Source organism: Mytilus trossulus, chromosome 3 (assembly GCF_036588685.1).
Source record: "Mytilus trossulus isolate FHL-02 chromosome 3, PNRI_Mtr1.1.1.hap1, whole genome shotgun sequence".
NCBI classification, from domain to species: domain Eukaryota; kingdom Metazoa; phylum Mollusca; class Bivalvia; order Mytilida; family Mytilidae; genus Mytilus; species Mytilus trossulus.
Window position 1 is genome coordinate 55,847,072 of NC_086375.1, and position 130,752 is coordinate 55,977,823.

A 130,752-nucleotide genomic window follows, 5' to 3' on the forward strand; every position below is an offset into this window, starting at 1 on the left:
CTCGTCCATCAAAAGTAATTCCTTCAAATACATTCATTTGGAAGTAAGAAAAATCTAAATATCGTAAATTAGAAACATTCTTGATTGTTAGTCTCTGGTTATTGTACCCTTCGATCGATAAATAATATGACATTCTAAGTGTATGTAACTTGTTTGGAAGAGCAAAAGTTATATTGGGTCTATCTTGAATATCAGTTTCAAGTTTTGATTCAATACATTGGTAACCATGATAAGATTTTCCTTTTACATGTCTTGGTGTCTGGAACTCCTGAATCGGCTTTTTTACGACTGATGATTGAAGATGACTTGTGTCACAAAAGTATGGAATGTCTAAATACTGTATTTTATTGTATGTAACTGGATTATACGAAAAGTCAAGTATTTCTAGATTAGTCATTTGATGGAGCAAAGCAAAAAACAGTCCATAATTTGTGCGAGTAACCAGGGAAAATCGGTTTCCAGACAATACAATAGTATTAAAGCAGTGAGCATAATGAAAAGACGCCAGAATGTTCGGGGCAAGGCCAATAATATCATTTTCTGCTAATACCAATGTTTTGACACACACATTTTTCAGATATGATACCATTGTTTCTGTAAGTACAACTGAATTTCCAGGCGGTATGCCAATTTGTTTGAGTACCACAGCTTGCATGGACTTATTTTGGAAAGGATATACGATCTTTAAAGCATCGGAAAGACGGCATATCATTCTGCATAAACTTAACACTTGAAGATTTGGGAACGGCTTTAAAAAATCGCTCTCCACAATTGAAATACGTGGAATTAAAAAGTTTATATTTCCGAAATAAATCTGTTCTACACTGTCAGGAAAATCTTGAAAAGTTATATTTTTAAATACTGTTAAAAAACAATGTTCAAATCTCAGTATCTTTAGATTTATTAACTTCTTTACACCCATCGAGGTAAAATTCGGGTTGTCAGTCAAGTCCATATATAAATACATAAGGTTTATTAAATGTCCCAAGTATGGATATATCCACGATGATTCCATGGTTTTCAAATTTTGTCGAATATTTAACAGCTCCAATGATTTGAGAGGGCGAAATGTTTCATTACTGTTAAATTCGGCAAAGTTAACAGTATTGTTTCCCATAGACAGATTAAACAATCTTTTAATTCCAGAAAAGGCACCAGTTTCAATCACAGACAGTCTGTTATTGTCAAGAATTATTGTTAACAACATCGAATATAATACAAAAGTATTGTTTGGCAATGTTTCAATTTCATTGTGGTTTAAATCTAATGAAGTGATATATCTGGGTAGATCCTTCGGTACAGATATGAGTCCTCTACGAGTGCAGTCCGCAGTTCTATATGATATTGAACAATTATGGCGACTACTTTTTGCCAAGGAAAGTAGACTAAAAACAATGCATATGGTAATCTCCATTGTTCAAAATATGAAGCTGTCATAGATGTAGACTTTTATTCATGCGTGTTTCAGTGTCGTATTGTACATGTAGTCGGAAACGTTATAATTGCACGTACTCCATTGTGTGTTTTAATATTATCGTTTTTATAATCAAACTAGCCAGAATACAAGTGGATTATAAGGGTTAGAATTAACCTGTTTACAAGGAAGTAATTTATCGCTGAAACTTAATTCATTATTCGTGCATTGCTTTTAAATGAGAAAGATGATGTGTAATTTCTTTCAGCGAAAAGTAAAATCACAAAAATAACTTCCGTGTTTATTGATAGCATACAGTTCCTAATTGTTTCTTAAAATATGATTTCCCTTTTTAAATGCTTTTTATGTGCTTGTCCTGCGTTATGTTTTATAGTCAGTCAATGAACGTTGTCCTTTATTGATAACAGTTTGTTGACATTGAAGTTTTTTACATATATATTTTTTGTTTTCTCAAATTTGTATACCATTTCGTCTTTGCCTACAATATTAGGAATTTTACTGTCGCACTCGTGAATTGATTTATCGGTACTAGTACATGGTTTCAGTTGCTAAAATCACTAGCACAACTATTTTATGGACTTATCAACAAGACAGATTTATTGCAATGTGATAGTTCTGCATTTTACGCTTGCTCCTGGATGTGATGTTTGGAATGCATACTCTTTTTTTCTTTCAACGATTAGCTTGTCCGGTGAACTAATTTCAGCAACATCTTTGTCGTGTTGTATTAATGGGTTTTTTTTCTATTTTGACCTGCTTGTATTTAAAATCTTTTCTTTATCACTATTTCATATTTCTGAGATTAACTTGATTGTAAGGATGTGTGCGTCTAAGTAAGAATGCGTGAGTGATTGGATAGGTGTGAAGTCAAGTTACATCCGCCTGTCTTGTCCTGTATATGTTGTCTTGTATTGTGTAAAACATGTTTGTAAACAAAACAAACCTTTCAATTGTGAGTCTGTATATATCTATATTGAGGAGACCAACATGTAGCCTTTAGATGTTGGTAATCTTCTTGAAATGATAAAGGAAATAAATGAAATAAGGAAGTAAGTATGTTGAGCGGGATTTAATAGTTTGATTTTTTTCCTATCTTTTTATACTTTTATAGTTGGTAACCACGAATGTATTAGTATGACTATATAATAATTTATTACTATTTTGACAACATGGGAATTCCAGCTTTCGAACGGCTAACGACGCATAAATATAAAACATGAAAGATAATCTAACATGAGCTGATTCGCCATTATGAAAAAAGTGTGTGAGAAATCATATCTGATATTCTTCCTCAGTCATAATAACCTTCCATTATTACCGAACTGAACATTGAAATAACACGACGGGTGCCGTATACGGTGCAGGAAATGCTTACCCTTCCGGAGCACCTGATTTCACTCCCGGTTTTAAGTAAAGTTCGTATTGTTTCTTATTTATTTATTTCAACTGCAGTCGATGTAAATGTCCTTTGGTTTTGAAAGTCTTTGTTTACTCATTGGTTTTGATTGTGTTTATCTATATGCATCTTATCAAAATATGTGATAGTCAAAATATCTTAACACGCCTTTCTAGTTAAACATATATATTTATTTTTCTCGTATGAAACTGATATATCAAAATCTAGCGATTATATAAGATTTGCATAAAAGTCAATACATTTTGGTAACTGTAAATGCGAGAATTAAATTAAATTAAACAAATCAAACATATCATAATGGTAGCATAAGCGTTATAAATAAAGGCAATAGTAGTATACCGCTGTTCAAAACTCGTAAATCTATGGACAAAAAACAAAATAAGGGTATCAAACTAAAACTGAGGGAAACGCATTAAATATAAAAGGAGAACAACGACACAAAATTAAAATGCAACACTCACAGAAACGGACTAACAGTAGACAAAATCCGATGAGAATAACAAATATAACATCATTTTAACTGCTGTAACCTTTAAAATGCGTTAAAGAGTAAAAGAAATATTTGATGAGTAGGGTTACTTATGAATTTTATTCATTACAATAATGTTAACATGATTTGTTGCAAGTTGTGGTCTGTAGGGTGTAGTATGTATATTTTTGCTTCAGGACTACTGCAATCTAATTTTTCATAAAATTGAGAAAGGAAATAGGGAAGGTGTCAAAGCGACAACAACCGGACCATAGAGCAGTCAACAGCCGAAGGACACCAATGGGTCTTCAATGTAGAGAGAAACTCCTGCATTCGAGGCGTCCTTCAGTTGGCCCCTTAAAATATGTATACTAATTCAGTGGACGTCATTCAAAACTCCGAATTATACACAAGAACCTAAAATTAAAAATTCATACAAGACTAACAAAGGCCAGAGGAACCTGACTTGGGACAGGTGCAAAATTGCAGCGGGGTTAAACATGTTTGTGAGATCTCAACTCTCCCCTATACCACTAGACAATGTAAAAAGTAAACGCATTACAATACGCACATTAAAATTCAGGTCAAGAGAAGTCCGAGTGCAATGTCAGAAGATGTAACAAAAGAAAATAAACAAAATGACAATAATACATAAATAACAACAGAATACTAGCAGATAACTGACATGCCAGCTCCAGACCTCAATTAAACTGATTATAAAGATTATGTCGTCATCATTTGAATTTCTGACACAATCCCTTCCGTTAGGGGTTTAGTATCATACTATCATAAAATATATGAGAAGAACATAACCCGTGGCATGCCAACAACTGGGTTTTTTAAAATAAATATGCTTAGTTCCGGTTCAAAGACCCTTTAAGTGAATCAATATTAAAGCCAAAATATGCTTTTATGACCTGACAACAGTATCGTAACTATGTCCCTTCTTAATAAGTGTGTTTAAAGGTTTTGTAAGCTTTTGGGTGAATGCTGACATTTTTGTGCTTAGTTACGAATATTACCATAAAAGATTGGATGTCTAAACATCAACCCAACAATGTTAGATTTGTAAATTTGCTTTCACGAATTGTTTGTTCTTCCCTCGTCTGCACTGCAGCCGTCCCGCTAGACCGCACGACCACCTGGGATCTACAATAATAAAGCTTTCGGTGGCCGTGTGTTAACTTTCCTGTCAGTTTTAATCTAGCGGTGTACTACAGTACATGATATATAAAGCATGGAGATTTTATTGTTACAGATCAGCTAAATTATCCATAGTAAAGGATCCTACAAATTAATGTAAGATACAGTCTGCAGTGCAGGCGATTTGGTGTCACAATATCACAGTAGCATGGGTTCGAATCACGGCGAGGGAAGAACCAAATATTTGCGAAAGCAAATTTACAGATCTGACATTGTTGGGTTGATGTTTAGACACGTTGTGTATATATAATAACAAAGCGAGAAATAAAGGCCACAGTGGTATACTGCTATTAAATAGTCATCAATCGATTCAAATCCGAGTTAATAACTAAAAACTTAGCTATAAGAGGAAAACAACGAAATAAGATAAACACTGAACTCCAACAAAAACAAACGACAATGTACATAGAAACGGACTATTTGATAACAGCTACGAGATCACTGACTTGGTACAGGACATTTAAAAAGGTTGAGTGGGTTGAACTGTTATTCTGGCTAGCCAAACCTCTTATATAACAATGTTTAATATTTCGCTTAAAAGACTTAACTTCGTGGCATACAATAAAAGTACACACAAACTTAAAAATTTTGAGCTCAGAAAAACACATAAATATTAAATAGTCATAAGTCGATTCAGAGAAAACAAATCCGAGTTAATAACAAAAAACTCAGCTGTAAGAGGAAAACAACGAAATAAGATAAAACACTGAACTCCAACAAAAAACAAACGACAATGCACATAGAAACGGACTGTTTGATAACAGCTACCAGATTACTGACTTGGTACAGGACATTTAAAAAGCTTGAGTGGGTTGAACTGTTTTTTTCTGGCTAGCCAAACCTCTTATATAACAATGTTTAATATTTCGCTTAAAAGACTTAACTTCGTGGCATAAAATAAAAGTGCACACAAACTTAAGAATTTTTAGCACAGAAAAACACATAAATAAAAAATATCTTAAGTACCTTACAGCATGTAAACCGTAAATTACAATGGACACCTCCAATAAATTTACGACAGCACATCATGAATATACAACGATTGAACAAAAACAATCAGATTAAACTTCACATAGAAAACCTATAGACTAAGAAACAGGAACTCCATAAAAAGCCAGGAATAAAAGATAAGCATGTGTTGCACCCATTGTGTTACTCTAGTATGTAAAAATTCGATAGGAATTCGTTTGTTGCGGTGTCACATTTACAATCAAGGCAGCTATACCATGATTTTTTTTATGGAATATCTAACTAAATCTTTTAAGTTGAGAGAAACATGTAGTGTCTCATTCTGAGTAGGGTTGTCAACGGTTAACCGGTTAATCGGTTAATCGGTCGATCGACCGAATACCGAATACCAAAATGGTTAACCGGGTAACCGGACTTTTTTTCAAATTTGACAGATTTTATATAAAATTGTATTGAAATCATTAAATAGTTAGGTTTTATTTAAAAATTGTCGTCTTGGAAATTAATTTGACAGATCAATTGTCCAGTAAATTGATTGCTACTGGTAATCCTATACACATACAATTAATTAATTATAACTTGTCTCTCAGCTCGGGGCAGGATCTTAAAGAAACATAATTAGTATATTTGTGTTTTTTTAACAGTAACTCTAAATCAGTAATGCTTTTAAATTTTAAGATTTACTTCATTACTTCGTTTCTGATCTAATAGTGTGTAAACCTACACATAAATGTACAACCTCCGTCTCGCAAGGCTTAGTCTTACTTTAAACGAAATGCTAACTAAAAAATTGTATAATGCAAACCAATGTGAATGTACTCAATGTATACGTGATAGTACGAGTAACATGCAAACAAAATAAAGAAACGGTGATCTACGAGATCAAGAAGGTTTTTCTATTTACAATCTGAAGTTGGTACAAACGCTATAGTTGATACGGTGTAGTTGATTATTAAAAGTCAAACTTCGACAGGAATCCTCACACACAAGCCTTATAACAAAGACGACAAACTTCAATTCTAAAAGCGTAAATTTATGACTTGGATGAAAGGTTGTCAAATTGACACTCATACCACATGTGTGAGGTACTATTGACAAGGCTTTCCAGCATCAACCCAAACTACCGGTTAACCGGTTAATCGGTCGAACGATTATCCGAGTAACCGGTTAGGCAAAAGTGTACGATTTGACAACACTAATTCTGAGTAACAAAAGTGAATAAAATCATTGTAATGTTGGTTTATTGAATACCGAGCGTGTTAACATGTGTTGATAGAAATATCCTTGATATAGTCATATTTATAAATGAATTGTTCTCAAAAGTTTCAATTGTTCAAAATACTTGGGTGTTTAGTTGACCTGGATTTTTTGGTTGTATAGTTAACTTTGATTTGAGTGCTTATTAAAAAAAGTTACTTTAGGAAAATGGGATGTAATTACAACATGATAAAATTGAAGGATTTAAGGAAATAATAAAAACTGAGATTGTATAATTTTTAAGGATTTTAAGTAATAATATTTCAATCATTGACATTATATAATGATTTCCTGTCAATAAAACTGTTGACAGTATGTACCAGTGCCTTGATCTAAATGCACTGTTATTTTCTGAGAGTCGTTGCATGACCGAAACTGATGCCATAAAATAAAAGTATAAATTTCAAAACAATAAACTCTAAATATTGCAGAAAAAAAAAGATAATCTAAACATCTACATTCAAGTACATGCGATCCACAAAGAGTCATATTGTGAACAAATATATCATAACCACATCCAAGCTTAAGACTTCTTCTGAACATTTGAAGGTCCTTAGCTACTATGCGATGGTTACCTAAACTACACAAAAAACACACTCAAATATCGTTTCATCTCGGCCTCTAGTAAGTGTTCTACATTTAATCTTTCGGTGCTTTTTTACACGTTTCTCAACTTCTATCATATAAGCTTATCATAAACTATTGTAATAAAATATTTGAATATAGTGGAATTAATTATGTTTGAAGTGAAACAGATTATTTTGATGTTTTAGATAAATTACATGCGTTTGATGTTCCTTACAATTCTGTTGACAGTTTTGATTTTTCTACTTTTTACACTACACTTCCACACTATCTTAAGAAACAAAATGTTTCCTATTTAATCAAATGGTCGTTTGGTAAATTCAAATGCAAATGTATTTGCTACGCAACTCATTTAAAGCCTTGTTTTCTAGTGAGAAAGGTAATATGTATAAATATGCTAGATATACTTACTAGAGGTGTGATGAGATGATTGAAGCTGTTAATTTTCTCTTTGATAATATGTATGTACGCTTCGGCAACAAAGTTTACGACAGGTTGTAGATATTCACATGGACACTTACTGTGCACCTTTAATAATATACTTGTTTTTGTATTGTTAGGAATCACAGTTTATTCCTTTGGTACCATCTTACGGTGTTTATATTTCGCAGCTCGTTCCAATTATTTTTCCTATCCTTTACGCCACTGAATATTTGATTTCATTAAAACTTTAGTAGTTGTTACTTCATCACATGGTACAAAAGCATTCCAAAAAATCAATTCGTGTTGGCCCAAGGTGACTTTTAATATGTAGATATCATCGAAAAAGCTCCAAATTATCTTCCCTTTAAAAAATACCATTTTTTGACATTAAAATTGAAATATCTTTTTTAACTCATCGGTGACCTATATTTTTTATTGTTGTTTTCTAATAAGATATACATAAACTAAATAATTTTAAAATTTAAGCGATTTCTGTAATTTAGTTCTTTTTCAATTTCGATATTACCGCTTTTTCTCCTATTAGTTCAACAGAAAAAAAGGACATTTACAAAAATGTATGATTCTTTCGAAGGCAGATTGTGAGCGTAAATGAACGGTAACCCCATATTTTAATTTCATTTTTCTACTAAGTATAAGATAAAGTTCATTTATAGAAAAATATAGACTTTTTCTACTACAGGCAGTTGAGTATATAGACAGAATGTTACTTCTTACGTTTTTATCAATATGGTATGATTGCCCATGAGACAACTATCCACAAAAGACCAAAATTACACAAACCGATAACAACTATAGGTCATCGTACGGCCTTCAACAATGAGCAAAGCCCATGCCGCATAGTCAGCTATAAAAGGCCCCTATAAGACAATGTAAAACAATTCAAACGAGAAAACTATAATGGCCTTATTTATGTAAAAAAAATGAACGAAAGAAAAATATGTGACACATAAACAAACGACAACCACTGAATTACAGGCTCCTGACTTGGGACAGGCGCATACATAAATAATGTGCCGGTGTTAAACATGTTAGCGGGATCCCAACTCTCCCCCTAACCTGCGGGAGAGTGGTATAACAGTACAACATAAGAACGAACTATAAAAATCAGTTGAAAAAGGCTAAACTCATCAGATAGACAAAAAATACAAGTGGACGTGGCCGGGTACTTATACATCCCCACACAAAAAGACACAATGAACAGATCTGAGAGTACTCGCAGTTCAAGTGAGTATCTGACAGCTAGTTCAAACTTGAGCCACTTACAACTAATAAAAAAACCATGCTTCTAAGACTAAACATCTTAAGTACATATTTTTTCACTGAATCTGTAAATAGTTAAAATTAAACAAAAACTTTTAATACTGATAAGACTTTAATGTCACGGGGGGGGGGGGGGGGGGGGGGAGACTTCGATATTTTGTTGTTAGGGGTGTGCTATTTTTGCCTAAAAAACGTACCCATTTTAATATAATATTCACCGAAATTCAATACCTATAGTTATATAAAAAATTAAAAAAGAATGACCTATACTTATATATACAATATTTAAAATATGACCAATGCTGATATAAGCACTAACTCATCATCACTCATAATTCATAAATATAGCAGCAACACCTTAAGTTTTTATATATGAATTGACATCGTTTGGTGCACATATATTTTATAATGTAAGATTCTCAATTTAGCATATTTATATTTGATATGTAGACCATACCCCAAATCAATATGCAGTTAACAAACGTAAATGCGTTTAACCCCGCCGCATTTTTGCGCCTGTCCCAAGTCAGGAGCCTCTGGCCTTTGTTAGTCTTGTATTATTTTTATATTAGTTTCTTGTGTACAATTTGGAAATTAGTATGGCGTTCATTATCACTGAACTAGTATATATTTGTTTAGGGGCCAGCTGAAGGACGCCTCCGGGTGCGGGAATTTCTCGCTACATTGAAGACCTGTTGGTGACCTTCTGCTGTTGTTTTTTATTTGGTCGGGTTGTTGTCTCTTTGACACATTCCCCATTTCCATTCTCAATTTTATTTTTTACAGAGTTTGTCTTTAGTGCCGTGTGGAGGCAGTAGAGTGCCTCCCCGTGCTTCAGGTTTATGCTCTTATAATATACTAGATTATGGAGTGTGTGTCCGAGCGAGAACTGCTCTAGTTCATTACTTTAGAAATATTTATCAAAAAGTAGTATTTCAATATTCAGCCCCATTCTACTATTTAGTCAGCCATCAGTCCTACCCTGATATACACTATCTTTTTCGGGTAATTTATACTGATAGCGTTTGACATTTTTAGCCGAACAAAAAATTTATCAATTTTACATAACTTTAATTATTGTATGCTGGTTCATATTCTGGACGCCAATCTTTGCTCCTTTATTATGTAATTCACTAACAAAACAATTATGAAGCTTAGAAACGGAAAAAAACTAAAAACTAAACTTGTTCAAAGGGTATCTACACGTCTCAATCTTCAAAATCGGTTATCTAAAAATACTACCGTCGCTAACATTTTTAACAATAAAAATCGTGGTTACCCTTCTATCGATAAGTGTCATGCCAAAAAATTACTTACATGTCCCCGTCTTTCCACCAATAATACGGTAAGGTCCACGTTTAATGGTCGCACATTTTCTTTAAATTTTGAAACTGATGTAACTTGAAAAACAAACAGTATTATTTATTTACTCACATGAAACAAACCGGGGTGTGGTATTCAGTACGTAGGAGAAACTGGACGATATTTATCTAAACGCTCTCAAGAACATCTGTATCGTTTTAAAAGACCAAATAAATTCAAAAGTATCATTTACCAACACCTTAAGAAGCACAACCATCCGTTTAAATATTTAGCAGTTCAACCTTTAGAAGTAGTAAATAAGCAGCCTGGTGAATCGCATTCAAAGTTTGTACGATCACGGAAAATAATTGGATTAAATTGGATTAAAAAATTACAGACAGTTTACCCTCTCGGTCTAAATGATAATATCATGGGAATTGGTAATATATCTAGAACCAATTCCGTTAACATTTTGGATATAGTTTCTAAAACTGTTCGTAAAAACCGTTCTCACGGTCGTAGAACAAATCGCAATCAAAGAAAATTTCGGGCCAATCATACCAATATTTCGGACCTAATTTCTATTTCAAAAAACAACGGCAGACATTATCTGTTAACAAAACTCTGTTCGTTACCGGTTAATAAGTTAAATAAAATTTTGGAGGATTGCAACACAACTTCATATAGCAGTCCTAAGTATGAAATTGTTCAAATTATTATGGCATATTGTTATTCTAAATTATTTCCCAAAATTGATCGCCCTGAAGATCATAAAAAACATTTTATTAAAATTAAGTATGTCAATAAAGGCTTTGATTTTGTAAATATTGCCGGTATATTTAACGACCATTCTGTTAAAGAACAAATTCCTGGTTATTTTGACAATACTGAGCTACCTCTTATTTGTTATATTTACAAGAAATCTACCCGGAAATTTGTGTTTAATTATAGTCAATTGTGTAAAGATGTTAATATCAGTGAAAATACACCTACTTCATGTAATTGCAGTAATTCTGCATATATTTATGGACCCATTTCCCATGTTAAAACAGGAGATCTTAACATCGTTCAAGACCGAGATTAAAATCATTCCTCAGTAAAGGACCTAAATATCGTCCCCCGTCAATTATTAATTGGAATGAGTGTCGTAATATCATCCACGACTAACTCCATACTTACTGTATGAAATGGATAAAACGGGAAAAAGCTGACAAAAAATCTTTGGACTCTTTTTTTAATTCAGTAATGAAGATAGTTGATATACGTATTCAACATTTTAAAGAACATTTTACTGTTAACTAAAACCACAATAAATCTATTTCTCGTATCAAACATAAACTAAAAGAACTAGCCAAGGAATTTGTTTTTGTCCCGGCCGATAAAGCTGCTAATAATATTATTATTGTTTGACGTAAATTTTACATTGAGGTTCTGAAAAAGGAAATCACCAATTCACCAACATTCCAACTGACTCCATTTTCAGAAAACGAAATCTGTAACAAACATAAACTTTTAGCCACCGCTTTACAAGCAGAGCCAAATACAATGAAAGTCCCAACTATGTATTGGCTTCCGAAGCTACACAAAACCCCTTACAAATATAGATTTATTTCGTCTTCAAGCCATTGTTCAACTACTAAATTGTCTATTCTTCTTACCAGCACACTTGGTACAATTAAAAACCTTATAATAAATTGTTCAAATAAGGCCTTCGAAAATAGTGGAATAAATTACTTTTGGAGTGTCAAGAACTCGTTGGAAGTACTTGATAAATTGCATGCTCATATTGGTGATTTTGAATCTGTTTAAAGTTTTGATTTTTCTACCCTGTATACCACATTGCCTCACATTCTCATTAAGAAAAAATTCACACACCTAATTAAATGGGCATTCAAAAAATCAGAATGGGAATATATATGTTCAAACTCTTTTAGGTCATTTTTTAGTAGCAATAAACAAAAAAACTATGTTAATTGGACATGCTTTGATAATATATATGCCCTTGAATTTTTACTAGATAACATTTTTGTTCGCTTTGGGGATTCCGTATATCGTCAGATTATCGGAATTCCAATGGGGACTAACTGTGCACAACTTATTGTGGACCTCTTTTTGTATTGTTATGAGTTACAATTTATGACAAAAATAAGCAAAGACCCATCAAAACAACATCTGATAAACAAATTTGATAATACTTTTAGATATTTGGATGATATTTTGGCTCTCAATAATGACGACTTCAGTATGTATATTACTGAAATTTATCCTGCTGAACTTACTTTAAATAAAGCTAATACTAATAATGACCACTGCCCTTTCCTCGATCTTGATATCTATATCACTAACGGAAAGCTGAATACTAAAATTTATGATAAAAGGGATGATTTTTCATTTCCTATCGTTAATTATCCGTTTTTAGATGGTGACGTTCCCTTGTCACCATCTTACGGTGTTTATATATCTCAACTTGTACGATTCGCTCGTGTTTGTAACAATGTTTTAGATTTTAACGAGAGAAATTTATGTATTACTGAAAAATTATTACACCAGGGTTTTCGATATCACAAACTAGTCAAAACTTTTACTAAATTTTATCATCGGTATAAAGACATCATTCGTAAATATAGCTCAACATGCAGACTTTTTATACGTTCAGGTATTTCACATCCAATTTTTTATGGAAATATTCTTTATAAAGCACAAAGGTGTCAGTATTCACCTCAGAAACTTACAAAACCTTTAAATAGACTGATTAAGAAGGGATATAATTACGATACTGTTGTCAAGTCATTAAAGATTGCATATTTTGGCGTTAATATTGAGTCACTGATAAGGTCTTTGCGTCGGAACTAAAGACATTTATTCTAAAAACAGTTGTTGGTATGACACGGGTTATGTTCTTCTCATATATGTTATGATGGTATGATACTAAACCCCTAACGGGAAGGATTGTGCCTGATGTTCATATGATGAAATCATAATCTTTCAGTCAGTTTAATTGAAGTCTGGAGCTGGCATGTCAGTTAACTGCTAGTAGTCTGTTGTTATTTATGTATTATTGTAATTTTGTTTATTTTCTTTGGATACATCTTCTGACATCAGACTCGGACTTCTCTTGAACTGATTTTTTATGTGCGTATTGTTATGCGTTTATTTTTCTACATTGGTTAGAGGTATAGGGGGAGGGTTGAGATCTCACAAACATGTTTAACGGCCGCCGCATTTTTGCGCCTGTCCCAAGTCAGGAGCCTCTGGCCTTTGTTAGTCTTGTATTATTTTTATATTAGTTTCTTGTGTACAATTTGGAAATTAGTATGGCGTTCATTATCACTGAATTAGTATATATTTGTTTAGGGGCCAGCTGAAGGACGTGCGGGAATTTCTCGCTACATTGAAGACCTGTTGGTGACCTTCTGCTGTTGTTTTTTATTTGGTCGGGTTGTTGTCTCTTTGACACATTCACCATTTCCATTCTCAATTTTAATCATGATAGGATGTCATTAAAAAGGAGGGTCATTCTTATATAAAATCTCGCAAAATTATGACTCATATTTTTGGCACATCCCCGTATACCCAATAATAGGAAGTTGTCACCCCCCCCCCCCCCCCCCCCCCCCCCGTGTTTAATATATGTATATGTTGTGTACAAGTTGTAATGTTTTTTGTACAAATTATCAGTGTTTATGATGTGCTGAACAAGAATGGATGATGCAAGAACACAGTCTTTTGCTTCGCATATTATTTCTGTCATCTTTTCACAACTTCATGATACAGTTTAGTGACTGAGCATTGATACAAAAACATTATAAGACCACACAAAGATTTTGTATGGATATGGCCCGATATGGTATAAGGAAAAAAAATAATTAGAATTGAAACCATTCAGGTATATCCTCATTTCCAGATTGAAGACTAGGAGAATAGGATTAAATGTTAGGTTGATATTACAAGAAGGTATGTGTCAAAAAACGTATAACTTGTACAAAAACGCTGTACAAATTTACAATTGTAATTTGTACAAACTTACATCTTGTACACAACATATAATAGAAGGTTAACAATTTAATTGTCATAGTTTTACTCCTGTACCAAGTCAGGATTATGACAGTTGTTGTCTATTCGTTTTTGATGTGTTTTATCATTTGATTTTGCCATGTGATTAAGGACTTTTCGATTTGATTTTCCTCGGAGTTCAGTATTTTTCTTTTTTTTTGTGATTTTTTTTATATTTTTCAGTTAACGAATAAATCCGGTTTTAATCGCGCTTCTTCTCCGATAACGATATCTGATTATACTAATTTTTTTGTAAAGTCTAACCAATGTTTATCATTACGAGCCTTAGTCAAATTGATTTAAGCACAAATTTTACATTGAAATATTTATTTCACGACTAAGCAAATTGCGTAATCTGTGAACACACGAACTAAAGGTATTTCTCATATTTCTTTTTAAAAACATTATTTAAAAATAGGGTTTATGTGATAGCTCATGTAGCTTATATTCCAAAATACGTACAGCTAATTTTTCGGCTATAATTTTCAGTTGTGGTTGATAAACGCATGTTCCCTTTTTGACGACTTTTGTCGTTGGACATTGTCATAATTTGCGTATTTGTACCAATTACAAAACAGCTTCTAATAGGTTGTTTTTATTGTTTAGTACAATGTAATTATAAATTTTTCTCAGACAAAATTCTAGAGAAATTTAAGTACAAATGTAGGTCTCCTTGGGGTCTAAGCGTGATGCGGGATTGCTGTTTTTTCATAAGCGTGAAACGTGAAAGTCAAATTATTGTGTTGTGAAAACGGGAAATTAGGTCTTGCGAGACAGGGGAAATGACAAAAAAATGAGAATTGCTTACGTACATTGTGTAAGCGGGTTACCGGAATCTAACAAAACAGTATGCGGGATCGTAGATTGGAACCCCCCAATGAGACCCCCATTTAAGAGCATAACACTTTTAAAAAATCATTCAAAAAGTATTGTGACGTCTCTAATAACTTCTCTCACATTGTGATGTTGCTGATAATGCCTGGTCTAGCTTGTTTAGAAGCCTTGATACGATAATTATGGAGCGACAGAACAGGGTGATATAGGCGTAGGGAAGGACAACTAAGTGTGTTAAATTTACGGTGGGGGTGGGGTGTCTCAACATGGGCTTTTGGGTACAGTTGTGCAGCTGGGACACGAGTCGGTTGACTCATCACACGAATGTATTAAAATTAAAGTTGTGTCATCCAAAATGTGCTCTTTTAAAATCATATATACAGGTGCCAGTGCAGATAAAAACATTTGTGTGCTGATTTACGGATATCTGTGTGCTATGAGGTTGATTTTGAATGCCTCATAGTCATCAATGTCCAATAAGCTAGGCGGTAGATCATTCCAGTTTGTGATGGTTCTTACGAAGGAGCTATGTTTTCTTTGTTTAGAACTTAATCCTAATCTGACAAATCGTCGTTGATGGAACTGACGCGTCATTCTTGCTGGTGTCATCAAGTATTCTGGAATAGGAATAGCAATAAGTTGGTGGATTACTTTGTTAAACAGGAGTCAACATGATGTTTTTCGTCTCTCCTGTAATTGTGGTAGTTTTAGGTCCTCTAATGAAGATGTGACTATGCCCGGGTCTCGGGAATACTCATGCCTGATGAATCTGGCTGCTCTCCTTTGGACCATTTCTAGCTGTTGTATGTGTTTTTGGAGATGCGGGTCCCAGACACTGCTAGCATATTCTAGAGTTGGTCGTACAAGGGTTATGTATGCCTGACGCTTTATATTCATTGGGCATTTACTAAGATTCCGTCTTATAAAGCCTAAAGTTTTATTTGCCTTTGAAGTGATATTTGCGATGTGGTCAATCCATGATAAAGTGCTAGATAGTTCCACTCCTAGGTACGGATTGTGGTTGACTGTTCCAAGGATGTGTCCCTCCATTTCATATGGGTAGATTATCAGTTGTTGTCCTGTTGTTATACGCAATACAAAACATTTCGTTGGATTAAATATCATTTGCCAATTTTTAGTCCAGTTAACCACAGTGGTCAGGTCCTGCTGGAGTTGAAGACAATGGCTCATTGATTGTACAGCTACATGTACGTACATGTAGATTAGGCTGTCATCTGCAAATAATCTAATTGATGATTTTATGTCAATACCTATGTCGTTAATATACAAGAGGAACATTAACGGCCCAAGCACTGTGCCCTGTTGTACACCAGATTTTACATTTACAGATGATGATTCATCGCCGTCTACCAGTACTTTCTGCTGTCTAGTTGTTAACCAAGACTTCAGCCACCCGTGGATGTCTCCTCTGACTCCATAGTTGTCTAGTTTATGGAGGAGTCTGATGTGGGGTACGGTGTCAAAGGCTTTACTGAAGTCGAGTATCAATAAGTCAGTTTGTTGTTTGGAATAGAGATACCTGCTTATTTCTTCAACTGTTATTATAAGCTGTGTTTCACATGATCTCTTTTGCCGAAATCCATGTTGGAAGTCTGCAAGGATATTATGAAATTCTAAGTGTTCCATGATGTGTTTAAAGATTATGTGCTCCATTACTTTACATGGTACTGATGTAAGCGATACCGGTCTATAATTTACTGGTTTTGATCTATCTCCTTTTTTGAAAAGTGCTTTTATGTTTGCAGTAGTCCAATCGTGAGGGACTTGTTTTAGACATAATGATCTTTCAAATATATGTGTCAGATAAGGTGATATTTCATCAGCTGTTTCCTTTAATATTCTGCAAGATATTTTATCTGGACCACTAGCTTTATTGATATTTAGTTGTTTTAGTAGCTTTGCTATTCCCTTTTCTTCAATTTTGATGTCGTTAATCTTGTTGATGGTACTAGGTCCCATGTTTGGAAAAGAAGCCATGTCTTCCTCTGTAAAAACAGACTGGAATTGGTTGTTAAGTGCTTCTGCTTTGGATGTATTGTCCTCCTTAATTTGCCCATCTACATTGAGTGTTGATACACCACTACTCTCCTGTTTTCTTGACTTTACATATCTCCAAAACTGCTTAGTGATTCCCTGCTTAGGCGAATCAGTACTGGTTTCATCCTTAATTTCTAATAAGTTGGACAAGTAATTTTTGTGTTCAACTTCTACATTGTTCTAGTAGGTTTTTTATGTTTCTTCTAATATTTTTGAATTTTGCCCAGTCTTTATCTTCCTTGGTCTTTTTAGCTCTGTTATATAGTCTTGGTTTCCTTCATATTGCTCTTTTAATATCTCTCGTGAGCCAGGGGATGTTCCATCTACTGGTGCATGTTTTCTGTGGTATACATGTATGCTCGTCCATGAGTGATGTAAGTATGGTCTTTAATGTTTCCTAACAAATTTCTATAGATTGATCATTTGTCTTTTTGATGTATTCAAGAATTTCATCCTTCAGTCTGGTCTTTATAGCTGGTATATTTCCTTTGGAGTATAAGAATGTTTTGCATGTTTCTTTTTCCGTTAGTTTAACTTTAGTTTTAATGTCCACAATATGGATAGTTGACCTCCCAATGGAAAGAAACAAGTGCCTGTGAGCTAGGATTTCAACCCCCCTTCATATATTGTACATGTAGTTTTCTTGACCTTTTAAACTTATTTCATGGCAAAATCATAACCCATCCATATATTCATCAGTTACATGTGACACATATTAATATTTTTTCATCTTGACTTGATTTTGAATGATAAAACAGCACTTATACAAAAATTTGATTTATTATATTAAATTAAATTATTGACCCATATTACCATTGCAACCCATTGATATACTTGATAGTATCAAAAAAGGGACCCATTCCAGCGGCACATCTGTATATAATGTACAAACAATGTACATGGACCTTTATATTTGTGATTCCCTCCGTAGTGGTTTTATGTCTTTCTTTTACACCATAACCCATGGTGGTGCTCCTACCACAGGAGGGAGATACAGAACATACACATATTTGACACTGCCTAATAAAAGCGGATTTTATTGCAGGCCTAGGTAAATAAATAAGAAGGATATTTTGCTGTATTGGCCTTCAGCCTCAGACCAATACAGCAAGCCTCGAACCAATAACAAGACCAATTCAGAAATACTAACATAATAATTATATCATAAACAGACTATTATTTGAACTTGGAATTATTTTTGATTATGGAATTTGCATAATTTCTTGTGTTTAATTTATTTTTAATAAATTCCATGTTTATTTGGTATTATAATCTTTCTTTTACACCATAACCCATGGTGGTGCTCCTACCACAGGAGGGAGATACAGAACATACACATACTTGACACTGCCTAATAAAAGGCGGATTTTATTGCGGGTCTAAGTAAATAAATAAGAAGGATATTTTGCTGTATTGGCCTTTGGCCGCAGGTCAATACAGCATGCCTCGAACCAATAACAAGACCAATTCAGAAATACTTACATAATAATTATATCATAAACAGACTATTATTTGAACTTGGAATTATTTTTGATAATGGAATTTGCATAATTTCTTGTGTTTAATTTTTTTTAATAAATTCCATGTTTATTTGGTATTATAATCTTTTGAGCGGTTAATAACACTCTCCATACAATATATTTTGGTTAGATAGTGTTGTGCGTGGCACAGTACATTCTATTGAATATATACTATTTTCTTTGTAATAGAAAGTGTTGTGCACAGCCAAAATGACAGCTCAGAATATTTCATTATAAGATAAACATGGAATTTATTGAAAATTTCAATAACAAGAAATCAAGCAAATTCCATAATTAAAAATTATAAGTACATTTTGTATTAGGATGAAATTTGAAAGAAGTTTTATGGTAGATGAAATATGGTTGTTCCATTTATTTTCTCTTTTTCTATTTTCAGTAACCTTTGACCTAATTTCTTAATACATATAGATTAATGGAATAATATGTCAAAAGCAACAAAAAGAAAGCATGTAACTAAAGAAGTACTGGATGAATATGTCCTTCCTGAAGAAAACCAACAGATTGTTAAGGTATATGTATGGTCAATTTTTAGCTCACCTGGCCTGAAGGGCCAAGTGAGCTTTTCTCATCACTTGGCGTCGGTCATCCTCCGTCCTCCGTCTTCGTTTGTCATTGTTAACTTTTACAAAAATCTTCTCCTCCGAAACTACTTGACCAAATTAAACCAAACTTGGACACAATCATCATTGGGGTATCTAGTTTAAAAAATGTGTGGTGTGACTTTTCAAACCAACCAAGATGGCCTCCATGGATAAAAATAGAACATAGGGGTAAAATGCAGTTTTTGGCATATAACTCTAAAAACAAACAATTGGAGAAAATCTGACAATAAGATAAAATGTTCATAAGGTCAAGATCTATCTGCCCTGAAATTTTTAGATGAATCTGACATTCCGTTTTTGGGTTACTGCCCCTGAATTGATAATTTTTAGAAAATTTTGTTCGTTTTTTATACGACCGCAAAATTTGAAAAAATTTCGTCGTATATTGCTATCATGTTGGCATCGTCGTGTGCGTCGTTGTCGTCGTCCAAATACTTTTAGTTTTCGCACTCTAACTTAAGTAAAAGGGAATAGAAATCTATGAAATTTTAACACAAGGTTTATGACCACAAAAGGAAGGTTGGTATTGATTTTGGGAGTTTTGATCCCAACATTTTAGGAATTAGGGGCCAAAAAGGGCCAAAATAAGCATATTCTTTTTTTTCACACAATAACTTTAGTTTAAGTCACATGTGCATGTAAGTGAATAGAAATCTATGAAATTTTGACACAAGGTTTATAACCACAAAAGGAAGGCTGGGATTGATTTTGGGAGTTTGGGTTTGAACAGTTTAGAAATTAGGGGCCAAAAAGGGGTCCAAATAAGCATTTTCTTGGTTTTTAAGTAAATAGAAATCAATTGGAGTTATCTTTCTTTGTATAGAATAGTAGTTGAATCAACTTTTTTGCACCATAACTTTAGTATTAGTGAATGGAAATCTATGAAATTTAATCAGAAGGTGTATGACCACAAAAGGAAGATTGGTATTGATTTTGGGAGTTTTGGTCATTACAGTTTAGGAATAAGGGGCCAAAAAGGGGTCCAAATAAGCATTTTGTTTGGTTTTCGTACCATAACTTTAGTATAAGTAAATAGAAATCTATGAAATTTAAACACAAGGTTTATGACCATAAAAGGAATGGTTGGTATTGATTTTGGGAGTTTTGGTCCTAACAGTTTAGGAATAAGGGGCTCAAAGGGTCCAAAATTAAACTTTGTTTGATTTCATCAAAAATTGAATAATTGGGGTTCTTTGATATCCCAAATCTAACCGTGTATGTAGATTCTTGATTTTTGGTCCTGTTTTCAAATTGGTCTATATGTACATTAAGGTCCAAAGGGTCCAAAATTAAACTTAGTTCAATTTTGACAAAAATTGAATCCTTGGGGTACTTTGATATGCTGAATCTAAAAATGAACTTAGATTTTTGATTATTGGCCCAGTTTTCAAGTTGGTCCAAATAAGGGTCTGTTTGATTTTATCAAAAATTTAATAAATGGGGTTCTTTGATATGCCAAATCTAACTGTGTATTGTTACGGCCAGAAATCGCCTTTAAATTGTAGCCAACAAAAGACACAAATCAATAGTAAAATTTAACAATATTTATTATACAAAAGTTTACAAGAAGTATTTTACAAATATAACTGTTAACTTAACTGTCAAAATATGAGTCCACTCTTTTATCTGTATCCGGAAATCTTTCGGAATCCAATCTGAATATTATGTTCACTACTAAGGTCACAATCTAGTATGATGTTGTATGTAGAATAAAAGTGTCAATCCAAATGCTGTGAATACTAATGTCTATCAATGTCTATGTCCAAGTTTAATTATGAGAGTTTAACTTTAGTGTCTGTATATATATAGTTGTGACGGATTATTCTAGAACACGCTAGAACGGAACATTGTGGAAAATCCTGGAAAGTTGCAACGGAAGTTTCTGGAATAACGTAGAAGTTTAAATTACGCATCTTTTATAAGGATCATTCTAGAAAGTTCTAATCATTCTGTGATTGTTCCAGTGATTCCTAAACTGCACAGTTATAAGATTATTTGGTAAACAACTATCAGGCCATACAACATAAATTAGGCCAACATAAATAAACATAATAATTACAATATCATAACACCTCCCCCCTTAAAAGAAGTTTTAGTGTAACAAAAACTTATCATGAATAATATGAACAAAAATACATAATATATACAAAGTGATTTAATAAGCTCTAGATAAAGCATCAGCTATTACATTATCTTTACCCTTAATATGTTTTACAATTACATCATATTCCTGTAACAATAAACTCCACCTAGTCAACCTCTGATTCTTGTTTCTCATTTTATGCATGAAGGTGAGAGGATTATGATCAGTATAAACAAGAATAGGATATACAGTGGGATTCAAATATACATCAAAATGTTGAAGTGCTGACAACATTGCAAAACACTCTTTTTCAATAGTTGAATAATTTTTCTGATGTTTATCTAATTTCTTAGAAAAATATGATATAGGTTTTTCAACATTATCATCTGTCTCTTGATATAAAACAGCTCCTATTCCTACATCGCTTGCATCAACGGCAAGTTTAAATTGTTTTTCAAAGTCTGGAGTAATCAGAACTGGACTATTAATTAAAAGTGATTTGCTATTTTCAAAAGCTTTTTGACAATTTTCACTCCAGATAAATTTAGAGTCTTTTCGTAAAAGATGAGTCAATGGTTGAACAACAGTAGCAAAATTTGAACAAAATTTCCTGTAAAATCCAATCATGCCTAAATATCTCATAAGTTGTTTTCTATTTGTAGGAGGAGGAAATTTGGAAATAGCTTCCACTTTAGCCATAATAGGTTTTACTTGACCTTGGCCAACTGTATGCCCTAAATAATCAACAGTGGCCTGACAAAATTCACTTTTACCAAGATTAACAGTCAAATTTGATTTTGACAATCTATCAAAAGTATCATACAAATGTTTTAAATGCTGTTCCCAGCTATCACTACATACAATAAGATCATCAATATAAGCATAACAACAGTCTAAATCTTTTATAACATTATTGATCATTCTTTGAAATGTAGCTGGAGCACTTTTCATGCCAAATGGCATTACAGTATATTGAAATAAGCCATCTGGTGTAACAAAAGCTGATATTTCACGAGCTCTCTGTGTCAATGGAACTTGCCAATAACCTTTCAATAAATCAAATTTGCTCACAAATTTTGCTTGACCAATATTGTCAATACAATCGTCTATCCTTGGAATCGGATAGGAATCAGATTTTGAGACTGAATTTACTTTTCTGAAATCAGTCACAAAACGAAAGGTTTTATCTGGTTTTGGCACAAGGAGACAAGGAGAGCTCCATTCACTGTTACTCGGCTCAATAATATCATTGTCAAGCATATATTTAATTTCTTTTCTCATAACTTCAAGTTTGAGTGGATTGAGCCTGTAAGGATGTTGCTTAATTGGAGAAGCATCTCCGACATCAACATCATGACAAACAGCAGTGGTTTTGTTTGGCACATCTGGAAAAAGATTTTTAAAAGAAAATACCAAAGTTTTTATTTCTTCTCTACGATCAAAAGACAGATGTGCAAGTTTTGAATCTAAATTTGACAAAATTTCTGAATTTTTCAATCTAACTGTCTCTTCCATAGTTTTACAACTAAAAGTTGGTTCAATTACATCTGGTTTGTCATGATTGTTCTCAAATTTAACCATGCCTAAAGTGGCAACTGGTTTACTATCACATAGTACATTAGTACGCTCAAAATATGGTTTTAACATATTAATATGACACACTCTATTTTGTTTGCGCCGACCTGGAGTTTTTACAATATAATTCAAATCATTAATTTTACTCTCTATTGTATAAGGACCACAATATTTAGCCTGTAAAGGATGTCCAGGGACAGGCAGAAATACAAGCACCTTATCACCAGGCTCAAAAGCTCTGTCCCTGGCAGCTTTATCATACCATATTTTCATCTTGTTCTGTACATTTTTTAAGTTTTTCTGAGCAATTTGACAAGCAGTATACAATTTTTCTTTAAATCTAGATACATAGTCTAAAAGATTCAAGTCAGTATGTTCAGTAAGCCACTTTTCCTTAATCAATTTTAACGGTCCCCTTACAGTATGACCAAATACCAACTCAAAGGGACTAAATCCAAGGGATTCTTGAACAGCCTCTCGGACTGCAAAAAGTAGAAAGTGAACTCCATCATCCCAGTCTCTGTCAAATTGAAGACAAAAAGTTCTAATCATGTTCTTCAATGTTTGATGAAAACGTTCTAAGGCACCTTGAGATTCTGGATGATAAGCACTTGATCTGTACTGAGCAATCCCTAACTGGTATACGACTTGCTGAAATAAACCTGACATGAAATTTGATCCCTGGTCAGACTGTATAGACTTAGGAAGTCCTACTAATGTGAAAAATTTGATCAAAGCTTTGACGATAGAAGGTGTCTTGATATTTCTGAGCGGAATAGCTTCAGGAAAGCGGGTAGATGTACACATGATTGTCAATAAATATGCATTTCCAGTCTTGGTCTTTGGTAAAGGTCCAACACAGTCTATTAGAACTCTGCTGAAAGGTTCGTCAAAGGCTGGAATAGGCAGAAGTGGTGCTGGTGGTATTTTCTGGTTAGGTTTACCAACAACCTGGCATATATGACATGATTTGCAGTATTCTGCAACATCATTTCTAAGTTTAGGCCAGTAGAAATGCTGCAAGATCTTAAGGCTAGTCTTCCTGATACCTAAGTGTCCAGCCAAGGGGGTGTCATGGGCAAGACCAATAATTTCTTGCCTATAAACCTTAGGCACCACCACTTGGTACACCACTCTCCATTCCTCCTCTGGGGTAGCATCAGGAGGCCTCCACTTCCTCATTAAAATGCCGTCCTGATGGTAATAGCATTCGGCCACTTTGTCTGCTTCCTCCCGTGGTTGAGCTCTCTGACTGAGCTGAAGAACCTCAGGGTCTTTATGTTGTTCTTCAAATAAATTCTTTCGGTCTAATGAATGAATGATCAAGAGCCTCTTCACCTAAAATTTCTGCGTCAACTAATTTGTCTATAACCAAATTTTTTATAATTTGTTTTCTCATAGATACTTTAAAAACTAAGTTCAGTTGTTTAGCAAGCAACACTAATTACTCTTTCTTTAAATTATCAAAACTCTCCAGGTCTGGCGTTTTCAAAAATTTACCAGCATCAAATGCCATTTTGTAGAATTTTGTTGGCTAGTTATAATAAAAATACTAAACAAATTTTGAATAAAATATTTTTAAGATCCCAGGACGAGCCCCCAATTTCTGTTACGGCCAGAAATCGCCTTTAAATTGTAGCCAACAAAAGACACAAATCAATAGTAAAATTTAACAATATTTATTATACAAAAGTTTACAAGAAGTATTTTACAAATATAACTGTTAACTTAACTGTCAAAATATGAGTCCACTCTTTTATCTGTATCCGGAAATCTTTCGGAATCCAATCTGAATATTATGTTCACTACTAAGGTCACAATCTAGTATGATGTTGTATGTAGAATAAAAGTGTCAATCCAAATGCTGTGAATACTAATGTCTATCAATGTCTATGTCCAAGTTTAATTATGAGAGTTTAACTTTAGTGTCTGTATATATATAGTTGTGACGGATTATTCTAGAACACGCTAGAATGGAACATTGTGGAAAATCCTGGAAAGTTACAACGGAAGTTTCTGGAATAACGTAGAAGTTTAAATTACGCATCTTTTATAAGGATCATTCTAGAAAGTTCTAATCATTCTGTGATTGTTCCAGTGATTCCTAAACTGCACAGTTATAAGATTATTTGGTAAACAACTATCAGGCCATACAACATAAATTAGGCCAACATAAATAAACATAATAATTACAATATCATAACAGTATGTAGATTCTTGATTTTTTGGTCCTGTTTTCAAATTGGTCTACATTAAAGTCCAAAGGGTCAAAAATTAAACTTAGTTTGATTTTGACAAAAATTGAATCCTTAGGGTTCTTTGATATGCTGAATCTAAAAATGTACTTAGATTTTTGATTATTGGCCCAGTTTTCAAGTTGGTCCAAATAAGGGTCCAAAATCAAACTTTGTTTGATTTTATCAAAAATTGAATAAATGGGGTTCTTTGATATGCCAAATCTAACTGTGTATGTAGATTCTTGATTTTTGGTCCTGTTTTCAAATTGGTCTACATTAAAGTCCAAAGGGTCCAAAATTAAACTTAGTTTGATTTTAACAAAAATTGAATTCTTGGGGTTCTTTGATATGCTGAATCCAAACATGTGCTTAGATTTTTGATTATGGGCCAGGTTTTCAAGTTGGTCCAAATCAGGATCTAAAATTATTATATCAAGTATTGTGCAATAGCAAGAAATTTTCAATTGCACAGTACTCAGCAATAACAAGAATTTTCCAATTGCACAGTATTGCACAATAGCATGAAATCTTCAATTGCACAGTATTGTGCAATAGCAAGTATTTTCAATTGCACAGTATTGCGCAATAGCAAGAAATATCTAATTGCACAATATTGTGCAATAGCAAGAATTTCAATTTTTCGTCATTTGAAATTTCATAAATAAAAAGAAATTTCTTCAACCATTTTTTTGAGAGGATTAATATTCAACAGCATAGTGAATTGCTCAAAGGCAAAATAAAAATTTTAAGTTCATTAGACCACATTCATTCTGTGTCAGAAACCTATGCTGTGTCAACTATTTAATCACAATCCAAATTTAGAGCTGTATCCAGCTTGAATGTTGTGTCCATACTTGCCCCAACCGTTTAGGGTTCAACCTCTGCGGTCGTATAAAGCTGCACCCTGCAGAGCATCTGGTTCTTATTATCTTGAATACTATTATAGATAGAGATAAACTGTAAACAGCAATAATGTTCAGCAAAGTAAGATTTACAAATAAGTTAACATGACCAAAATGGTCAGTTGACTCCTTGAGGAGTAATTGCCCTTTAAAGTCAATTTTTAACCATTTTTCATAAATCTTATAGATCTTTTACAAAAATCTTCTCCTCTGAAACTGCTGGGCCAAATTAATCCAAACTTGTCCTCAATCATCTTTGGGGTATCTAGTTTAAAAAATGTGTGGTGTGACCAAGCCTACCAAATAAGATGGTCGCCATGGCTAAAAATAGAACATAGGGGTAAAATGCAGTTTTTGGCTTATAACTCTAAAACCAAAGCATTTAGAGCAAATCTGACTATAGATAAAATGTTCATAAGGTCAAGATCTATCTGCCCTGAAATGTTTAGATGAATCCGACATTCGGTTATTGGGTTACTGCCCCTGAATTGATAATTTTAAGGAAATTTTGTCCGTTTTTGCTTATTATCTTGAATATTATTATAGATAGAGATAAACTGTAAACAGCAATAATGTTCAGCAAAGTAAGATTTACAAATAAGTTAACATGACCAAAATGGTCGGTCAGTTGACTCCTTTCGGAGTTATTGTCCTTTAAAGTCAATTTTAACCTTTTTTCATAAATTTTGTAATCTTTTACAAAAATCTCCTCCTCTGAACCTATTGGATCAAATTTGACCAGACTGAGCTACAATCATTATGAGGGTATCTGGTTTTAAAAATGTGTGCAATGACTTGGCCAACCAACCAAGATTGCGGCCATAGCTAAAAATAGAACATAGGAGTAAAATGTAGATTTTGGCTTATTATAAACTCTGAAACAATAGAACATAGGAGTAAAATGTAGATTTTGGCTTATAACTCTGAAACCAAAGCATTTAAAGCAAATTTAACAGGGGTAAAATTGTTGTATCTAGTAAATTTCTATTTGTCCTGAAATTTTCAGATGAATTAGACAACTGGTTTTTGGGTTGCTTCCCCCCCAATTGGTAATTTTTAAAGAAATTTATCTGTTTTTGATCATTATCTTGAATACTATTATAGATAGAGATAAACTATAAACAGCAATAATGTTCAGGGGTCTGTTGTTCAACTTGTGATTAAACTAATCATATGATTAAATTTAATTGAATGATTAAGAAATTTTAACAACGTGTTAGCACTAACGACAAGTTGAACAACAGACCCTAGCAAATTTAGATCTACAAATAAGTCAACATGACCAAGATGGTCAATTGACCCCTTAAGGAGTATAATATTGCCCTTTATAGTCAATTTTTAACAATTTTCATGAATTTGGTAAATTTTGGTAAGTTTTTACAAAATATTTTCCTCTATAATCAAAGGGCCAAGTTAATTACAGATAGAGAAAATTGTAAGTAACAAGAATGATCAGTAAAGTATAAACTACAAACAAATCACCATCACACAATTTTGTCATGAATCCATCTGTTTCCTTTGTTTAATGTGCACATACACCAAGGTGAGCAACACAGGCTCTTAAGAGCCTCTAGTTAATGCAAATGTACACATGTATGAATTATACAGTTTTAGTCTTAGATACCTGATTATTTTATTATATGAAAAAATAAAAAAAGATATAGTATGATTGCCAATGAGACAACTCTCCGCAAGAGACCAATGACACAGAAATGTCCGTCAGTACGTCCCATACATGTACGTGTAATCAGATTTTTGTTCTCATATTTTAGTTTGACTCAACCAAATGGTATACACCTTGTCACCTATACTTACATGTGTATAACTGGGATTTTTTGTGTCCACTTTTTTTAATGGATTAATTTGATTTTTGAAAAGTTTCAAGAGGAATTGCACAGTATTGCGCAATATATTTGTATTAAAGATCTTTGACTGCATTTGTTTTGTGTCAAAAACCTATATTATGTCAAAAATTTGATCATAATCCAAATTCAGACAGTATCAAGCTTGAATGTTGTGACCAAATTTGAAAAGTTGTTGATGCTTTAGGTATATTTTATTATAGGTTGTAGCAGGAAAAGGTAACAATCTTCACGAAATACTGACAGCTGATAACCGAACATTCCTTGTTAGCATGCCCACTCGATTTAGGAAAAATGTCTGGATAAAAAGAGGTATTTAAATAGCACATAATTTGATATCATGTTGAAATGACATAAACAAGATTTTTTATTATGGGTTGGATTCTCAATTTTTGTGGATCTCGTGTACATTAAAATTGAGAATGGAAATGGGGAGTGTGTCAAAGAGACAACAATCCGACCATAGAATAGACAACAGCAGAAGGTCACCAATAGGTCTTCAATGCAGTGAGAAATTCCTGCACCTGGAGGCGTCCTTCATTCGGCCCCTAAACAAATATATATATATACTAGTTCAATGATAATGAAGGTCATACTAAACCCCAAATTATACACAAGAAACTAAAATTAAAAATAATACAAGACTAAAAAGGGCCAGAGCCTCCTGACTTGGGACAGGCACAAAAATGTGGCGGGGTTAATATAAAAAAGAAGATGTGGTATGATTGCCAATGAGACAACTGTCCACAAGAGATCAAAATGACACAGACATAGATATAGGAAGATGTGGTGTGAGTGCCAATGAGGGACCCAAAATTACTAGTGTAAAACCATTCAAACGGGAAAACCTATGGTCTAATCTATATAAATAAACATGAGAAACAAGAAACATTTATAAATTACATAAACAAACGACAACTACTGTACATAACATGTTTATCAGATCTCAACCCTCCCCTATACCTCTAGCCAATGTAGATTGTAGAACAGTAAAGGCATAACAATACTCACATTAAAATTCAGTTCAAGAGAAGTCCCATTCTGATGTCAGAAGATGTAACAACAGAAAATAAACAAAATGACAATAATACATAAATAACAACAGACTACTAGCTGTTACATTTGTAACTGACATGCCAGCTCCAGCCCTCATTTAAACTGATTAAAAGTATAAGTAGATATAAGAAGATGTGGTGTGAGTGCCAATGAGACAACTGTCCATCCAAATAACTTTTTATAAAAGTAAACCATTATAGGTCAATGTATGGCCTTCAACAGGGAGCCTTGGCTCACACCGAACAACAAGCTATATTAAAGGGACCCCAAATTACTAGTGTAAAACCATTCAAAATGATTCAAAAGGGAAAAGTACATGTATAGCACTAATGCAAAGATTATGAAATGGAAGTTCACATTTTCTGAAGGCTTACCAGGTAAATAGAGATTTTTACAAATTGAAATCAAATATCCTCAAAAATACAAGTTTTTTTCATTCTGCTATAATTGGTATTATTTTGTTAATCATCTGAATCACTCAAAGATACATCAAGAATCTCTGGGTTTTTTTAATTTGTTTTAGTTAAGAATAATTACATGATGATTATTCTGATAGGTTATGCATCTCCTAATATAGAATTAATAGTCTAAAATTTAATAAATAACCATTAATTTTGGACTTGTTGGGTTACGTTGGATCTTTTAGAGTTAATTAAATCACTTGCCATTTAATATATGCAGTGCATCAATTTATAACTGTTAATAGAGATAAGTCTGCCATGCAGAAATCCACCAACATCATCCTTTGTTCCTAGATAACTTTTCATTTGAGGGCAATGGGAGATAACTCAAATTTGCTATTTTGAATTTCTGATAATTTCCAATCTTTATTTTATTTTTTGTCCAACTAGATCTGAATTTCAGGATAGTTTCAAAGTTCCAATAGCGAACTATTTTCTTGGATTTACAGACTCTTAAATTAAAAGAAGACTTGATTCTGAAAGATTTTGTAGAATAGTGTTATAATTTTCAGATGCATCTCTATTCAAATAATGATGCAATTAATAGTAACGATTGGAAGCCATGATACATTTTGAGGGGGTAAAATTGCTTTACATGTACCTGTCTGTAACTAAGAGCAGTCACTACTTGAATTTGAGAATTAATGGCATGGAATTTCTTTAAAAAAAAACCAAAATAATCACATTTCACATTTATTATAACGGTCACACATATATGATATCCATTTTCTTAGCTCAACAACTGTCACTTGAAATATTGAGACCTTTTGTATACACCAATATTGAAATGCAAAATATGTATCTTCTAAATCAGACATGAATTATGATCTAGTTATCCATTTATAGATATTTTCATCATCCAACTGAAAAGCATAGATCTATATAGAAGGAAGAAAAAAAGAGTACTTTTAATGTACTTTTGTGATTAATGCTATATTCATTTGTTTATTATAATATCTGTCATGTTATATACTGTATAATGTCTCATGTTTGTTGCTAATACTATCATAATTTTTAATTGTAAATGCCACCTGTGGGACCCTGATTGGAAAAAAAAATATTTGATTTGATTTGATTTATTGTGGTAGCTTTGATTTATTCATGGTTTATCACACATTTTCACAATTGCTGGATCCTATACATTTATTTATAATTATTTGAATTATCAACTTTTTCATTATTTCCAGGAGATTTTGTTTTCATAGAACCAATAGAAGAGGGAGACAGAGTTAAGGCAGAAATTTCAAGAATCCTTTACAAGGACCAGATCAAATATATTAAAGAAGAAGGGAAATGGTAAGATTTTATAAAAACTTAAGAATTTTGCCTTTTAAAATGATTAAAGGGACTGAAAGAGAACCCCATTGGGTAAGATTTGTGTGTACTGTTAAACATCTCATCTAGGTCTCAGTAAATGATTCTTATACAGATATACTGTTGGCAACCAGAGGAGAAAATAGCTCAACACACAAAACAACAAAAGGGATTGTCCTGTTTTTTATGACTTTGCAAGCTGAGATTTTTTTCCCATCATATATACATAATTGATAAGTGGTTAAAATAACAGGTCACAAAAAATTGACAAAATTTTGTCCCAATTTTTTCTCTTATAATAGGTTTTAGTTTTCCAAAAAATACTATTGTCTTGTACAACAAACTACATTGTGAGTACCCATAGATTCAAAAGTGTTTTGGAGTTGCCACAGATTTCTGAATAAACAATAGTTTTCTTTCACATAAATATTTTCTGTGCACACATTGATCAAATAATTCAGGCCAGATAAACTGGTTGGAAAATTTGAACAAGTCAAACAAAGTCTTTAATAAAACCAGGCAGAAACATTCAGAAGCCATGATTCATCAATTTTTCATCAGAATTGGATGCAATTTTTGCTCATTTCACCTAAACACCGAGCTACAGAAGAAAAGACATTGCTAAAGGTTTCTCTCATGCTAACAACATCAGCTTAGATGAACTTAATTAGAAAAAATTGAAAAACATCCTAAACTGTCTTAAATCTTTTAGGTTTAACCTGTATTTACTTCTTATAGGCCCATTGACATAATTTACTTATATTTATAGCAAAAGTTACTGTGACCATACTCAAATAATGTATAGATATATGTAGTAATCCATATATTATGTATTAATGAGATCAGTCGGCTAGACTGTGTTTAACCCCCACTTGCTAAGATGGGAGTATTAGGTACTTAAAAAGTAATGATTAAGTTTTCTGCCAAATTTCTGTAAATAAAACTGACATCTTGTTCTAATAGGCCTGAAGCTTTCATGGAAATAACAAACACAGAAAAGGACCAAATGATACCAGACGACATGCTGCCACCTTGTGACAGTTCTGATGAAGATGTCGGAGATCTTGTTGTAAATGCTAATAGACAGAAAGTAGCAGTATACGAAGAAAGTGACAATGAAACAAGTGAAGAAGATGATGATGTAACATAAAAAACAGTTAAGATGCAACAATCAACAAAAGGAACACAGACAGAGCCATTACTCCTGACTGTAGTACTAGTGCTCTTCCATGCTGCATGTCATAACGAATGATGAAGAACAGATTTAACTTTATTTATTGAAATTAAAACTTACAAGTGATATGAAATTTAATTAAAATCACCCTGTTTAAATTTAAATGACAATGTAATATCAGGGAAGCTTGATGCAAGATAGTTATTTTAAACGTTGTTATATATCATAAACTGTGCTTTCTTTTTCAATATATCAAATTGTTGTGTGGACAAACACATGATTTTATATGCATAAGGCAATGTCAGACTCAGTCTATAGGTTTGGTACAGAGCAGAGTTCATACATATATTTATATAACATGTTCTTGGCTTAAAATGCAGTAATCTTTGCCCCTGGATGTCAATTTAATTCATCCTTATCATCATCATCACCATTAGATCTTTATTTGATGTAATTTTAATATTTTCTGTGCTGTTTGTAAAAAGATACAAAATGAAAATTAAAAGATGCTGTCTATCAAACTTGAAATGTTCTGAAAGTTTTTTTAAAGGATTCCAGTGACTAATGTCAATTTTAATTTAATTAAAAGAAGAAATTCATATTCTGTGCTATAATATTCTCACCAGTATTTGTTTATGTGATAATTTAATGTACATAAAAACAGTTACATACATCTGTTTTAACACAGTTATAATGATAACTGACAATTTAATAACGTTTTTTTATTAACCAGTTATAAGTTAACCTGGTTTTCCATTTATCTCTCTAATTTGTTTTCACAATTCAAATCCTTGAACTATCTGTGAATATTTATCAAACATAAACATAAGATGTTACAAAGAATTAAAAAGATCAACTTAATAAGGAAGCAATTACTTCTTTGTCTATTCTTTTGCCATCAACTGACAGAAAAAAGAATATTTTTGTAAATATTGCACATGTATAAAATCCTAAATAATAGCAACATCGCTTGGGAATGCATTAAATGTGGCATGCCCAACTTTTCTACCACATTTTGACACCACTATTAAAACATCAAATGGCTATGCAGACTTAAGCACAGATGATAATACATGTAACTTAGATCTCGCCAGAACACCAACTCATACATCATCACCAATACTCACAAACAAAAATTAAAACCAAAAATTAAAGAATAAAAAACAAAGTACAGTCCCACCTCTCCGTGTACTCACTATTAATTTTCAATCAATGAAAAACAAAAAGCCAGAAATTGATGAGATAATAGACTCATGCCAACCTGATCATGAGGCTGATGTTATATTTGGTACTGAAACCTGGCTTTCAAATGACACATCAGCATATGAATATATTTCACCATCCAAATACACCATCTACACTAAAAACAAGAAAGATTGCTATGGAGGTGTGCTACTCTCAATCACAAACACACTTATTACATCACATGTGCCTGAATTAGACACAGATTGCAAATAAATATGGGCAAAAATAACTCCCAACAGTAAATAAACCACCTAACTTGGAGCATACTATAGACCATTCTTATGCAACACCTTTTGTAACTTTCATTTTGATTGGATAACGTCACTTATTTACATGGCATCAATTGACAATTGATGCCATGGGACATACGCGCAAGCACAGACGGCATAAAACAGATTTTGAATACATGTTTAAACGTTGTTTTCTGTCAGTTTCATTAGAATGGAGATAAAAACATTGTATTTTAAGCTCCGACGTCATCAATTGGGGATTTGATGGTCGCAAATACCCGTTTACTCTCTCCGCTAAAGTGTCGCCAGTAAACTTAATTTGCGACCATCAAATCCCCAATTGATGCCGTCAGAGCTTAAAATACAATACAGTTATCTCCATAACATCAGACAAAGGGAAATCACTAGAACACCTAAGTACCTGGCTAAATAGGATATGCAACATATTCAATGCAAATATCATGCTCAGTGGCGATTTTAATTTATGTATTATTGACTGGTCAGATTCATCAGTAATACCTAGAAAACCAGATCCTTCTCTTCATCAACACATATTAAACATATAACAGGATCACAATCTCACAGTGGTAGTTGACAAACAAGAAATGACCGTACACTTGATCTACTGTACATGGCAAATCCATCCCTAGTAAACAATAGAAACATTACAACCCCTAGCAGACCATGCCATAGTCTTCAGTGAAATTAACCCTTCCCTCTTAAAAGCCAAACAGTCACTACAAAAAGCATTCATTTACAAGAAAGCAGACTGGGGAAAAAATTGGAAAAGATTTGAAAGAAACATACACACATATGGAAAAACACAAATTACATTATGTAGATCTTGATATAGACAATATGTGGAATTTATTCGAAACAAAAACAACAGAAAGTATCCAAAAGCATATACCAATTAAGCTAATAGGTAACAAAACCCACATACCATGGATAGATTCAAAGTTGAAAAAACTGATAAATAAGAACAACAAATTATACAAAAAGAATAAACATATTGGCAAACATATTGAAAAAATCAAACAAATCAAAACACAATTACAGAAAGAGATTAGAAATGCCTATTGGAATTGTATCGAAAACATGATTTTTGAGATTGAAATACAAAAGCCTGAAAATCCGAGATTTAACAAACAACCTAAAAAACTCTTTTCATACAAATAAGGCCAAAACATTGAAAACACTGGTATTGTACCTCTTAGGAGTGAAGGTTTACTTTATACAGATCCCTTGAAAAAGGCAAATATATTAAACGCACAATTTAAATCAGCTTTTACATCTGAGACTAAGTTATCCCTAACAAATGTCCATCAACACATCCAATAATTGACAGCATAGACATCAACAGAGAAGGCATCTATAAATTGATTTAAAATATAAATCCTAAAAAGAGGCAACAGGACCAGATAACATAACTGGAATAGTGCTAAAAGAAAACATCAACACATGCACAGACACACTCACTTTAATTTTTACAAAATCAGTACAAACAGGAAAAGTTCCTCACGATTGGAACCACGCAAATGTAACACCTGTTTCAAAAAAGGAGACAAACATCATCCTGGTAAATATCGAACAATTTCATTAACATGTATTTCCGGCAAATTATTAGAGCACATAATTGCAAGCAACATCATGAAACACCTTGAATCCAACAACATACTTTATAAACTGCAACCCGGCTTCAGGGCAAACAGACCCTGCGAATCCCAAATAATAACAATTCACCAGCTGTCATCAAATAACAATAAAAACATACAAACCAATCTAAACGTCATGGATTTCGCAAAAGGCTTTTGACAAAGTTTCACATAACCGTTTACTATATAAACTTAAATTTTTCGGTGTATCAGATCATGCTAGATAAAATCTTTCCTTTCAAATCGTTCACAAACAGTCTTGCTAGAACACCATTCCTCTGACAACATACCAGTTACATCAGGTGTTCCTCAGGGCACTGTATTAGGTCCAATACTAATTGTAATATACATTAATGACTTACCCGACTATTTACATCACGGTCAAATCAGACTCTTTGCTGACGATAGCATCTTTTACCGACAGATAAAAAAAATCAGTATCAGATTGCCTTCAACTCCAGGAAGATCTAGAAGGAGCAATCAAATGGGAACAAGACTGGCTATTGCAGTTCCACCCCGACAAATGCAACATACTTCGAGTGACCACAAAAAAACCACATGTACATTTTTATTATAACATATACGGTCACATTCTTGAGTCAGTTGAACATGCAAAATAATTAGGTAGAACTATATCACCAAAGTTTAAATGGAACAAACACATTCAGAAAATGACATCAAAAGCAAATAAGACCCTTGGATTCATCAGAAGAAATTTTTAAAATAAACTCAGTAACCATCAAAAACCGAGCATACATAGTCCTTATTAGACCAAAACTTGAATACTGCAGCACTGTCTTGGACCCTTACACAATAGAGAACATTAACTCCATAGAAAAAGTCCAAATACGTGCAGCGAGATACTTATAATGCTCCAAATACCAATATACTGAAAGTTTAACAAACATGATTAAAATTGAAAATGGAAATGGTGAATGTACCAAAGAGACAACAACCCGACCATAGAAAAAACAACTGCAGAAGGTCACAAACAGGTCTTCAATGTAACGAGAAATTCCCGCACCTGGAGGCGTCCTTAGGCTGGCCCCTTAACAAATATATACTAGTCCAGTGATAATGAACGCCATACTAATGTCCAAACTGTACACAAGAAACTAAAATTAAAATAATACAAGACTAACAAAGACCAGAGTCTCCTGACTTGGGACAGGCGCAAAAATGCGGCGGGTTAAACATGTTTATGGGATCTCAACCCTCCCCGTATACCTCTAGCCAGTGTAGAAAAGTAAACGCATAACAATACGTACATTTAAAATTCAATTCAAGAGAAGTCCGAGTCTGAAGTCAGAAGATACACTTCACTGGCCAACATTACAAGAAAGGAGACTCAAAAGCAGATTACATATGTTCCATAGAATAACAAACAACAAAAATTGCCATACCACATACTGACATACTAATTAAAAGCAAACCAAACACCAGGTCTTGCTACGAACAAACATACCGAGACAAATTCGATGCAACAAAGACAGTTACGAATTTTCATTTTTCTGCCAAACTATAAAAGACTGGAACAAATTACCTGAACCTATAGCCTGCAGCACCACTACTTAGTGCTTCAAGGAGAAACTCACGTCTATTTATATGGATAGTCGACCTTCCTATGGATAGAAACAACTGCCTGTGACCAATAACCCCGTTTCCGTAACTTCTAAGTTAGATTTTTGTGCGATACAACAAAATTCTAGTATCAGAAACAGTATATCGAAATCTCATACACAAAAGTGTAATATCATTTTCCGAGGAATCTATGTTCAACTCATTTTTTTCTTGGATTTTAAAGTCGTGTATTTCTGCCAGTGTTTAATACTCATTCTAACGTGATATAGTATACCAATGCACATATCACGAAAAATGGTACACACAAAAGGTTGATAAAGGGACAAAGTCTATAGTAAACGCAAATGTTACAAACAGAATAAAAAATAACACTATTTAACTATTTTACCTTTATTTTATTCATTTAAAAATCCAAAATTATTTTGCTCTTTAGTTTTCATTATTATGGATGACTCTCCTGTGGCCACTTCAGTAAATTTAGTATTCCGTACTGACCACGGGATTTGGGATATTTTCCGTAAATTTCTAGCTTGCATTTTTGATTTCCTGCCTTCCATCCAATTAACCGTGAAGTTGTCTCGGGAATATTCGTGGTTCGCTTCTGATGGTGTAGAATAGGTGGTAACTTCAGGTCCGCTGTTGTTTTGTTCATGTATGATGGTTTGGTTTTCAAATTTGGACCAAGTAAATCAAGGGTCATCTAAATTATTCAAAATAAAGCTCAAGTTAAAAGTTCAATGATACTGCACATATTTTAAAACCAAGATAACTTTACAACACATATAAGTATATTAATATCAAATTATACGGTAGATGTCTATTGTCTATAGATTATTATTACACATTAATGTTAATCTCTGCATTTCTTTACATCATATATCAATGCATTTTCCCCTGAGAATTACTTCAAAACTATTTGAAGGTTTACTTTTTTTATATAATTAAAAGTTGCTTGTTTGTTTGCTTCATCGTGCATTCTTTATCCTATGGATGTATATATACATGTAGCAAATATAGTGAGAAAGTCCTTCAGTTTTAATCGACGAATCAGTTGATTAATTGTAGGTGTATAACAGGTGGTGTCAGTAATTTTCCACCTATATCAAACTTAACCTTTAATAATATGTTCTTATGTTTTTGTACATTGTGTACTAGTATCCAAAAAGACTTGTTATGAATATGTTACTTTTTCAACTTAGATTCGTACATTAACATGTATGAGAAGCTTTGAAATAACTAAAAAAAAAGTATAGGCATATGTTTCTGTCTGTTTCATGAAAGCGTTATTGACCAACATTATTTTTAATTGTGAAAATATGGGTCACATATACTCTGTGTTTTTAAACTTCTTAATTCCTCACATTGTCACGGCTTTCGTGCAAAGAAACTACAATATAGAAATAAGAAGATGTGTTTATATGATTTCATATGAGACACATCTCAATCAAAGACCAAATGACGTAGAAGTTAAACTAGCAACAGTATAGGTCGTCCTTTAACCATGAGTAAAACCACTTAATTACCACATATATAGCAAACTATGAAAGGCCCCGAAATTATAAATGTAAAACAGTTCAAATCTGAGAGTACTCGCAGTTACTGAAAGCTAGTTCAAAGACATACAAGTAAGTCTACCTAAATTTTAAGCTTTGAATAGAACAAATAATTTCCGTAACCATACATGTTTTGACGTAGAAAAATAAGCTTGTTCTGAATTATATGACTAACATTTATTTCCATTGGTGTAAATGGCTGGATATGCATGAAATCACAAACATGGAATTTGCTCATTGTTAAAGACTGTTAATTGATGAATGCCGTACGGTTACCTATAGCTGTTAACTTCTATGTTAATTTGTCTCTTGTGTGGAGTTGTTTCATTAGTAAGCATACCACATCTCATTATTTTTATAAACTAAAACGTTATAATAAATGTTGCTTATCTATTTTAAAGACGTAAATCTTAAACCAAAATAACCGCAAAGCCGACATTTAAACTTGGACTATCATAGGAAATAACTTCTTCGTCTTTGATATTTCCAGTTATCCATCTGAATAAAGATGATTAATAAATGGTGCATACGCGGCCTATTTATTTAAAACTAGTTAATATTTAAAATCAAATTATGTATAAACATAACTTATATAACATATAATCACCTATTAATATTTTAGTTATATACGAAACGGTGCAGAGAACAGATGTAGTGATTAAAACTATGTTCAGGAGGTGAAGCTTTTTAAATGATAGTGGAGAGAACAGCATTGAATCTTTAAGGATGGTCTATGCGTAAACGTTGGTTTTAATGTCGCAATTTGATTTTTACACGGCGATGCTTAATGAATTGCTTAGCCTATATAGTAATTGTTTTAAAATATTGAGATTTGTTGTTTTTTTCTTTGGTTTTTACATATTCTATGATTTCAAATAGTATAAATCGCATTATACTTAAATTTTGCGGTCAGCAATATTTATGCTAAAGTATAATTTTCTGATTAGAATAAAAAGTACCTTATTTCTTCTGACTGATTGAGAGTTGAGCTCTCGGTCATATAATTTTACTCAATACTCGGAACACAAAATCTAGTATTTTGATTGGAACATTTCTGAGTTTGAGAACAAAAACGTGTTGACCATAAAAAGCTGAAAATAATCTAAAATGTGAAATCGTTGTATAAACTGAGTTTTTAAAATTTCGTCTTGTGTTGTTTTTTGTTGATGTTAGTACTTACAGAGTTATATTCGTCTACTAGATATCCCCATTTTTCTGGCCATTTACATCTCTGAGAAAGAAATTCGTGTCGGACATGGTCTTTCCTGTGAAAAAAAACAAGTAAACCAGACTGCTAATTTTAAAATAATTACATTAGATGTATGTTTCATTATAATACGTTATTCTGATTGGCTAATGGCACATCACATGTTATTCCGTAAGCAGTTGCATGAGACAATAACATTTCATTCATGATGACACGAGGTCCCACAACAAAGTGCACAGGTGAATTTAAAAATTTAACTTCATGAAAATCGTGTTTTTATAATCCTAGCTTAAAATGTAATTATAAGTATTGAATGCTTCTTTTTGTAACTTTATAGGGTTGTAAAAGCGTTGACCGTGCGTACATTTTTAGAAAGAAGCGCTTCCGCGCTTCATACAAAATGTACTTCGGTCAACGCTTTAACACCCCAATAAATTTACAAAAAGAAGCATTCAATTCTTAAATAAATCTTGTTAAATGTATCAAACAAAGAAAATAGAAAGAAGATATCAAGGTTCATTCAAGAGCCACAAGTCGAAGAGTAAGACAGACGGCATTCTAAAACAAACCTTCATGTATCGGACAACACAAATCCCAAACAAACAAAACAAAAGTCAAAACAAAACAAATATCTTTAAAGAAAAAACAATAACAAAAAACGGGTGACGAACAACGCTTACTATGAACACAGCACGACTGAGGATGAAATGCTCAGCGATTATCTCATGTATTTGTTCCTGTTTCTCAAGTCATTGTATGATACATTTTATATTCCGGGTAGTCTCATACCAAATTAAAATTAAGTTGATTACTCATGCAGTACATTTTGACTGTTTGTATAGCAAGTTTGCAGAATAGGTTTATTTATATTCCAATATAATGCATGGTTAATCCATAGATCATGACCGCTTTACCATAATACAATACTAAGACACTACAGCCTGTAGTTGGAAAATCAACAATGTTTAACTCATTATAGTATCTGCTGTTAATTATCACGCCGTCTACATTTATGTATGTTTCTACTGATATATATAATGGTACTGTAATGGATTGTTATGTAACAACTGTTGCTAATTATGTAATACGCTTTACTGAACTGTGAGTTTGACATTTTTCTCTTATTTTTTATTTGCCTGAGAAACCGCGTTAAGTTACATTTCGACATGATGGAATTGTACTGTTACTTCACATTATCAAGGACATCGTTTGTTAGAATTGATAAGAAAGAATGCAGAAACACCAGAAAATCTGAAAAAAAACTCACCAAATTTCGTCATTATGAACAAAATTAAGATTAGAAAGAGGTTTTTTGGCCTGTTGTTGTCCCGCCATCAGATTCTGCTGCTCTGCCTTCAGAAAATTAGAGTTCTGTGACCAGAGGCAACGGTTGTGACGTCAGTATCACAGGACGTCGTTGTAGCTCGACTTGACAATTTTATAGTCGACGCCCGGCGAATAATCTTCAATAATTGAAGGATCGCTAGAAACCTAAAGAAGAAGAAGGAGATCGACTTGATCTTGCAACGTTCTATATGTAACATACATTATTGAACAATACGTGTTTGATTTTTTTCTAAATAAATTTTTAGTGTATAGTATCAATATGAAATAGCCAAATACATCTTTGGGACGACATTTGCGTTAACATCATTTCTGGGCCTATTATAGCTGACTATGCGGTATACTAGGCTTTGTTCATTGATGAAGGCCGTACGGTGACCTATGATAGTTAATTTCTGTGTTATTTGATCTCTTGTGGAAAGTAGTCTAATTGGAAATCATACCACATCTTCTTTTTTATATCCGAATTTGTGCGTCTGTATCTGTAAATCGTATTAAAATATACGATTATGTACTGACGAGGGTTCATAGAAGAGAGGTCCTTTCAAATTTTTGTGAAAGAATATAAGAGTAATGGTTTTAAAACTATTTATATTACTTTCCTTTATTGAAAGTCTTCATGTTTTATGGTCATTTTTACATCTGTATTAAATATAACCAGACATGAATGAAGAATTTAACAGCTACGTACATGAACGACAATGTACTAATGAAATACTTATATTTATATGTGTCAGTCTGGTTTATATTTTCAAAGCTTTTACAATTTGTTAAACTAACCATTCTATACAAAAACTTAACACTACATACATCCAAATTTCAAGGTTTGTGCAAAAAAGAACCATTGAGAAAAACAGTAAAACAGAAGTAAATCACTCTAAATGAAAACAGAACATTCGTTTTGTAATAAGGTTTTTAGGTTCATTATTTAATTATTGTCTTATTAATTTGACGGTTTATGCATTAACTTACACGGCAATATGTCTTGTAAATGTAATACAATTTGTAGAATACAGTGGTTTCTAATCGAATGAGATTGCATTAGAATTCATCAATATCCTCAATTTCCATCGTTTCGATACGTTCTGAACGAACATACTCCGGTTAATTGTCTTTTTGCAATTGTACCTCGGAGAACGTGTCATGTGATTCGTTTCGTTTAATTACAATTAACGAAATCCGCTGATAATAGAAATCGTACTTGGAATATAACTTAATCTGTTGTCTGGCAATGGATATTTACATTGATCGTCTGCCTGTGGTCCAAATTCCCACGACGCAACTTTCGAATGACACAGCTTCACTTGTAATGACGTGAATGTCATTTCTAAAGAGACATAAAAAACCACAAACTGAGTTTTTTCTCTTTTTTATTTGAGTCGGACATTGTAGGGAGTTAAATGGTACTTTAATGGAAAATATGTTTCACTGAAAATTTATTTTTGACAACAGGTTACGAGTCTACCGAAGCTATTAACATTATACTGGAAAGTCATTTTAAAGATCAAAGTTTGACGTAACAGACGATCGGAAATCTGAAAATATGTTTTATGTGTGTGCAGTTAAATAAATTCTCTGACTTTCTCTTGAAATGCTGATACTTGCAATTTATAGACACTGCCATGATGATAAAGGTAAATCGAGAGAGAATATCCGAAATACAGATGTATTTGTTTGATTGATAAGTTGAAAGAAATATTTACATTTTTTTCTGGTAAAAAATATAAATAATTGTTTTTCCAGGATCTGATTAGAGAGATATTTTAACACAAAAAGTAAACAGAGTGAGAAAGGAATTATACCGTAATGATAAAATCAAAACGGCAAATGAATAATAAAGTTGTACATGCAACATATGTTTTATCTGAATGAAATGATTGATAAACAGAAACGTTGCTATATCTTTTATTATCTGGATCTAGGAAAGATCGATTGTTTATCATTCCCGCCAATTATCTTAAACAAAACAATGCGAACACATTTTTCATTTTTGATTCTGCACTTAAAATGTTCTACTTAACGAAAAGAAAGATTGAGTTCGAAGTAAACGGCTCATCACTGAATGAAGCTTGAATAACGTACTTTTGTAAATTGTTTATTGTTTCAAGAGGAATAACGAGTCTGTCATACATTCACACGGATTATGTAAACATACTTAAAGTTATTACTTTTGGATACATTGCTTTTTTTTATAAAAAGTACTTTTCTATTGTAACTGAATCGCTTTTTTCTTATGATTTCGGACTATATTTACATCTCGTATATTGAATGTCAACATGTACAAAGATGGGGCTAATAAAACTTGATGACATATATAGGAAAATCCCACAGTGTTTAATGAGAGAACGACAACAGTAAACAGAAATTGATATTCCATATTGGTATTTGTGTATGCAATAATCCCGAGTCAATACTAATAAACGGATACTGGTAATCAACGCAAGTTAACTCAGTCAAAGGTAAGCAGATTCAGATTCAATAGTTTATTAAGCAGCCACGTTTAATTTTTTTTTATTTAGTAAATTATCAATCAATTTCATTAAACATAGTATAATTAGTTAACTTTAAAACTATTTATTCTAACAAAATTAGTTTAATCGAGTTTTGAAAACATGTTATATACCATGTTATCTCGTTAGTAATATGTCTATTGAAGCTGCAGATATGTTTACACGAACTTAAACTTTCCGCATTGCAGACATTCTGCAGTCAGTTGTATTGATAAACACTGATAAGACGTTGGGAAAAAGAATTTATAAATCAAACAATTAAATTCCACACCAAGGCTTACTATTTAGCTTCATTACCTCGCGAGGAAAACGAGACAGATGCCACGAATAAAAACAAATATTTACATATTCGGCGAATCAGCAAGACAATTCATTAAGAAATAACTAGACGTGTAGTATGGCTAACTAGACGTGTAGTATAGCTACAACTAGACGTGTAGTATAGCTACAACTAGACGTGTAGTATAGCTACAACTAGACGTGTAGTATAGCTAAAACTAGACGTGTAGTATAGCTAAAACTAGACGTGTAGTATAGCTACAACTAGACGTGTAGTATAGCTACAACTTGAAAACTGTTATGTTAATCCTGGACCTTTCTTTAACGATGGTGTGGATGAGGGTACCGTTTGCAGAATAGATTTTAAAGGGCAAAAATTATAAAGTATAGAGAAAATATGGACCAAATAAAATATCATTGAAAGAATGGAGAAAAAAGTGAAAGAAAAAAATAAAGAATAGAGAAAATGGCCTAAAAAATCAAAGATACAGAAATGAAGGAACCCCTTTCCAGACTTTCCTTTTTTAGTTTAATATTTTCTTTTTGTTCCTATTCAATTAAAATTTTGACTAGGATGTTGTTTTTTAAGGAATTTAAATTATCAATTTTCGAGTGTTTTGTAGTGGTAGGTAGTTGTCTCAGTGGCAATCAATATCTCTTTTTGTATATATATAGTCTGAATTTCATTAAACTTCGAAGTTGTTCATATTTACTTTTTTCATTTTGTAGCATTCTCTTCTTTTATTCAATAGCTAGTCTGCTTGTTGTATCAGTTCTGTCGCGACAGGAATTGAAGCAACTTTTCATGAAAATTACACAATTTCTTAATTATTTTTTTGTTCTTGGTCTGTCCTATTTGAATTAAGTAAGAGCTGTTAAAGTAATCAAATTTTGAAATAAGTTGGTGTTCAGATATTTACCACAAGTGCAAGACAAGACCAACAAATATTTACTTTGCTAATTTAGCACTTAGTTTGACGAGCCCTTCTGGGACAGGGTTCCCGGACACTTTCTAACAGCTATTACATTCAATTTATTAACTTAGTACAACAACTTCTTTTGTAACATTTGAAACTTCAGCCGGAAAAAAACGGCTGTGAAAATTAGGGACTAAACGACTGGTTTTGATGTAGAATATCGTCTAATACCATTAGTATAAAATAAATGACAATATTTAAGTTTGAATCATTTTCAAACCAGCGTGGATAAGACCATTTCATATAACGCGCTCATGTTATCAATTGACTGGAGCAGTTAAGGTGAATGGTCGTCTGTAACGCCTACATGGCGTATCACGAGTTATAAAGTATAAGTGCCAATGAGACAAATGTCCATCTAAGTCTTTTTAAACTGTGGGGTCGCCAAAGGTTCTAAACGCATACATCTAATAATACGAATACCTAGCACTAACACTAAAACTTTCTTTTTTTCTTCTCGTACACCTTCATGTACTTTACTATTTTATTCAAAGAGTGGGCGAGCGTAATATCACTGTTATCGATGACAGATGACAAACAAGTTTTATTTAGTGTTATTACCGGCATAAGTATTGCAATGGTCCACACTGTTATTGAAAGGATATATAATTCTAAGATGGATGAAGTGTTGCAGTGCTTCCCTTGACCTGTAACAGTTCTTCATCAGCTAAATTAAATGGTGTGTGCATCTTTAGCAAAGTCGGTCGAGTTGTAGTATTATGTCCCTGGTACAATCACAAGTTTACAAAGTGGTATTTTGTATGACACTCTATTGTTTTTTGTTGATCAACTGATCGAGGAAGAAGCGAACTCAAACAAACAACTGTCTGTTGGTAGCAATAACCTTCGCTCTTTTCCTACCAAACAAAAAGTCACAAAGGCACCAATAAAATGTCAATCTAGCAGTTGGAAGAAAAAACAAGTTGAGATAAAACATCAAAAACAAACAAACATGGGTTACTAAAATAATTTTAATACATTGGTTTTGACATGAACATGGTATTTTTTATGTATTTCTAACCAACAATCAGAGCCTTGAGGGTGAACATTAAACGCATTAGATGGACCATGCCTACTTGATAGTCATTCATCTTGATATACATAAAACCAATACCACAATGATGAAATCTAGAATGACCTAGACAAGAAGAATGGAAGTTATAAATGACCTGAATTGAAATTTAAAGTCTTTTGTCTTGTTTACGTAAGGTATGAGACATATGTCAAATAAAAAGTACATTATAAACGAAAACGTATACGCCCTCGTTTTATCATTTACAATAAAAACTCTAACATACCAACAAAGTATTCGAAGACTTCTCGTTAACAAAAAGTTTTAACATTTATCTGTAAAATAATTTAGCGATTTCAATCTTTTTCTTCTGATGAAAATTATTGCATTTGTGATACGGAGCACATTGCTGTTTTCTGCTTTAAAATCTTTCGCTTTGGTTGATGCAAATATTACATTGAAAAGGAATAACAGAATTGTAAAAAACTCCAAGGGATAAGGAAGTACCTTGCTATTTGAAGATTTTAATAACGCACATTTTTTACAAAGTTTCATTTATACAAATCTTAAATCAATCTAAATTGCTGATACATTGTATATAATTTTTATAGAGTTTTGCTTCTTGATCATTTTTCTTTAAATGTCTCCATCTAAACACCTTATTTCCTATCGAAGGTCAGTGGTTTTCTCCAGACACTCCGGCTTCCTCCACCAATAAAAACTGGCCGTCACGGAATGGCATATAAAGCGTTGCCTAAAAGTGGCGTTAAAAAAGCAAAAATCAATCAATCAATCAATATAAATTTATTGGGAATAAACATTAACCGATGAGTATTTCAAAGAAAGTATATAGATGGGCTTTTATAGATAGATGGTTTGAAAAGGTCCTTCTTCTAAAATGGTATTAGTTGTCAAATTCATGTTCACGTCTTCAAAGTTCACTTAAATTCTTATATATATAGACAACGAACACGTATATTGACGTTTTCCTTTCAAAGTCTGAACACGCACAGCCTATATGAGGCTCCCACATAGTACCCCCCTCAGGTCGCGAGGTCGTTTTTAAGGGAAATGTACAGGTCGCAGGTCGTTTTTACCAACATAGAGGTCGGAGGTCGTTTTTTCCAAATTTTACAGGTCGCAGGTCGTTTTTAGAAGGCACTCAGGTCGGAAGTCGACTCTAAAAAGCCCGGAGGTCGCAGGTCGTTTTTGACCCTGCGGAAGCCTCCTATTTGTAACCATCTCTAGCTAATGGGTTAAATGAGGTTGAATTATTCACTTGTAAGTGAATACTTCAATACCGGTGCTCCGTTATCTTATTTTGACAAAATTGAACCAAACTCAATGTGTTAATTCCTTATTTGACTTTTATAATGATTAAACCATATCTTTATGGATTTTCTTAATTCTCGTAGCTAACGCTCCTTTACATTGTATACCTTTGCATTATATATAGTCAGAAAATGATGGTGTACTTTATTTCCCTCTCTAAATATGGGTTTTACTCAATAAAATCTGGGGTTTTTTTTGGAAAGTAAACATGGTGCTTGGTACATATAACTGTGTTAATGACCGACTGTAATACCGTATGAGACAATGTAATCAATACACAATCTATTACACAGGTACAGAATGGTATAATTACAAAGTAATGGAAAGAAATAAAGACTTCTAACAAGGTAAGAAAGATATTCAGATTCGTTCTCTTTATACTTTCAGGTCTGTCCAACGTAAACCAATAAAATATTTCTATTTTGAAACCATCTCTAATTAAATGAATAGGACTTTTTTCATGAAAATATTTTTCTAGAATGTATCTTTGACATTACGAGTTTAATTTTAGTTTCCTTCTTTACATCGTTACAACCACAATAACAAATGTTGGCACTGATTTAGATAGTAATAAAAAAAAAAGAAGATATGGTATGATTTCCAATTGAGACAACTCTTAACAAAAGACCAAAATGACACAGAAATTAACAGATATTAGTCACCGTACAACCTTCAACAATGAACAAAGCTCATACCGTAAAGTCAGCTATTACAGGCCTCGAAATACATGTATTTGTAAATATTCAGCTTCTGTTTTAAGGTTGCTGTTCTGCATTTTCTTTGGTGGTCCTACATTTTAAGTATTTTGATTCATAAACTTTCAGCCTTAGCTTACCCTTTATTTAAAAAAAGTTAACTCATACACACGTGTTCTGTGTGAATGATGTTAGTTATCCTTTCTCTTAATTTTTCACCCCATCGACTTTTAATATGAAGGAAACCTTGTTGTAAAGCTAAGGAATGTGTATTTATATTGAGTTGTTCTGTCAAGTAGGGATTACCATGATTGACCCGATCAAATGAAATTCTTCAATGAAGATGTAATACAAGAAATATCTGCCATAGATATGAACCTATTGTCGTAAACACCGGGTGAAATAACTTTGTTATATGTCTTATATTGCATATTGATTTTGACACATTACGTGAGATAATTGATTTGACAAGAGTAATGTCTCGTACTTTAAAGGTGCATGCATGTGCAATCACAATATCATAGCAAACAAATGACGTCATGACCAGTGATACCTATGTATTAGATACATCTTTTAAAGAGCGTTGCCATTTTATGATACTCGTCCTAGTCTAACTATCCAATCTGTTCCACAATAAGTTAAGTTGTATAGTCAGCATCATATCTTGACTTATATCCAGAAATTTACAATGAGGGTCAATTGACAACAAAACTCTACGACAAAAGAGATGAGTTTAGCTTCCCAATTGTGAACTTTCCATTTCCTTGTAGCTATATTCCAACAGCGCCTGTATACGAAGTATATATTTCCCAGTTGGTACGATATTCCATGGCTTCCGGAGCACCTGAAATCACCACCAGTTATGTGTAGTGGTTTGTGTTGCTCAGTCTATTTTTTGTGTTGAATTTTGTGTACTATTGTTGGTCTGTCTTGGTCTTTTTCTTTTTAGGCATGACGTTGTCAGTTTGTTTTCGGCTTACGAGTGTAAATGTCCTTCTGGTGTCTTTTGCCTCTCTTTTACAGTACTTATTTCTCCTTTTTCTTCATGGCATGTCATCAAAAAATCTCCAATATGTACTTATATGTTATTATATATTATACTCTTGCACTATTAACTAAGAAATATATAAATATTTTTGTCGATAATTTCTCTCTATAAAGATATTTTTTTAATTTCTTATAATTTTATGTTGGAGGCATATTAGGCATACATCTTCCTATATTTATATACATATACATTTGTGCTTCATTTCCATACCATTATACCATAGATCTTTTTCTCAGCAATCTGATAATATATAGATCTCTGATTTCGTTATACTATATATGAGCGCATATGCAGTATAACGAAATCAGAGATCTATATTTGAATTGGATTCTTTCCTCAGTTATTATAAGGAACCGCAGAGAAATTGTCCAAAATATCACTTCTAACTGTTGCACCATTTCGGTACTCTATGATATTTATCTTCAAAATCAGATCAAAATTTATAGCCGTGAGGTATTTCGGTTTATTGAATGTTTTTAATTTACCTTAGTAGTCACCGTACTATAATTGTAACCAGGGATATATTATCAACTTAACAGGTTTTTATATGTAAAAATGACAAATAAAAAGACCCCCTCAGTTAAACATCTGTTTAAATTGATTTATATAGATTGGAGTTTTATAAACTTATGATAGTCAAGTATTAACCTATTATTAGAGGGTTGTTATATAGTATGGAGAGACAATTAATGATATAATTTATCAAGGAGAAACGAAGTGGTATCCTTAAGTGACGGATGTTCTTCAGAAACGGTAAGCTAATACTATATCATTGAAGCAGTATTCACTTATGCATCTAATATCTTTAAAACTAATTATATGGTGATCAAATACAATTTTGATAGATAAACCATAAATTAATGAAATTATGCAATCTATATAGAATTTATTGTACGCAGCATTTATTTAAGTTAAACGTTAGGTATATATAATACACATCTACCTCTTTGTCTTTCTGTCTTCGTCTCTTTCAGATCTCTTTCTCTCGTTTTAGTTGTACTTTTTTTTACTTTTCATCGTTTAAAAGAACATGTCGTTTTTGAAGTGCGTGTATTCCTTGTACAAAGGAATTGTGCATGTAATATTTGATTGTAAACACATTCTGATTTCACATGTGTGAAATGGGTGCATAATATACCTGTAACTTTCGCTCGGTAATATTTACCTAGCAAACAAAGTAAGTTTTCTATGTTTTGATAACATTGTTTACTAAGTTGTGTGTAAGCATATAATGCAGTTGTCTATTTGAAAAAGGAGAACCACAGTTTTTTACACATTGCTATGGTCCTATAACGCCCAGACATGTTGGTAATAAAAATAAAAAAAAACAAAAAAACTTTTTTGCATATTCGCTGGTAGCAATACGATACAAATAGGTTGAAGCTTCCAAGTGTACGACAACTCCATCTCATGGCTTTATCCTAAGGATTTTCTGACAAATGTGACGAATGGCTACGTATTGTTTTCCCACTTATTGACTCAAATCCTTAGCTTGGACGGGTTTTTTCTTGTATAACTTACATAATTAATGAGTTCTCGCCTAAACGAATACGAATTTGTTTATTATAGTGACATTGTGTATATGTACAGTATAATACTAATATTTGTCAATACAATATTTGTACACCCGGCCCATTGGACCTATAAGTCACTTAAAAAATATAAATCTTTAAATCATTTCATAGTAGAGTCATGAAGTTCAATTATTTACATAAATGAATTGTCTGCGTTTTGTAAATGCTTGTAAAATATATTTAGCTGATCTTCTTGGAAAATAAATTAAAAATTGTATTAATTGTTCACAGTGTGGCAGTGATAACAATGTTTCTTTGTTTGGTATTGTTGGGTAAAGTTCATTTCGAAGTTCATTATAAAAATCACAGTTAATAAGGAAATGAGTTTCACTTTCAATTTCATTTTTGCTACACATTTTCCAAAGTCTGCTGTCTTCAGGTTCGCCACTAAACCTTCCTGTTTCAATTCTTAGAGGTAGAATGCCGCATCTAAATTGAGATAACATCGACCGTTCGTTGCGTTGTAGGTTAAGGTTCACGTATGCTTCAGCACAGAAATTATTTTTGAAAGTTTTGAATGTTCGCAGTTTAAGATATCTATCTAAGTTTTTTAACCAATCAAGACTATGCTGTTCAAGTAGTGCTGATTTTGCGTTATTTATATCACATGAAAAGTTTCCATAACTCCAATGTTTGTCATTATAGTTTTTATTTCTGCCGACCAGTTGTTTGAGCATATGCTATAGTCCCATTGAAAGATACGTTTGCAAATCCTTGAATTATCCATTAACAACAGTCTATTCCAGTAACTGAACATGTTGAGCCTTCGTCGTTCTTTAGAAGATAGCCATCCGATATCCCCCTCTATGGCTATGGTGCAAATTTGTGTTCTCCAAGAAAATATCTAATTACTTTGTTTTGTATATTATCGATTCCGGAGAAGTCTTTGTATCCCCAAACTGAGGAGTTGTAGTCTAATACTGGTACCACACAAGAATTATACAGCTTCTCAAATGCCTTAAATCCAAATTCATTCAGATTGTGAAGTTTTGAGATAATTGCTTCTAGAGCACGTCCACCACCTTTTGCTAGATTTCTGCGTTTGATGCAAAGTCTTTTTTCTAGTTGAATTGTACTCCCAAATATTTGTACTGACTTATAACCTCTAATTCAGTGTCTCCAATCTTGAATTGGAAAGATGTACGCTGTCGTCTGCAAGATCTGAAATGCACTACTTTGGATTTATTTCTGTATTTATCAGAACTCGCCACCGTTTACACCAGTCGTGTAGTTTATCCAACATCTTTTGCATATCAGTCTCGTTGTATGCTAGTAGTACAATGTCATCTGCGTACAACAACATAGACAGTTTGGTGTCTTCGATATTTATACCAAGATCCAAATTGTTCACTTCTTGCACAAGGTCATTAATCAATATTGAAAACAAAGTTGGCGAACAATTGTCTCCCTGTTTCACACCAGAGTTACAAACAAACCAATCCGACATCTTCTGATTGACACGAATACTAGCTGTTGTGTAGGAATAAATGTTTTTGATAGATTTGTACATTTTGCATATATTGTTTTGTAACAGCTTATAAAGTAACATATCTCGGTCCACAAAGTCAAAAGCTTTCTTTAGATCCACAAATGTTGCAATTACATTAGCGTTGTTCCAAATCACACTACTAAGAAAAAAGACGTGATCTTCGCAAGAACGATGTCTTCTGGATCCATTTTGCTCATCAGCAAGAACCTCATTCTCGTCTAGATAAGTCGATAGTCGGTTATTTATGAAGGCACTGTACAGCTTAGATATACAAGACAATAAGCTTATTCCTCGATAATTTAGCGGAATACGATGGTCAGATGAGGGATCCTTCAATATCGGAAAAATAACTGCTTTTATCCAGATTGACGGTATACAACTGGTGTCAAAAATCACTTGAAAGAGAGAGCGAATCACTTGAAAGACATTTGGAAATTTTAAAACTTCGTACGGTATTTGATCAATCCCTGTTGATTTTCAATTTTTCGCACTTTTGATTACAAATTCTATTTCCTCAAGTGTTATGTTACCATTTAATTCCTCGTCGTCATTGTACAATGAATCCAAATTATATCCTCTAATACTGTTTTATGAGATAATGCATACCTATAAAATTCACTGTTGAAATCCTCTTCCGATTTATCATTATTATACAAATGTTCAAAGTCGGATTTCCATTTATCAAGAAATCTAGTTTCATCAATCAAGATTTCAACTTCAGTATTATATACTTCCATTGGAATCAATTTGTTTTTTCGTGGTCCTAGCCTTTTATGATGTAGAAAACAAGTTTTCGCTCGTAAAATTACGTTCACCAAAGAACTAAGAATGACATGGCCATTTTCTTTTCATTGACATTCTATTTTTAGACTTTTCGGACATTCATAACATAATTTCATAACATCCGTGTTTTTCTTATAATTGCAATATTTCACTTACTTGTGTGTGGTTCCAAGCCAACATATAACCTAGTCACAATATTTACCTAGTTTATATTTGTGACGATATGACGAATTATTATGAGTTACTTGTAATGTTGGCGTTTTTCGCCCACCAGAAATCTCTGCATTCCGATACTACAATTTGTGAGTTCAACAAATGCTTGTCATGTAGTATCTAAACAAGCAGCCTTTGTTACAACGTGTGACAGAGCATTGACTTGTTCACTGATTGTGTGGTTGTGTAGTGATCAAACCCTTGTCATGTAGTTTCTGTACAAGCAGCCTTTGTTACAACGTGTGGCAGAGCATTGACTTGTTCACTGATTGTGTGGTCGTGTAGCGATCAAACCCTTGTCATGAAGTTTCTGTACAAGCAGCCTTTGTTACAACGTGTGACAGAGCATTGACTTGTTCACTGATTGTGTGGTTGCGTAGTGATCAAACCCTTGTCATGAAGTTTCTGTACAAGCAGCCTTTGTTACAACGTGTGACAGAGCATTGACTTGTTCACTGATTGTGTGGTTGCGTAGTGATCAAACCCTTGTCATGAAGTTTTGGTACAAGCAGACTTTGTTACAACGTGTGACAGAGCATTGACTTGTTCACTGATTGTGTGGTTGTGAAGTGATCAAACCCTTGTCATGTAGTTTCTGTACACGCAGCCTTTGTTACAACGTGTGACAGAGCATTGACTTGTTCACTGATTGTGTGGTTGTGTAGTAATCAAATCCTTTTCATGTAGTTTCTGTACAAGCAGCCTTTGTTACAACGTGTGGCAGAGCATTGACTTGTTCACTGATTGTGTAGTTGTGAAGTGATCAAACCCTTGTCATGTAGTTTCTATACAAGCAGCCTTTGTTACAATATGTGGCAGAGCATTGACTTGTTCAGATGATTTGGCCGGGTTATGTTTTGCATGAAAATACGGATTTGTTGTGTTATTAAAATTTGCTGTTACAAAATGTTAGAAATTATTATAAATTAAGGAATGTATCTCCCTCATGCAAAGCTCTAATTCCTTTAAGGATTTGGCTATACTTTTTGGACCTTTTGGATTATAGCTCTTTATATAAGCTTTGGATTTCAAATATTTTGGCCACGAGCATCACTGAAGAGACATGCGAAATAGGCATCTGGTGCAGAAAAATTGGTACCGTCAATGTTATTGTGATTGTTGTAAACTTCTTATGTTTGTTTGCCTGTTACTTAAAAAGGAATAGGTTGCTGGAGCTTGTCGTACGTTGTCTATTGTACAGTATAAACATTTTTATAAAACCCTGTTATCCTTTTTTTTCATAATTGTCGATAAACAAAATGGGATGGTTTTTTTTAATTTGGCTGAAAATATAAGACTCGCTGCGATGTTGCAAATCTCGTGCTAGGAAAAGTAAATCAGATTTTTAATGATAAAGAATGGGCATAAAAATCAACACTGAACTCAACTAATCTAGAACTGTAAATACTTCCTGCTTAGTATAACAAACACAATCGACTTTTCTTATCTGAAACTTCAGTTTCTAACAGAGATTTGTTCCATTATGAGATAAATCAACATTTTTAGTAACTTCTCGATGCCTCTTTATTATCCTCACTGTCAGAATATACTTGTTTTAGCCTAACATACAACCTACCTTGTTCATTTTAACTTAATAAAAGCTGTTAACTGTGGTTTTTAATCAAGATAAAATTACACCGATAGGTTTAATACAATGATGAACAATTATGTCAATAGACAGCATGTTTAAAATGATGTTGATTTTTGTTAATTGATATTCAATATTTACATTAAGTCAATTATCCCTATCATTACCTCCCCTGATAAACGAGAACATATACAGCAAAAAAGAAATATGATACTGCGACAACTTTTAGGTTGAACAAAAACAAAATAGGATTATATCTGTAGTGCTAATAGGCATATCGACCACTGTAAGTTATGTTTTAATTTTATTTCATGATAGGATGAGTAAAAAAATGTGAAAAAAAATGAAAATGAAAAACGTTGCAAATTCTTTTTGTACTTTCATACATGTAGTATACTTTGTTAGTTTCAATATTGTTTGTGTATTATATGAGTTTACTTCATTGGACATTTTACACACTCTATGATGCTGTCATGTCCAAATATAAAATTGCATTATTTCTCTATTGTTATGCCCCATTTAGGAGCAATTTGTTTTTCGGTCTGTTCAACCGTCCGTCCGTCCGTCCGTCCATCTGTCCCGCTTCAGGATAAAGTGTTTGGTCAAGATAGTTTGTGATGAAGTTCAAACAAATTGAAACTTAGTACATATGTTTCTTTTGATATGATTTTTCTAATTTTAATGTCAAATTATAGTTTGCACCCATATTTCACGGTCCACTGAATATATAATATGATAGTGCGAGTGGGACACCCATGTACTTTGAACTCATTCTTGTTTTTATCTAAGGTATGGTTAGTTCAGTGAAAAGTAAAAAAAAAAAAATAACAACCGAACTCTGTGGAAAATTTTGAACGGGAAGTCCCTAAGCAAATGGAAAAATCGAAAGTTCAAACGCATCACACTAATAGATAAAAACTGTCATATTCCTGACTCTGGTACAGGCATTTTCTTACAGTGGTAAACGGTGGACAAAATCTGGTTTATAGCTAGCAAAATATGTCACTTGTATGACAGTCGCATAACAATCCATTATATTGACAAGGATATGTGAACAAAAAACCCATACATATAGATAAAAGTGTAAAAATAGTGACAATATTTTTTATCAATAAATTATTGAATAAAAATAAAACTAGATAGCTATTTTATCATATCTACACAGGCATATTATGTCTCTGATAAAAGAAAATACCTATATACCTTAAAGTATTGGCTCTAATATAAAGGTTTATAAAGGGAGTGGAATTTTTTTCAGAGAGAAGTCACTGATTTATTTTGGCATGTGTTTCTCCAGTCATTATTGTTTCAAAAAACAAATTATTTGCATTTTGCAATACTCAGACGATGTCATTGTCAAGAATTTATAAAAACGCCCTTATTGTATAGTACATATATTCCGAGTACATGTATTCGGTTGAAGACTTTTTTTGACTTTTTAGTATTTGTGATGCATGAAACGACATATTTAGTTTTGTTCAGTTTTCCTTTTCTGTACAAACGATCAGTAGGGATATGCCCCGAGGGTATCACAAGCCCAGTAGTCAGCACTTCGGTGTTGACATGCATATCAATTATACGGTCATTTTTTATAAATTTCCTGATTACAAAACTTTGAATTTTTCGAAACACTAAGGATGTTCTTATCCCAGAAATAGATTACTTTAGCCGTATTTGACATAACTTTTGTGTAGACAAAACGCGCGTCTGGTGTATTGAATCCTGGTACCTTTGATAACTATATAGATATGAATCTAATGTTGAAAATGATTTATTGACCTCAAACTGCCAGTATTTGTTTGTGATTTGTTTGGTTTCTGTCTCAATGAAGTAATTTATATCTTCATGAATTCCCAAAAAAATAATCTAAATGATGCTTGTAAATATTCTAACATATCGCACTTTTCAGCTGTTCATCAGTAAATGTGCATTTTATAGCGAACCCTATTGAACCTTTCTATAGATTCACCTGCAAGTTACCTGTCCATTTAAACTTTTGGCAGTTCTATTGTCCCATCTAACACATACAACAGGTATTGTTCTCTGTATAGTTTATTCACTCAGACCTTTAAATTTCTTCTAAGAGAAATATATCACTCATTGATTAATCTACCTCAGTAGAAAATTTATCTGCTAAATTGATAGAAATTACATGTTTCACATAAAAAAAAAATGCCTGTGATTTCGTGTTTATTAAACATTTATAATATTTTTTTCAATATGTTCAAAATAAATAATAACTTAATCATAAACAGTTTGTTTTTAAAATAAAAAGTATTGTTCGTATGAAAATTTGCATTTTTTAGTTTTTGTTTAGTTATAGAATACTTTTAAGAAGGCCTTAATATGTAAACATCAACATTTTTAGTTTTTTTTTTATCAATTTGTTTTGGAAATAGGAATGTTATTTTTTTTTAGGAATCAACTTTTATTAATGTTTGAATCAGTGTTTACATTCAACAGATTGAAAATATAATACATTCAAACTCATATACAGTTTTTTTATAAATAGTACACATGTTATTTCCATCTAATTTAGCAGATAAATTTTTTACTCAGGTAAATTAATCAATGAGTGATATATTTCTCTTAGAAGAAATTTAAAGGTCCTGGTGAATAAACTATACAGAGAACAATACCTGTTGTATTTGTTAGATGGGACAATAGAACTTACAAAAGTTTAAATGGACAGGTAACTTGCAGGTGAATCTATAGAAAGGTTCAATAGGGTTCGCTATAACAGAAAAAAATTAAGTTGGTCATGCTACGCCCGAGTATGAAAGTTATAACACCTATTATAGATTGAATATTTATAACTGATTGTACCTCACCTCTTATTATTTCTCAAACATTTTACTATTTAAGTCATTACTTATACTTAATAGATAAAGAATTGTTAAAGGATGAAAAACAAAATCTCAATTCTTAATAAATTTGCATTGTTTCCTCAGAGAAATATTTTAGATTGATTACTTCTTTTTATTTATTGGTATTTTAAAGTTACCTTAACTGCCGATTTCTTAAAATCTTCCTGGGAGATTTAAACCACAAGAGGGCATACTTCATCTCTTATAAATGTCATTTCATGTTTTTTAATCTGATATATCATGTTTTTGAATGAGTATACATGTGTTAAATTACATTTTAACTCCATTACAAGCGTGTTTAACGGATTTGAAGAGTTAGGTCAACACCTCTCTTTAGGGAGAAATCTATCATAAATCGGCAGATGGCAGCTTTAACACGGGTGTCATTCGGTTTATCGAGAGAAATGAGCGTGAAAGAATATCTAACGGCGGTCAAGTATTGAGCGACGATCGTGAAAGTTCTGGTAACGGATCGTGAAAGACATTTAATCGAGAAGACATATGAAAGGTCAATACATATTATAATTTAACTAATTACACAGACAAATTTACGACAAAATAAAACTGTCTGTCAAAATGGTTCAACATTATGATTAGTATGTGAGAATATCGAGTTTTAAAAGTACACAGTTATTACAAAACAACAAAAGGCAGATTGCTTCTCGACATTTCAATGACATAAAAAATGTAAACAAACATGATTTTTTCACAAATTCGACTAGAAAACCTAGTTTAATACGAATAAGGGCATTCTATTTGAATTAATCAAATGGTTCTTATAGTTATTTTGCATAAACATAATCTGAAACTTGGTAAATAAAGAACTATTTACACAAACTTGGATTTTTTGGATCGTGAAAGATCACGTACCGTATTTTTGAAGATCGTGAAAAGGATCGCGAAAGATCCGATGCTACGAAGACGTTCAAATTATTCTTCAATTATATCAAAGTTAATATTTGTTATTGGTATTGAGAAAAGCTATATAGTTCAACATCCTCAATAGGTTTAGCTTTTCAAAGTATAAATATTTTCAGAAAATGAAATGTAAAATAGTTGGATGATTGTAGGATGAAGCTTTTTATTGTCATGTGAAGTACTAATTTATCACGAGTTATAGGATACCCACATTTGGTATATTGGATCCTATAAACTACATGTCCGCCAGACAGGATTCACCTGACCCCGAATTTGCCTTATTTCATGGATGAAGATTCATTTTTGTGGTCAAGTCCGTATCGCGGATTCCTTAAGCTTTAGGATAAGTGTCTGTTGTTATGATTGTGAGGTGTACATTTTCGACTTCTGCCAGGTTTCAACTGACATTGAACCCATTTTCATACATCATTCGGCAATGCTCGTTTTATGTTGTCTAGCCTTTGGATATAAACAGTGGAGATCACTTCTAACCTCTCATTAAATCTGTCAGGAGAACTGTTCTAGAACAGTACGTAGAACTGTCAGCCTGACACCTTTTAGTCAGTTCTAGGTTAGAACTGTTCTAACTAGAACTGATTTGGTCAGCTCTACCTAGAACTGATTTGGACAGTTCTACCTAGAACTGATCCTGAATTAATTTATAAATTCTACGGCTACATTGATTTATAAATTCTACAGCTAGACATGCTAGAGCTGATTTATAAGTTTTAAGAACTTAATATAAAGGCTTGGGTAAAATATAACTCGAATAATTCAAGCCCTTACCGTCTCCGATTCTCCCCACCTTTCGATGAGTTGGATAATCTTCCATCGACTTAGATATTTGTACATGTAAAGTTATATCTATTCATTAAAAAATATAGAAAATCTGATATTAGATAGCAAACTAATTGGAAGTGATTTATTTCTTCTAAATTTTAAAGTGTCCTTACTGCATTTACGTCATTTAGAACTGTTCTACAGTCCTGACTGATTTAGTCAGTTCTGCTGACAGTTCTACGCTTAGAACTGATTTGGACAGTTCAACCTAGAACTGATTTAGACAGCTCTACCCTAGAACTGGTCCTGACAGTTCTACCTAGAACTGATTTAGTCAGTTCTGCCTAGAACTGATTTAGTCAGTTCTGCCTAGAACTGATTCTGACAGTTCTACTTAGAACAGTTCTAGGGTAGAACTGTTCTAGGTAGAACTGTTCTAGGACAGGCTAGAATAGTTTTATGACAGATATTCTGACAGTTCTAATGAGAGGTTAGAAGTGATCTCTACTGTACCAGTATGCTATAGCGCCATGGTATTTCGTGTAAAGTGTACATGTCTGTTTGCATGTTTCATAAATGACCATAATGACGTCAAATGTATTTGATATATTGAATGATAGTAAGATGTCTATGTCTCGCTGTCGGTCAGGGTTCATATACTTTTGACCTTATATGTTTCGAATTATTTGGCCAAGCATAACTTTTATATTTGTCAGTTTCTAAGGCGCTGTAAGGATCGGAACACATTTATTTGGTCTACGGGATATTTATAGAGATCTGTATGTCACGGTTCATCTGACCTTGCACTCTTTTTATAAACCATTGATAATAATAATTTTAAAAAAAATGTGGTATGATTGCAAAAGAGACAACTATCCACAAGAGACCAATGTGACACAGACATTGACAACTATAGGTCACCGTACGGCCTTCAACAATGAGCAAAGCCCATACCGCATAGTCAGCTATAAAAGGCCCCCATAGTGACAATGTAAAACAATTCAAACGAGAAAACTAACGGCCTTATTTGTATAAAAAAAAAATGAACGAAAACCAAAAATGTAACGCATAAACAATCTACAACCACTGAATTACAGGCTCCTGACTATGGACAGGCACATACATTAACAATGTGGCGGGGTTAGACACGTCAGCGGGATCCCAACCCTCCCCCGAATCTGGGACAGTGGTATAACTGTACAACATAAGAACGAACTATAAAAATCAATTGAAAAGGCTTAATTCATCAGATGGACAAAAATACATTAAGCGCATTAAGCGCATTTGACACTTCTAATAAAACCCTTGGTATTATAGACGTTCCATAAAATTAACTATCATAAGTAAAGCAGACGAGACATTACATCATTTGCGATCTGGTATTCTATAGTCTGTAGTATATAGTTAAATCAATCCACATCTGCGTTGTATATACAGAACTTAAGAAAGTATTGTTGCACAAAATGTTGGTTATCGTTTTATCTCAAATTACTCATGAAAGATGCTGTTTTGCTGTAATTTTTTGTTTGATGGATATTATTTTGGTTTAAACGTTGCATATCCATATTATTGGCTATTAGTAAATAGTGTCAGTCTGCCTGAATTGCACTTGACCGATTCTCAGAGCTGAATCTTTCAAACTTATTTAGAGATGTTTAGTTGTTGTTCTTTTAACTTTCGAGGTAAAGCGTTGAATACAAAAAAATAGCTTCATCCTTATAAAAATATATAGTTACAGGCTTCAACCAGTTGCAGGTTTATCAAATGGTAAAAGAAATACTGATTTCTGATTACTAGTAATAAGTCTGGTCACGCATTATCTTTCACGATCAAAATAATGCGTTGCCTGATCTTTCACGATCAAGTTTGATGGATATTCAACAAATTCAAGGTTTTCATATACAAATTAATGCTTTTAAGAGAAGAACATACCTTAAATTTACTGTACTATCAGATATACCAAAGATTACATTTCAAATATATCACGATGAACTGAAACATGACCATTATAGTAACAAAAAGCGTGTTATTTGTAATTAATTTCATAGATATGCATTGCGCCTTTTGTGTTTTTTCATAAAGTACTGCATATTTTCTCTTTCTTATTTCACAGTAATGATTGGGAAGTTAAACCATTTTGACAGACATATTTTTTTGTTCGGATTTGTTCCGCGTTTTGAAAATTAAGCGATTTTTTAAAAGATTCTGACCTAGAATTTCCATTAAATGTCTTTCACGATCCGTTACCAGAACTTTCACGATCGTCGCTCAATACTTGACCGCCGTTAGACATTCTTTCACACTCATTTCTCTCGATAAACCGAATGACACCCGTGTTTAATTTATTATCACGACTTTTGTAATATCAATCAGATCAACACAAGTTTACGTTGTTTACACATATGCAAAACAAAAAACAACCAAAAGTATAGGTGTTCGATGTCATACAAAAAAATGATTTTTATGCTCCAACCGCGGTGGACGGGGCATTGCTTTTTACCCTTGTATGGAGCTGGCGAACATCCTCTGTGATCTTCTGTGCGTTCCAAAATTAGTTTCTGTTACTTGACTTTAATTTGCCTCATCTGAATTTTATTTTCCATATAACATCAAATAACATCAAACATTTGGTGAACACTTAACGCGCTACGCGAGGTATTCAATGTTCACCACATTTTTATGTTATTTCTTCATAGACAGAAAAAAAATATACAGTCAATTCTTAATGAACATTAGGAGGTAAATAGAAATTGAACGAATACTATTATAATAACTCACAATTTATTTAGTAAAACGATGTTATTTGCGTGAGACGGGTCTGAACGGGGTTGAAAAACTGGACCCTTCTACAATGGAATTTTTCTAATGGTATAAAAAGACAAAGTATAAACAGTAATTTCTTTAAGTCAAAATTCAATAACTTGGCACCTGTATGTTTGATCTTATTTTTACATTTGCATCATTTTTGTCAGTATAATGAAATTCTAATCGACTGTCATACAAGGAGATGTTTAGCTAGCCAAAAAACAGGTTTAACCCATCATTATCTACATAATGAAATGCATGTAGCCCTTGAATTTTTACTAGATAACATTTTTGTTCGCTTTGGGGATTCCGTATATCGTCAGATTATCGGAATTCCAATTGGGACTAACTGTGCACCACTTATTGCGGACCTCTTTTTTTTATTGTTATGAGTTACAATTTATGACAAAAATAAGCAAAGACCCATCAAAACAACATCTGATAAACAAATTTAATAATACTTTTAGATATTTGGATGATATTTTGGCTCTCAATAATGACGACTTCAGTATGTATATTAATGAAATTTATCCTGCTGAACTTACTTTAAATAAAGCTTATACTAATAATGACCACTGCCCTTTCCTCGATCTTGATATCTATATCACTAACGGAAAGCTGAATACTAAAATTTATGATAAAAGGGATGATTTTTCATTTCCTATCGTTTATATCCGTTTTTAGATGGTGACGTTCCCTTGTCACCATCTTACGGTGTTTATATATCTCAACTTGTACGATTCGCTCTTGTTTGTAACAATGTTTTAGATTTTAACGAGAGAAATTTATTTATTACTGAAAAATTATTACACCAGGGTTTTCGATATCACAAACTAGTTAAAACTTTTACTAAATTTTATCATTGGTATAAAGACATCATTCGTAAATATAGCTCAACATGCAGACTTTTTATACGTTCAGGTATTTCACATCCAATTTTTTATGGAAATATTCTTTATAAAGCACAAAGGTGTCAGTATTCACCTCAGAAACTTACAAAACCTTTAAATAGACTGATTAAGAAGGGATATAATTACGATACTGTTGTCAAGTCATTAAAGATTGCAGATTTTGGCGTTAATATTGAGTCACTGGTAAGGTCTTTGCGTCGGAACTAAAGACAATTATTCTAAAAACAGTTGTTGGCATGACACGGGTTATGTTCTTCTCATATATGTTATGATGGTATAATACTAAACCCCTAACGGGAAGGATGGTGCCTGATGTTCATATGATGAAATCATAATCTTTCAGTCAGTTTAATTGAAGTCTGGAGCTGGCATGTCAGTTAACTGCTAGTAGTCTGTTGTTATTTATGTATTATTGTCATTTTGTTTATTTTCTTTGGTTACATCTTCTGACATCAGACTCGGACTTCTCTTGAACTGAATTTTAATGTGCGTATTGTTATGCGTTTATTTTTCTACATTGGTTAGAGGTATAGGGGGAGGGTTGAGATCTCACAAACATGTTTAACCCCGCCGCATTTTTGCGCCTGTCCCAAGTCAGGAGCCTCTGGCCTTTGTTAGTCTTGTATTATTTTTATATTCGTTTCTTGTGTACAATTTGGAAATTAGTATGGCGTTCATTATCACTGAACTAGTATATATTTGTTTAGGGGCCAGCTGAAGGACGCCTCCGGGTGCGGGAGTTTCTCGCTACATTGAAGACCTGTTGGTGACCTTCTGCTGTTGTTTCTTATTTGGTCGGGTTGTTGTCTCTTTGACACATTCCCCATTTCCATTCTCAATTTTATGTATTTAGTTAGGAATATGACATTTGCTTTTCAATCGGTTGATGTGTTTAAGCTTATCATTGTTCCATTTTATAAAGGACTTTCCGTTTTGAATTTTCCTTGGAGTTTTTTTTTCTTTTGACCCGCACGTTGCATTTGTATTCAAATGATTTTTAGTTATTAAAAAAATAGACCACCAGTGACAGAACTTTTAGAATTGCAAAACGATCGTTTTTGCCTTCAGTTCTCGAATAAAACTTACCTCTTACCATGAAGAATATCTAGTGATCGGAAAAAGGTGCACATAACACATATTCTGGACATGAATATAGTTCTTGAAGTCGTTTCTTATGTAATCGAAACGCGCGTCTGGCGTACTAAATTATAATCCTGGTACCTTTGATAACTTTTACACCACTGGGTCGATGTCACTGCTGGTGGACGTTTCGTCCTATAGGGTATCACCAGCCCAGTAGTCAACACTCCGGTGTTGACATGAATATCAATAATGTGGTCATTTTCTAAATTTCCTGTTTACAAAACTTTGAATTTTTCGAAACACTAAGGATTTTCTTATCCCAGGCATATATTACCTTAGCCGAATTTGGCACAACTTTGTGGAATTTTAGATCCTCAATGCTCTTCAACATTTTACTTGTTTGGCTTTATATATTTTGATATGAGCGTCACTGATGAGTCTCATGTATACAAAACGCGCGTCTGGCGTACTAAATTATAATCCTGGTACCTTGAATTATAATCCTGGTACCTTTGATAACTTCCTTATTGCATGATAATAAAACTAAAACGTTAACCATAAAACAACATTAATAAAGACATATTGCATATGCCTAATTTTGTCATGTTTCCAATATCGTGACATTATCACTGGGTTAATTTTACTTGCCATCAACATCACGACTAGTGCCAATGGGAACCGATAATCCATCGTTGACACCTGAGTTTACCTTGGTTTGAGTTATTTTCTTCGTGCTCAATCATTTGTTATCTTATTCATCGTTTCTGTGTGTGTTGCATTGTCGTTTTGATTTTTTGTTGCACTTCAGTGTTTCTGTTGTTTCATTTGTTTTTCTCTTATAGTTGTTGTATTAACCTCAGTTTAAGTTTGCTACTCGGATTTGTTTTCTCTCAATCGATTTTATGACCTTCGAACAGCGGTATACTACTGTTGCCTTTATTTGATGTTGCTTGTTTTTGTTGCATATTGTTTAGAATCATCCCCATCTTATTTTCTCATTAGTTACACTCGAATCAAAGTAGAAGTCAAAATTCAAACGTGATTTTAAATAGTTTTGAAAAAAACTAAAAGAGTCCTGACTATAAGGCTAAGATTATCCATGTATGGCGTAGAAAAAAAACCTACTATTTCGATAAATCAATCATTTGATAAACGACAAATTAACAGGAAAGTTGTGAATTCGTGACACAATTGATCTAAATTTATGACAATGTTAACCGACTGAATTCAAACCTATAAAAACACATATTTGAATGAGGCGGTAATGATATAAATTGCAATTGGGATCTTGACAATTCCCATGTGAAGAATTGAATGTCTATACGGAATAACTTCATACAAATTATAATTCAAAGGTACGGAAACAATTATACACTTGATTTTATATATCTATATATTTATACAAATATATACAATACAAAGTTACGGAAATCATTATAAATTTTGTAAAACATATATTTCCGGACATGAAATGTCTCCTTATTTTCTTTGTACATTGTAAGTGGAAAGTACTCAATAACATTTCGGTAAGTTATTTGGGCCGAGAACTAAAAAGAGGATAAAACCTTCATTATGTGAAATGAAGGTTTTGTTTTGATTATGTGACTTTTATTTTGGATAAACACCTTCTGTGATTAAATTAGAAAAATGTTATGGAAAGTAAGATAAGGTATGTTTAGCATAAATGACACTTCAAGTTGACGTGTTGGTCCTCTACTAGTATTACTAGTCAAGAAGTCAGAACGGGAACATGAGATATTTTGTATGATGTCTTTGACGTTTTACGTGATACTTAGATATTTACAACCAGGCTTAGTAAGTATTTCAACAACTTTTGACCTTATACACTTTTCAATTTTCTAATTGGTTAGTCCTTCATCCTGTTTTGTATCTTACGTTACTAATGAGCGTCTAGCTTACTCAAAAGTCAAATAACGAAAAAGTCCCGTTCACTGACATATTTTGATATGTATAAGTAATAGTTATACACCTAGGGAAAGGTATGTCTGGATAAGAAACCCCGTCGGCCGGAAGCCGTAGGGATTTCTTATCCAGACATGCCGTATCCCGAGGTGTATAACTAACTTACACCCCTTTTTAAACTCTATATTGTTAACATTTATTATCAAATGAAAAAAACAACGATAGCATATATTTTATTGACAATATCAAACCAAGATTTATAAGATTTTTTTGTAATTACATGAAAACCCACTAGTAGCCTTTTTTGGTTATCTTCGTTCACACTTTGACAAGTGAGTATGTTTTACCAATGTCAAGGCCGTTTTGCATATTCCAAATAAATCCTTGGGTTGATATGGATCAGCAGGTCAAGGTTGACCGTATCGTGTATTCATATTAAAAACAAAAAATACGTCATGCTCCTTGTATGCAGTTGTCAATATGAAAGGGTATGAGACGGACGACATTTCTAAGCAAGCGTTGGATTTGGTAGATGAGACTAATTTAAAAGATAAAGGCAATATTATAACACAAAGTACTTACCTGTATCAGTTTAATAAAGGTAATCATAACTATATTTTCTATTTTACGGTTTTATGGGGGGAAAAAGGCCCCCCACTACTCGAGAATGAATAAACATTCATATTCGGACCTACAAAGTGATAAGTGTGTCTGCAATAGAAACCCGACTTCCAGCTACGCTCAGCATACAAAGATACAGATTTAATATTTCGTAACTCTCTCTTCTGCGGAAGAGGGGCTGATCCAGCTGGGGTTCCCAACTCAAAAGAAAGGGGCGGGGGTTCAAATAAGTCAAATACATTGATCTTTTAAATCTGGTCCAACCCGCAGAACCCCTACCCCGGATCGGCCACTGGATAACGGGGGGGGGGGGGGGGAGTCGAGAATTAGAATTCCCCCTTTTTTTTTATAACACTAGTAGTAACATATTACTGGGATTTAAAAAAAAATATTACTTTCATCAAAGGAGTAATTGAACGATTTTTTTAATTTAAAATAAATGCTTAATTTTTTTTTCGCTATTGGAATTTCCTTAAATGTTTTTTTTTTTATATCTTGAAACAATTTGTAGTGAACACTGTAAGTAATTTCTTGTGTTCATGCTATTTAAAAAATAATCAATTTCTATTGTTACGAATAACAATGGACTTTGTTTGCGGGATGTAGAAGCAGGGGTTTCCAGAAACCCCGCTTGTCACAGCCTGTGGTCAAAATCCATTGTTATTCGTAACAATAGATCTATTCAATTTACACGTGTTTCAAAAATAGAAACTATGTAGTATAACAATTGAGCTGGGGTGTAATACGAGATATATCAGAAAACTTGATCTAGTTGATCTATTAATTGGAAACATAACTCTTTAAACTATATAGGATCAATTTCATAACAGATGAACTACCGCAATACTTATGTTGGTAAGAATACTGAATCATTTACCTTTAACTTATTTGTCATCGGCTATCGATTACAGTGATTCTAAGCTTACTCAGTCTGTCATAGGACTTCGAATAGGTATCTAAATAGAATAAAAGAATATAGTACATGCAGATGCAAGAGTGGAACAAAAGACAATTTAAGTTGTCAACATTTAATTCAACACATAAGCCTTGTCCTCTGCAAGTTATTCGTATTATTTGATTTAGGCGTTTAGAACCTTTGACGACCCAATAGATATGACACTTCCATTTCAACTATGTTGGGGTTTATGCAGACAATGTTCAAAATTATATCGTTTTATGAGTAAAACATTTGATTACAAGCCAGAATGATTGAAAATGGTATATATTGACGAATATACGTTATAATAATACCCTACATAGTTTTGAGTCGGCTATGTTGTTGTGGAGTTACAAATAGATATTTTAAAGTAAATCTTCCTTTGATCGTCATGTTTTTTTTTTTTTATATAATCAGAAATTGATTCGAAAACAAGGCTCCATCTCCCTTATGCTTTGACCTTAGATATATTTGGCGTTTATTTGTAAATGTGATAATTTTTTATGTTGTCGCACTTTGCGTGTTCGGTACTTATACATACTTGGCCTTCAAATATTTGGATATTAGCTTTCTCCAGATGTTGATAAGTGCAAAAAAAGCATTTCAGACGCTTACAATTTATAAAGTGTTCATTTTTTATAATAATAATAAGATATATGTGTCCTTATATCAAAGTTATACTATAAGATAAGGCAAACATACTCCCAACTCTGTATCAGGGTTACTGTAAAATACGTATACCAACTCATACGGCGTTACAAATCAAATGCGGATTCTACAAACATCATAAAGATAAGTTGAGAATACACAGTTAAAGTCTCCAAAGTTCTTTTGTCATAACATTTTTTCTTTCATATGCTCTAAATATCAAATTAGAAAACTAACATTTACACAAGGGCTCCGCTTGAATCTTTAAAGGCGAGGCACATACTTTGGCAGGTTATATTTCTTCTTAATGCAAATTTTACCTAAGAATATTTGGGTATTTTGTTAGGCATCTTTTATTGGGATGGAATGTAATGCATGTATCCCTTGAGAAACTTCTGTTACCTCTAATTTTACTCAAAACTTTTGGTTTATTTTGTTTTCAATGCTCACCAACTTTATATCTTATTTGGTCTTCCAATAACTTTTATTCTATAACCACTGATGAGTTTTATGTAAACAAAACGCATTTTAATAAGCCTGTTATCTTTGATGAGTTGTTATGGCGACAGTAGTTAAAAAAAGGCAACAGTAGTATATCATTGTTCGAAAGTCACAAATCGGTTGAGAGAAAACAAATCCGGGTAAGAACTCAATTTAGAAGCTTCTGAACCGTTTATCAAGAGACCAATCAAGGTAAACGCCCAGGGAATGCGTTGACAGAATATATAAAATTAAATGTATCCTTGATTAGATAAGCTTAAATTATATCTAATTTGATATGAATTTTAATTTATTTATTTCAACTGATGTCATTTGATTTATCATACATTTAATCTACATCATAATTTTTTATGTAAATGCAACATGATAAAATTATTTTATATAGAAATTAAATCATTCAGGAATTTGACTTAATTATGTAATCAGCATAAATACAGATTATCTAATTATAATTAATGATATCATAATAGATACAATACTATATGTGTATTTGTGTATTTGTGTCTGTCATAGAGTTGTCACTTATTTTGACGTACAAGTTACATTCATATTTAAGTGATATTATCATCCATTCCGACAAACGGAAGACAAGGTATTTATAGTGCTACTGTGTTATAAACCTAGATCTGACGTTTATTTTTGGGGTTAATTAAAAATTAAGTGTAGGAAGGATAACACAAATTTTCCGACCTTACATTATATGTTGCAGTGATTTCATAAAAATTGAGGGTTTGTTTATTCCCTGAAAGATTCTGTAAAAAAAGTAGCAGCTTGAGATAGTTTGTAAAATCACTAAAACTGTACACAAGTTCCCTGCACCCACATTAAGAACATTAATCTATAGATACTTTATGAACGATAGGGATAAGACTAATATTGAGGTAATCTCTGGCTTATCTTAATGATTGATAAGTACCATATGCTGAAAGCAAAAACATGATTGTATGTCCACTGTGATACAGGAATAATTAAAACTATCAAAGTAAGTCTTGATTACTTAAATCAGTTAAACACAAGAAAATTGATGCACATAAAATAAATGATATTCTTATGTTTTTTTTTAAATGATATCAAACTCTTAAGTTTCTAAATCCTCCTGAGAATAAAAAGGTTAGATATAAAAGGCGTATAGGTGGATTTTTATACAGTTGACTTACAATATGAGGTTAAATATTCACATGATAAATTTCCTATTGTAAGAATAGTATGTATATATGAGTGTTAGACAAACTTGTTTCCGTTCAACTTTAACTTTAATTAATCTATATTATACATTATATTCAATGACAAATTATATGTCGAATTGACATATCGTTCCTGTCTGTTTTTGTTTGTCTGTACATCTAACAGTATGTCAGTTGTTAATTATTTTAAACGCAAAAACTGCAAATGTATGATCGGAACTCAATTAAATCTATAAAGATGTGCATATAGTTTTATTACAAATTAGTTTATTCATCTCGACGAAATGTTTGTTCTAAAAATCACAAATTACGAGAAATAATTTCTGAAAGCACAAAACATAAAAAAGCCTTTGTGTGTCTTTGTGGTTGTTTTTTTATAGTTACTGACATTACTCAATCTTTGACAATGCATTACTGATCTGTTCTCTATAGCAGATATTATTCTTTAAAATTACGTCGTTGCTACAATATCCTTTAATATTAATTGAAATTTGTATATTCAATATTATTATAGGGTTGTTTTTTTTATCTGTTATTTATTGATGTAACAAACTTTACTAAATTTACCCGTTTATAAATTTTGAAATTATCAAGAAACTAAGATTTCAACTCCTTGAGGAAAAGTTGGCTTTAGATGAATTTGACTAATTTTTTTTTACATATAGCTCTTCAACGGTTTCGGTACTTATACATTTTCGGATTTTATATGTTTCGATGAAGATAAATCCAGAAAAACGCTTCGGACGCAAGACATTATTAAAATTTTTATTGCAACACTTGACATTTAAATCAACATGAAAACACATCATCATTCGGGATCTGATATATTGATTGATTAGGATTAAAGCGTGATTAATTTCAAGTGTACTTTATGTATACAAATTAAGTATGCTTGTGTTTCTAATTGCACATATTTCTTTTGGTCAAAGCAAAATGGATAAGACTCAAGTACATTATACTTAGTATATATTCTGCACAATGCAAAAAGTATAACGATCCAAGTTACAAGGCGTAAATTAATTACAAGATAAGTGCCAAAGAAAAAATGTACAAATGATGGTGATGGGTGTTTTTATCATACGACTAGACATCTGTTTTATCAAATAATAGTTTTAAACATGTATGTCTTCGTCAAAAAATGTAAAAATAAAGAGTGGTATATTCATACGGAATCAATATTAAATCCAGCTGAGAGTTATAAATATGAAAGGCCTTTCATTTCAATAGATGACAAAGCCAAATAGGAAACGAAATTTTTCGATATCGACAAACAACATTTCCGTTTAAGTCAACTTAAAGATTAAATTTCCCCCAAAAGAGGTTTGTTTCTTTTGTTTCTTTTGACTATTTTGTTAATTGGTCTAAGAATTGGAAAATTTTAGACAAGATATAAATAAGGGAATAAAGCACGTATGCCAATGTGACAACCATTCTTCTAAGAACAAAAATTAAGGATTTATTCAGCTTCATTTGATCTCAATTCGTTTTATTGTATTCTAGTTATGGTTTATTAAAACAGTCTGCTAACAAATGCGGAAAATGAAACAGTTTTGTCGTTTAAATGTTTCCCAGAATTCTTTCATCAGTTTATCTATTATATCTTCATTTTTTTTATCATGATGGAATTGCTAATAAAGTGATAGAAATATCCGTATGAAAACATTTTCTCAATACATGCGGAAACTTACTGAATTGTTCTATTGGCCTTGATTCCGGATAAGAGGGCAAAAGCTTTGAGGAAGCGGTATAAAAATTATGCGGAATAGGATTGTTTATTTATTGAAACGTGTAATGCACCTCGATATCCAGGTCATGTTGACATGTTATATAACTATAAATCTAAATTAGTTAATGTCAGAAAAAGTCGCCGAACATCGCGATGGAGTTAATGTAGTGTTCAGTTCTTTTGGACAATACAAATACTGTAAATGTGTATCCAAAGTTATATGTGTATCCAAAATTCGAACTTTCTAATTTTGAATTGGATATTAAGTCTCAGCTTCCAATTGAAAATTAGAGGCAATTGCTATAAATAATTTTTGATGGAGTAAATAATTGAAAAGTGAGAAGAATGGTAAAATTACATCTGGTTTATTCATGAGGGATATTTAATGTAACCAATAGTTATCAAAGGTACCAGGATTATAATTTAGCACGCCAGCAAGAACACTGTTTAGCTACTTCTTTCAATCATAATACATAACTTGAAGTTTCTGTTTAGGAACGATAGATTTCTCAGTCATCCAGTATTGTATGTTCAATTATGTAGGTGGCAAGTAAGCATTCGAAAAAAAATTACGTCAATCGGTTATGAGTAACTCAAAGTTGGAATACTTTTATTTTGTTCTTTTTACATTTGAATCTTTTTCAGATTTTCAATAAACTTATAGCAAACGTTATATAAGCAATGGTCGGACATGTTTGAAAATAAGTGCCGATCAAAATTTTTAAAAGAGTTATGTCCCTTGGCGCTCTCGTGTGTTCAAATCTTGCTAGATTTTTAATGAAACTTATATCAGGGGCTTATATCAGCAATGTCTTTGACAAGTTCGAAATTCAGTGGTGATCAATAATTTTTAAAAGAGTTATGTCCCTTGGAAACATATTTCTCTGTGTTACTAAGTAAGCCAAATCATCTAAGTATATACACTCGTAATTTATACTAAGGGTACAGTAGTTTATCGATATTCAAATATCGTCTTTTGATTGTAAGACGAATATAATCATAGTAACTAAAATTAAAAAACAGTGAGAGAATCGAATGAATTCCAATATGAGGTCGATAAGGTTATCGTATCATCGTGAATATTGCTATTAGGACGATATCCTCGAGTGGATGTTGTTTTTTTTTGTGTCCAAAATTTTCTTCAAAAGCAAGAAAATGATATTGATTCATTTCTCACATTTACATTTATTTGACGATCTTAATAAATGAAGATTATATTGTGTTCCAATTACGGATCCTGATGAACAACACACCACTAATACATATTAATATGCTTTAAATAACATTTATGTAATGAAATTATAAGCTGTTTATACATTCTTATTGTTACCAGCTGACTAGGCAGTAAACAACAGTGTTTGTTTTTGTCCTACGTACAATGTACTTCATTGTATACTGATATACTGAATTAATGGATAGCACATTCCAGTATTTAGTAACTAATACTTTTATTAGATTTAATCCTCGTAGATGAATATTTTTCAACAACGAAAAAACTAAATGAACTTTGAAACATTATTTTCAATCATATAAATAGTTTGTGAGTATGAAAAAGTTTCAAATGTCCCTAATGCAAGATAAATGAATGCTGCTAATTTGACATCAGCAAATAGAACATTAGTTTATACCTGCAATTTGACATTTCATTTGGATTTGTATAAATCAAAAGCTTGAAATGGTATTGACAAAGGTTTTGCTGCGTTAAAACAATATTGAAATGATTCATAAAACCGTGTGTCTAGTCGCGGGACTGTTTAGCGGTACAAGTTTGATGCTTTGTTCAGTGTCAATTTGGAATGTTTCAACAAAACAAATATTTATTTAGCTACCAATATTTACACATTGGGAATAAATTTATTGCCTCCGCATTGTTTCAAGAAACCTATACATTATAGGTTAAAGATATATATGTTTATATATCCATTTTATCCTCAAATATGTATCCCGATAAATTGGGATTTAACTATATATTTGCAGCCTTTACAATTTTCTATTCTATTACAAAATAAACGAAATGAACATTCAAAAATTTTTTTTTTTTTAGATTTTGGTGCAAATGCGTTTATTTGTTTTGGAGATAGAGTATACCGTGTAAGTGACTAAGGTATTTCGATAGGCTGAAATAATGCCCTGTTCAGCATAGATTTTTGTTTTGCTTTAATGTATATATAATGTCAAAATATTTGTAATCTCCACAGTCCACAAGTCCTTCAGTCATCTTGGTTTCTTGATGATAAATACTATACGAATTGAATATAAAGTCACACATGAAAAAAGGAAAATCAATTATTTTAATCATTTCGTTTCTATGTATGTTGCATATGCGTTTGTTTCTGTTGCACTTGAGTGTTTGTGTTGTTCCGTTGTTTTCCTCTTATGATTGATGTGTTTCCCTCGATTTGAGTTTGTAACCCGGAATTGTTTCTCTCAATCAATAAATGACTTTTGAACAGCGGTATACTACTGTAGTCTTTATTTGACATCACCCTATCAATAATTGTCCGAAATAATTGAAGTATCTGGAAATTTACCATAGAACCTAACATATCGTTGGAAATCGTCTTTAATACATGTCACTCCTTATACATTTGGATATCAATGTGTTACAATTAAATTGAGTTAGCCTTCCAAATACACCAGAATCCCCCTCTCATATCTTCCACTCCCGTCTGGTCATTACATACATGTTTCGGTAGTTTTTTTTTAATTGTTTGAGCTGATAACGTTAGGTTGAAATGCCAAGTAAAATTTGATACATTAGTATATGTGTGTTATAGTTATTACCGGAAACTTGCTTGGTTTGATATTTTATTTTTTTCTCTGTACAACTTTACTATAATGAAGATGTTTTGTATGGATATTTAATGGGCGATATTCATGTACATGTAGTTTTACAATTTGCATAACTCAATATGTGGTAAACGTGGTATTATTGTACATATATTTTAAAAGAGCGAGTGCATACGACATCACATGAATAAATGAGGCATATATAAAAAGAAATTAACATTGGATTAACCTTTATCAGAAACACTCAAAGGTATTACTATGATGGAACGTTATTAACTATTATACAAAAGAGGACTAAAAGAAAAAAAAATGTTTAAATCAAAACTTTATCTGATGGGGTTAGAACCTTAGTTTCTTAATATTTTCATAAACTATCAAATTAAGAAAAGTTATGTTATTATGTATATCAGTACCGAAGTACTGACTCATGGCTTAGCCGATGATACACTTGGGGACTAACAGTCCACCTAAAGTTGAGTTATTAACCTAAGTGTTAGTACGTGTAAACGAAGATGATACGCTAAAAGTTCATGCTTCCGAAACTATTTTTTAGATTTACATACGGAGATGAAATTTTGACACTGGGATATGCAAGTCAGCCTGTCTTTATGGATTAATTCAATATAAAGAGGACTTTCGAAAATTAAGATCCACATACACACATTCCTAGAGTAATCGTACAATATTTAATTTGATTTTACGTTGGATTATATCAGCTTTTAATTTTTTGGGATCTCAGAAATATATATCTTGTCGATTATCAGACAACTAACTATGCGTTTGCCAGTGTGATTTTGATTTTTTTTAACATAACAGCTTTGAAGAAAAACAAAAACATTTTTCGATAAAATCAACAGATCTCAGTTTCGACTTTTTTTCAAATGATTATTATATGTTGCGGCTTATTCATGTATTTTGAAATAAAATGCATTACAAATTTTCCTTATTTCGTGTTGTTATCTTCGCAAGCCTGAACGTACATTCAAATTATAAATGATGTTTCTGCACAGGATTATTCCAAACAAACGGAACTAACATATTAGTGAATAAAACACATTTTAAACTGTCTTTTTATATTTTAATGGAATATAAAAAGAAATCTTTCGAACGGTAAAGAAGTATGTATGTTTTATTTTTTGTTCATAAAGAAGTTTAAATGAAAAATAACACTTATTATATATATATATAATACTAAACTTCAGAGAGCTTTCTTGGATAATCTTTAAAAGGACCGCTCCTACTTCAACGTTTGAAAACCATATTTGAATTTATACGTATACAGTTAAGGAGTTAAATGACCAAATAGAACAGAAAACGAATAGCAAAATTAGTCTATAGTCAATTTCGTATGAAGGAGTTGAAATATAAGTCCCATAATTTACGAATTCCGTAAAACAAAAGTCATAAAAGCTAAAACATATTGAGCATTGTCCAGCTATAAACCTGAGACAAAAGAGTTGAATGGTACTTTTTCATTTTTTTATCAACTAATATAGTGTTACAAGTGATTCACCAAGTACTGGTATTTAGATCATATAGAGACAATTGTGTAATTATATACATTTTATATGGTAAATTAATTTTAATTGGGTTTTAACGAGGTAATGAATTCAACACAGAAAACACAGGACTGATAGTAGAATCACATATAATCACTATACTGTTTATAAATAGTATAAAGGTTGTTATCTGTGTCAATTGTAGGAAAAAATCATACAAATTTCTAAGATAAACGCATTGATCTTTTGTGCGTACTCTAATGTTCTAACTCTTTGAATGTTTTGTAGGAAATGGGCACAAATGTCCTGTTTATGTGCGTAATGATATTTATACCAGAAGTTGCATATGGTAGTTCAAACTGGCAATACGGTGCTATATTAGACGCCGGAAGTAGTAGTACAAAATTGAAAATCTACCGATGGCCTCCTAGAACTTCTTTAGATTCCGTCTTAGACATCAAACAAGTGGGTGAAAGTGAAAAATATTCTCCTGGAATTTCAGACTATGTGGATAAATTGGGAAATATAAGCAATTACATTGGAGGGATGATTGAAAGAGTCAAGGAAATTATACCTAAAAATGTCCACAGTACTACATCTTTATACCTATTAGCAACAGCAGGTAATATTAAATTATAGAAGTTGCAATGTATATGTGTTTTATAACTTTTTTGGAGTATCGATTTTCGTGTATCTTTCTGATTAAAGATTTCATATGTTTTAATATATATCACCAATATTACATTGTCATTGTCAAAGTTATAGGTTTGTTCAAAAAGTCGTTTATATACAGTCTATGTAACATGTTCAAATTATTTTTCCCAGGTTTACGCGTCCTTCCAGAAGACGATGCAAGCGATTTAATGAATGCGATTCGAAATGTGCTCCAAAACAAAACATTAAATCCATTTGTTTTTAATCCTTCGAATGTAAGAATTTTATCTGGAGAAGAAGAAGGCGTGTTTGCCTGGATAACCATCAACTACCTCAAAGATTATTTTGGTTCTGATAGGTTAGTTCTTACAGTGTTTTTAATGAATCGAGCGTTACTAGTGAATCTTTTGTAGGTTGAAAGCACCTCTGATGTACAAAATCACTAGACTGGTATCACTGATGCAGTTTTTTCTTCTTCTTTACTCTATATTAGACCTGATCTTGAATAGGCATGGGTTAATTTTTCCAGGTAAATGACTGAAAAGAGTAAAGAATTTGTCTTTTCTACAAGGGGAATTAATTCGATTATTTTCTTTCTTTCAAGAAGGCAAACATAAACCTCCAGTAGTTTTTTTATAGACTATGATGGTTCATGAACGTATTTTATTAGAAGATAATGTTATAAAAGTAACACAAAGGACAGTGAAAAAGGAAAAAGGAATGACAATCCTGTCAACATGGTCTCGTTTGAATAGGTTTGTCGTTGTGTAGCTGTTATTCATTTAGTCTTTAATTTTTAAATAACGCCGTCGAATTATTGAGCGATCCTGTTCTTCAACTATCATTTCACACTCATTGCACAATGTGTATATTTTTTTTCGTTCTAATACTCTTTAATGAATGGCCTACATCGTTTGAGGGACATGCTGATAGATAATTCTGAAATTGGCAAAGATACATCATTTAACTGAACAGCATTCCATTCCCAGATCAATGTTTTGATAACACAAATCAGATAAGATCTTTTAATGATCATTCGCTCTCATTTCACATTCTAGTTGTACACTTTCGTCGACAAGCGTGGCAAAGATACCTGCTGTATCAGATTAATCTATACAGTTTACACGAGGGATGCCAAATTTTTAGTAACCAATTAATGATATTTTCATTCTAAAGTACGTTGAGATATACAGGACATAAATGTCGAAGTAAATCACTGCATTATGGTAATCAGTTATCATTAAAAGGTGTACATACTATTATGTAAAACTGTCGACTTGACTAAAATACAAAAACCTTAATTTTAGTTAAGAACTTTCGTCTTTTATACTTGTTCATCTTGCAATTACTTAATAATATTAACAAATGTATGCAAAGTACATAAATAATGAAAAAAAAAGAATGTTTAACATAACGCAGACAACAACTAAGCCAATAATGATAACACATATTATATGTATGTTGATAAATTATTCCACTTATAGACCAAATCTGCAAACAAGTCTTTGTGTATGGAGTATTAAATAAGTTTGAGAAACATATTGAAAATAAAACATCTCGAACACAGTACACTGTCATATTATATTCTCAGCTTACTTACTGTGAATCATTAAGGACATTACAATTTTTATTAAGATTTTAAAATCTGTAAAACAATAGCATACACGATTAATTTCTTTTTTTTTAAGACCTCAATCACAGGCAGTTGGTGTTTTAGAAATGGGTGGTGGATCAACCCAAATTGTATTCCTACCTGATGGTCCCCTGCTAGCCAATATGTTTCAGGTCCGTATAGCAGGGAAAAGATACAGTCTCTATGCACATAGCTATTTGTTTTACGGACAAGATTACATGATCTTCAGAATAGGCAGATACATTATTCAGCAAAATCTTCAATCGTCATCTCATCAAAATCCATGTATGTTAAAAGGTAATATCAAACTGCTAAATTATTTGTTATCTCAATAAAGTCCGTGTTTTTAACATCATCACAATAAAATCCATGTATGTTAACATGTTATATAATATAACATAGCCGAATTATTTGACATCATCTCAACTAAGGCCATATCGTGGTTAAAAGGTTATATGTCCTACAGCCTGGTACCTTGCAGTCACGTCGATAAGTCTCATGGTTGTTAGCAGATATATCATTCAGCTTAATTCTCTGTCATCCCCTCAATAAATCTCATGGTAAATAACAGGTTATATATAATACAGCCTGATCATTTGTCGCCACGTCAATAAATCTATTGGTTTTTTCGTCACCTCAATAGATATCATGGCTGTTAACAGGTTACATATCATACAGCTTATTTTTTGTAGTTAACTCAATAATTATCATGGTTAATAACATGTTATATAGGCACGTAATTCAAAGTACCTATACCCCGAAATTTCATTGCTGCGTAATTATACACCAGCATATCATGCGTTTGACTGCCAGATAACCATATTTGAATAAAAAGTAAAATCACAAAAATACTGAACTTAGAGAAAAATCTAATCGAAAAGTCCATAATCACATGGAAAATCAAATAACAAAACATATCAAAAACTAATGGACTAGAACTGTCATATTACTGACTTCTTACAGGCATTTTCAAATGTAGAAAATGGGGGATTAAACCTGGTTTTATAGCGCTAATGTATCTTACAGATTAATCATTTCACGATACCTCAATAAAAGCAATGTGCCTCAGTCGTCATGTGATTTTATTTAGCTCTCATGTTTGTATTTTATTTACTACCGTAGCTTTCAAAAATGAGGCTCTTTCATTTGGTGTTTCCATTATCTAGCAGCACTTCGTCGATGCAGCTTCTGGTGGATAAGTATTACAAAGTAAAATCACAAAAATACTGAACTCAATCATTTGCCATCGCGTCAATAAATCTATTGGTTATTAACAGGTAAAAAGTAAAATCACAAAAATACTGAACTTAGACGAAAAAACGAATGGACAAAAACTGTCATATTCCGGACTTGGTACAGGCATTTCCAAATGTAGAAAAAGGTGGATTAAACCTTGTTTTATAGCGCTAAACCTCTCACTTTGATGACAGTCTCGTGATGGTTTAATCATCTCAGTAATCAGTGTCCAGTGCCCCCTTCATTTCACTTTGATCAATATGTCGCAGTATTTCATTCCATGCGCATAAACATTTTGGAGTTGGTTGATGCAAATGATACCAGATACCTTCCTATATAAACGGGATTGTTTCGTGAGCAAATTGCTTGTGTGCAAAATGAATTTATATCGCTTAAAATTGTGGGTTGATGGAAATAAAGCTTCGTTCATGTAATCAGCTGGAGTAAAATAAATAAGCAATACAATGATTGCCGTCTTAAGTTTAGCAAAATTGAAAATGCATTCAAAAGTCAGAGCGATCTACCTTGTTGACAGGTAATTTCATTACGCCAAATCCTAAGTCGTTATTATCCTATCGAAATAAATGTATGTCAACAGGAAATATTATACAGCTTACACATAGGTATACAGTCATCACACCAACATTAATTTAAGTTAACAGTTAATACAAAAACAAACAATCCATGTATGTTAACGGGTAACTAAATTGAATTAAACTGATATTAGACAGAAAAAACTTTGGTACTCTTCAAATTAAAAAATCACATATATTTGCCAGTCAGAATTTTTTTGTATTTGTAACATGTTAGGCATTTTTTTAATTAATTTAGGCTCTTGAATCAATATCATATACAGGTGCAAAATACAAATATTATAAATATAGTTCATAAAATACAGAATGTTTATAGTGTACATAAAATACACATATCGTACTTCTCAGTGTTTGCCACTGATAAATCGGTCTTTGGTGATATTTTTTTTAAATACTGACAAAAATGTCGTCATTTTACAATAATCCAAAATTCATTTGCATCAATATCGACAACTTAGAGAGAAACATCCGAAATGCATCAAAATGCACAGTGCATACGAATAAAATAAGAAAGCAAGCTTCAGCCCAATCACTTAGCAAGTTTGAGAGTTGTAACAGTACAATTTTAGTTATAATGTTCGAACGTCGTAAAAACAATACCCTTTTGTTCAATTTAAAGAGATGACTCTGTTATTCGTGTTTGATGCAATTTGTTTTTTGATTTTTCCATGTGATTATGGACTTTTGGAATTGATTTTTCTCTAAGTTCAGTATTTTTGTGATTTTACTTTTTTTTCAAATATGGTTATCTGCCAGTCAAACGCATGCTATGCGGGTGTATAAATACGCAGCAATGAAATTTCGGGGTATAGGAACTTTGAATTACGTGCCTTGTTTAGCCTTTTGCTATTTTTTAACAAAGTCATCCTCTTAAATTTCCAGTGGTGATAAAAAAAAATCCAGCTCTCCATCTTAGTGTGCCGACTTAACAGATACTACATAATTATAAAATTTCTAGTTTACGAACTCCCGTCCTGAATATTCATGAAATGTTAGCTACTGGGCGTAAATCAAAAAGTTGTTGATTACACGATAATCTTTCCACACGTTAGATGCTGCTTTTCTGTTGAAAAAAATAAATCAGTGCTACATATTTCAAGGCATACTGTAAAACATGGTATGGTACGATGGTATGGTATGTGTTATGGTATGATGGTATGGTACGAATACCATCATACCATGGTATGCATGAATGGTACCATGGTATGGTATGATGGTATGGTACAAATTACTATACCATGGTACGAATTACTATACCATGGTACAAATTTTTATATCATGGTATAACTTGATGATATGAAGCATGGTGTGGTTTTTTGAAGTAGGAAATTTAGAAAAATCTAAAATATGATTTTTTTTAATTTGTTGACATTATGTACAAATATCTGTTTTATTTATGAAAATAAAATTTTACAAAATAAATAGCTATAGATGTAGACAAACCAGATAGACTATCACTTACGGAATGCTGTGAACAGAAAACAAGAAAAAACTCAATTTAAACATATCAGATAACTATAAGGTAAGATAGATAGATATACTAGTAATGTCCCGTTCTGACAGGTTGAAATGGCTGTCAATTATTCTTTGAAATTTTGGGAAGTACTGCATATCTCATGATTATAATCTAGATAATGTAGTTACAGTTTTAATGCATAATCTTCTGTCAATGGTCAACTTTTATATTGTTTTGAAATATGACACTTTAAACAGTTGCATATTCTGTCTACATCTATGGCCAATTCCAATAAAAATGTGAATAAAAGGTGAATGCATCTCCTGTGTGGATTAGAAACCACCATACTTTCAAATTAAACTGTCACTAATATAATACTATGCTATGCTAGTTGATACATGGATAGATAGCACATGTTAAAGATTGTATTTTTTTTTCTTCATTTATATATAACAAATGTGCATTAAGGAAGTGAATACACAATATCAACCAAGGAATGTGTCTTTTTTATTATGTGAGATTTTATTAAACCATTTTATTTCATTCTTTTTAAAAATTCATTGCAAAATTTGAATATTTTGTATACTACATGTATATGTAATAATAATAATATAATCATATCCAGTTATGTTTTGAAATTCAGGATAAACAACATAAAAAAAAATCTTTGACCTTTAATTACATCAACATCTAAGAAAAATATTTTTTGGTTTGAGATTTCTTAGTTGAGACTTAAATAAAGGGTTATAATCATTTGCTAGACGAAAAAAATCTAAAGTTTCATCTGATGTTCCATCGAATATTATGAATACAGATTGTCCCTATATCTGCCATGATACAATATTTTTTTATACAGACTTACTCATTTTATAGTTTATGCATAGATGTAATAACATCTATGGTTTATGGAAATTAGGGTTTTAATTTTTTTTTTTTTTTCATAGTTTTCATTTAGTACTACGATTGTTATATGGACACGATTGTTATATGGACCCCCCATGTTTAAAATGATTTTGCCTTCAAACAAAACCCCTAGAATGACATTTTCAGAAGTGGCACAATTTGCTGACAAGGCCATGGCGGTCAACATAAAACTTTCAGGTCAGGCCTGGTACTTTGAAGTAACAGATAATTAACGACCAATAATCCAATGCTGTCTAGTCATGTTAAAAATAATATCCAAGTAAATTGATTAATCTATGAATTATTAAAAACTTCATTTCAGGAATATTTACATAATATACAGTTTACAAAATTTACATTCAAAGATTCATCGGTACATCACTTTCACACATCACAAATGGATTTCATTACATTCCGCATCAAAATAATCAACAGTGTCCAATACTGTGCACACACAAAAAAAACATTGCATAGTGTCCAATACTATGTGGACAAAACCACGCAACAGTCTGAGCGGACAAAAATATCAAAACTAAATACAGTTGAATAGTCATGTAACACAACTTCTATGAATCTACAAGTTCTCCCAAGATGTGCTAAAATCTGTCCAGAATAACAAAATCCTTTTTAAAGTTTCATAGTGAATGGGTCTTTTCTCGCCTTCAATTCTCCTTAACACTTAAACAGAGGGCTTTTATATACCTCTATTCCACAACTGACCTAAATAATCTCCAAATATTCTCCAACTCTTCGTTTACAAAAATAAAACATATAAATCATATAAAAGTATTTACTACATGACCTAGAAAACATGCTATGTTAATATTATAGCAGGATAGCCATTTGACTTAATGACTTTAACAGACGATAACCAAAATTAATTACAGTGGACAAAATAACACTTGTACAGCAATAAAAAAATAGCAATAAAAAAGTCCTTTAATTGAACAAAAATTTTAGTCACGGTAGATTATATTCTCACTAACTGCAACTAATCACCAACCACACTTTAGCTGTTTTTCTTCAACATGATTGTTTTACTATGTGGCAAGGATAGGACAAGAATAAATCAAGATTTCCACAATTTTATTTTTTGCTTACAACTTTATGAAGTTCTTAACTTGCTTAACATATGTCAATATCCTAACTAAAAAGAATTGACTCCGCTTTTGAATTTTTGTGGGCAATTCTTTTCTAAATTAATTTTGATTCTAAATGTCTTGAAAAAATTGAACCAATGAATATTTTGTTTACATCGTTTTTTCAACAAATACTCTTGTTCCTGTTTCTTATTGAAAAAAAGAGTTTGTTTTGGAATAGGTAAAAAAAGAAAGATAAGAAAACAGATAATTAATAAAATCCTGTTTAAGAAAAGGTTTATAATAGACTTTTCTAAATTTCCTATTTCGAAAAACATACCATGCTTCATACCATCAAGTTATACCATGGTATAACAATTTGTACCATGGTATAGTAATTTGTACCATACCATCATACCATACCATGGTACCATTCATGCATACCGTGGTATGATGGTATTCGTACCATACCACCATACCATACCACATACCATACCATCGTACCATACCATGTTTTACAGTATGCCATATTTCAAGCCACTCACGTCTGTCACATCTGGATTAACAGCTATGTTACGAAGCAGCTTTATAATTTTTTTGTATGACGCCCTTCATATGCTAAACACCTTCAGAATTCAATGATTTGGTTTTTTCGTATGACGCCCTCTAAATGCTAAACACCTCCAGAATTTAATTATTTAGTTTTTTCGTATGACACCCTCAAAATGCAAAACATCTTCATAATTCAATGATTTTTTTCGTATGTCGGCCTCTAAATGCAAACATCTTGATAGTTCAATGATTTTTGTTTCGTATGACGCTCTCTAGATTCAAAACATCTTCATAATTCATTTTTTTTTCTTTTTCGTATGACGTTCTCTAACTGCAAAAACAAAAGATATATCATGAGCCAACTTGATCATCGAACTAAATGATTTGAACTATTTTGATTTGATGCAGCCTTTCAATGTCTATAGAACTGGTGTTCGTTCTTACTTCCATAGTCTTTGAGTTTGATAGTTATTTTCAACGTTATTAGAATAAATGATGCATCAAGGATTAAAACTTAATATCGTGCATATCATTATTTCATATGTTTATAATTCCGTTAATATAAAAAAGATAACATTAAAAACATTTTATAAAATATAAGTTTTCCAACATTTTTGTAGGAGATACAACAACAATGATATATAAAGGAGCTACACAAACATTCATTGGAGAAGGAAATCCATCAAAGTGCCTTACCATTATTAATTCCTTCCTTAAAAGTGCCGCAGACGATATGTGTTATCCTAAACCTTGTGCAATTGGACGAACATATCAGCCTTCAATAGGAACAGACAATTTCTATGCTATAGCAGCCTTCACATATGCACCACGTTCACTAGGCACCGTAGATTCTTCAGGGAAACTTAATATGAGTCGACTCAATGATACAGCGTTTAACTACTGTCAGAAGGTAAGATCTAGTAACCATTGCCATGTTGTTTATTTACAGCTTAAAGTATGCATAGTATTAGGGTGAGGACATCTTTAATGCTTTTCCAAGTTGTGTTCTATCCCTTTTGCTACGTTTCCAACTAAACTATGTTTAATGGTTTAAATCTTTCACTCGTTCTATCCAACTGAATTTTAGTATCAGATTTATTATCTTTCGATCTGTTATCCGAGTAACCGTATACATAGTCAAATGTGTATTTCCCGCTCATAATCAATCTGATTCAAAGTAAGAGTTGTCTAGATTCTGATAAAGTAGAGTCAAAAGTAATTACAGATGTTTAATTAATACACTTTTATTAAGACGAAACAATTCAAGATTGAAAATGCATACAAAAATTGGCAGAATAAAAAAAAGCATGGTTAATATGTATAATACTAAATTGGTAACTACCATTTTAATTGCTGAAACTTGTTTTCATAAATAATGTCATGTTTAAATTTAGAAGTAGGTAGATGTAAACTTCAATACATTAATTTCATTTTTATCTCTTTTACTACATCGGTTCAATGTGTTGAAAAGAAAAGAAATTGGTATAAGTATGCTAACAATTGATAAATAGAGCAAAACAGAGACACTCAAAGACCAAAAGACACATCAAAATTAACATAAGTCTTTAACGACAAAAAGTGTAGTGTATATACAATATTTAAAGCTGATTCTAGAAGAAATATGAATACACAGAGTATAGAATTGAAGCAACAGTCATCTACCGAATCAAATATTTTAAATAGACAAAGGAGTTGCAATTAAATCAATGAAACAAACAAAAAGATGTCTTTAACGACAAAAAGAGTAGTGTATATACAATATTTAAAGCTGATTCAAGAAGAATTGTGAATACACAGAGTAAAGAATTGAAGCAACAGTCATTTGTCGAATCAAATCTCTTAAATCGACAAAGGAGTTGCAATTAAATCAATGAAACAAACAAAAACTGATGAAATCGCATGTACCAAAAACAAGTGTACCTGTTGCGGTAAAGGTTTTAATACATTATCTCACATGAAATTCACACTAAGCCAAAATATATACAGAAAATTTTCCCTAAAACCAAAATGCCATAGAATACAAAAACATTAAGACATGAATACTGCTTTCGATACAGACTTGTATACTGTTGGTTGAATAAGAATTGTTTAGGAGGTAACATTGTAACAAGTTATTTGAGGAATAAGAATATTTTTAGCTTAACTTTTGTTTGTAGATAGTAGGAAATATCACAGTAAATATAGCACAGAACATTTTCTACAGTGATATATAGCTATAAGAAATGTGGTAAGAGTGTCAATGAGTCAACTTTTCTTTCAAGACACAGTTTGTAAAAGTAAACCATTAATGGTCAACGTATGATCTTCAACACGGAGCCTTTGTTCAAACCATATCAAGGTCGGGTTGTTTATTTTTTAAATTTTTTACACATCCATACATATATCTATGAATGAATAGATTTATTTTTTTCCTCAGTATCTTGAATGTATTTTTGATTATATCTAGTTTTCGTTGCAGACTTTAACCGATGCAACTACAAATACGTCTATCTCAGAAAAGTACGGCTCAGCGTATTGTCTGATGGGATTATATATCCCGGCATTATTATCTGAAGCATATGGATTTACTTCAGAAACTCAAAAAATTACACTGATTCATAAAATTAAAGATATTTCAGTTGGTAAGTTTGATTTTTTTTCTTATTAAAAAATACTTTTCATTTACAAAAACATGTGCAGCTGATCAATAACTTTCATTTTCTTATAAATTTTACCAATATCAAGATACAAAAAGGTTAATCCAAAATCGTACATGGAAAACATGCTTGGTATTATCCCTTCAACTATGATGACGTCATTTAGTTTCAATTTACCTTGATTTGATTCTATAATAAAAGAGTCGGAAGATACAAAATTGAATATTCAGATTCATAAGTTGGCGACAAACTGATAACGCCTTGGTAAAAGAGAATAACATCAAGACAGAAAACATAATTAATAACGCAACATAGACGATAATTAAAAACTTAATTATACGAGTCCCACCAAAACAAACGTGGGTAAACTCAGGTGCTACGATATGGAGAGCAGAACCTGCTCCACATGTGGCATCGGTAGTAGTGCTTATGTAAGTACTATGTAAAGTATAATTGGGTAATGGTACAAAAGATTAAAAGAGGACGGGATAAGCATCTTAATTAATAGGGGATTTAAATTAAAGATGGCACTTTCTCTTCTATATTAATTTTCTTAGTTTCTGATAATGTGTATTGCACTTTTTCGAATGTTCATATTGTAAAATAAATTAAATTGAATAGTTGTATCATTGACAATCATACAACATGGTGTTTTATAATTCTGTAAATTAAGTAGACACCATATCGTTCCCTGTTTGATTAATGTCTGTGTGTCTTGTACTTTTTGTAGGATTTTGCAAATTAAGCATAATATTACTGTTACTATAGCATTAACACGTGTTATACGATTTTAGATTGGACATTAGGAGCCATTGTATACGAAACAGAGGTGTTTGAAACCAAATGTGGCACTTCAGCAGGACATATCTCATATCCTGACATTTGTTTTATAAATATTTTACTTTTATTAACGTATCTAATAGTTAGATGATAACAGACAATTGTTTTATTAGTTTTCTATATAATTGTATTATTTGTAATTGTAGTATGTAAATAGAATTAGAAATGTATATGAATTATTAAAACTTTACACTTTCATACATAACTATCAAATAAAATATATGCCTATCCAAGTTAAATTGCTTAAATTCATTTTAATTTTAACATTAGGGGAGAACCTTTTCTTTGCTCATATGCGTACATAAACTCTTTATATGTTGAATACTGATTTAGTCTGGATAAACCCACTACGTGTATGACAATTGTTTATTTTTCTGTCATATTGACAAGTTTGGATGAGCAACCCAAAACGGACATAATAGGTTAATATAACAATATTTGAGATAAAAGGTATTTAAAATTGTCAGAACAAAAAAGTTTGAACAGAACAATTCAAACTCAAAATTGATTAGCTTAATATCGTCACCTACTTTATGAGTATACAATTTATATTCAAGTTGATCCATAATTATTAAATTATACCATTGCCGACTCTCTGGATACATGGAAAAAAGTAAGATCACAAAAATATTGAACTCCAAATTTCAAACGGAGAGTCCTTAATCAAATGGCAACATCAAAGGATAAAACACATTAAACGAATGGATAACAACTGTCATACGCCTGACTTGGTACAGACATGTTCTTAATATATAGAAAAATGAGGGATTAAACCAGGTTTTATTGCTAGCCAAAGCTCTCATTTGCATGACAATTGCATAATTCTCCATGATATTGATAACTATAGTGCGGTGACTGAAGGTAGATTTTTTTTAATTTAATCTCCCCACCGAACACACATCTATATAATATATCATTGGAAAGAGGAAATCGTTTACTATAATAATATGCCTGTCGTCAGGACTTGGTATGGTCACAATTTTTTTTAAATTGAGGTCAAAGGTCATATGTGAATATCTGTGAAAATTTAGGAGGGTTTCAATTTTGACATTTTTTTCTATTTTTAAACTCTACATAAATACAGACGATACTGTTTTGGCTTTATTAATGTTTGTTATTATACATAAACCTTAATCATTAAGATTTATTTTATCAAAAAAATCCTAAAACGACGTTTTATAAACAAAACTTCAAAAACTAAGTTTTCAACCTATAAAATGTTTAGAGCACCTTAACCTTTTGAAAAATTTCAATTTCAGGTAAAAATCAAGTGTCATGCATGACAATACTTTAAAATTATTTTTTAAACTATCATATTGGGTGAGGTATCAAATCAAAGCAATAAAACAATACAGTCAAATATGACCTCAAATTGAATTGCGGATATTTCAGGTTTTATTATAGACTATTCGTTGCTTTTGGTTTTTTTCTCACTATTATTACTGCTTCCATATAGTTTTATCTGTTGTTGCGTATTTTACTCTGGTTAATATCTATTACATTATAAGTTTTGTACCTATATCCCCCCTTTTTTTCCTTGCAACGTACCACAAACTTCAAAAGTATTCCATATAAAAAAAAGAAGATGTGATAGGATTGCAAATGAGGCAACCCTCCAAATGAGACATAGATTACAAATACATCCAGTACGGGCTTCAACAATGAGTAAAATTTATACTGCAAAGTCTTCAATTCACGAAATGAATATTGTAAAACAAACGAAAAATCTCTCGACCTGATTGATGTACAAAATGAATAGGAAACAAAAAAATATAGTATATAGAAACATAAGACAAACACTGCATTACCGTCTCGTGACTTGAAACAGACACAAACAGAATGTGTCGGGGTTTGACTTTTTTAAGGGCACACCAACACTCCCCAAACCCGGGGGCTGGGACCGTGTGTTTCAGTTCAACAAGCTCTGTGCCTAATCAACCGTTATTTCCATCATCTTCATTTTCACCAACCGTCACAAGACATGTTTTTGATATTTCTATACATTTCACTCATGGCCACAGGTATGCACATGAAAGGTTCTGCTCAAAGCAAACACGTTATTTTGAGTTTTTCTTTACAAGTACATACAAGGTATTGTAGGAAGTCCGAAGACATTTGTTCCCAAAGAAATACCAGCTTCAAACCATCCCTTTCAATTCATCCAACTTTGAAGATTTAACAGAGATCTAAAATGGGGTTAAGATGACATCCATATGCTTGTCTGCAAAGATGATGGGGAAACATTATGCATGAGACATACACACTATCTTGATTTCGATCAATTTCATGGTTGGCAACACATTAGATGTAGCGTCGCACTCTACTTTAAGAAGCTTAAAATCCATTGGCATTCAATATTTCAACAAGGTGTTTCGAACCAAAATCATGGTACATTTGTAAAGCCAATCCTAAATGAAAAGGAGTAAACAAAAAAATGGTCACACAAACGGTTGACCCAACAATTGCTTAAGCAATTACGCAATTTCTGTGATGCCATTTCCTGAGAATAGCCTTGGCTATGCAGTTTCATCGAGTTACCATAAAATGAATTGCAATAAAGACGAAGGCATTGACTGAATTGAAGAAGAAAGAGACAATTCATCCGAAGTTGGGTATACTTCTGTAGAGTTTGTAGAGCTGTCTTTTCTATTGTATACTTGCAGTGGAATGACATATCTGTCCGTTATTTGTGTCTATAACATTTGACATAAAAATTTTGAGTTCAGTTTTCAATCGACTAACAGCTGATATGGCATCTCAAATAGTTATTTTGCTACAAAATATTGTTATATTTGCCTTGAACTTGTTGAAGTTGTTTGACAACTAAATTTCTATAGAAATCAATGAGTTAAGACTGCATTTTAAGTAGAATATTTTAAATTAAAATCAGCTGGAAGAAAAGATCTACTACTAAGTAGTATATTTATCTAGTAACGGTGTCATGAGGAATGACCATTACATCGTTGTCAATTGCCAAAATAAAATTAGTAAAAGCAGTATTGTGATCTGAGACATCTGCTTTTTTTTCGTTTTTAGCAAATAATTTGTAATGCAACCAAAATGACAAAGTGCTCAAGAAGTTTAAAAGGTGGACGGGAAACTATTTCAACTTTAACTTTATCTGACACGGTTAAAACATTCTTAATACGCTCATCTGATTCAAACTTGAGTAGTTTTTTTATCTTTCGAAAATGTTTTGTTGCAACAAAATATACAAGCGCTCCAGTTGAACGACTGCATTCTAGAAGTGTACACATACCCGAAACTGAGGGACGTCGTCACTAAATATCAGATTAGAATCTTCCTCGCTCTAAAAGGGGGGACAAATATGTTTACTTGTGTAACCTTTGAAGCATGAACAATGATACACAGCCTGCACGGAGTTCTGTAAATTTACAGCTTTCGCATTAAACAGTTTGATGTTCACCTCATCTAATCTTTTATTCAATACAGATACAAAAATCGACTTTCCTATACTGGGAAATTGACTCAAAATTTCAGTCCATTTGTTCTTTTCTTTGCAAATTAAGCACTGCATAAAATTTAACAACTTTTGTCTTTTCTTTGGACTTAATGGAGCAAGTTGAAACATACTTGACATATCACGGAATATTTACTGAAACTATCCGTCAATTATTTTGATTTTACAATTAGACTTTTCTGACAAAGTATATTTAATGTTTTATAACAAAAAAACAGAGAATATAAACACATACAAACAAAGAATGTAGCATATATCAGTGCAAATATGTGTATATACTAGCGAAGAGGTAGTAATATCATATATCAGTTGAGAGCAAATTATTGACTAATAAACAAAATGTGACGGAAGGCAAGTGATTAAGTTCCGTGTTGAAATTGAAGTTTTTTATTCCATTCTTTTTCCATTGATTTCTTAAGTTTTTACTTATATTTTGGTTCCGAAATTTTTATCACTGATTAGTTTTATGAAATACTATATGCTAAAAATATTATGGAATAATTTTTATTGCTACTATGAAGAAGAAACTAAAGTTTGTGTCTGAATTTGCAATTAAAAATACCTCAACTTTTAACAGTCTTAATTTCGCAAATTTTATAGAGTATAAGAAAATGAAATACTAAATGGAATATTTCGATATATGAAAATAGCTTCAGGAAAAACTAATTCAGTTAAATGTAAGTGAACATACACAATTTTTCATTTTGAAAAAGGGGGGTTGAAACTCTCCAATATACTACTAGTCATTAAAACGACTTTTTAGAAAAATGTGACCGTACGAAATTCTGACGACAGGGCAAAAACTTAAGAAGACATATTTGTCTTTAAGTTAAGACCATTTTTAGCCGTGTGTTATTTGGGGAGATTAAACTCGCGATCTAGACGACTTTTTACACTTCTGTCACCGCACTACTATGTATCAATAAAACTAACAGACACAAAATTTCAAAATAGGGGTACAACAGTCAACATTGTGCTAAAATATAAATCACTAAAAATGAATAATATTATGTAACAAAGAAACGCAAAACAGCATGGAGTCATAGCACATAAGTAAAAATAAAGAAGAATACAAATATATACAAAAGCACATTGACACAATGACGGGATGTCAAAAAGACCCCCAAAATTAAAAAAAACACTATAATACGTTTAATACGATTAACAACGTCAGTGTCTTCTTTTGTATGTTTCTTCCATATGTTCCAGTATTGTTATCTTAATTACTACAAAATCAATCATTTAAATCGTGTCTTATAGTACTTGCTTCAGTATAGATGGTCCCGTTGATAACTAAAAATTAAAATGTTTAACAGTTTTGGTACCGAATCATCAAGAAAATTAAAACATTCGATACTGATTTTGGCGAGTTCCACAAAAGTTTAAAGAAACACTTTCACAAGAAATCTATATTTGTATGCCCCTACTACGATGGTAGAGGGGCATTATGTTTTCTGGTCCGTGCGTCCGTTCGTCCGTCCGTCTGTCCGTCTGTCCGTCCGTCTGTCCGTCCGTCCGTCTGTCTGTCCGTCCGTCCGTCTGTTCGTACGTCTGTCCCGCTTCAGGTTAAAGTTTTTGGTCAAGGTAGTTTTTGATGAAGTTGAAGTCCAATCAACTACAAACTTAGTACACATGTTCCCTATGATATGATCTTTCTAATTTTAATTCCAAATTAGAGTTTTTATCCCAAAGTTACGGTCCACTGAACCTAGAAAATGATAGTGCGAGTGGGACATTCGTGTACTGAGGACACCTTCTTGTTTTATCATATAAAATGAATGATTTAACAATGAAAATCGAGCAAATCTGCGCATCTGGTTCTGTATTTTTGATGACGTAAACGGTGTATTTCCATTAAGTCGATATAATACCGCTATAGCGGTATCACCAGCCCCGTAACCAGACCTTTGAAACTAAATTTATTCAAACTACAGAATGGACTTCTAATGCATAGCTCTGATTCCTTTTAAAGGCTAGGTTGTACTTTTAAATTTGTTTTGGTTGTTTTTTTCCTTAAAAGCTCTTAAATGTTTGTGTGATGTTTTGATTTTAAATATTTTGGCCTCTATAATCATTAACTGATATTAGTTGTCAAAAAGCACATCTGGTGCAGTAATATTGTTAAGTTCATGTCAGTATGCCTAAACAGCAATTTGAAAGGATTCGTTTCAAATATAGTTGACATATTTTTAATCAAAATGAGTAATCGGTCTTTTTGAGAAATGATGTACATTTATCCTATAAAATCTTGAACATTTACCACAAGGCAGAACTCTGAGAATTTGGCAAACGTTGCCTCTGTTGTATAAACATGTATGGTAGTAATTCGGACCAAAAAGGTGCAAATGTATCTGTCGATCGTATACTGAATTTATAACTGGGAACAAATGGAGTTGTCTTTCTTTTATCAGATTTTCAAAGTATGCGTTGGATTTTGCATTCGTTAAGTCAATAGTTTTGAAATAACTTTTATGATATATGAACACTTTATTCACAAAAAAAAAAGATTAAACATAGATTTCTTTTGACATAGAGTACACCACAAGTTTAAACAATCTCTAAAATACTAGTAGTCAAATATTCAGTAAATACTTAAATACAGGTTCCATAAATTGGATGTAGGCAATGTAATTATTGACAAATTTGATGATTTGTAATAAAACCTCATCGCATTCCTTACTGAAATTGTCCGTTAATAGATTTTGAAATTATTAGAAACTAAGGTTTCAACTCCTTCAGGCAAATTTGATCTTAGATGGAAATGACTATTTTTAGATTGGGCTTTTTATGCCCCACATACGATAGTAGAGGGGCATTATGTTTTCTGGTCTGTGGCTCCGTTCGTTCGTCTTTGACTTCAATTTCATGTTCCTCGGAACATAGACAATGAAAGTGGAAGTTTCAGGTTAAAGTTTTTGGTCAAGGTAGTTTTTGATGAAATTAAAGTCCAATTTCACGGTCCATGGAACATGCAAGAGGATAGTGCGAGTGGGGCATCCGTGTACTTTGGACACATTCTTGTTTGTAATATATATATAAATAAAAAGATGTGCCAATGAGACAACTATCCACCATTGTTCAAATGAAGTGGATGTAAGCAATTATAGGTAACCGTGTGACATTTAACAATGAGAACACCAAATATCATTTGGTCGGCTATAATTAGTTATCAAAAGTACCAGGATTATAATTGTATACGCCAGACGCGCGTTTCGTCTACATAATACTCATCAGTGACGCTCAGATCAAAATAGTTAAAAAGCCAAATAAATACAAAGTTGAAGAGCATTGAGGATTCAAAATTCCAAAAAGTTGTATAACAGCTAGTCCCCAACATGAAAAACTGCAACTGTTTCGTTTCTTGTACATCCTTAGCTTTCAAATATTCGGCTTTTAACATTCTTGATAAAGGTCAATCAAGAAAAGCTCTTCGGACGCATAAAATTGATAAGGTGTTTTTTATTTCTAGTTTTGTACATACACATAGTAATTACATTGATAATAACTATATATCGACTAAGATTAGGTAACAAGCTTCATAAACCTTAATTTGTATTTGTTTTATTATTCAATTAATTGTCACAAATTGGGTTGTTTTTGTTCCTTTAAATTGTTCCGCATTTTTTTAATGTCGGAGACTTTAAAAGTCGACTATACGATAAAGATTGTAATCATTGTTGAAGGCCACGTTATATCCTTAAGTTGCTTCACCACATGTCAATTAGACTGCGTATGATAGATGTTGCATATATACTCATACCACATTTTTTATATTTAGACCATTTATATTTATCCGTGTCCTGTAAGACGTTGTGGCTTTTGCTAATTTTAAGTTGAATGTTAATTAATTGAGTAAATAAACGTGCTTTGGACATACTTATACCTCTTTTGGGGAGATATGTAATATTCATAGATAATTTGTTTTGAAGATCGATAGAATACTGTTGTCTTCATTTAAGAACAGGTTCTCAGATATTATCTCTGTTTCATCACATAGAGACTTACCTTAGAAATGTTACCAGCAAAAATACATATGAAAGCGGCGAAAATTTAATTTTGAGGAAGATCCAAAACGGGATGAGTAGTAAAAAATTATAGTATCAGTTTAAACTCTTAGAAGTTCGGAGCAGATAAACTTTGAATATATACCGCACAGGCCTAAGTTTGACCTATGAATTTAACAGTAGTGCATATCAACTTTTCTGTCTAGGATATGATTGTTTAGAAAACGTCATAGTGAAAGTGGCACATTTTTAGCAGTAAACGGTATTCACTTAATATGGTAATTGACATTATCTACATTTACAGAGGCGCAAACTTAACTGTTATTTTTTTCAATTTTTAAAAATAGTTTAATGCAAAAAGCAATGCCTTTTACATTCAAATGTTTCAGATTAAAACAGAATTCGCAAAATATGGATATTCTTATAGACCCCCCCCCCCCCCCAAATATTGAAGTTAGTCAGGATTATTAAGTTGGATTATTATTCGCTCCGTGTCGTTGGTTGATAAAGTCTAACGTTTGAATTTGTCAGCTTTATGGTGTCCCCCATTGTTGGCCTTGATTTTTGGGGATTTTTTTTTTCCAAAGTAAAAATTACATCTGATCGTTAGGAAGTGACATAAAACAGAGACTTAGAATGTTAAAATTTCATATCAATCAAAATTGTTGTCTTTTGGAAGTTTTACAACCCATGTTTTCTTCATTATAATAATTAAAAGAGGGACGTAAGATACCAAAGGGACAGTCTGCATGTCTACAAGAAAATGAGTTAAAAACTTGTGTACCAAGCTTTTCTAACCCCAAAAATTTTCCTTTTCTTAAATTTTCCATAGAAAAATCTCGATCAAATATGTACGAAATTTACAAACAGGATGATATATATCGACACATAGGGAACATTTGACAGTGCACGAATGATAAAAATCAAAAGAAATGAAACGGAAAATTATCAACGTTGAACACTATACATGGAATACCAAGCACTTGACCATGTATCATGATATGACTTTTGAACAGCGGTATACTAATGTTGCCTATATTAAATAAAAAATATAGATCTAATCTCAGCAAAAACTAAAACTTATAAAGAGATAAAACAAACATTCTCTGTTGGAGGCACCTAGAGAGGATTATCTCAACCAACGGACCATTTATAAGTTATTGTATATCAAGCATAAATAATAGGAATGTAAAAACACACAGAGATGGTGACTTTTTGTTCTAAAAATGTGACATGAAATTCTAAATAGTCGTCTATCTTGGTTAGTATTTCAATTTCTAGAAGGAAAAAAAATATGATTTATAGAATTTCCCATCAAATTTTCAATTGTTAGTGTTAAATAGTATAAGTGACGACGTTTGCCAAAAGTTCTTATAACACTACATATTCGAACTTCAGTGTATCCATTTTTTTGTTGTCTCCTCATATAGCTGATGTGTTCCCTCGGGTTTAGTTAGTAAATAAAGGCAACAGTTGTATACCGCTGTTCAAAACTCGTAAATCTATGGACAAAAAACAAAATTGGGGTAACAAACTAAAACTGAGGGAAACGCATTAAATATGAGAGAACAACGACACAACATCAAAATGTAACACACACAGAAACGGACTAAGCATTAAACAAAATCCGATGAGAATAACAAATGTATTGATTTTCTCTCAATCCATGTATGACTGTTGAACAGAGGTATACGGTTGCCTTTATTCATTTTCATCTTGTACGATGTCAACAACGCTTTATAAATTGCGTATGAAGTGCTTTTAAATATTTACCTTCCCTTTGAATTTTAGGAAAACACGGTAGGAGCTAACTGGACAAATGGACCCTAAAATTAATAGCGAAATTCTTGTACGGTATAAACTTTCCCTGAGGGAGTTGTAATCTCGGTTTCTGCGTGGTTTTTTTTTCATTCATCAACTGGGAATTGTGTTTAATATGAGAAAAATCATGTCAGCACTGAGACATTGTCTAATTGGCTAATAATACATCAGAACACCAACAACGGTATAGACCCAACGTTTGAATTGAAAAGCTTAGTAGTTTGCATGCGTCCGAAGCACTTTTTCTGCATTTATATAGAACACTTAAACTCCCAACTTTTTAACAGTAAAATCAAATTTTCTTTATGAAGAAAAAAACATTTAAGTTCTACGATTAAGATAATAGCAGCAAACAGATTTTGAATAGAGCAAAAAATTACAATAAAATAAACTCATCATAGAAAACCAGGATTAAAATTTTATATTTGCGCCAGACCCGGTTTTCGTCTACACGAAACTCATCAGTGACGCTCGAATAAAAAAATGTTTAAAAGCCCAAATAAAAAACGAGTTGAAGAGCATTGAGGACCAAACATTCCTTAAAGCTTTTCTAAATACAGCAAAGGTAATCTATGACTGATGTAGAAAAGCCTTAGTATTTCAAAAACTCAAAGTGTTTTATACAGTTAAGTTATGATTATGATCACATATCAATAATAATTCATGTCAACACAAAAGTACCGACTACACCATCGGGAAGTAAAAACTGCACATATTCATTTTGATCAAAAAATATCATACAAGGATCAAAGCGCTCAGTTACATTTATAAAGCTTATTCTAGGGTTTTTGAATAAAAGTTAACAAACTACAAAACGATTTGTTTAATTGTGTTTTCTAATATTGCAACTAGGCGGAGTGTAATAGTTAAATTGTTAAACCGCAGCGGTACAAAACCAGTGGAAAAGAATAAAGTATCTGATACCGATATTCGGGATTCCAGGAATAGATTACCGTAGCCGTATTTGGCACAACTTTTTGGAATTTTGGATCCTTAATGCTCTTCAACTTTGTTTGGCTTTATTAATATTTTGATATGAGCGTCACTAATGAGTCTTATGTAGACAAAACGCGCGGCTGGGGTACTAAATTATATTCCAGGTACCTTTGATAACTATTTACACCACTGGGTCGATGCCACTGGTGGTGGACGTTTCGTCCCCTAGGGTATCACAAGCCCAGTAGTCAAAACTTCGGTGTTGACATGAATTTTTATGATGTGGTCATTTTTATTTATTTCCTGTTTACAAAACTTTGAATTTTTCGATAAACTAATGATTTTCTTATCAGAGGAATAGATGACCTTAGCCGTATTTGGCACAACTTCTTGGAATTTTGGATCCTCAATGCTCTTCAGTTTTGTACTTGTTTGGCTTTATAAATATTTCGACATGAGTGTCACTGTTGTTGTAGTCGAAACGCGCGTCCGGTGTACTAAATTATAGTCCTGGTACCGTTGATAACTTTTCGACACGTGTTACTGAGATAGCGTTCAAGAAATTATAGTTATGAAATTCATGTAAGTAAAATATTTACAAATGCGATAACAACTAAAGTAAAAAATGAACTGTACAATATATTAAATAACAGAGTAATAAGATTACAATAAACTGGAGTATAACTCTAATATCACAAATTTGGTTCATTTGAAACAGTTGAAGAACGAGTTGACAATAATCTCATGGTTGGTAGTAAAGCTATCAGTTATTAGGTTCTAATCCAAAGCGAACTTCGTTAAATAAAATGCAATGACAATATGGCATGCATTGTTTAAATTATTTTTTTAACACAGCAATACATGAAAATCTAATTCAGAAACAACAAAAATGGTAAAATTCAATGTTTGCTATTCTTGCAAACGGAAAATCAAATAGTTTCTCATTACGAACTAAACAATATTCTGTGATCTAGCAGGCTTAATATGTCCAGTTGTAGTAGTCATTTGCCAAATCTGTATTTTCCACTGTCATTTCAATAGACAATACTAGTCTAGACTTTGAAAAATTCGTATCTTAATGTTAGATACTTTGTTATTTCTTCTGAGAGAACTTTACGTTTCATTCCATATTTCTCTACATCAACACGATCTGGATGATAATGTACAACTGCTCTCTGTAAAATCTTCTTTAAATCTGTAGGTGGCTTTTTACCATCCTCCGGTACTCCTTCTAGTTTATGTTCAGGATTTACCGGTGGGAATGTCTTGTACACATACTTTAAAAACTCGTCAGATCGTGGTATCGAATGTTTTTCAACATTTTGTTTCAAGTCTTTCATTTCACTTTCTAGTTCTTTCAAGTACTTCTCCCTGATTTTTTGCCATTCCTCGCTCTCTTGTTTTACCGTTTCTTCTTGATATCTAGCAATAATTGCTTTACAGTCCTCAAACCATTCTACAATAAACAAATGTGACAGATAGAATTATGTTTGTGATTTCTGTCGCATCTAGAGTAGACCTTATTATAGAGTCAACTTTTATCAAAAATTAACATCATCTACAGTGTAATGTGTGTACGAAGCTACGAAGCTTCTCTGTACAAGGGCCCATTAGATCACCAAAATACATTTGTTGAATATCTCTTGAAAGGGCAAGCTATTGTTAGTTAAACAAATCATTGCACAGGGTGACTGAACATGTTGTTCGACTAGTCCGTCACTGTATTCACAATTCGTGGATCTCTACATACTAGCAAACTTATCTGCTGTGCATTATGTAGTACATACATGTGTACCCCAAAAAAAGATTCAGTGCTTATACGTTTAGTGTTTTGATTAATTTCTGATGTTAACGTTACACAAAAATAATAAAATTTTAAGACCTAAATGTAATCTTTTAATAATACAAACAGATCAAACAGAAATAAGAATCGAATTTGTGTTGTGTTTCAAGTCTATATTTAAAAATAGAGTATATATTCCACAAGTACTAAGTGTATGCCAAACAGTTAGATCAAAATGATAACTCTTTTAAAAGATGGAAAAAAATACAACTCGAAACAACAAAAATTAGCACAAATTACGATGAATATTTAAATGAAAAACTGAAACATTTCATGTAAACTCCTTACATGTTTAAGGATTTTTCAAGGGTTGGGGTCTTTTCAAGAGCAAATACAGTCATGTAAATTTTATAAAAAAAAAAACACTAAGTAATGTCGCGAGAAGGACAAACGTTTGTATGTTGCAAACAATCAAACAGAGAAAATTAAAGGTCAAGAACAAAAATTTTAATTCAATTTTATTGTACGCTATTCGTTTCTTTTCGACATTATTTTTTTGTAAGGATTTCTCACATTTAGTAACTTTTTTTGATTATTGTATTGTATTTTTAGAAAAATTTTCTCGAATTTTTTTTATCAATGTAAAGAGGACAGAATACCTTCACCGTGGAAATTTCTAGGATGCATAGAGTTGGCTAGCTGCATTGCTCGCAATAGATATTCCTTAGCCTTGTACTTAAGTTTGAGGACTTTGTCGTAAACCTTTCCTATCCGACTGAGAGCTGTGGCTTCCATTTCTACTTCTGTTATCTCTCTGGTTTTTAATACAGCTTTTGTATGCCAATCAATAACTTCGAATACCATGTCAATGTTCAGTTTTTCCTCGTCCATCAATAATTTACGGAACAGCTCTTCCTTCTCCTGTTTTGAAAGAAAACCCTAAATAAATCATTATTGTCAAACGAAATGTGTATGATCAAGATCTGAACTACTGCCAACATTTATACATTTTATCAAGATTTTATATGATCTAATTGCCAAATCTAAAATTAACGTCTCTTACTGTTTAGCATTCATACAAATATGAACAAGTATTCTTAAATTCTAAACAGATAAAAAAAACACAAAAAAACACAAAAAAACACATTACAAATGAATACAATTGAAATTCAATGGTTGAAATAGGAGCACAGAACATACCACTTGTTGGAATAAAAAGGAGAAAAGGTGGATAAAAACAAACTATAGAGTTTCAGACCTGTCACTTGTCTAATAGCACTTTAACGTTCAAACGACGTAAATTTTCTAAATCAAACCAAAAGCATGAGAACTCATGAAATCAAAATGTTTATGAACTATGATAATATCTTCATCAGTTTTAATAAATAGTATCTTCATGCATTTAACGATTTAAATTTTTAATATTGGGTATTCAGTTACCTGGAGATAATATACCAGCTCACCTATCTGATTTGCTTGCATCGATTCAGCTATACATTGATGCATAAGGACGTCATTTTCCAGTACCTCTGCCTCCTGTTCTATATGAGGTAACGGTATAGTCCTACCACAAGAAGCAGCTTCCGTTACAGGGTAATAGCATTCTCTCATTTGATACATTGCAACTTTGAAGTTCTTTTCTTGAATAGCAGTAACTCCAGCATGAAAATGACATGTTGCAATATGTATGTAACACTCAGCCTTAACTGTAGGTATTTCAATCTTTTGGGGTACATCATAGAATACTTTAACACGTTTATCAAATTCCATAGCACAAGCTCTTCCCTTTTTCAAGTCTTCCCAAAAGTTAAGGGCTGTTGTACTCAGGTTGTCTCGCCAATCATTAGTTTTCACATCTCGTGATTTAAGCCATGCTTCTGATATATATTGGAAAGCCTCTTTGTAAAAATGCACAATAACAGACGCTCTATCGTTCAAGGCATCAGCAACGTTTCCCAGTCTCCATGACACCATTCCTAAATTTTTGGCAGACGAACTTTTTTCATCATGATTTTGACTTGTATTGTATGCTTTGTAATATAAGTTTAAAGCTGTCTGGAGACGATCACGCTGAATAGCAGGAGTGAAACTTTGTGTTGCTGTCAAATATATTTCGTTTCCTTCTTCACGAAAACGAACTGACGTAGATGAAGACATGATGGATGATCTAAACTGGAATTAAAGAGAAGCACTGTCCAAAAAAGTACAAACTAAATTCGTTAACCAAAGGGTAATAAAATCAGAATAACTCAAAACAATCTGTGTTATGCAGTTAACGTTTATTGTTACAAATGCGGACATTATGGACATTTTGCTCGCATGTGTAATTTTCAAGGACAGTCATGTGATAAACCAAACCCTAAGAAGAAGTCTAGGTCAAAAGTTCAAAGAGACAGCGACCGATTGAGAAAGTTTATAGAGAAGAAAAAAATGTCTCAATTTCCGTTTCAATAACTTGAGGACAAGGAACTCTTCGCTGTAACATACTCCATACAAGACGAATTCGCGAAACAGCACCTTAACAAGTTAAGATACAGTAATGAAAGATAATATGATGTTAGGAACAATTTGGACAAATTAGATTTAGATAGTTATCAAAAGTACCAGGATTACAATTTTATACGCCAGACGCGCGTTTCGTCTACATAAGACTCATCAGTGACGCTCATATCAAAATAGTTAAAAAGCCAAATAAATACAAAGTTGAAGAGCATTGAGGACCCAAAATTCCAAAAAGTTGTGCCAAATACGGCTAAGGTAATCTACTCCTGGGGTAAGAAAATCCTTAGTTTTGTAAACAGATATTTATAAAAATGACCATATATTTGATATTTATGCCAACACAGAAGTGCTGACTACTGGGCTAGAACGTTTTCAACATGGACAAATAATCCAAAAGATCTAACATGAGTTAGCTGAGCATAGAAGTAGAACTGAAAATTTTGAGAGAGAAATAGTGCGTTTGAAAGAGGAAAACTTAATTTAACTAACATTAGATACAGTTTACCCATAAATTTGAAAAATGCTGAGATGCAAGACTGTCATGTTATCAAATACTTACAGACAAAATTCAGAACTCAAAGTACAAAATTACCACGATATACGTGAACATTAGAATTTGCTACATGAACTTGCAATCGCCGAGAATCCAATTCAAAGTTTGCGTACAAACTATTCCCACAATCCCCATCAGCGCCAACGACGAGGATATAAAGATAGTAAACCGAAATGAAATTGTCTCAATTCAGCTAACTCGGAGACCGAGTTTAGGTAAGATGGAGTAGTGTGCGAATATAACCAGGAGGATTTGGACAATTGTGAATCAGAAATAAGGTCAATTTAAACATTTGAAGTGCTATTGTGACAATTTTTTAATTCGTTATCTTACATTTTACATTTCTTTGTGTTAATTAATTATATTGTTAAATACACATTTTTGTCGTAATTGAAAACACCTTGTTCTGACGATAAGAAGTTAATTCGTTGGACACTTATCCTTTTCTATATATACTTTTGTATGTTATTTGGAAGTCAGTTTATGTCTTAGGGTGGTACTGTCCGGACCTTGCTACTAAAGTTTAAAGTATTGGTATTCCGTCTTTGGGTTACACGGAATTACCGGAAAAGCCCAAGTTATATATGCCTTAGCCCTTATCGTATAAGTTAAAGCTGTTTGGAGACTATCACGCTGAAGTGTAGTTCGAGATTACTCTGACGTCCAACGGCTGTTTTGTCAGCTGAAGAGCAGGAGTGAACATTTGTGTTGCTGTCAAAAAATTTTGGTTCCTTCTTCGCGAAAACGAATGAACGTAGATGAAGACATGGTTGAATATTTAAACTGGAAAAAAAGAGACGCACTCTCAGAAAATGTACATATAAATTCGTTGACAAAAGGGTATTAACATCCGAATAACTGAGAAAACCAAAGACAGGTTGAAAATGTAATTCAACAAAACATTCTAAAAACACAATTATCACAGACAGAATCGACATACACCTGAACCACTACGAAAACAAGCAACAATTTATACATTTATCCAACAACTAAACAAATGGAAAGTTTAATAAATCAACTAAGAATTAGTGATAAATAATGCAAAGCAAAAACATTTGGGCATTATTGTGGGCCATTATTAAAAGATAGAATTAACCATCTCCTAAGAATTTTTTTTCTATATTCAAGCACATATCAGCTAATAAAACTTAAATTCAGTCAGTAATAACATTTGCAATTTTAACTTTCTGTGACATATGATTATTTGTCATTATTCATTCCCATGTAGTGTACGGGATTTCTTAAAATGGTCAGCCACACTCGTCTCAGAATGTTTTCCCCTATATGCCTGTGGTCAGCAAAGTTGAATTTGTATCGGTTTGTACTTGCTAGCTTGTTACTGTAAAGTGCACTATTTTGGGTTTATGTTTAATAATGTTAATGTGTAAAATGCTTAAATGGTTATATATACGTATACCAGATTAAGTACACATGTACAGTGTATGTACAGGATAATTATGATCTACAATGTATTAGCATGTCAGCTGTGAGTCAAAGATTAAGGTCGATACATATATTGAACAATGAAACTTTTAAAAATAAAGTGATATTAATTACTGACAAAAAAACCGGAAAAGGCACTTACCTGTAATAGGATTGAAACAAGAACAAAATTAGTATGAAATCCAATCAAATCCGAAACCGAAAGTAAATAGTCTAAATATAGGTCTGACAGTAACTATAAACAACTTTTATGAATTTATACGATATTACTTCAATAAATTCATAAAAGATTACTTATTGAATGTTGACAAAATGTAATTTGTCCACAAGATGGCAGAGATGTCAATGTCAACTATATTCGTTCCTCCTAAATGAAGTGCATTGTTTAATATGGGTCATTTATAATTTTTGAAAATATTGATGTGCAAGATCAATACGTGATTTTATCTTATCTTTATAGTTCTTTATACTCAAATCAAAACAAACAATTAATGTCCTTGGAACAACATGCAGATATTGAAACTGAGTATTGAAATCTTAATTAATAATGTCATACCAGAATATATAATATTCTGTAATATAGACAAAGAAATTACACTAGTTTATCATGACCAATAATTTGTTTTCAAAAACAAAACTTCTTTATATTGCCATCAAACATACAAGCATGCAGAATGATAAGTATTTACTAAAATGCTGTCTAAAAATATGTTTGAATTTAAGTCGAAGCTCAATAATTTTTTTATTATTGCGTTTCGTGTTTACTTTCGTTTGGTTTTTTTTTTCCACCAAAGATAAAGAAAATGAATGCAAAAAGAATAAAACATAATTTTCAATATGCAAGAACAAAGATTCTAGTTTCGGAAAAAGGCAACCCGAAATAACAGAGAAAAAAACCGCCAGTTTGTAATGTTCTCATGATTGTCCTTTCGTCACTTTTGTAATGTTCTCATGATTGTCCACTCGTCCCTTTTGTAATGTTCTAATGATTGTCCCCTCGTCACTTTTGTAATGTTCTCATGATTGTCCACTCGTCACTTTTGTAATGTCCTCATGATTGTCCACTCGTCACTTTTGTAATGTTCTCATGATTGTCCCCTCGTCACTTTGTAATGTTCTCATGCTTGTCCCCTCGTCACTTTTGTAATGTTCTCGTGATTGTTCCCTCGTCACTTTGTAATGTTCTCCTCATGATTGTCCCCTCGTTACTTTTGTAATGTTCTCATGATTGTCCCCTCGTCACTTTTGTTATGTTCTCATGATTGTCCCCTCGTCACTTATGTAATGTTCTCATGATTGTCTCCTCGTCACTTTTGTAATGTTCTCATGATTGTCCCCTCATCACTTTTGTAATGTTCTCATGATTGTCCCCTCGTTACTTTTATAATGTTCTCATGATTGTCCCCTCGTCAATTTTGTAATGTTCTAATGATTGTCTCCTCGTCACTTTTGTAATGTTCTCATGATTGTCCCCTCGTCACTTTGTAATGTTCTAATGATTGTCCCCTCATCACTTGTGTAATGTTCTCATGATTGTCCCTCGTCACTTTTGTAATGATCTAATGATTGTCTCCTCGTCACTTTTGTAATGTTCTAATGATTGTCCCCTCGTCACTTTGTAATGTTCTCATGATTGTCCCCTCATCACTTGTGTAATGTTCTCATGATTGTCCCCTCGTCACTTTTGTAATGTTCTCATGATCGTCCCCTCGTCACTTTTGTAATGTTCTCATGATTGTCCACTCGTCACTTTTGTAATGTCCTCATGATTGTCCACTCGTCACTTTTGTAATGTTCTCATGATTGTCCCCTCGTCACTTTGTAATGTTCTCATGCTTATCCCCTCGTCACTTTTGTAATGTTCTCGTGATTGTTCCCTCGTCACTTTGTAATGTTCTCCTCATGATTGTCCCCTCGTTACTTTTGTAATGTTTTCATGATTGTCCCCTCGTCACTTTTGTTATGTTCTCATGATTGTCCCCTCGTCACTTTTGTAATGTTCTCATGATTGTCCGCTCGTCACTTTTGTTATGTTCTCATGATTGTCCCCTCATCACTTTTGTTATGTTCTCATGATTGTCCCCTCGTCACTTTTGTAATGTTCTCATGATTGTCCCCTAGTCACTTTTGTAATGTTCTCATGATTGTCCCCTCATCACTTTTGTAATGTTCTCATGATTGTCCCCTCGTTACTTTTGTAATGTTCTCATGATTGTCCCCTCGTCAATTTTGTAATGTTCTAATGATTGTCTCCTCGTCACTTTTGTAATGTTCTCATGATTGTCCCCTCGTCACTTTGTAATGTTCTAATGATTGTCCCCTCATCACTTGTGTAATGTTCTCGTGATTGTCCCTCGTCACTTTTGTAATGATCTAATGATTGTCTCCTCGTCACTTTTGTAATGTTCTAATGATTGTCCCCTCGTCATTTTGTAATGTTCTCATGATTGTCCCCTCATCACTTGTGTAATGTTCTCATGATTGTCCCCTCGTCACTTTTGTAATGTTTTCATGATTGTCCCCTCGTCACTTTTGTTATGTTCTCATGATTGTCCCCTCGTCACTTTTGTAATGTTCTCATGATTGTCCCCTCGTCACTTTTGTAATGTTCTCATGATTGTCCCCTCATCACTTTTGTAATGTTCTCATGATTGTCCCCTCGTCACTTTTGTAATGTTCTCATGATTGTCCCCTCGTCACTTTTGTAATGATCTAATGATTGTCTCCTCGTTACTTTTGTAATGTTTTCATGATTGTCCCCTCGTCACTTTTGTTATGTTCTCATGATTGTCCCCTCGTCACTTTTGTAATGTTCTCATGATTGTCCCCTCGTCACTTTTGTAATGTTCTCATGATTGTCCCCTCATCACTTTTGTAATGTTCTCATGATTGTCCCCTCGTCACTTTTGTAATGTTCTCATGATTGTCCCCTCGTCACTTTTGTAATGATCTAATGATTGTCTCCTCGTCACTTTTGTAATGTTCTAATGATTGTCCCCTCGTCACTTTGTAATGTTCTCATGATTGTCCCCTCATCACTTGTGTAATGTTCTCATGATTGTCCCCTCATCACTTTTGTAATGTTCTCATGATTGTCCCCTCGGCACTTTGATCCATTCGTGTTAATTTGTATTCTTGTTGTCTCTTTTAAAAAGTGTTTTTGTCAAGTTAAAAGTCAAGACTAATAGCCAGGAGCTCTTTTCACAAATGGTCATAAACATTTGTCATTTCGGTGCCTTTTATAACTGGCTATGCGATATAGGCTTTGCTCATTGCTGAAAGCCGTACGGTGGCCTTAGTATAGTCGTTAATAACTGTGTCAATTGGTCTGTTGTAGAGAGTTGTCTCATTGGCAATAATACTACATCTTCTTTTTTATGATAAAAGAAAAGGGAAATGAGATAACAAACTAGCAACAAAAGTAAAAATAAAATCTATAAACAACTAGATATCAATACATATGGTTGTACCTGTGCTGAGCCAGGAACCTAATGTTCAGTGGTTGTCGTTTGTTGATGTTGTTCATAATGTTTCTCGTTTCTCTTTTTTATGTAGTTTAGACCGTTGGTTTTCTGTTTGAATGTTTTTACATTAGTCATTTTGTGGCACTTTATAGCTTGCTGTTCAATGTGAGCCAAGGCTCCGTCTTGGAGACCGTACTTTGATCTTTAATGGTTTACGGTTACAAATAAAGACTTGGATGGAGAGTTGTCGTATTGGCACTAATACCAAATCTTCTCATATCTAATCACCATATTATAATTTTAAACAATGGACTGTGTTTATTGATCTTAAAAGTCCAGCGTATACATAACTCTAATGTTGCAATAAATCTGACAGAGACCAAAACATTCTGCATGCAAACCAAGACAAATATCAAAATACACTAAAATCACGAAGAGACGTGGAGTTCACTTTCTAAATATTCCTATTTGGTTAGCATCATTAGTTTAACTTAGAACAAGAACTCATATAAGATTATACATGTACATTTTATATGGATATGCTGGAAAACTTAAAAGGAAATATATGCCACAAATAGTCCTCTACACACTATCCAACAGACAAGAAATTAATAATTTCAAAAGCAGCATGCGGATCTATTCGTATCCTTCTCCTATCCACTAATTGGTCGTGTTCATAGTGATATTTTTTTTGGATCCCAGACACCCATAGGCTCCATTGCTCAATTATATTTTGTTTTTAATTGGTAAATCTATACCCGTATTTTAAAACTGATTAGCTGATACTAAAAGCATATCAATTATTATTAATATTTCAATAATGATTATTTTACTCCTGTCAAAAATAATTCTTCGTGAACCAGACTACATGTGTACAAAATCAATTATAATCTAGTATTTTAATATGTTTGATTTCGAAGGACATCTTTTTCACGAATACCTCCCCTCCCCCCTTTTCTTTTTAAAGTTCATATACATATAAAATAATCGAACTGATAAGCTTATTGAAAACATGTAAAATGCATATAAGCCTCTTTGAATGCTGCATGTTATCTGATATGTTCACTTCACAGTTCAATGTATCAAAATAAAGGGAAATATGATCAATATAAGCATCGATTTCATAACTCAGTTTATGAACAAAATCGTTTTTGTTCAGTATAACGAACCACTTGTCCTGTACAGACTCCTGGGTGTTTTAACAAACGAGACTGATTAATTTTAAAAAGCGTTAATTACAAAATCAAACATCATGTCTGAAGGGGAAAAGTTAAATACGCGTTGGATAGACGATTACATAGTTTTCTGTAATAGTTATTTCTTGTTTGTCAGAAAGGTAAGAAGTGTAGAATTGTAATAATTTGGATAAACATTTAAATAGTTTTCTGTAATAGTAAATTCTCTGATTGAAATGTAAGAAGTGGAGAATTGTAATAAGTTATACAGACAATTAAACGGTCTTCTAGCTGTTATAGTAAATACTCTGATAGAAAGGTAAGAAGTTTAGAATGGTATTAAGAATACATCAAAACTTTATATTATATCGTTCAATTTTAAGCATTTGATATGTTTATTTTTGCGCATGTTTTGACATTTTGAAGTTGATTTATTAAGAAAACGAGATAGCTATCCACCAGAGACAAAGAGACATCAAACTATATATAAGTCACTTTGCAGCCGTCATCAATGAGCAAAACACATACTTTATGATAAATTCTATAAAAACATTCGTCATGACAAAAGGCAAATCATTTAAACGGAAAAAACAACTTCCTTATATTTATGTACAAAACAATAAACAGAAAACCAATATGTTAGAAACCAACCAACGAACACAACTGATTCACATGCTTTTGACTTGGGAAAGGCACGTGCATGGTAGCGTACAGAAGGCACCAGTGGGGTTTAACATGGCACAGTGGTTTTAACAGCACATCATTGTCGTAAAAAACAAACTGGCTTAAATCATCATATCGACAAAAACATAAAATACAACTATCAAATAGGCTTAAGACACCAAATACCAATCTAAGAGTAATGAAATCTAATTTTAAAGCCAGTTACATTACCTCCGGGCATATTTTCGCATCGACTTGCATGATCTCTTAAACTAATAGAGGACAATGACAACGGACAAGCTATGAGTTCGTAAAAAAAAATATTATTCTTTTTTAAATGAAAAACATATATATATAGTTAGCAGGAATATCCGTTTGTAAACTATATATACTTGGTAAAACAATAGATTCGTATATGTCAGATTTACTAGTTATAAAACTCAGACGTATTTAAGTTATTTCTTTACTTTAAACAAAATAACAGTCATGTAATGTTTACTTTAAATGTCAATTTCGGTATTATAATTATTGTTCAGACTTGTAGATTTGTAACAAATCGCCTGTAGAAATCGAGGACAGTTCGTGTTATTTGGAAGCCTTTGTTATCTTCAGTTAGAATCATAACATTATGATATTAAAAATCTAAATTAAACAAAGTTGAACGGGAGATAATTATGAAGGTTTTTATGAAGGTTTTTAACATTCACAAAACTATCGATCATTTAAAGATTTTGATCAGCCCAAGTAAGATTTTAGAAAATTATATTTTAGATCGTACCAGGGGTAACAAAGCAAATAAGTTTATCTCGAAGATAGGAACAAAGACGCAAGCAAATAATGATTTTATAAAATATTTTGTATTTGGACTACTCAACGAAATTAAGTTTGAAATTGACATAAGGACTTTATAATTTATTATATTTTTGATTGGAATTAGAGTTAAAACGAAGCTGTGAAAACAAATTCTGAATAAGTAGTAGCATATTCTGGAATTAGGAAGTCACTGTGGGAATAAGCTTGCACCAAAAAAAGTTAAAATCTAACGAGTTCTGCGTTGGAAAAAAAAAATTGTCGTATTTGAAATGGAACAAGGAAGCTACTGAATTTTAATAGATACAATGTTATACCTGGGTACATGGTAATTATCCAATGGTTGCTTATTAGTTTTCTTTAGATCATTGACTCACTTAATGAACTATTTAAAGTGGGAACCTCTTTAAAACATTTCAACAATTTAACACGTAACTGTCATTTAAACAAGTGAATTGGAACCTCAATTTGGAATGGATATATATTTGAATGACTTTCTTATTGTGACATATAGCATTCTTTCAGAACAACTGCGTTGTAAAGTCAGGTCGGAAAGTTATTAAAACCTTATTATTACATTTGTTTTGTACAGATAATTGGAATATTCAGAATCCATAGAATTCATTCTGCTTGTTTTGTATTGTCAACATGAAACAAAAGGCGAAGAAGACATTAAATGAAACAATGGTTTGTTCAAAACGTAGACAAATAGTTACTGACAAAATTGAAGACAAAAAGAAAGACACCGTATTAGAGGCACCTTCGAATAAATGTGTTGAAAATGTGATTTTAAACACAAATTCAAATAAAAAAAGTAGTTTAGAAAACTGTGGAGAAATTACAACGCTGGAACACCAGTCAAGTGAAAAGGTAAAGAAAAATCCTAATAAAGATATAATTATTTCGAACTCAAATGAATTGGATGATTTCACAAAGGAACCGCCAAAAGAAATTGCCGACGATTCAAAGGAAATTGTAACAGTCGAAACAGTTACCGAAAATGAAGAGACTAGTTTAGAGGAAAAAGAAAATCGCAAAAAAATGTCGTCTCCGACTAGTGCGAATGATAATAACAATCGGACCAATCAACTTTCTACTATACTAGAAAATGTTAAAGGTGAAGAGAAAGAGATTAAGAACTCGTCGCCGAATCAGGCTAAAGTTCTAAAGGATAAGCAAATTAAACCCGAAGTATCTGGGGATAAAGGTAAGAGACTTGAAGACAATTTGCATAATGAAAGCACAATGTCAAAAGAAGGGACCAATACTTTACCTATCATCATGCCGGATACGGATTCTGTCGTTATAAAACGTATAAAGGACACTAACGAACCTAAAAAGCCTGATAAATCAGACTGTTCTCTTCAAAAAGAAAGAAATGGAAAAGTTAGTTCGGAGGTAAACCAACGTCCGTTATCGTCTGTGTCCGACCCCGGATATCGAAGTAACTCTGTGTCGAGTCAAAACTCGTCAAAGAAGCCTAAGAAAATTTATTCTGGCATAAGATTTACCAAGAAGGAACTTGAATACTACTTGCCAAAAAGAAGCAATTTTAGTTGTCACGAAAAAGCTCTAAAAGATGGAGGTTATGATTTAGAGGCCATTGAAACAAAACGAAGACGAAGATTAACGCGCAAACAAAATATCAAAGACAAAGAGATAGAAGAAAAATTGAAAGAAATCGAGGATGTTAATGCAGCACCAGTTGTAGATGTAGATTCTTCTGAAAAGGAAATAAAAGATCCCGACGAAGAACAAACTGAAATGGAAAGAACAAACAAACCAAAACGTAAGGGAAAGAAAAAAGATGAACAGGAAGTTAAAGTAGATCACACAGTGTTATTACAATATCTCAAATATGTGCTTGATAATAGAGAGGAATATTTTCTTCATAAAAGACAATATATTCAACAAAATACAACTCGACTCAACGTTGATCCAGGAAGTACCATTGCCCGATTCGGACGTGCTTTTCAAAGAGGGCAACATGGTATTATTACTGAACCTTTTTTACTGGAAGTTACACGCGGAATAAAGTCAAATTATGGGGATATACAACAGTGGTTACCTTCAAACAAAGAAAAACAAACACAAGGAGTTCCGACTATTGAAGAAACAACTATTGACGAAAAAGACAAAACCGAATACGAAAAGGTAAAGCTTAAACTTGATAAATGGTTAAAAACAATTACTTCTGCACAATTACTGAAAGCGAAAGAACTTTCATTGAAGGAACTTGGTGAGGAAGATAAACTGCAGAGTCAGTGGTGGTCTACCCTCCAGCCGTGTCGATATTTAAGGCAGAGAAGTGATTTGGAATAATTTTACGATAATTTTTATACTGCATTTTATTTTAGAAACATCGCATTTTTCAACCCGAGACAAGTGTTCATTTTTCGATATTGTACATTAGAATATCATATCACCACAGATACACGGGTACTTTTAACAACACCACATTATGATATATGCCAGATATGGTGCAGAGATTTTGTGAGTCACGAAGTACTATCCTGTTATAAAGAAATTGATATTCTCATGATCGAAACTTAGAGATAGAACTCGAAGAGAGAAAATAAATATTCTTCATTATAAACGTCAAAATGTGTGTGGGAAGAATAAAAGTGTGCTAAATATTTGAGAAAGTATTCATATTGATGTTATGTCGTTCAGCCACAATTAGTGCAATATTTTTCAATCAAATTACTGGAGTTTAGCAAGATTTGCAAAATATTCTTTACGGGTGATGTCGTACTTTAATCTATCTTATCTTTAATGGATTTTTCGGATAAATCGTAATAAACTGACAAACATTTGAGAATAAATTATTCTAAAAGAAAGGACAAGGTACAAAGCAAACATTTACAAGTGGTTTTAAATCGTTCAACATGTATACTTAAATTAAGCGTTTTTCTACTCAGTACTTTCAAGTACTAGTATTTTTAGTATTTTTTCACAATTTGATATGTTATTAAATTATATAATTTCTGTTTTTGTGTTTAAATGTTTTTGATATGAAAATTGTTTAATGAATTCAACTAAAACAATACATATTACGTTCTCTTCGAATCAAATTAGATACTTATATACCTCGTCAAAATTAAAGCAACACCTGTATTTGAATCATACCTGCAATTTAATTTTTAATGTTGATTTTCGTCATACAGAATTTATTGAACCTTGTGAAGTGTGGGCGAATAGTGGATTTCCTATATGCTCACAATTCGTTTGAAGCGTGCGAGAATAGTTTCAAAATATTAATTTTAGTGAGATTTTTTGGTTTTTATAAAAGGTTCGATAGTATTATTGAATCATAATACTCAAGCTTCGTGTGGGCGACAGATATATGCATGAAAAATCTTATAAGAAACAAATACCCGGCACATCTTGACAATATTTTTTGTTGGTTTACGAAATATTTTTCTGAAAATTGTTTTTTTTTCTTCATCAAAGTAATTGCATGCATGGTCAATTGTTGAGTAAAGATTTGTTGCTTTGAAATATATGAAACATGTACGCTAATGCCATAATAAAATGATATGGTTAACCATGACAATTGTAACGTGTTTTGCTCACAGAACAACAGTTTGCAGGAGGACATGCCACACCAGCCGAACATTCAATTATATATGACTTTCAGAAATGTAAATGTTTTAATGTCTTTCAAATTGGCTTGACCTGGCTTGGAATCCGGGACCAATGAATTTCAACACTCGAGGCGAGCACGCAGTTTCGAGACCATCGTAGTTGTTTTACATTATTTTAGTAAGACGGTCAGGTAGTGTAATAATGAAGTCAGAGGTTATATATTTGAACAGTCAATACTATCGTACCTTCTTCCGCTATATTTCTCTCGTTTTCCATATTTCCAAAATTTAAAAGGTTCGAATGTTTCTTGAAGAAATCCCATTTTACTTTTTCTGTTAAATTATTTAACGTGATCACTTAAAAGAAATCTTTAAATTGGTATATTTTCCCCGAGGATAAATGAATCTAGTATTTGAAATGTCAATTGGCTTGTACAAGAAATAAAGCTTTAAAGTATTTACGGCATTTTAAATGTAATTTTGAGTGTAACATTGATATATTTGTTGAAGATCTTGACCGATTTAAAGTACTAGTATACGTATTAATTACTATATTGATTCATTTGGAGAAATACGAGAATCGTAATAATCTGCGGCCTTGTAAGACCTGTCAACTCACACACAGTCTGTATTGTCCTCAAGGACCACTTATAGATGAAAGATATTTTCAGTTGTTGTTGGTTTATTATATTGAAATCCCTATCAGTTTACGAATCAGTCATAACACTTTCATTTCGAATACCACAAATGTCGTTTTTTTACCAATTAGATTTGATAATATTGATTATGAGGCGAAGTTAATTAAATCAAAACTGTGTATGTAATTTGTAATTTGTTCCATTAACTAGAGTTTTTGAAATGGATAACTTCTTTTTAATAAAAAAAATAAATGGTGTAAAAAGTCAATATATATAAATGTATCCAATGCATAAGGCATATCAAAGTAGTAAAACAAACAGCTTGAATATTCAACCTAACTTAATATAGTATGAACGGATTGTAAAATTATCTAAATTACAATAAAAAGAGTACTTCTTATCATACTTATAACTTACAAAAAGAAAAGAAAGAAGTCGTCACAGGTCTTGATATTCCACTTGCTGATGTTTTCAGTGGAAACCAAAGTACTATTTTAACTCATAACAAGAATAAGAAAACTCATAATTGCCCATTTTAGATACTAATTTCCTTGACTGAGTTTTAAAATACATGTACCTACAAAATATGTAAAATAAACTGCTTTCAGGATTATAAACTTGTTCTAGAGCCTGTCTAAACTCCAGATCCTCGTAAGTGGTTGTCTTATTTCAGTTTGGAGAATTTGGTTTTGATGGTAGATCTTTCAAAGTTTCCAATTGATTTTACCACATTTTTTTTATTCGGAGCGATTTTGAGCTTAACAGTGTAGTGTATAGATTTCTTACAAACAGTATGAGTGTTGACCTTTGGATGTCTTCTGTTATAGTTTTTTTTTATTGTAGCGTTTGAGTTGTAATGTCATCGACGTTGTAAAAATTGGTACAAAACATTAAACTGCATATGATAACGGTATTAGGACGACAAAATTATGGACACATTTTAAACACTACTTATTGATAAGCCAAAGTAAGCTTGAAGTTGTTGGAAGCAAGCTCGTATATATCGGATACTGTATCTCTTTATTTCTATATTCACAGTACTAGTACTTTCTGACACCAAAACTATGACATTGGAATACGGCTCTGATATGACTGCTTTTTCTGATTAGATTAAAATTCCATAGATAGTTCAAAGAGACACACATTGTGCAATGCTAAACTAAATTCAGAAAAAAAATCAATATGAAAAAAAAAAATGAAAGTTTCATATAGATATTAGAAGATGTGGTATGAGACAACTCTCCATCCAAGTCACAATTTATATAAGTAAACCGTTATAGGTCAAAGTACAGTCTTCAGCACGGAGCCTTGGCTCACACCGAACAGCAAACTATAAAGGACCATAAAAGTTACTAGTGTAAAACCATTCAAACGGGAAAACCAATGGTCTTATCTATATAAAAAAATACAAGAAACGAGAAACACTTATGAACCACATCAACAAACGACAACTACTTAACATCAGATTTCTCACTTAGGACTGGTGCAAGCAATTCAGAAGCGGGTTTAAACGTTTTAATGGTACCAAACATTCACCAATTCTGAGACAATAGTGTAACATATAGTCTTGATTCAAACTAGAGAAAGTCATATTAATGATTGAGCGACAACGTCCAGTATCATGTTACCATTATTTATTAGGCAACAAAGATTGCAAGGATATTTCAAGTCGATGTTAACGTTTCACGGTTATTTTTTTAATTACAGTAACGACGACTTAGAAGATGCGAGAACTATTGGGTTATTATAAGCGCCATAGACACACATGGTTTATGAACGTTCTAAGTATAGTTCTTAGTTTGTCACTCACTACCTGTGTTATGTCATTTAGAAATTTCGTGTATAAATCAACGAGACATTCACAAACAGCACCCAAAAAATAGGCTTCCGTAAAATAAGAAATGACATAAAACATTTTTTTTAAAGTTTATTTCTGAGTCATAGATATAGTTTGAATATTTTTTTTCATTGACACGACCATTTATAAAATAATTGTATATGACAGATAAGTCATAAGTCATTTAAGCTCTTTAACAAATATTTTGTAATACATTTTAATATTCAAAAGTCAATTTCAAAAGGCAAATTATTCATGGTGAATTTAGATTAATCGACTTGTAAAGTTCGTTTTTTTCTAAGTCAATGAATTGTGTATTGCTTAATAAAAATAGTAAGAAACATGCACATTGTAGTAAAACGATGAAAAATTTATGATTTTGTTGGTCCATGTTTATAATTTTCAAGATGTCTAATCGAGAAATGCACCATTCAGAAAAATACTTACCCAGGGTATTTTTATAATGTCAGTGTTTAAGGATATTATAATATTGCACAAGATCTTACTTTTAAATTTCTTAACTTTTTTTTAATCGTCCATGTGAAACGTAATGTAATTACTGTAAAAAGTGAAAGTGGCAATTTAGTCTCCTATTTGAAATGAAGCAAAAATTATTAGCTTATGCGAATTTAAGTACAAGTCAGACAAAACACATGATTAAATGTTATTATATAAAAAAGAAGATGTGGTATGATTTCCAATGAGACAACTCTCCAAAAGAGACCAAACGACACAGAAATTAACAACTATAGGTCAACATACGGCCTTCAACAATGAGCAAAGCCAATACCGCATAGTCAGCTATAAAAGGCCCCGAAATGACAGTGTAAAACTATTCAAACGAGAAAACTGACTAACGGCCTAATGGTGTTCGAACAGAGCATTTATAAATAGTTGTAATTTTGGTAAGAATTCAAAATATACAACCGGGGTAATAAGTTTTCGGCAATAATGCGCACTTATCTTAAATTTCTCAATCACATATTTTCATGAGCGCATGGCAACTAAGAACTTACACTCGAGAAAGTAAATATTAAATAATATTGAACACTTCTTTGATAAATAACACTTTTATCATAGAACAGGTTCGTGATCAATTTTAAAAGTTTGCAAGTGTTTGTTTACATTTTTGGCGACATCATACATAAGTAAATACCTATATGACCAAAAGTACTAGATTTTGAAAGACTTCTTTGTAGTTATGTGCAAGGCGTGATATAAATTGAGATTTTGAAAAAAGAAACACCTTTTAAAGATCTTCAGATGTCAAAGTTAAGTTGTTATAATCATCAATAACTTGATGACTTATTTGATTACGTCTCAAATATTTATCATTTGTTTATAACTGCACCTTCACTGTACAATTTTCATAATCAAAAGCTATATTTCAACTTACGGAGCTTGATGGCATATAGTTAATAAATATTACATTTTAATTTAGTGAAAATATGTCAATTGAATAAAGATCATCAAAACCAAGTTTTTCAGACCGTCATATAAATATAAAGAAATGTGGTATGAGACGACTATTCATCATAATTAAAATGAAGCGGATTTAAGCAGTTTTCTCGTTTGAATTGTTGTTTTACATTGTTATTTCGGGGCCTTTTATAGCTGACTATGCGGTATGGGTTTTGTTCATTGTTGAAAGTCGTTCGGTGTCAATCATACCACATCTTCTATTTTATATATAGCGTATTTCATTTACTGACAATGAGTAAAACTATACCGCATAGTCGGCTATAAAAGGCCCCGACATGAAACAGACGAAGCAATTCAACTGAGAAAACTAACGGTCTAATTCATAACAAAACAATTTGTGAAAAACAAGAATTTGTCCCCAGTACACGGATGTCCCACATTCGCACTATCATTTTCCATGTACAGAAATTGGGGGTCAGAACTCTAATTTAGAATTAAACTTAGAAAGATCATATCATAGGGAACATGTGTACTAAGTTTTAAGTTGATTGGACTTCAACTTCATCAAAAACTGTGTAACCTTAAGCGGGACAGACGGAAAAACGAACGGACGGACGAACAGAAGAACTAACGGACGAACAGACGTACAGACCCACGGACCAGAATTCACATAGCCCCTCTACTAACGTAGGTGGGCATATTAAATATGACAGACATGAACCAACGATAACAACTGATAATCTTTGTTTGTGGTTTTTTTTATTCTAATGGTTTAATGTTTATAACGTTGCAGCTAGAGATTTGGGTTAACGTATCGTATACACTGAAAGACTCATCAGTGATCTCGAATCAAAAAGTTAAAAGACCAAATCAAGACTGAAGTTGAAGAGCACAAACCTAGTATACACATGTATATAACGATGTCATTTCAAATCACAGAAATCAAGTATCAAACTGAAATATAAAGTACGTAAACAGTTTCTGTAGCATTTACATGAACTCAAAATGGAGCGAGACTTTGTACATTAACAGTGGGTTAGCAACACCATTACGATGCATGTATCAAGCTTTAAACGATTCTAAACTCACACAAGTATTAAGTATCAAAATACTGGACTTTTTTAACAGAATTATTTGATGAGTTTGGTGGATTGCTATTCCAACAGAGAGATAGTAGTCTATTGTGGATGATAATTTGTTTGCCCAAGCTAGCCAATCTGTCATAGATAAAAGCAAAATTTATACAAATCAAAGGTAAATCGAAGTGGGAAAAAACATATATCATATCCTTTAGTTTTCTTTCAGATATATTAAGAATTATCTTTCAATATGTCAATCTATTTTACTGAGTAAAAGTATTGGAATGGTTAAATAATTCTGTGCAAAATTGAGGTTTTTTTTCTGAAACGAAGATGGAATAACTCTCGAGGTATGATGGGTCAAATTGAGAATGGAAATGGGGAATGTGTCAAAGAGACAACAACCCGACCATAGAAAATAACAACAGCATAAGGTCATCAACAGGTCTTCAATGTAGCGAGAAATTCCGCACCCGGAGGCGTCCTTCAGCTGGCACCTAAACAAATATATACTAGTTCAGTGATAATGAACGTCAAAATAAACATGTTTATCTGTTTAGAAAGTGCTTTACAATTGTATTGTCTGTGTTACAGCCCAAAACTGTATTCATACGTTACAAGTCACCTGTTAAGCTGCTGACCAAACATAAACTCCTTCTTTTCAGTAGTACATTAATGAAATTGTAAGATTGTAAGAACTAAGTCCGCAATGAACGTTATTTTTTTTTAACATTTTTTACAAATCCAAAACGTGTAAATGTTAAAAAAAATCATTCGATGTTTGTTATTCAAAAAATTTGGCTACTTTTTTTCTCAAACTTTACCGATTGTAACATTGATACAGAAAATAAATACCGAATTCCAAAGAGTGTAAACAACAAGTGAGGTGATAGAGTGATGTTTATTTGTTTATTTTTATGTACATTTTCATTCATCCCTATGTGTCATATCAGTTGTGAAATGGTTTGGTGTAAATTAATTAAAACTTTCTATATGTTCTTTCTCGTTCGTAATCTTTTCTTTTGTCATGGTTTTACCTGACATAGCGCTTGTGGTTACCGAAGTCCTAACGAGCCTGAAATGTCTTGCATACAGAAAAACAGAGTACGAGAATGCAATATAGCAGCACATTTCTGCAGTCCATCTACACATGCGTTTTATAGTAAAACTAAGCCATTCAAATATATAAAACAAGTTCATCTTTTTTCAGTTTGCAATATAATTACTCCAAGACAGTGCCACAATGAAAAAACAATCAAATTTGTGAAGAGGAATCCATTTATTTAAAACAATTATTCTGTTACTGGATTATCTAAACCAAAATGTGAACCATCGTTGCCAAATGGAATATTTTCGAAATCTTTGACGTTTAAATGTTCATTATGTTCTAAAATTGAAAAGATGTCACCGAAATCTGTATTTGAAAGTATATAATCATTAGCGGCAATACTACTACCATCAAATGGGTCTTTGAATGTATGAAGAGTATCGCCATTAATGGTTTGATTTGGTTTATTACCATCATGTTGGGGACCATGACTCACACTACTTTCCTCATATTCTCCATTATTCACCTGTTGCACCGCATTTGACTGTAAGTTATATGGATCATTTGATACTATATCGCTAGACTGCGCAGTTTCTGATGGATTTGTATATGATGTGTCACTTAATTTTGTCGAATGGTGCTTTTCTAACGTCCCTGTTGATGTAGTTAAAGGTTCGTCGGATGCTGTTTGTGTTTGTAATGCAGACGATTGGACACCATCATAAGACGCACTAGGCACTAGCAATGCTGTGGGATTATCATTTTCTGCTACGTTTGGAGATGGAGGAGGAGTATCATATGATGCATCATTAACCGTATCCTCATATGATGAATCAGACGTTGTTGGATTTCTACCGAATGAATCTCCGTACGCAAGAGGACCAGCATCTTCAGGGCCTTTATATGATTGCGGATTTTCATATTTTCTGTCGGATGGAACTAGATTGTTATTATTATGTATACCACTGGACGCAGTAGGTTTGGCATCAGATGGTCCAAAGGGATGCTGATTTGAATGTAAAGGTGTCTGATCAATATACGATCCACTAGAATCTGATATCTTGCTTTCGAACGGCGCATCAGAGTCTGAATGAAGAGAGCCAGTGTAACTTTCAGGACGGTTGTAATCTTCAGCTTCATTGGGTGCAATGTTTTGTTGTTCTCTTGGTCCAGACGAGGGAGTGTCCCATCCAAAAGAATAAGCGTCACTTGTTTCAGAAGGTGTCGTACTGTAATCGTCCCCAGAACTTGGTGAATTCGAATTGTCACCACTATTTGCTAAAATTGAAAAGATATCACCAAAATTGGATTTCGATTTCAAATATTCTGCACGGTCCATTTTATCAAAATTATAATGTTCAGTCTTATTGAACTGACTAATAGAGTTGTAATAATTCGAACTCGGAACGTTGGATTGTGATTGGGGTCTATAGTCTTCACCAGGACTTGCAATTGTGCCCGCTTGCGAACCACTGTACGAACCAGCATTAGATAAATGTGTGTTACCAGATAGACCACCATTAGCCAATGGACTTCTATATGACCCATCATATGTTCCAGCAGAATCTTGAGGTTGAGTTCTGTATGACCCATCAGTGCTTTGAAGCCGACTCCCGTATGAACCAGCAGAACTTTGAGGTTGACTTCCGTGTGAACCAGCAGAACTTTGAGGCCGACTTCCGTATGAACCTGCAGAGCTTTGAGGTTGACTTTCGTATGAACCAGCAGAACTTTGAGGATGACTCCCGTATGAACCAGGCGAATTTTGAGGGTGACTTCGGTATGATCCAGCCGAATTTTGAGGGTGGCTTTCGTATGATCTGGAACTGGCAACTTGGCTACCATATGAGCCAGAATCACTTGATATTGGCCTGTAGGCGTATGAACCATCAACACTAAATATACGATTATGAGATTCCGCCAATGCTATCAACTGGTTTCTATTATACACACCGTTAGTATTAGTGGCTAGATTACCAGATGCATCTAACAATGGTCTAGATTGTCCATGAACTGGGGATGGTTGATTTTTGTTATACTTTCTGATAGAAAACATATTTCTACCATATCTGTCATCCGGCATTCCTAAGCTATCGCGATATGGTGATTGCTCCTGGTTAGCTTTTATCATCTGATCCCGATACCATTTATTATATTCATCCTTGTAATCCATCAATCCTGCATCATTCCAATACGTCTTTTCTGTAGTGGGTTCGGGCGTCGTTGATATAATATCCTGATCGCCATTCAAAATGGCTGATTGCAAATATTTAACTTTAAGTATTTTCGGTATTGTTTTATTATACAACCTGTACGATGGAATTTTGTAATACTGACTTAATGGATTTGCTTGCTGAATGAAATACTTTCGATATAATGTTTTTAACTTTTCATGTATCTTCTTCCTGTTTGATGTATGATACGGTGTAATTTCTTTACTGTCTGCATCTGATATCTCCACATTTTGACTTGGGAGAATACGAACACTTGCTATTTTAGTAATTATTCTTCGCAGAAAATTACCCTGACTAGTTTTAGTCGTTATTGTTGGTGAAGCTTCATCATTAGGGTCGTTACTTAAAAGAGATTTGTCATTTTCGATGATAGTAGATTTATGTTTCGTGTCATTAAGGGAGGGGCCACGAGTATCCGCTGCATTATCTAATTTCAAGTCCGTCTTTTTCTCTTCTAGAGGAAAATCTGAAAGAAATATAAAATGTATTACAAAAAATAAAATTATATAGTATGGCCCTTAGGAAATCATCTCAGTTAATTTTGAAAATAGTTTGCGCGAACTATTGATGCTTGTGAAACATTGGTTGACAGGAAATTCGACGTGACTGTAATAAAAAAATGCAACGAATGGCCATTGCTCAGATTATATAAAGAAAAAATTATGAGCTGAGTAATTCCCCAATTTGTAAAATATTAAGTGAGGTAGAATTCAAAAGAAGGTATAAAGAGAGCCTTCAAGTCGCATGTGGTGAAAATGTATTAGAGAGAGAGAGAGAGAGAGAAAAAAAAACAAAATGAATATACAAATATGATTCATAAAGCATAACTGTAAAATTTGAATGTATCTAGAAAATCAAACAACAACAACTCGTCACATGGCTGAATATTAAGAAAAACTACAAGGTTCACATGTGTTTCTTTCCACATTCCAAACAGGCTCTAAATTGAAATACACATTTCTCGGCAAAATCTCAATGTTACAAGTTCTGTAAGTACAGTAAATATAAATCCACATGCATCAGGAGAAACAGCAACTCTTCGAAACGGCTGAATATTCTATGAAATCGGTACTGAATTCGAATTCAAATAATTGTCTCTATAGATAAGGCTTAAAGTTAAAATACATTGTTTCTTCTGCTAAACGATATTGTATAAAGATATGTCCAAGTGTATATATAGAAAGAAAAACACCAACTCTTCGAATGGCTGAATACTACATAACAATTAAAGTCAATTCACATAAAAGATCAATTATGGCCAACAAGTAACAATTAAAGTTCATTATGCTTTGGTAAAATAACATCCATTCAAGTCCACGTCAAATATGACTCAGATATTTTTAGACAATGTCAAAGACTTTGCTGCATTTTTGCGCCTGTTCCAAGTCAGGAGCCTCTGGCCTTTGTTAGTCTTTTAGTATTTTTAATTTTAGTTTCTTGTGTACAATTTGGAGTTTAGTATGGCGTTCATTATCACTGAACTAGTATATATACACATGGAAACAAGTATTGCAACACCAAATTGAAATCGAAATGTAAAAAACACTCTTCATTTTTGTGGGATATTATTTGGTAAAATAGAACTAGTTAAACATTATTTAAGTATCACCTGAGTTTAATCAATAAATATCGACTCGATAATTTTTTATCTGCACATGCAGCTACTGTACCCGTAAACAGCAAACCAGTTGTTTTTATCCTCATTGTTTTCAACCCTTTAAATAACCAAATTTTTAAAGTTATGTGATTGACACTTTATAATGGGTTCTTGACAACTCTTTACCGAGCAAGATGGCAGATTACCAGCATAAGGGAAGCAGGAATGTCGCTGTAAAAACTGCACGTATTGTTGGTCATCACCATTTCACTGTAAGTCGTTTTGAGAATATATCAGGCAATAAACGCTGTTAAAGACATTCCGAGATAATGAAGACCCCCTATACCATTTGCTAAGGAAAATCAAGCATTGGTTGGTCAGAAGGAAACCCATTGCATACAAGACAATCCTAAAAATAGAGTGGTGGCCATACAGGAGCCTTTTAACAAGAACTGTTCGAGATCGACTCATCGCTACTGGTTGTCGTGTGATAATACCATTTCGGAGACCTTTGCTAACGAACAGACACACAGTTTTCTGTATCCAATGTAGTGCAGAGCTCGCCAAAGTTGGAAATTAGCATCGTGGAGGACGATCCAATGTTCAAATGGAATTCGGTTCATCTTCCTTGGCACGATCGTAGCCCGGATTTCAACCATATCGAGCATATTTGGGACACTATTTGGCGGAAAGTGCGCGAAAGGACACCCCAGTTCAAACACATCATGAAATAAACAATGCCTTTCATCAGAAATCGTTGCTGCCACCTTAGCAACAAATTAGTCGATTTATGGCAGGAATCAGACTTCTTGACGTTTAGATGCGGGTATCCGTTTGAATAGAGGCTGCGCACAAAGTACTAATTCTTTGGCTTATAACGATCAACCATGATGTGAACAGTCATCTAAGGATTAATTTTAAAATGTTTGACATTGTAAAGTTCGACAACAGTCAAAGTTGTAAAATGCATTTTTTTGTAAAAAAAACACTCAATTTTGGTATTAAAATTGTGGTTCTATAAATCATTTTTTTTTCAAACATTTTTTGTTCGTTTCTATGTCAATGTTATCATAAACTATGTTTCAATAATATTATACACATATTTTATTATATTTCATCCAAAAAAAGAGGCTGATTTTTCAAGTTTTTAAAAATCAAGGTGTTGCAATACTTTTTTCCATGTGTATATATTTGTTTAGGACTCAGCTGAAGGACGCCTCCGGGTGCGGGAATTTCTCGCTGCATTTAAGACCTGTTGGTGAGCTTCTGCTGTTGCCTGTTCTATGGTCGGGTTGTTGTCTCTTTGACACATTCCCCATTTCCAATCTCAATTTTATTCTGTGGTTTTCGAATCATATTATTTCTACTCTTTTTACATAAGAATATTTATTGTACCACATTTGTTTTTTTTGGGTGGTTTTTTTTAAAGAAATGAAATGAATCAAAACGTTACTTTGACATGTTTCTCACAGTTCTCAAATTCATTAATCAAAATCGACACGACGTTTTCACTTGTCATTTTAGCATACATGTAGCACATTACACATGCATATATTAGATTATAACGATTTCTTTGTTTTATCAAATCAATACGATCAATAGATAAATCCCCAAACGTTTGGTTCTTTCCAATACTATTAATCCTAAACAATCATTATTTTATTGTTCAACAGTTTATCGGTGTTAGTTCTGTCGTTAATACTATTTGAATTATTTGTCAATGACTCAATGTGTCTAATATGAAAAATATTAGACAAGTGCAACGGACGTAAAAAATGCAAACACAAATAGCATAGGTACTAAGTTTGCTTACGGCATATATGATTACTAGTAATATATTTCTTACACGCGCGTAAAAGACACCCTTGTAAATTTCGAAAGAGAGTATGATAATGCCGCTACAAGGCAGCACTCGCACCCGCAAAGTGGAAAGGGATTACTATAAGTTGCAAAACTTAATTGTTTCCCAATTAAGAAATACATGACGAAATAACTTTCGCTCTGGCGAAAATATTCACGAATATAATGCTTACCCATGTTAAAACTACAACAAAGTATAGCTCGCATCATTTATTTCGATTCAATTAAGGTAATTTCAATGTCCGATGTGTGTAAGTGTTAGGCGTTTATTTAGGCTCTTCCATGAAACTCACTTGTTTGTTTGTAAAGAAGCAAACGGCTTGTACTGTGATATTTTTTTTAGAAGGAGACGTTTTGAACAGCCAGCATGAACACGGTTGTCGTATATAGATCAAATATGTCAATTTCGGAATGCAACACATTACAGAATTAGTAACAACATGTGCATCATTTAAGAGTTTAGATGTGTTTAAAAGTTCAGGAAATATATTTAATGCATGCCAATTTGATAAAATTCATTATTCTGCAGTAGTCAATATTCGCATGTGCAATCACATTTTATTGTATTTAGAGCATGGGTTTATTTATAAAGCGAAAGAAGCACTATAAATAAATATGTTTAAAACTATATTTCTTGTCACATGTCTTTAGCTAAAGGTCTTTGATTACAGAAAAGTACATGTACTTTGTAACCTGGGGGATAAGCTGCATGGCTTAAAAGTTTATCAGCTGAGCATACATACCAATATTGTGAACAAATGCTTTAGCTGCACATATGCATTAAATTCCTTGAACCATCTGAGTCAAAAGATAGGAGAGAAAAAGTGAATCCTTGTAGTACCAAATCGCTACCTCAAAGATAAATCCAGTGTTGGCTATCAACCAGAGCAGCACATTGATGTTCATATTTAAATCCGAGGAAATATAAAAGTTTAATGAATCGCTGTATCAGTGCTTAACAATACTTGCCTGTGTTTGGCGCATCTGTTGGTGCGTCATTTCCATAATTATTTCCGTTTAATTTTCCAAAAATGTGCAGTATGATAAGTATTGAAAGGTGATCTACAAAATAAACAATTAATTGCAATAAACTTAAAATGAAATTTAGTTACTTACTTTTAGGAGTGACTTTCGCACTATATTGGTTTCTCTAAAGTACACACATCGCTTTTTTTTTTTATGAATTATAACAATACATGTATAATAATTGTATAATATTCATTAACATGCTATTTGTTGAAATATCAGAAAATGTTTTACAAAATAGAAATAATATATTAACCTTACATTTCCACGAAATGTTGCCTTTCCATTTCATGACTGAATAAGATAGATTTGCTAGTACTTAAATTTGTAATAAACTAGCTTAGTATTTTCAATATCTCATAAATTGTTGTTATTTTATGTCCCACATGTTACAGATTATATACCAGAGTATCCTTCCTAATAAAGCACTATAAACAACTATTATTTTATACTTCTTTTGACAATGGGGTGATGATGAATGTCATTATTTATTGTTTTGTCGATAATCATTGATTCTTGTGTTAATTGATCAAAAGCTAACTTCGAATGTCCTGCTGCCAATTTAATGATCATATGCATTTTAATACATAATTACATGTATACTTCATTAAGACCTGTAAGAGAAGAGTATCATCTGCAGTTTATTTTATTTGCATTAAAATTCTATACAGTAAATCATAGATTTCACATGCAGATGAAGTTTAACAGATATTTTAACAACCTTCTTCAGAACTAAACTGTTAAATGGTGCAATTCAGCAAGTTTTTACTTAATAAATCTCAATAAAAGTCAAATTTGAGATTAAATATAACGTCCAAGATGTTATATTTCAACAATTTCTAGGGATTGGTATGTATACTGTGTCTGTACAAGGTCGACGGGTTTAGAAAATTATAGCACTCAAACTATGACGACTAATTCTAGTCTCTGACTGTCCATAAGTGCTATTCTCGGCATGTCGAAGTAATCAGGCCATAACAGTTAATAAAGGTTCGCAAGGCTATGTTAGTGAATGATTTAAAGGTTTCAATATTCGAATTCGGATTTTGTTCTTTTGTTATATATATGAAGATATTCTGGATTTTGTTCTTTTATTTAGATTTCGATTCCTGTGTAATCCTTGTATTCAAAAGTTAACTATTGTAATCCTCTATCTTAACTCCAAAAGTACTTTGAATGAACTTATAACTGCGATTCGACAACCCAGTCAAAAATGTAAGGACTTGTTATTCATGGCGATCCGCCGTGATCTCCCAATTAAAAAAAAGTTGTTAATAGTTGAAGGACAACTTTCTTTTTTCCTCTTTATTAACTTGCAATTACTTACAACTTACAGCTTCCATTAGCGCTCCATATGTCGCATATCAGTGAACTTGCATTATCATGTTTTAAATCATTATCATCATTGGTCAAAATACTTGAGTTTTCTCCTTATAAATGAATTAGAGAATATATACATGTCTTATTAAGGTAGCACAATACAAAGATTTTTTTACTTCCAATCACTAACCTTTGAAATGCTGACACTTTCTTATGAATGCATAGAAAATAATAAAAGAGGTATATATAGATAGATAAAAGGTCAATCTTTTAAATGAATGCAATATTTTCATTATGCAATCATTATGTAATTAATTATTATGTAATTAGTGGCAAAATATGGGTAAGTTCACTTGAATGAATTTAGCTCTGTCATCTCTTTAACTATACAGAAAATTTTAACGAAATCTTAATCAACAGATCATGGGCTTCAAAAGGGTGTCTCAGATTGTCTCTATGGTATTCCATTCTCTCATAAATCTCAAATTAGTGTAAACATCCTAACCACATACAAGAAGATAATGTTTAATTAGGTGTAAAATTTGTTCTATACATTCTATCTGAAATCTGAGACACCCTTTTGAAGATAATGGCCATAAGAACAACATATAATAAAATCAACCCTCTAGGGATACCTATGCAGAAGCTAATTTCATTTGAAAGTGGAAATTTGGTGAAAAATATTTAAGACACAGTTAACATTATAATTGGTTACATAATTGTTGCATAATACTAACATTGTATTAATTTGAAAGAGTATTCTGTAAGCTATTCAAAACTACCACTTTTATAAATTTTCAAGCATTATTAAGAAAGTTACAGCATTTTAAAACTTGGGAGTTGGAGTTATAAAATCTTTGTATTGTGCTACCTTAAACTGACAATAACATATTATACAAAGTCATGCTTATCTCAAACTATGTATGGGGTCGTTATGCTTAATCCATTGGAAGTGTATAAGCTGATTTTTTTATTAGTTGAGTATGTGTTATTTAGAATAGGGTTTATAACTGGTTTTTAGATACTGCAAGTACTCTGTACACTGAAGTCATTACTGTGTGTCTTTTTCTTTTCTTTTCTTTTCTTTCGATATTCTTTGTTCTTTTTTGTACTTAATATCAAGCCCTTTCCAATGGATTTTTCATATTTTCGCTAGAACATCATCGTCCAAGAGAAGGGGTGTGTGATGAGGAAAGCTACAAACCCCACACACTTGTCCAATAACGCCACATTCTTTATGAGCCTTTACCAATCTAGAAGCCTACAATACAGCACTTATGGTTTATCTTTGTTTGGTGTTGCTGTCTGCTATACAACTGGTTAATTGGTTTATTGTAACTCAGGTTGTTAATATTTCTTAATTTTGAATTGTTTTACATTTTGTCGCGGATTTTTATATAATACGTTAAGGTCTTGCTGTATAGGTATCGTTGTCCTTTGATCTATCATAAATGTATAGTCTTCTCGTTAGCAATCTTACTACGTGTCTATATATATTTGTATATCAAAGGTTTTCTACTAAAATCGTAGTATTAAAAGTCTATAATATCATGTCTTTATTGCTACTTACATTGATTTTATTTTCAAGAACTTACTAAATTGCCCAGCTTATGCTACATGTTATGCATTGCTTTACAAAATTTGTTATGCCGCGTTTTGTTTTATAATGCGTAGAGGTGTACTAATGTTTTATCATTTTGTTGGTCATTTTTTGTGCGTATGAAAGATCTGATGAGTCAAAGCTGAGACTACTTTAACATATGTGTTCTTTAACATGTTTCATCTCCTTATTCTTATATTTGTCCAAAGGCTACATAATATTGTTCGTAGCATTTCAGTATATTAAGTTGTAGTTACAATTGTTATGCCCCACCTACAATAGTAGAGATGCATTATGTTTTCTGGTCGGTGCGTCCGTCTGTCCTTCCGTCCGTTCGTCCCGCTTCAGGTTGGCATTTTTTTGTCAAGGTAGTTTTTGATGAAGTTGAAGTCCAATCAACTTGAAACTCAGTACACATGTGCTCTATATTATGATCTTCCTAATTTCAATGCCAAATGAGTGTTTTGACCCCCAAATTCACGGTTCACTGAACATAGAAAACGATAGTGCAAATTTCAGGTTAAAAATTTTGGTCAAGGTAGTTTTTGATGAAGTTAAAGTCCAATCAACTTGAAACTTAGTATGCATGTTCCCTGTGATATGATCTTTCTAATTTAAATGCCAAATTAGAGTTTTTACCCCAATTTCACGGTCCACTAAACACAGAAAATGATAGTGCGAGTGGGGCATCCGTGTACTATCGACACATTCTTGTTACATGGTGTTTTGTTGAAAGTACGGTAGATAGAACAAATATGCAAGCCGCAGCAAAGTAAAATGAGAAAAAAAGATCTACAAATTAATCAACTTGATATGGGCAACTATTTAATTCATTTTTAATTACAAGTTTCCGACTTAATTTCTTTAGATCGCTAACTTTATTTACATAATCTTATGAGAAAAACTGGAACAAGCTAAAATGAGCAACAAAAAATATCTACCGCGAAAGTAAAAACTTGAACTAACTAGTTGAAATTGACTTTTTTAAGAGCAAGTTTTAAGTTCAATTTAAAACTATCAAATGCTATTCATTTTCGGATAATTTCTGTTTTCGACTTAAAAGGGGTATTAGTTGTCAAATTCATGTTCACCGATTTGACTCAGATTTTCATAGTATTTGATTTCTAATCATGTAAAACATTTATCCAGATTATAAAAGGTAAAAAATAAACAATTTACAGGGCATGGGCTCACTAATAAGTAGCTTCGTTTCGTGTGTATTTTCATTGAGTCCTGATGCCATTTAATTAACATCGAATTGACCTCTGAAAACATCCGATGATCATATAAGCAATATATCAAACATAACTATAGATATTAATACAAAAAAAAAACCGTAAAGCGAACATGTGCAATTGAAATTGTATAGGTCTGTTTGATTTCATATCATATATTAAAACTATATGTTAATCGTCGTTTTTATCTGTATAAAGAATGATTTAAGTGGATCGAATTAATCAATATTTTTTTTACCAGTTTCACATTCAATGCAGACATTCTTCTCCTTTGATTAACCGAACACGCACCCTGTATGTGTTTTATATCTCTAGGTATGGGTTTAGATTAAAGTTCACATCAATAAGAATACCGGAACGAGGTAGAATAATTCACTTGCAAGTGAATAATTCAATATCAATGTTTTAACTTAATTTGACAAAATTGAATAATACTGCCTGCTAAAAGCGA

At 32.5% G+C, this 130,752-nt stretch overlaps 5 protein-coding genes across 14 annotated transcripts; 3 read left to right on the plus strand and 2 right to left on the minus strand.

The window, feature by feature from the left end:
- Positions 1 to 14,657: 14,657 nt before the first annotated feature.
- On the plus strand, positions 14,658 to 32,692 carry LOC134711897 (probable RNA-binding protein EIF1AD). Of its 2 annotated transcripts, none has more exons than XM_063572856.1 (5): positions 14,658 to 14,770; positions 19,204 to 19,336; positions 28,292 to 28,400; positions 30,793 to 30,901; positions 31,883 to 32,692. In XM_063572856.1, exons 2-5 carry the CDS (start codon positions 19,250 to 19,252, stop codon positions 32,067 to 32,069), a joined length of 492 nt encoding a protein of 163 aa, XP_063428926.1. In that variant the 5' UTR covers positions 14,658 to 14,770; positions 19,204 to 19,249; the 3' UTR covers positions 32,070 to 32,692. The 2 variants fall into 2 exon arrangements, with proteins under 2 accessions (XP_063428926.1, XP_063428927.1); XM_063572857.1 differs by having other exon boundaries at positions 14,712 to 14,770; positions 19,236 to 19,336.
- Positions 32,693 to 37,178: 4,486 nt separating this feature from the next.
- Positions 37,179 to 40,983, minus strand: LOC134711900 (ciliary microtubule inner protein 1-like). The gene is made up of 3 exons (XM_063572869.1): positions 40,832 to 40,983; positions 39,538 to 39,622; positions 37,179 to 37,504 (listed from the first exon to the last, which is right to left on the minus strand). The coding sequence occupies exons 1-3, from the start codon at positions 40,897 to 40,899 to the stop codon at positions 37,247 to 37,249; spliced, it is 411 nt and encodes a 136-aa protein (XP_063428939.1). The 5' UTR covers positions 40,900 to 40,983; the 3' UTR covers positions 37,179 to 37,246.
- Positions 40,984 to 42,726: 1,743 nt separating this feature from the next.
- On the plus strand, positions 42,727 to 87,424 carry LOC134711899 (ectonucleoside triphosphate diphosphohydrolase 1-like). Of its 8 annotated transcripts, XM_063572862.1 has the most exons (8): positions 42,727 to 43,367; positions 47,312 to 47,365; positions 75,890 to 76,223; positions 76,427 to 76,613; positions 77,944 to 78,185; positions 84,328 to 84,617; positions 86,166 to 86,328; positions 87,138 to 87,424. In XM_063572862.1, the coding sequence occupies exons 3-8, from the start codon at positions 75,893 to 75,895 to the stop codon at positions 87,272 to 87,274; spliced, it is 1,350 nt and encodes a 449-aa protein (XP_063428932.1). In that variant the 5' UTR covers positions 42,727 to 43,367; positions 47,312 to 47,365; positions 75,890 to 75,892; the 3' UTR covers positions 87,275 to 87,424. The 8 variants fall into 8 exon arrangements, with proteins under 8 accessions (XP_063428932.1, XP_063428933.1, XP_063428937.1 ...); XM_063572863.1 differs by lacking the exons at positions 42,727 to 43,367; positions 47,312 to 47,365 and adding an exon at positions 49,366 to 49,514; XM_063572867.1 differs by lacking the exons at positions 42,727 to 43,367; positions 47,312 to 47,365 and adding an exon at positions 54,592 to 54,694.
- Positions 87,425 to 97,662: 10,238 nt separating this feature from the next.
- LOC134710891 (uncharacterized) lies at positions 97,663 to 103,960 on the minus strand. The gene is made up of 4 exons (XM_063571300.1): positions 103,849 to 103,960; positions 100,649 to 101,380; positions 99,868 to 100,129; positions 97,663 to 98,881 (listed from the first exon to the last, which is right to left on the minus strand). The coding sequence occupies exons 2-4, from the start codon at positions 101,363 to 101,365 to the stop codon at positions 98,478 to 98,480; spliced, it is 1,383 nt and encodes a 460-aa protein (XP_063427370.1). The 5' UTR covers positions 101,366 to 101,380; positions 103,849 to 103,960; the 3' UTR covers positions 97,663 to 98,477.
- Positions 103,961 to 108,565: 4,605 nt separating this feature from the next.
- LOC134711901 (uncharacterized) lies at positions 108,566 to 114,214 on the plus strand. Of its 2 annotated transcripts, none has more exons than XM_063572870.1 (2): positions 108,566 to 108,664; positions 110,411 to 114,214. In XM_063572870.1, exon 2 carries the CDS (start codon positions 110,467 to 110,469, stop codon positions 112,138 to 112,140), a length of 1,674 nt encoding a protein of 557 aa, XP_063428940.1. In that variant the 5' UTR covers positions 108,566 to 108,664; positions 110,411 to 110,466; the 3' UTR covers positions 112,141 to 114,214. The 2 variants fall into 2 exon arrangements, with proteins under 2 accessions (XP_063428940.1, XP_063428941.1); XM_063572871.1 differs by lacking the exon at positions 108,566 to 108,664 and adding an exon at positions 109,716 to 109,752.
- Positions 114,215 to 130,752: the final 16,538 nt, after the last annotated feature.

Excerpts from the sequence above, each read along its gene's own strand:
- LOC134711900 (XM_063572869.1), bottom strand. The coding sequence starts at position 40,899 with ATGGCGGGACAACAACAGGCCAAAAAACCTCTTTCTAATCTTAATTTT. Across the intron at positions 39,623-40,831 it reads GTTCATAATGACGAAATTTG|GAAAGACCATGTCCGACACG; the intron begins GTGAGTTTTTTT and ends TTTTTTTCACAG. Across the intron at positions 37,505-39,537 it reads TAGTAGACGAATATAACTCT|ATGACCCTTGATTTACTTGG; the intron begins GTAAGTACTAAC and ends TGAATAATTTAG.
- LOC134711897 (XM_063572856.1), top strand. The coding sequence starts at position 19,250 with ATGTCAAAAGCAACAAAAAGAAAGCATGTAACTAAAGAAGTACTGGAT. Across the intron at positions 19,337-28,291 it reads AAAACCAACAGATTGTTAAG|GTTGTAGCAGGAAAAGGTAA; the intron begins GTATATGTATGG and ends ATTTTATTATAG. Across the intron at positions 30,902-31,882 it reads ATTAAAGAAGAAGGGAAATG|GCCTGAAGCTTTCATGGAAA; the intron begins GTAAGATTTTAT and ends TTGTTCTAATAG.
- LOC134710891 (XM_063571300.1), bottom strand. The coding sequence starts at position 101,365 with ATGTCTTCATCTACGTCAGTTCGTTTTCGTGAAGAAGGAAACGAAATA. Across the intron at positions 100,130-100,648 it reads AGCTGGTATATTATCTCCAG|GAGAAGGAAGAGCTGTTCCG; the intron begins GTAACTGAATAC and ends CTTTCAAAACAG. Across the intron at positions 98,882-99,867 it reads TAGAAATTTCCACGGTGAAG|AATGGTTTGAGGACTGTAAA; the intron begins GTATTCTGTCCT and ends TGTTTATTGTAG.
- LOC134711899 (XM_063572860.1), top strand. The coding sequence starts at position 65,239 with ATGAAATGTCTCCTTATTTTCTTTGTACATTGTAAGTGGAAAGTACTC. Across the intron at positions 65,299-75,889 it reads AAGTACTCAATAACATTTCG|GAAATGGGCACAAATGTCCT; the intron begins GTAAGTTATTTG and ends AATGTTTTGTAG. Across the intron at positions 86,329-87,137 it reads AATTAAAGATATTTCAGTTG|ATTGGACATTAGGAGCCATT; the intron begins GTAAGTTTGATT and ends ATACGATTTTAG.
- LOC134711901 (XM_063572870.1), top strand. The coding sequence starts at position 110,467 with ATGAAACAAAAGGCGAAGAAGACATTAAATGAAACAATGGTTTGTTCA.